At 42.2% G+C, this 144,179-nt stretch overlaps 2 protein-coding genes across 6 annotated transcripts; one reads left to right on the top strand and one right to left on the bottom strand.

The window, feature by feature from the left end:
• Positions 1–54,455: 54,455 nt before the first annotated feature.
• Positions 54,456–104,831, top strand: EGFL7 (EGF like domain multiple 7). 5 transcript variants are annotated; one of them, XM_033960601.1, is made up of 11 exons: positions 54,456–54,673; positions 54,957–55,098; positions 61,063–61,130; positions 80,802–80,977; positions 86,975–87,097; positions 88,497–88,609; positions 89,286–89,381; positions 95,790–95,972; positions 98,488–98,552; positions 100,886–101,048; positions 103,902–104,831. In XM_033960601.1, the coding sequence occupies exons 4-11, from the start codon at positions 80,898–80,900 to the stop codon at positions 103,922–103,924; spliced, it is 846 nt and encodes a 281-aa protein (XP_033816492.1). In that variant the 5' UTR covers positions 54,456–54,673; positions 54,957–55,098; positions 61,063–61,130; positions 80,802–80,897; the 3' UTR covers positions 103,925–104,831. The 5 variants fall into 5 exon arrangements, with proteins under 5 accessions (XP_033816492.1, XP_033816491.1, XP_033816494.1 ...); XM_033960600.1 differs by lacking the exon at positions 54,957–55,098; XM_033960603.1 differs by lacking the exons at positions 54,957–55,098; positions 61,063–61,130.
• Positions 104,832–107,033: 2,202 nt separating this feature from the next.
• Positions 107,034–136,073, bottom strand: AGPAT2 (1-acylglycerol-3-phosphate O-acyltransferase 2). Its single transcript, XM_033960534.1, has 6 exons — positions 135,732–136,073; positions 125,413–125,546; positions 124,935–125,110; positions 117,608–117,703; positions 111,000–111,072; positions 107,034–109,661 (listed from the first exon to the last, which is right to left on the bottom strand). The coding sequence occupies exons 1-6, from the start codon at positions 135,923–135,925 to the stop codon at positions 109,498–109,500; spliced, it is 837 nt and encodes a 278-aa protein (XP_033816425.1). The 5' UTR covers positions 135,926–136,073; the 3' UTR covers positions 107,034–109,497.
• Between the last annotated feature and the right edge of the window lie 8,106 nt (positions 136,074–144,179).

The raw sequence follows: 144,179 nt of genomic DNA, 5'->3' as shown, positions 1-144,179 counted from the left end.
TTATTTTTAAAATTTCTATACCGTTTTATCCCAAAATGGTTTACAAATAGTTACATACATAAAATCTTATAAAATTCAGAACAAGGTAAGAACAAACAGATTCAATCCTTACATAAAATCAATTTCTCAAAGAAATGCATCTACAAATAGTTGTGTTTTCAGCATTTTCCTAAATGAGCTCTTATCTATACATTTTCGAATTTGACCAACCAGGCTATTCCACAACTTAACCCCTGCACATGTAAAAGTCATGGCTTCCGTTTCCACATATTTAGGGTTAGCCTTCGTTTTCAGCAATGCTGAACTTTCAGAGTGCAATGATCTTAATGGTTGATACTCGAACATCAGACCCTTAAAAAAATTCAGGGATCGTACCATATAAAAATTGGTGACATATCATAATTGCTTTGTATTGGATTCTGAATGTAACTGGCAGCCAATGCAATTGTTGGAGATATTCTTGTGGGTCCTATACCACTATCTTACGGAACGATTTTGTTTGGTACTTCACTCATGCCCAGGAGTCTGCTTAAAGATCATAAAGATAGACATTACATTACGTTACATTACATTACTGACTTCTATTCTGCCCGTACCTTGCAGTTCTGGGCAGATTACAAAAGAAACAACTGGACATTTCCAGGAGAATTACAATATAGGGTTTTGGATTACAGATAAGATGACTGAGAAATTACAATTTAGGGTATTGGATACAGAAAAGATGACTGGACTGTTTACATGCAGTTATAGGGCGGAATACAAAAGAGACTAATTGGGCATTTCCATGAAAATTGCAATTTAGGGTTATGGATTACAAAAAGGTGACTGGACAATTCCAGTAAATTGACATGGTTGAGACACTGAGGAGAAAGAATAACATGAGAGGAAAAAAGGTTTGAGGGGGAATTTACACGGAAGAGGAAGACCAGGGTTAGAGTTAAGACATCTGGATACATTTTTTTGAATAGCAGGGTTTTGATTTCTTTTCACAAAGATTTGAAGTTGCTCTTTGTTATCAGCAGGTTGGAGATGGTATGGTCAAGTTTTGCTGCTTACGTCGCTAGTAGATTATCAAACATCTTCTTGCACTGGGTGCCTTTGAGTGGGGGGAAGGTAAATGGGGTCTGGGTTCTCCTTTGTCTAGTAGTGAGGTTTTGATTCAGGTGGTTGTTTAGGTAAGTGGGGGCTGTACCATTTATTGCTTTGAATAATAGGCAGTATAATTTGAATTGAATTTGTGCTTGTATTGGTAACCAGTGTGAGTCTAGGTAGGCAGTGGTGATGTGGTCAAATTTACTTAGCGAGTAGATCAATCTGAGAGCAGTGTTTTGTACTGTCTGTAGTTGTTTTATTAAGGTTGCGGGGCATGGTAGATAGAGGATGTTGCAGTAGTCCAATAGACCTAGGACTAGGGATTGGACTATGAGCCTATATTGCTCTTTGTCGAAGAATTTTCTAATTTTTTGTAAGTTGTGCATGGTTAGAAATGCTTTCTGGGTAGTCTTGTTGATTTGGACCTGCATTGTGCAGCATCTATCTATTGTTACTCCTAGGAGTTTAAAAGCGGACTTTTTTGGGTATTTGGTGGCATTTATTTCTAGTTCTCTGATGGAAGGGTCCAGAGGATAGCAACTAGGATGATAAAAGGAATGGAGAACCTTTCATTTGCCGAAAGATTAGACAAACTAGGGCTCTTTACCCTGGAAAAGCGGAGACTGAGAGGAGACATGATACAGACTTATAAAATCATGAAAGGCATAGAGAAGGTGGAGAGGGGCAGATTCTTCAGACTAGCGGGGACAACAAAAACAAGAGGTCATTCAGAAAAACTGAGAGGGGACAGATTCAAAACGAATTCAAGGAAGTTCTTCTTCACTCAGAGGGTGGTGGACACCTGGAACGCACTTCCAAATGAGGTAATAGGACAGAGTACAATACTGGGGTTCAAAAAGGGACTGGATGACTTCCTGGAAGCGAAGGGGATTGCAGGGTACAGATAGAGGGTTACTCTACAGGACATTAAGCGAAAAGCGTATGAGAGTTTTAGGGTATGAGCACTATCAGGTCATGGACCTGAGGGGCCGCCACGTGAGCGGACTGCCGGGCACGATGGACCTCTGGTCTGACCCAACAGGGGCAATACTTATGTTCTTATGTTCTTGTCCTTTTCGAGCAGTAGAAATTTTGTTTTGTCTGTATTCAGCTTCAGTTTGTGGTCTACCATCCATTTTCCACTGCTTGTAGAGTTTTTCCAATTTTTCTATTGACGTGGGGTCAGGAGAGTCGAAGGGTAGGAGTATGGTGATGTCGTCTGGAGTTGCTCTGCAAATGATTTCAAGGAATTGGAAGCAATGGGACCGTTTAAATCTTCCATTTTGGTAGGAAACTCTTTGTATGTACTATCGGTTTGAGAAAATGTTAGCAGAGCAATTGGGTGAATCTTTAAAGTTCAAAGAGATTTGGGGTCCATTAAGTTTCAAGTTTCAAGCTTTATTTTGACTTGATGAATCGCTTATTTACTTTACTAAGCGATTTACAAATTTAAAAAAGGTATAAACATATACCAATTTGGTCATTACATATGGGTTTAACTAACAGACTTGCAGACTAACAGATATGTAAGGTAAGAAGGGCAGAACTACAATTACTTATATTAGAATATAGGAGAAGACATGAATGGAAAGAACAATAGGGGGGAAAAGTAGAAAATAAGGAAGGACTAAAATAAACTTTGAGCATAGCTAAAGATTAAAAGCATCTTTAAAAAGAAAACTCTTCAGGTTGCCTTTAAAGCGACTTAAGTGATTTTCTTCTCTTATATACTGAAGTAAGGTATTCCATATTTGCAGGGCCATTACTGAGAACACCTTTAAAGTTTAGGTTATAATATGTCTTCTGGAACCTACCAGATTTTATTTTATTTTTTGTAAATCTTTATTTAATTTCCAAACTACCATAGTGCAAACAAACAATTTCAATATACATAAGTTTACACAAAATGCACATTAAACTTATAAACATTAATGCACAACTATTCCCCCCCCCAAATAATCAGAAAAATTATATACCTACAGGAAACCCTCCATATATTCCCCGAATGAAATTCCAATGCAAAACCCTCCTCCCCTCCCACCCACCCTGGATGTGTATGCTTAAGGGTTGATAAAATAAAATCAGTTATCATTCCTTACAGAACTTAGTCAATGGTTCCCAAACATCCATAAATTTCTTATACCGTCCCTGTTGTACAGCCATTGAACGTTCTATTTTAAAAGTATAACAGAGAGATTCCCACCAGAAAGTGTAATTTAATCCATCACAGTTCTTCCAATTCCTCAAAATAAGTTGTATGGAAACTCCTATCATTATAAAGAGAAGTTTGTTATTTCGAGCAGATATTCCTTTCTTACTATGTTTTTGTAGGTATCCACATTCCCTGTCTGCTAAAAATTCCCTCTTCATAATTGTATCCTGATATTCGCTGATGTTAGAATATTTTCAATTGTAAGATGTAAAATAGTTATTTATACATTACTTGTTGGAATATTCATATTTATCTCTATCTCTACCTCTCTCTTTATATTTTTATCTTTACTTTTCATTAATTGTTTCTTCAGGTACTTTAGTTAGATTGTGAGCCTTTGGGACAGTTAGGGAAATTTCCAAGTACCTATCTTATTTATTTTTATCTATTGTATCTTTGTAATGCATCATTTTTGTAAACCGCTTAGAAACCTCACAGTTATTAACGGTATATAAGAATTAAATTAAATTAAAATTAAAATTAAATATTTCGCTTTTAACCCTTATTAACGTACCAAATAGGATGGTATCGTATGTCAGTGCCACTGGATTTTCTAATATAATGTTCACTTGATCCCAAATAGATCTCCAAAATGTAAGTATCAAGGGACAATAGTATAATAAATGATCCAAAGTCCCAGCTTCAAGATGACAATGCCAACATCTATTAGACTTTGAACTATCTAACTCTGTAAACGAACTGGGTCCCAAAATGCTCTATGTAATAAGAAAAACCAAGTTTTTCTCATAGATGCAGATGCCATACATCTCATCCTCCAACCTACCAGATTTGAGATATTTTAATTACTCTTCATACACATCCAGGATGAGGAGGGGGGGGGGAGGGAAGGGTTGAGGGGGAGGGTTGTTTCATGTTTCATGCATAGTATGCAAGTGCTTTTTGATGGTATTACTGTTTATGTAAACTGTTGCACTTTGAATAAGCTGTTTTTACAAAATCAATAAATAGTTATAAAATGAAAAATGATAATTCACATTTTCTCTGCGTACAGTGTGCTTTATGTTTTTTTTTAATTTTGTGGTTACCATTATGTCTTAATAAGATTATATTGTGTGTATATGAAAAATGGATGGAAGAAATTACATTACAATTAGTACTATTATTATGGGGGTGGAGTCGCTTGGGCGGGGTACACAGTTGGTATTTGCTAGGCTTAGGGGGTACTTGACTTGAAGAAGTTGAGAAACACTACTTTAGGGAACCTTTACAGTTCTATCTTTGTGCTGCCAGAATGACTCCAAGTCAATGAGAGCTATTAGTCCAGTCTGTTTTCTCTTAGCTCCTATTAAAGTACATGGTACACACATGTAAAACACAAAATAAAAACCAGCAATGCATTCATATGGATACTAAGAAGCAAGGACATAAGAACATAAGAATACCAATACTGAGTCAGACCAATGGTCTATCTAGCCCAGTATCCTTTTTCTAATGGCCAATCCAAGTCTACACTAGACTTCAAATTGATGAAGACATGAGTTTAGGGTGGTGCTAGCAAGACATTTTGCACAATTGATTGATTGATTGAAATTTATAAACTGAGTCCTGAAAGCACTCTATACTATACAACAAGATAAAATCAACAGAAAACAGTACATTAAAACGCATTGCAGCATGCATACAAATGTAGATAATCCCATACACCTTCTTCAATAAGTAGCATTCAAATCTCATCAAATGCACTCAAATTCAGATCCACCTATAAGAAAACGGGGAGAGCATTCCACATTTGTGGGGCATAGGTTGAAAAGGTCTTAGCTCCATTTCTCACCTTCCTAACAACTTGGAATAGCCAGCAAATACTCCAACTGAGACCATAACACCATACTCAGAGCACAGGAATGCAACATATGAGGAGATCCCAGCCCCCAAAAAACCTTAAATGCCAACACCACACTTTGTAATACATTCTAAACTTTAATGGTAGCCAATAAAGCTAGATCAAAATTGGTATTCCATGATCAAAACTTCTCAGTCCATGAACAAGTTTTGCTACTATGTTTTGGACTAATTGAAGGTAGTGGAGATCCTTCTCTGGTAATCATAGCAACAACACATTGTAGTAGTTCAAATGTGACGCCCTGGCCACTGACTACATATCTAGAGAGGACAAATATTTCAGCTGTCAAAACTGATCCTCTCACTACTATAGCATCATGGTTCTTCAGCTTTAACTGTAAGTCTAATCAAACCCCCAAGCTCCAACATACCTCTCTGAGAGTCAAACCATAATTAAACTCCAACTGTGGCAAGAGATCTCAGATCTGAGCATCAGAACAACCATAACAGTTCAGTTTTCTGCACATTCAGCTTTAAATGCAACAGATGAAGCCAAATATATAAGCCATTCCCTCTTGTAGAACAGCTCACATATCATCCATAGCCCATGAAATTGGAAATAAAGCTTAGATACCATCTGTAAACTGGTAAAACTTAATGCCTGTTATATACATCATCATGCACAGGGAGAGCATATACAAGTTAAATACGAATGGGGATGGTACTAGAATTATATACTTTGTTTACAACAAACCGTTCTTTACACAACCCTACTTTATCTGCCCTCCCCCCCCCCAGCTTGAGCTTATACTCAAAAGAGATTCCAGCAGCGTCTGCTTGCTTATTAGGCAGCGAGCTGGGACAGAGAGTTACGCTCTTTATTCACAAAGTCTTGTTCCTACTTACATTTTAGAAAACTACTAAAATCAATATTGTTTACAAAATTTCTAGGGCACTAATATTATCTTATGACAAGTTTTGTAGATCACTGGGAATGTCCAGTTTTTATCTTTTTGTGAACTGCATCGATCCGTAAGGTTTTACGATTTAGAAATATAAATGTAATTTAATGTAATGTACTATCCTTGATGAATTCTGGGCAAAATACCAGGAGGAAGAGGACTGCTCATCTGAATTCCACATCTCAAGAAGGAGTCAAACCTATGTCTGTAAGCCTGTGTCTTTGGTTCCCCATTAGCACTTACTTGTACACCGCTTAGAAGTCTGATTGAGCGGTATAAATTTTTTTTTTTAATAAATTTGAATATAATACTCCTACCCCCAATTCCCATCATGGTCAATGGTTTCAACAATAACTCATGATGAACTATGTCAAATGTGGCAGATATATCCAACAACATCAAACAAATTATGAATATTATCCATCAGGACAGCTAACAATGTATGGATAATTTCCTAAATCAGAGGTCCATAAGCTATTATTAAGGTGGACTTCGTGAAATCCACTGCTTATTCCTTGGAAAAGCAGCTTAAAATCTGTTTTACTTGGGACCTTGTCAGGTACTTGTGACCTGGGTTGACTACTGGAAACAGTGTATTGGTCTTGATGGACCTTTGGTCTGTCCAGGTAGGGCAACTCTTATGTAAGTTTTTCACAAAGTTCTGGAAACTTCCTGATAAGACCTTATGTGTACTGACATGTTGGCAGGAAAGAAGTCTAGCAGAAATTCACATATGCCTACTACTTAAGAACATAAGAATTGCCGCTTCTGGGTCAGACCAGTGGTCCATCATGCTCAGCAGTCCGCTCACGCGGTGGCCCCCAGGTCAAAGACCTGCACCCTAACCGAGACCAGCCCTACCTGCGTTCGTTCTGGTTCAGCAGGAACTTGTCCAACCTTGTCTTGAATCCCTGGAGGGTGTTTTCCCTTATAACAGCCTCCGGAAGAGCATTCCAGTTTTCTACCACTCTCTGGGTGAAGAAGAACTTCCTTATGTTTGTACGGAATCTATCCCCTTTTAACTTTAGAGAGTGCCCTCTCATTCTCTCTACCTTGGAGAGGGCGAACAACCTGTCTTTATCTACTAAGTCTATTCCCTTCATTATCTTGAATGTTTCGATCATGTCCCCTCTTCAGTCTCCTCTTTTCAAGGGAGAATAGGCCCAGCTTCCCTAATCTCTCACTGTACGGCAATTCCTCCAACCCCTTAACCATTTTAGTCGCTCTTCTCTGGACCCTTTCGAGTAGTACCATGTCCTTCTTCATGTACGGCGACCAGTGCTAGATGCAGTATTGCAGGTGAGGGCGTACCATGGCCCGGTACAGCGGCATGATAAACTTCTCCAATCTATTCATGATCTCCTTCTTAGCCAAGTAAAGGTTTCCTGCTGATTGACTAGTAAAGCTTCTTTTCTAAGACTTCAGGTCCTTTGGTATTAGTTCTAGTTGCACTATTTATGCAGAGACATACACCAGGTCTTTGGCCTTTTCAGCAGTCAGGTTTTCATTGCAAAAGGCCTTGGCAAAAGGCAGTGATGACTTGACTATTGAACTGATAGTTCAAGAGCATCGCTAAGGCTTTGCCATGATGCCAAAATGACATAAAGAGGCAGAAGAATTGTAGAAGAAGCCTGCACAGTTGTTCACCTCTGCTTCCTAAAGGTGCCAAAGATACTTTCTATCTTCTTTATTTAAAAACAAACAAACCCCAAAACATCCATGCACTCACTCATATACACAAGCACAGAGGTCTTATTTCCTTGCCAGAGGCAAACCACAGGAATTAATGATTAATTATTAATGAATATGTCACCAGGGCATGCCAGCCGGAAACATCTGCTCCCAAAGATTGGATAACTTTCTGACCCATTCCCCCCATCTAACCTTCAAACGGCTGCAACTCAGCAACAGACGATTTCCTTGTCCTCTCGCACTGGCAGCAAACCCTAAAAACCCATTTCTGTTAGCGTCTGACAGGGAAGTTACTCATCACCAGCAGGGTCGCAATCTGCTGGGAAGGGAAGGCACATCTCACAGTTACATAGAAATAGAGCCAGCGAGAGTCGCTTTCAGAGCGCCAGTGAAGCTCTCACACCCATTTCTTAGCAGGCTTCTGGTAGCTGTCAGGGTTGGGTCCTGAAGAGGCACTGAAATAAGAACTCATCTGAAGCAGAGCTAGTCCTTACTATTGAGAAAATATGCTTTTCTGCCCCTACTGACTTATGCAAATGAGGATCCTCAATAAAATCTCTATACATGGGCCCTTCATGATCTAAAGATAATGGGCCCTGATACTTAGTTCATGGTGGGCAGCAATTTTTAAAGGAAAGCAGATGCCAACTTTTATTTATGGAATACTAGTGGAGTAGAAGACTAGCCCAATGGCAAGTGCAGCAGCCTGTAAACCTGGGGAACCACATTCGGATCCCAGTCAGTGATGTAGTAGGGGTGAGCGGCGTCCAGGGCGATGGCGCCCCACCCCTCTTCCTCGCCTCCCTTGTCGTGCACATGCCCCCTTCCCTTTCCCCGTACCTTTTAAACTTCTCTGGCATGAGCAGCATGCTGCCACGTCGGTGTCGGCTCCCTTTGACGTCACTTTCTAGGCGCGGGTCCCAGAAGTGACATTAGAGAAAGTGGCAAAAAGGTACGGGGAAGGCAAGGGGCGCGCATGGCAAGGGGAGGAGCGGGGAGCGGGTGAGTGAGTGAGCGAGTGGAGAGTAGGAGGTGCTGCCGTGCCCTTAGGAAGACCGTGCCCAGGGCGGACCACACACCCCGCACCCTCCTTACTATGTCACTGATTCCAGTGCAGCTCTTTGAGCAAGTCACTTAACCCTCCATTGCTCCAAGTACAAAATAAGTACCTGTATATAATATATAAACTGCTCTGATTGCAACTAGAGGAAAATGGTATATCAAATCTTATCCCTGTAGTGTAATGATAGAAAATGTGCTTAAATTTAAGATGCAACCACTTATACCAGCCCTGTAGCTGGTCTAAATGCCCACACCTAGATGTAAGCCAGAATGAACATAAACTACTAGGTGTGATCAAAAAATACAGTGAGAGGGGCATAATCGAAAGAAATGTCTAAGTCCATTTTCGCCTGTCGCAAGTCGTCCAAAGTCAGACAGCTTAAGACACATTTTCGAAAAATACGTCCAAAATAATTTTTTTTCCGAAGATCGTCTAACTATACGTCCAGCCGTCTGATCGTCCAAGCTACTGAATCGTCCATCTTTATACCACATTTTCATCTAAATATTCGTCCAAGTCAAAAACGCCTAGAATAAGCCCTGTTGGACGTGGGAGGGGTCAGCAAAGTGATGGACTAGACACCTGAATAGTGGGGTACCTTACGGGGCACTGCTGTGAACTTCACAAAAAGGGTTCCCCATAAACATCTCACTACAGCTCCCTTATAGGTCATGGTGAGCCCCCAAAATGTACTATACCCACCTGTCTACAACCCCAATAGCCTTTATGGCTGCAGGAGCCACTTATATGGCAGTACAAAAGGGTTTTGGGGGGTTTGGGGGAGTGCATATGTTTCACCATGAATGTAGTGATAACAGTGGCTTATGGGCCTGGGTCCTCCTCTCCATGGGTCCCTAACCCACTCCCAAGACGACTTAAGCCGCCTCTGTGCAGCTCTACTAGACTTTCCTATGGCAGGTTGCCAGGTGCTGATGTTCTGGAGACAGATATTTAAAGTTATGATTGCGATTTTTATGGGGGTGTGGATGGGGTGATCACTGGGGTAGTGTGTGGGGGTCTGTACTATGTATTTGCAGTGCTTATCTGGTCACATTATATAGGTTTTTGTGACTTAGACCATGTTTTAAATGGCCCAAGTCACAACGTCCAAGTTCTGCCTAGGCTGTGTTGTAAAACTTTCGGTTATACATTCAGTACGACTAAGTCTAGCATGGCCCATGTCCCACCCAGATCCCGCCCTCGACACTCCTCCTGAAATGCCCTGTTTAGCTCTGGTCATTCAGTGGCACTGGGAAGGCCTAGGTCATTTGTAAACATGTCCAAAACCCGTTTTGATTATTGGCATTTGGACGTCTTTCGTTTATGATTGTCCATGTGCCAACTTAGGCCGGTTTTTGGATGTTTTTCTCTTTCAATTATGACCCCCTGAATGTTCAAATAAAAAATTTTATTACAGTAAAAGACAGATTGCCATTAAACCCCCTCAAAATATTCCCTCTCACTTCGAACACATTTATCCCATCATTCTTGCCACTTTTGGAAGCAGTTCTGGAAGTCATCTTTCGTGAGTATCTTTAATTGCGCTGTCATGGCTGCCTTGATGTCCTGAATCGATTCAAAATGCTTACCTTTCATGGTCATTTTGACTTTGGAGAAGAGCCAGAAGTTGTGCAGTGCCAGATCTGGTGAATAAGATGGATGAGGACATACTGTAAAATTTTATTTGACTATTTAGTGGAGCTGGGACTAAAGAGGAATGCGAAGAATTGCAAAGGGACTTGAACAAATTGGGGGAATGGGCGGCGAGATGGCAGATGAAGTTCAACGTTGAGAAATGTAAAGTTTCGCATGTTGGAAACAGAAACCCGAGGTACAACTATACGATGGGAGGGATATTATTGAATGAGAGTAACCAAGAAAGGGACTTGGGGGTAATGGTGGACATGACAATGAAGCCGACGGCACAGTGCGCAACAGCCGCTAAGAAAGCAAATAGAATGCTAGGCATAATCAAGAAGGGTATTACAACAAGGACAAAAGAAGTTATCCTGCCATTGTATCGGGCGATGGTGCGCCCGCATCTGGAATACTGCGTCCAATATTGGTCTCCGTACCTTAGGAAGGATATGGCGTTACTCGAGAGGGTTCAGAGGAGAGCGACACGCTTGATAAAAGGGATGGAAAACCTCTCATACGCTAGAGATTGGAGAAACTGGGTCTCTTTTCCCTGGAGAAGAGGAGACTTAGAGGGGATATGATAGAGACTTATAAGATCATGAAGGGCATAGAGAGAGTAGAGAAGGACAGATTCTTCAAACTTTCGAAAAATAAAAGAACAAGAGGACACTTGGAAAAGTTGAAAGGGGACAGATTTAAAACGAATGCTAGGAAGTTCTTCTTTACCCAACGAGTGGTGGACACCTGGAATGCGCTTCCAGAGGGCGTAATAGGGCAGAGTACAGTACAGGGGTTTAAGAAAGGATTGGACAATTTCCTGTTGGAAAAGGGGATAGAGGGGTATAAATAGAGGATTACTGCACAGGTCCTGGACCTGTTGGGCCGCCGCGTGAGCGGACTGCTGGGCATGATGGACCTCAGGTCTGACCCAGCAGAGGCATTGCTTATTTTCTTATGACAGAAATTACCGTACCAGAAGCGATGTGTGACAGGGAGCATTGTCATGATGGAGGATGAAACTGTTTGGCCATTTTTAAATCTGTTGTTTAAATGTTTTGAAAGGAACCATAAGAGATTTCTGAGCCTCAGAAATTTCCCTAATAGTCAATCACCTGTTTGATCGAATCATTTTGCTGAAACTTTCAACATTCTCTTGGGTTTTTGATGCTGACGGATGTCCCGATTTCTGCTCGTCTTCAACTGATTCACAATCATTATGAAATCGCTTGAACCACTTGTAAACCATCTTCATGGTCACTGCATCATTACTATAAACTAATTTCAACATTTTGTGGGTCTCTGTAACACTTTTTGCAGTTTGAAACAAAAATTTCATGTTGTTTGTGATCCATGATTTACAGTACACTTTAAAACACACCTTTTCTCAACTGTAGCTAACAACCAACTGACTGCACCGAACAAGTTGAAGCTTTGGATGTCAGTCATCAGTGGTTTGTTGCTTGATTTACAGCCCAGCTGATCATACTGCAGGCATCGGCAGTGAACTGTTGATGAGTTGACACTGACATGACGCTCGTCTGACCACTCATGCAGTAGCTGAGGTGAGGTCAACTTACAACTGGTGCATCAACGTGCACAATCTTGGAGTGATGCTGATGCATGTGGATAACCAGACCAAGCCTTGTCTACCATTGAACCCATTGCTCTCTTCTTTTGTATAATCTTTACTACTATGCTGGCAATCTGACAGCACAAAAATCCTTCCTCACTCATCACTGACGCATAAACACGCTTCTCCAACCTTAGGTTCCAAGTCTTGTTCATGGCTGATACAGAAAGTGTATGAAACCCCAAAAGCCTGCATTTTTTTAATAGCTGCCTTGTTACCTAAATGTCTGGACTGTATTTGGCTGAAGAAAGCAGCCTTCTGATTGGTCAGAAATAACTGATAGAAAAAATGTTACCAGCCAGCGGTGGGTCTGCCCCAAGAAAACCACATTTAACAAATAAGTGGAGAAAAGGCCTCAAGTATTTTATATTAAAGATAGCAATCATAACAAATTTCTAGCTGCTCAACTATTATCACCGGCTATCAGATTTAAAATGATCAGATTTAGTTAAATAGTGTTATTAATTCCAAATACTTGTGTGACAGAAATGTTTAAATAACTACATGGCATAAATGCGCAAGAGGCAAATCTCTTTCATTTGAAAGGACGCTCTGGAATGAGGGCATAGAATGAAGTTAAGAGGTGACAGGCTCAGGAGCAATCTAAGGAAATACTCTTTTACAGAAAAGTTGGTAGATGCATGGAACAGTCTCCCGGTAGAGACAGAGACTGTGAGTTCAAGAAAGCACTATCTTAGGGAGAGGAGGAGATAGTGGATGCTGTGGATGGGCAGATTGGATGGATCTTTTGGCCTTTATCCGGCTTCATGTTTCTATGTAACTAAAATTCATTGCAAAAAAACAAAGAGTGATGAATTTGGGGAGTAGAAATATAAGGGAGCCCTATGTGCTAGGAGGTGAAAGGCTGATATACACAGATGGGGAGAGGGACCTTGGGGTGATAGTGTCTAAGGATCTCAAGGTGATGAAACAGTGTGACAAGTTAGTAGCTGTAGGTGTAAAGATGCTAGGCAGTATAGAGAGAGGCGTAACCAGTAGAAGAAAGAAGGTGTTGATGGCTGTGTACAAGTCATTGTTGAGGCATCACTTGGAATACTGTGTTCATTTTTGGAGGCTGTATCTGGCTAAGGATGTAAAAAGACTTGAAGCAGAGGTAAGTAACATAAATGGTATGAAGCTTGCATCAAAAGAGACTAGAAGACACTGTAGAGGAGAGAAGAGACAAGGGAAATATGATACAGATATTTAAACACTGGAAAGGTATTAATATAGAAAGAAATCTTTTCCGGAGAAAGGAAAATGGTAAACCTAGAGGGCATGAATTGAAGTTGTGGGGTGGTAGACTTAGGAGTAATGTTAAGAAATTCTTTTTCACAGAGAGAGTGGTTGATGCCTATAATGTCCTCCCAAGGGAGGTGGTGGTAAGGAAAATGGTGATGGGTATTCCTAAAAGCGTGAGATGAACACAGAGGATCTCTAATTAGAAAATGAATTGTATAAAATGAAATAAGGCTAGTACTGAGCAGACTTGCATGGTCTGTGTCCTGTAGATGGCAATTTGGTTTAGGAAGGGCTAGGGAGGGCTTCAATGGAAACTCCAGCAATTTGGAATGTGAGGACAGAGCTGGGCAGACTTTTATGGTCTGTATCCCGTAAATGACAAGATGGTTAGGATAGGCTGGAGCAAGTATCGACGACAACTCCAGTAGTTAGAACCTAAAGACCGTACTGGGCAGACTTCTAAGGTCTACGTCCCAGAAATATCAAAGAAAAAAAGACAATTAAACCAGGAACGTATAATGCATATGAATATTGGGAAGACTGGATGGACCATTCAGTCTTTATTTGCTGTCATTTATGATGTTACTACGTTACTTTGCTGTTTCTATTTCATATGAAAAGACAAGATGAGTTGGATCTTTTGTAATGTGTCAATCTACCAACAATCGTCAATAGGCCTTCATTAAAATTACCAGAGCCCCATTTTACATAGAATGCAGAGATTGAAATTTTTCTAAGCCAGGACATGCTCGATTCCAGGGCTATTTTAGAAAAGGATTTGTCCCGTATGGAGTTATTTCTAGAATACCTACAGGAGTGCATGTGTATTTGTCAGCACATGCAGCAAGAGCAGCCATTTTACAAACATGCATATTGAAAAACTGAATGGCACAGACCTAGCAGTTTCCAGGTGGAGGTGGTGCCACTTCCATTTTACAAACCCTACACATGTTAAGTGCTACCAACCAAGAAGTGAGGTTGCAATTTTAACATGGTTTCATTCTGGAGGAGGAAATAAACTTCATGGAATTAAGGAAAATGATTCTCTTAATCCCTTTTGTAAAGGCCTGACTATAATGAGCACTTTAAAAAAAAAACTGTCTTTGCTCTGATGTAAAACCCAACGTGGAACTTTATCCCCAAACACATGTAATCTTTTTCAAAAATGGAAAATACATGTGTAGAATTTAGTCCCTCCCATGTCACACCAAAACCACACCCTAATCATACTTCCTTGAAATTCTCTTTGTGGTGTGGATCTCTGCATGCACACAGTGGTATTTATGTGCGAATTGAATCCATGAGTACACACTGATTTGTCTTCTGTTCAACCTGTAACACCATCTGATTCCTATGGGACAATGCCATTATCTCCATTTGATGATCGGTGTTCTGTTACTCTCTCTGGCTTTTCTTTGCACAGGGTCTATAAGCTAAAACATTACTATGCTTTAGGGTTGGGGTTTTTTTGTGGGGTGTTTTTTTTTTTTTTTTTTGCTATCAGTGTCACAAGTTTGAGGAAATAACGTTCCATAATCTGAGAATATGCCATGTTTCACAACTGTCGGAAGGTGTGATTTCTATGAAGTTTGCTGCCAGATTTCCTTGTGTTCCCCAAGGCACTCCAGTACACCCGAAAGAAATCACTCATCACCCCACAATGAGCCTCCCACCTCCTATTAAAAACCTGCTTTTTGAACAGAGTTTCAAACTATAATCAGTAAGGGAGGGAGCAAAACTAATTTAAAAAAAATGTGTCCTGTGCTTGAAGTCTTTAATGAACCCTTTGCATGCAGTTAAGCTACATTCCTTTATAACTGGAACTCAGGAAGGCCTGAAAAGAGCCAGGGACAAAGGGTGGAAGTGATGCGTGCTAGATCAGAAGTTATCTCGCTGCTGCACTTGGTACGCCTGTTGACTGAGGCCTTTTCTTCATTCCAGCAAAGCCGGAAACACTCATCTCCGCCTGGCCTCTTCCTGTCTCAAATTAACCCTAAAAGAGCATGGATTTTTTTTTTCTCTCTATCACTGGGGAGTTAAGCTTCTATATATTTTAATAATGGAAACCCAGGCAATAAGTTGTGATAACATTGCCCAGGGAATTTATCTATCAGATCATATAAATATATTTGTTAGAAATGTTTTTTTTATTACACATTTAGATTTTTTTTTTGGGGGGTGGGGGTGGGGAAACAATTATCAAACAGCCTGCATAAGTGTGAAGTTCTACTCAGGGACTTTGTATTGTACCTGGACAAATTGGGGTCTTGCACAAAGGTTGTTCCTTCTCATGGTGCTACAGATTATTTAATGGGTGTTCTGTCACCCTTTCCAACTGTATCACCAATGCAGTCGCCTTTCTTGTCCACCTCTTCCAACAGCCCTGACTGTGTTCAGACTCTCCCTTTAGAAAGTTCCCATAGGTGCAAGAAAGCTCACAGACTTCTTGCCTGCTCTTTGTGAGGGTGAAATGTCAATGAGTAGATTTGAAATACAGCCTGTGCTATTTTCCTCCTCAGGGAATGCCCAGTAAAACCATGTGTGCTTTAGCCTGATTAAAAGGAGTGTGTGTGTGTGTGTGTGTGTAATTTCAGTCAGTTTTATCAGGTAAATCATTTTCAAAACTGTGCTGATGATACAGAATGCTTTTTAAAAGTATATACGCAGTGAGTTTTAATGGAGAAACCAAATGATTTATACCCCCTGGGAATGATGCCTGCCAAAACCAGCAGATGTAAAGAGCTTGGATTACCTGTACTCTTAGGAAGTAGCTTTAGACACCCCCTCCCTGCACTGGATTTTTTTGAATATATTTTTTATTAGGTTTTAACAATTACATATGTAAGGTATAACTGAGTGACTAGTGGTAATAAATATTAATCTGTATATTAACGTTACAGAAACAATGAATTTTCATAGCCATAGAACCAGATAAAACATCTCATATGAGCATTAGAGTTTTGTTCAATGTGTTAGAGGTGCTGGAAGTGGCTGAAAGAAATGTATCAAATTTGAACCATTTGTTTATTACGTTTGCAATTGATTAGTAAAGGGTAAAAACAGATACCCTTGTATTTTCTAATTTATAATGCAGTATTGCACCATTAATTAAACACTGCAGTATCTTCATCTTTATTTATTTTTTAAATCTGTTTTCCAACCCATTCTCCCCAACAAGCTCAGAACGGTTTACAGGTAAACATACATAATATACCATTAACTGGTTACCATTTGCCATAGCTACAGTACAAGTTTTACATTACAAGTTCCCATACTGAGGATCTAGTGCCAATATCTATTTCTATGTAATTTACCCAACCGTAAGCAGGGGAGTTAGGTGAAGAGGTGTGTTTTTATTGCTTTCCTAAAGTTCAGGAGTCCTTCAAGGGATCTGATCTGTGGGGGCAGTTGATTCCAGTGGCTCGGTATGAAGTGGGAGTAGGAACGTCGTTTGTCGGTTTCCAGTTAAAGGCATGACCAGGGGGCATTTTGAGACGTAGTTCATCCTGGGAGGGGAGGGGCTTCTTCGGCACCTATGGAGGAAGCTTGGTTGCCATGTAGCCCGGTGCCATGTCGTACAAGGTTTTGAACGCTAGCATCAGGCCCTTGAAGACACAACATATGGCTGTGGTTAGCCAGTGAGCTGATGATAAAGCCTAGGAGACAAGGTCGAGGGCATGGAGGTTTTTTAAATAAGTTTGCTGCATTTTGTACTCACTGGAAACGTCATATGTTCTTCGCTGTGAGTCCGATAAATAGCGCGTTGCAGTAGTTCATACGGGAGAGGACTAAGGCATAGCGTAGTTGGGTGAAGTCAGACTCAGAAAAGTAGTTCGTTATTTTTGGAGTTATTAAGCTCTGGAACGCATTGCTAGAGGTTGTGGTAAGAGCGGATAGCATGGCTGGTTTTAAGAAAGATTTGGACAATTTCCTGGAGGAAAAGTCCATAGTCTGTTATTGAGAAAGACATGGGGGAAGCCACTTCTAGCCCTAGATCGGTAGCATGGATGCTATTCCTTGTGTTTATGGCCAGTTACTAGGGACCTGGATTAGCCACCATGAGCTATGGGGCTTGATGGACCATTGGTCTGACCTAGCAAGGCTATTCTTATGTGCCTATGTTCTAGTAGAAAGATCACATGCACAAGTCAAGGATTTCCAAATGATAGACCTGTATGTGGTCCACCCCGGGTGCAGTCTTCCTTGGGTACGGTCTTCCTCAGGGTTACAGCACCCCTCCTTCTCTCTGCCCCTGTTCCTACTCCTCTCCCTGCTGCATCCGCACCCCTTCCCCGTACCTTTTTAACTTTGGCATGAGCAGCAAAGATCTTGCTGCCTGGGTCGACTTTGGCGCTTTCTATGATGTCACTTTCAGGAGGAAGTGATGTCAGAGAACTCCGAAGTCGACACAGGCAGCAAATTCTTTGCCGCTCGCACTGAAGCTAAAAAGGTGTATGGGAAAGGGATGCGGGTGCACGTGCTTGTAGCAGGGCTCCTTTTACGAAGGTGCGCTAGGGTTTTTAGCACGCGTGCGATAGCCGAAAATCTACCGCCTCCTAAAAAGGAGGTGGTAGTGGCTAGCGCGCTCGGAAATTTAACACACGTGTTAAGGCCCTAACGCACCTTTGTAAAAGGAGCCCTATGTTAATGATTAATTGATTGTAGATTCTTCCTAACTATAGTGCAAACATCTCTCTGGTGGACTTTTCACTCTGTGGAAATTGCAGGAATTTTAAAGTAAAAGTCCACATATACCTTCGCTTCTATAATTATATCTAAAAAGGTATCTGCACACATTTATATCTCCTTATTGTGCTGACGTTTTTTCTGAATGAAAATAGACAAATACTTAGAAAACTCACTTGTACTTGCATAGTTCTCAATCCCAACCCCTGGGACATCTTCCCACAAAATAGTTCTATATACATTGTTTTTTACCCGTCAAAAGGATGGTAAATTTCCATGGGGGAAAGTATCGTTTTACCCCAAAATTGACTTTGACAATTATACTCCTACTGCTTAACTGTTAATTTTTCAACACAGTGATTCTTCTTCTAATTATAACTGAATCATTTGTGCCACCTCAGGATCTCATTACAGGCGCTGATACTTTCAGGGGACACTGCTGCCTAGACTAGCAATCAACTTTTTTTTAAATGATTGGGGGTGCTGAACCTAATGGAAATTACCCCTCCCTTGGCTCAAGCATCCACCGCACCCACAGAAATGGCTCCTAAGCTTTCCGGCATACACTCAGGACTTGGAACCTGTTTGTTTCCCTGCTGTTCTAGGTTTAGATTTTGGGATAGGTATCACAGGCACCTATTGAGGCACGCAAATACTGGCCTGGAAGGGGAGCCACATTGCAGATGTGTGCACGTCCACTGGAAATGTTCCAAGGTGGTTCTGAGAATCCTAGGTAGCTGTTTAGGTTGGGACTGAGTAAGAGCTCGCATTACGCTTCGACTCATTAAAGGTCTAGGTGGCTTTTACAGGGGTCACAAATGGGACACAGTGCCCTCCTCAAGGTCATTCGGTCACAGTGGCGTGAATCTAAATTGGTATTTGTTTTATAAAAGCAGCCCCCAGTGGATTTTTAAATCTGTAGAAATTTATTTATTTTTGCAGCCACTGCAGATGCAGAAGTCAGCTAAAGTTAAAGAGGAAAAAAATGATCTGTTTGGCTACCAGCAAAAGGTGGTGGGTGTACTCCAAGGTCACACATAATTTTGGTGTGAGAATTTCTGTTCCAAAGCATTTTGGCTAGGATAAGGGTACTTTCCCAGAGAAGAACAAGTCAAAAGCCTGAGAAGTTTCCTTTAACTATGAATACTACCCCCGCTTTGTTTTATATTTAATTGTTCTACATTTCCATCTTAAATAAATTTCAAACTCTATGCTTTATTTTTTAGGCTCCAGAACAAATGTTCTCCTTGAAGCTCAATAAGACAATTGGAATTCCCAGCTGTGGAAGCCTACAGTGGACGATTTTAGTCTTAATACATAGACCTTGTAAGAGGTTCTCAAACAAATGGGCCTTAGACCCGAGCCAAGTAATTTGCCCAGTATTACAAGAAGCTGCAGTGGAATTTGAAGAGGGCTCCTCTTGTTCTTAGCTCAGTGCTTTAATCATTAGATTACTTCTCTACTCAGATTGTAATGCAAACCCTCTGCATTGTGAGGCCATAGAGCTTTATGATTATAGAAACATAGAAACATGATGGCAGATAAAGGGCAAATGGCCCATCCACAGCATCCACTATCTCCTCCTCTCTCTATTGGCTAAGGCTCTTTACACCTGCATTGTGAGGTCATTGAGCTTTATGGTTATAGAAACATGATGGCACATAAAGGCCAAATGGCCCATCCACAGCATCCACTATCTCCTCCTCTCCCTATTAGCTAAAGCTCTTAACATTTGCATCTCCTCTTCCTACAGGCTAAGGCTCTTTACACCTGCATTGTGAGGTCATAGAGCTTTATGGTTATAGAAACAGAGAAACACTCTACATCGATAGCGTACAATTTGACACTGAACATTTATGAGAATTGTCTGCATGCTGTTGACTATTATTTCATAAAACATTTTAAGCTTGATTTTGCATAGGGTATCTATACACGAAATGTAATAAATAGAAACAAAGAAACATATGGTGATACATGTTTTATTGGACTAACTTGATACAATTTTTTGGTAAGCTTTCAAAGGCTTTATAATAACAGTCTGAAGGGAAGGAGAGATTGGGGGTGGGGTAGGAAGGAGAAACAGGAAGAGGTGAATGGGTGATAACAGGGAAACATAGCATTATGGTTTATAATGGGTAAGGAAACCCAGATCTTTGTTAAGTCCTGTCAAGTGGGTGTCAAAATATTATATCATCTTTACTGCAAAGGTGTTAGGTTTTTGGATTGTTCTAAAGTTGTATCCTGGTATTCTGATCATTGGTGTCGTACCTAGGTCCTGAAAAATGCTTATACACAGAGGTGTCACTTTGGTTTGCTTTGTGGTGTTTGACGTAATGTCTATGTGAGTTGACTTTTTTTTTCTTTCACATCTGTACCATTTCTCCAATGTAACACTCTTCTTCACATTTCACTATGTAATATATAACATAAGAACATAAGAATTGCTGCTGCTGGGTCAGACCAGTGGTCCATCCTGCCCAGCAGTCTGCTCACACGGCGGCCCTCTGGTCAAAGACCAGCGCCCTAACTGAGACTAGCCCTACTAGCGCACGTTCTTGTTCAGCAGGAACTTGTCTAACTTTGTCTTGATTCCCTGGAGGGTGTTTTCCCCTATGACAGACTCTGGAAGAGCTTTCCAGTTTTCTACCACTCTCTGGGTGAAGAAGAACTTCCTTACGTTTGTATGGAATCTATCCCCTTTCAACTTTAGAGAGTGCCCTCTCGTTCTCCCTAACTTGGATATAGGCACGAGTAGGATCCAACCCTACCTTTCCCTTGAGACTGTTATTGGAATACTTGCATGTTTCACTTACTTATTCTGATGTTGTCATCCTTTGCTCATTCCCAACATGAAGAAGGTGGTTCTGGTCTTCAAAAGCTTGTCAAAAACTGACATTGTTATCTTTTGTTCTTTCCCGACGTGAAGAAGGTTCTGGCCTTCAAAAGCTTACGAACATAAGAACAGCCAGTTAGGAGGAAGGTGTGGCTTACTGGCAGAGCTGCTGCCTCTGAACCCAGAGGTTATGAGATTAAATCCCTTGTGATCCTTGGCAAGTTACTGAATCCTCCAGTGCCTACCACTTTGAATGCCAACACCATAAAAAAGGCACTATATAAGTCCCCATTCTCTCTCCCCTAAAAAAGTGTCGCTGTATTTTCCATTGGTTTTGTTTCTATTTATTACCTTTTAAATTGGACTAAAGAGGCTACCCCATTACCCAAGATCTTAGGCAGGAATTGGGATGTTCAGGTGAGGATGTGCACAGTTCCCCCATGAACTTTACAAAAGCCTCACTGAATGTAGTGCTTTTTGTAAAACGTGTAAGAATGCTGGGAAATACATGAGCAAGTGAGGGAATCTCTAGGAGGAACAGCCATTTTGTGAAGAAATACATTTAGAAAAATAGTGGCATTATTCTGGGTTCTGAATGTGTAGATTTTATACATGTTAGACTTTACAAAACTGGACATTCAAGACGAACTATTGAAGGGGCAGAGCAAAGAATCTTTACATCACAATTGTCCCCTCTCTCCGTGTGACTCATGCAAACCTTAAGTCCAAACAAGCGGTTATCTGACACTTATACCTGTCTCGGAGCAGTTGGAAAGGCTGAAATCTAGTTTTTGATTGCTTTGTTGATTGTATTGTCAACGTTTCATTGTAACCTGCACAGTATGGCTTTTGTTGAACGTTGCTAAATACAATAAAGAATGAATCACTAAAAAAATGAAAAATCTTTTGAATTTGCTTGCATTAGTCTGCTGGTTCTGTTTTTGAAATGAGCTGCTAGGCTATTTGCTTTAAGTAAAAAATTATAGGATTTGGTTTTTTTTTTTTTTTTGAAAGAACTCTACCCAATAAAGAAGATAGAATTTGATTTAAAAAAAGAAGACAGAGAGAGGAAAAACAACAACAAAAAAAAGAATTATATATTAAGGGCTCCTTTTACGAAGGTTCGCTAGTGATTTTAGCGCATGCTAAAGCGCGCGCTAGCTGAAAAACTACCGCCTGCTCAAGATGAGGTGGTAGCAGCTAGCGCGCGCCATTCCGTGTGTTAAGGCCCTAACGCGCCTTCATAAAAGGAGCCCAAAATATTTATAAAATTTGTGAGGGTGAGGGTGGGTGTAAGCCTGTGACGTGTGCAGGAGCGCGTGGAAAAATTTTCACGGTAAAACCCGAATTGGGTAAAAGGCTCCATATTCTGAGGCTTTCAACACTTTTAGAATATAAACCTTCATATTCTTTCACCAGTGGTTTTGTGATAATAAGAACATAAGAACATAAGAATCGCCTCTGCCGAATCAGACCACAGGTCCATCATGCCCAGCAGTCTGCTTCTGTGGCAGCTCCCTAGGTCAATGACCTGTAAGTGATCTATTACTCTAAAGCATTTGTACTGTATAGTACCCCTCTAATTATACCCTTCAATCCCCTTTCCTTCAGGAATTTGTCCAGTCCCATTTTGAAACCTAACATCGTACTCTGCTTTAGTACCTCCTCCGGAAGTGCATTCCAGGTGTCCATCACCCTCTGAGTGAAGAAGAACTTCCTAGCATTTGTTCTGAATCTGTTTCCCTTCAATTTTTCCGAATGCCCTCTAGTTTTTGTTGCCCCTGCCAGTCTGAAGAATCTGTCCCTCTCTACCTTCCATGATCTTGTAAGTTTCTATCATATCCCCTCTAAGCCTCCGCTTCTCCAGAGAAAAGAGCCCCAGACTGTCCAGTCTCTCAGCATACAAAAGGTTCTCCATGCCCTTTATCATTTTTGTTGCTCTTCTCTGGACCCTCTCCAGTATCGCCATATCCTTCTTAAGGTACGGCGACCAGTATTGAACGCAGTACTCCAGATGCGGTCGCACCATCACCCTATACAGCGGAAGGATAACCTCTTTGCTTCTGGTAGCGATACCCTTCTTGATAATGCCCAACATTCTGTTCGCCTTTTTCGAGGCCGCGGCGCATTGTGCCGCCGGTTTCATTGTTTTATCCACAGGATTTTCTCTCTTTTTGTTTTGTTGAACATTGCCAGTCATAAGACCCTGTATTAAATTAAAGTAATTTTTTTGATGTGCCTGCTGCTATTGCAAAATCTGAATTATCCATATACAAGGTGAGGCAGTGGCGTAGTAAGGGTGAGCGGCATCCGGGGGTGGGGGTGGCGCCCCTCCCCCACCCTCTTCCCTTTTAAGCTCTCTGGTGTGAGCAGCATGCCCACGTCGGCTCTCCCTTTGACATCACTTCCTAGGTGCAGGTCCCGGAAATAGTCTCAGAGAAAGCGCCGATGCCGCCACGGGCAGCAACCTTGCACCGGGGAAGTGAAAAAGGCAAGGGGGCGAGCGTGGTGAGGAGAGGAGCGGGAGGAGAGGAGGAGCTGTGTCACACCCTAGGGAAGACCACGCCCAGGGCGGACCACCTCCCATACCTCGCCCACTGGGGTGAGGCAAAAAAGTAACCCCTTAGAGTATTTTGCTATTTTCTCAGCAACTGCTTTGAGTTTCAGTGAGAAATTTTACGTACTTATTTAGTCATCATACTTATATATTATTAAACAACATTCAATTATCATAAGCTCCGTTGATGTTAGTGATATTTTAATATTACTACCTAGTGATTTTTGCACATTAAAAATGTTCAAGCTAAAACACAGTAAAATAATGTCATTTAAATGATACAATTAACAATGTGTCAGAATTTTGCAGTCACTTTGAATGTCCACAATGTCTGCCCCCAGCTTTAACCCAGGCCTTCAGTTGCTTTGGGAAGTTCTTAATAGCCTTGTTGATCGGCCCATGTGGCAGGCTGCCCCAGATCATCTGCCGACACCTTCCCTTGATTACTGTTCCTGTCTGAAATGCTTTTTAAAGAGATTATCTGTAAATAATCATATTATCAAATACAAATTATTCAAATTATTGTTTGCAAAAGTCTATTCACTGTGATATCATTAACTGTACACTGGTACCATTTTTTTTTTTTTCCCAAATAATGGTAATCTAACTGTGCAAACATTTTTGAATGTGCAAAAATTGCTGGGTGGTCATGCTTAAAAGTCTGTAACTACTATTTATCATTGTTATAGCACTGAAAGGCGTATGCAGTGCTGTACATTTAATATGCAATAGACAGTCCCTGCTCAGAAGAGCTTACAATATAATTTGGACAGACAGTCAGGACATCTCAGGGTTGGAGAGTTTCTGGTAAAAGGCATGATATAGTAGGTATAGGTATCTAACAGTGAGTGAGAGTTAAGAGTTGAAAGCAGCTTCAAAGTAATGGGTTTTTAGCTTGGATTTGAATACCGCTAGAGAGGGAGCATGACGTATTGACTCTGGCAGCCTGTTCCAGGCATACGGCATGGCAAGAATGAAGGGATGGAGTCTGGAGAAAGGCTAGACATCTTTTTCATCACCGTCATTTTACTATCTTAGTTCAATCAATTATATTATCTCGTCTTGATTATTTTAACGCTATCTACCTCAGCATTACAAAAATTTGTCTTCATAGATTACAATTAATTCAAAATACTGCTGTGAAGCTGATCTTTGGAAAACGTAAATTTGACCATGTGATTCCTTTGCTTCAGAGTCTTCATTGGCTCACGATTTATTTTAGAATTCAATTTAAATGCGCTTGTATCTCTTTTAAAATTCTATTTTGGAATGTTTACCGATTCTCCATTGCAAGAGGTATTCAACAATTTAAACCCTTCCTTCTAAAAAAAGGGATTAAAGGAGTCAAGATCTTCAATCAATCTTTGGTCTTTAAACTCTCTCAGCTCTGGAATGATCTTCCTTTTTTTTTTAAGGAGTTTTTTAAGGAGTTTCAATTTTTCCATAAATCTTTAAAAACTACTCTATTTGCCAAACATTTTGAAAATTAATTCTTTTGAAATTTTGCTATTATCTTCTATTTATCATTTGTAAATCATTCCCAGTTTATTTAACTGCTGTAAACCGAGTCGAGCCTTCTCAGAATGATGACTCAGTATGCAAAGTTAAGCTTTAGTTTAGGGTACAGATAAGAGGGACTTGCCTGATGAATGGACTTCATGGGGGAGGGAGCATAGGGGGAGATGAGTGAGGAGAGATATTCAGGGGCTACAGAGTGAATGCACTTATAAGTCAGTAAGAGAAGTTTGAACTGTATTCAGAAAAAGATGGAGAGCCAATGAAGTGACTTGAGGAGAGGGGTAATGTGAGCGTGGTAGCTTTCGCGGAATATGAGTCAGCATTTTGAATGGATTGAAGGGGAGAGAGATGGTTGAGTGAAAGACTTGAAAGAAGTACGTTGTAATAGTCTAAGCAAGAGGTGATGAAGCATGGATAAGGGTTTTGGTAGTGCACTCAGAGAGGAGAGGTCAGATTTTGGTAATATTATAGAGGAGGAAGTGACAAGTTTTAGCGGTTTATTGGATCTGAGTTGGGAGAGAGGCGTGAAAGATTACCCTTGGGTTGCAAGCTGACAAGACAGGGAGTTGGAGAGATATCTGGTGTGGAGAGATAGATCTGGGTGATGCTGAAAACCATGGGATGAGATCAGTTTACCGAGAGCAGGTATTTATGGCGATGAGGACAGGGCCCAACACAGAGCCTTGAGGTACACCGATAAACAGTGGGATAGCAATGGAGGAGGATCCACCGTTACATCCACTGAAAGTACCATGGGAGATACTCTTATTCGACTCCTCACATAAATGTAGACAGTAAAAACAAATAAAGATGGACAATTTTACATTGAAATTCCAAGTGGTTGCGGAGAAACAGAAAAAAGCTCTAGGGGGGTTACTTCTTTTTGCATCACCCTGTACTTTTCTGGCCTAATGGAAACACACCCACAGTGTGCGCCCTTGGAAACTCTTTGTGCTGTGGATTTACAGGTGCAAATAATGGCTTTCTACAATAGCTATTTATTTGCTTTGGTCAATTACACAAGAAAACACCCCTACTTACATGTGCAAAATTCATGCAAATGTTGTAACATGGCCTGCATCATCTATTGTTTCCTTTTCTCTGCTGCGCTCTCCACTAACATAATTTAAGCAAGCGAAAATCTCAAAACATGATTAATGATTTTCCAATGCTTTGCTATTTCATGTACAAAATCGAGAGGCAGACACAGCAGGAAGTCAGCAGGCCTCACAATCCTCTGTGAATAGGTTGAGCGGGCAAAGGTGGCCTTCTGCATGGACAGCCACTGTCACATCAGGAAATCCTGCCCAATGCTCCAGATTGGAAACAGCCTTACAAAATCAAAACCTTCCAGAGAAGTCCCCCCCCCTCTCCCTGGGGTCTACACATTCTGCCTGGATTTCAGTTCCTTATCTCTGGTTGTTGGGTTTTTTTTTTTTCTTCTCAAGCCTGTGCAGTAACCTCATTGTTTTTTTCCAAAATAGCTTTTCATGGTCTGTTTGCAGATTACTATTTGTTTTCTCTACCCTACTTGGGGCTGTTTATTTGATCTCTTTGACCAAAAGCTATATGAGAACTTCTTTCTGTGCCTGAACTAGAGAATGGGATAGGGGACAAGTTTGTCCCCATTCCCATCCCCACCCTGTTCCTGCAAACTTTGACCTCATCCCTACCCCATCCCTGCACTCTCAAACTCCACCACATTTTCAATAAAAGACAATTGTTCACTTTTTGTACAAATGAGATTTTGTACTGTTGCAGGGACAAGGTGGGGATAAACTTTGTCCCCGTGCCATTCTCTACCCTGAACACCCCCTCACTGATACCACACTGGTGATCGACCTTTGATTCCCTCATCCTGCAAGGCCACTTGATTTATTTGAAAAAAACACCAGCTGAAAACATAGCCAGTATTAAAACAAGTTTTTAAAAGTAATCATTTATGTAGCCTACACACAGTGGCATAAGCTCAAATTAAATGTCCCCAAGTCACATATTCAGCAGTCTCCTAGAGCAGTAGGCCAGCTTCAGAAGATTGGGGAGTAACTACAAATGAGACCCCTTCTTTCTTGGATAGCATTGACCCTGTTGCTTGCCAGCTACCATTCCACCCATTATCTCAGTCTATCCGTTTTCTGTTGAACTGGTCACAAAGAATGTGGCTCCTAGTCCCATATTCACTGCATGGATTCAGGAAAGCTTGGGACAGTCACTTGGGATCTCTTAGGGAGAGGAGGAGACAGTGGATGGGCAGACTGGTTGGGCCATTTGGCATTAATCTGTCATCCTATTTCTCTGTTTCTGTCACCATAGTGTCTACATATTAAGAACCATATTTAATCTGTACAAAGTATATGTTAGTATCATCTTGTCTAAAATATGTGCTCTTGCTTTCTTGTTCCTGATCGATACTTGTATGTGAACCTGTAACCCGTTTTGGGCTCTTTTGGGAGGACGGGCTAAAAAATTGAATGAAGAAATAAATAAATGACAGTGGGCTTCATGTTGACTCTGCCATGTTTGATTTCAAATGGCACCTAAGAACACTGTAGGATAGCACTGGTTTAAAGGAAAAAGGCACATTTCATTTCTTAAAATTCCTTTTGGGTGTGAGGATATTTTTAGATATTTCAGGAATAAGAACATAAGAATTTGCCTCCGCCGGGTCAGACTAGAGGTCCATCCCGCCCAGCGGTCCGCTCCTGCGGCGGCCCTCCAGGTCTATCACCTGTGCTGTGGTCCCTGACTATTCCTATAACCTACTTCAACTCCTATCTGTACCCCTCAATCCCCTTATCGTCTAGGAACCTATCCAAACCTTCTTTGAAGCCCTGTAATGTGCTCTGTCCTATCATGGCCTCCGGAAGTGCGTTCCACATGTCCATCACCCTCTGGGTAAAAAAGAACTTCCTAGCGTTTGTTCTAGACCTGCCCCCTTTTAATTTCTCCGAGTGCCCCCTTGTACTTGTGGTTCCCCACAGTGTGAAAAATCTGTCCCTGTCTACCTTTTCTATGCCCTTCAGGATTTTGAAGGTTTCTATCATGTCTCCTCTAAGTCTCCGCTTTTCCAGGGAGAATAGCCCCAGCTTTTTCAACCTGTCCGTATATGAGAAGTTTTCCATACCCTTTATCAGTTTAGTCGCTCTTCTCTGGACTCCCTCAAGTACTGCCATGTCCTTTTTGAGGTATGGCGACCAGTACTGGACACAGTACTCCAGATACGGGCGCACCATTGCACGATACAGTGGCATGATGACTTCCTTCGTCCTGGCCGTGATACCTTTCTTAATGATACCCAACATTTGGTTTGCTTTCCTTGAGGCTGTCGCGCATTGGGCCGACGCTTTCAATGTTGTGTCTACCATCACTCCTAGGTCTCTTTCAAGGTTACTTACCCCTAGCAGTGATCCCCCCATTTTGTAGCTGAACATCGGGTTCTTTATCCCTACATGCATGACCTTACATTTCTTTATGTTAAAGCTCATTTGCCACTTTTTTGCTCACTCTTCCAGTATTGTTAGGTCCCTTTGCAGGTCCTCGCAGTCTTCCGTGGTTCTAACCCTGCTGCAAAGTTTGGTGTCATCCGCAAATTTTATAACCTCACATTTAGTTCCCACCTCCAGGTCGTTAATAAATATATTGAACAGGAGCGGTCCCAGCACCGACCCCTGCGGAACTCCGCTCATGACCCATAGCCAGTCTGAGTAGTGGCCCTTCACTCTAACCCTCTGTTTCCTGCCTGCCAGCCAGTTATTGATCCATCGGTGGACATCCCCTTGCACCCCGTGGTTCCACAGCTTCTTAAGCAGCCGTTCGTGGGGTACCTTGTCGAAGGCTTTTTGGAAGTCAAGGTAAATGATGTCTATGGATTCCCCTTTATCCATCTGGCTGTTTATTCCCTCAAAGAAGTATAGTAAGTTTGTGAGGCACGACCTTCCCTTGCAGAAGCCGTGCTGGCTCGCCTTCAGCTGTCCATTGTTTTCTATGTGCTCCCAGATGCTGTCCTTAACCAGTGCTTCCATCATCTTTCCCGGAACCGAGGTCAAGTTCACCGGCCTGTAGTTTCCTGGGTCACCCCTTGAACCCTTTTTAAAGATGGGTGTGACATTCGCTATTTTCCAGTCCTCCGGAACCTCCCCAGTTTTTAAGGATAGGTTATATATTTGGCGAAGTGGTTCCGCTATTTCGTTCTTTAGCTTTTTGAGTACCCTTGGGTGGATGCCGTCCGGACCCGGTGATTTATCGCTCTTTAGTCTGTCTATCTGTCGGAGGACATCCTCTTGTCTTACCTCTAGTTGGACCAACTTTTCATCCTGATCCCCATTTATGATCTCCTCGGATTCTGGAATATTGGATGTGTCCTCTCTCATGAAGACCGATGAGAAGAACTTATTTAACCTGTCAGCTATCTCTTTTTCCTCCTTTACCACTCCCTTCTTGTCTCCATCATCCAATGGTCCCACTTCTTCCCTGGCCGGTTGTTTCCCCTTGACGTACCTGAAGAACGATTTGTTTGTTGCTTTCCCCACCAGCCTCTCCTCATATTCTCTTTTTGCTTTCCTAACCTCTCGGTGACATTCTCTTTGGTGTCTTTTGTGTTCCTTCTGGTTGTCCTTTGTTGGGTCCTTTTTCCATTTTCTGAACGACGCTTTCTTGTCACTTATTGCCTTTTTTACTGCAGTTGTTATCCACACTGGGTTTTTTGTTCGATTCTTTTTGCGCCCTTTCCTGAACCTGGGGACGTACAGGTTCTGTGCCTTGTGCACCGTGCCTTTGAGTAGGGACCAGGCTTTTTCTACGGTCTCCATCTTCCCTGAGTTGCCGCTGAGTTTCTTTCTCACTATTTTCCTCATGGCATCGTAATTCCCTTTTCTGAAATTGAGTGCTGTCATTGTGGTTCTTATCACCTTTGATGACCCACTTTCTAGCTTGCATTGGATCATGTTGTGATCGCTGTTTCCTAGTGGCGCTAGTACCGCCACCTCCTTTGCCCATTAAGGATTAGGTCAAGAGTGGCATCTCCCCGTGTTGGTTCTGTGACCAGCTGTTCCATGAAACAATCCCTCATAGCCTCCAGGAATTTGGTCTCCCTCGTGCAGTTTGAGTGTCCAATACTCCAGTCTATCCCGGGGTAGTTGAAGTCCCCCATCACCACCACACTTCTGCTTTTGCATACCTCCCTCAATTCAGCCTCCAGGTCCTGGTCGATTTTTTCCGGTTGTCCAGGTGGGCGATAGTACAGTCCCAATTTGATGTCTGCTCCAGTTCCCTTAACCCATAATTTCTAGATTATTCTGAACCTGATTACAAGAATCTAAAGAGTAGAGACTGCAGAAGAAGAGAAAAGAGTCAATAATGATCATAAAGTCTGTCTCAAGACAAGGCAAAATTCTAGAAACATAAAGAGGTTTGAGAAGATCTGAAACACAAACAAACAGTGAAGGCGACCAATATGGTTGGGATGCTTTATTCTTAAAAAAAAAAGACTAACTTGAACGTGTTTTAGCCCTATGGGTTAAAACAACGGGCTCGCTGAGCTGTTTAAAAGTAAAAGTTAAAAAAAAGAAAAAAAAGTCGCTGCTCTTAGACACATGCGCAGACCATCTACAGATGGTCTGCGCATGCATCGGGATCGCTCTCTAGTGATCTGTGCAGTGGGTGGGGGGCGTGTCAATGATCATCCCCATTTGCATGCAGGCCTTTTGTGAATTTGTAATTGGGCAATGCAATTGGGCATTGATCGGACACGGAATCGGGGGTTAGTGAACCTAGCCCATAGTGATGGGAAAAAAATCTCAAAAGCACGCATCTTGAGCACTTGTATTAAAGGCATTTATTAAAGGTATGTCTTATACATGCTTGTTGAAAGCTGGTGATTGCACTTCCCCTTCCTTCCCCTACATCCAAAAGAACTAGCATTTGCTGGTAGTTCTCCGCCCCTCCTATCCACCCATGCCTCTTTCCATGGACGACTATTCTGCACATGTGCTTATCACTATTACCAGCAACTGATCTCATGTAAATTTGGTGATCCTCCGTGAACCTCGTTTGCATGCATGGTTCTTTAAGAATGGCTCATCTTTTTTCTTTTTTTTTTTTTCCGTTAGATTTATGGCTCCTACAGCGACCTGTCAGATTTTACCTGGCCCTCTGTGTTTTATACCTGGGGCAATGGAGCATTAAGTGATTTGCCCAGAGTCACAAGAAACCACACTGGAAATCAAGCCCAGTTCCCTGGGTTCTCAGTCCACTGCACTAACCATTAAGCTATATCTGCACTCCAATAAGGAGAGAATTTCATATCATTGCTTCTTGAACCCTATATGCAGTTTTTTTTCAGTAACCTCCAGCCTAGTCAATAAATTCAAACCAGATGACCTTAAACTGCAGTGGGGAGTAAGGAAGCGCAGACTGGTTAAATCAGGGATGGGCAACTCCGGTCCTTGAGGGCTGGAATCCAGTCGGGTTATCAGGATTTCCCCAATGAATACGCATTGAAAGCAGCGCATGCAAATAGATCTCATGCATATTCATTGGGGAAATCCTGAAAACCCGACCAGATTCCGACCCTCGAGGACCGGAGTTGCCTACCCCTGGGTTATGTACATGAGTTGATGCTTTGATACATGATGCAGTTTGAGGGTAATTTTGTAATTGGGTGACTGCATTTAGAGGGCAAAAGACCTCTATTAGCAGCCTATTTTATTAAGCCAAATAGGTGTCTATGTGTCTATATAAAAAGCATAAATCCTGCATAACACAAACCCACACACAAGAGCAAGTGTAACAGTGTGTGAATATTTTGTAAATCACACACAAGAATCACGATTCTGCCCAAACTCTACTCCAGGCAGAACATGCCTACATTTGACTCTGCTTTTGTGAGCCTGCCATTGTGTCTCATGTTTGCTATATGGTCCTTATGCATCTCATTTGCATGAGTTTCTCTTTATGATTTGTTGTATTTAAACTCCGCTTGTACCCGTCTTTTGAGGCTGGATTTCCTCTTGTACTTTTTCTTTAACCTGTTGCTGGCTTTGTTACTTGTCTTTATATTTTTTTATCCCCCTACCCCCACCCATACTTTTTCCCATTTGTAAACTGCTTAGATTTTATTTGATTTGTGTATATCAAATAAATATGAATTATGGACTACACTGAATGCCTATACTTTTATGTGTGGGATTATTTTATAAGGGCACCATATATGTATATGCATATAGCATATAGGGCTCCTTTTACTAAGCTGCGCTAGCGGTTTTCACGTGCGCTTAACGCATGCTATATTGCTGCGCACACTAGACGCTAACGCCACCATTGAGCCGGGATTAGTTCTAGCCGCTTAGCGTGGGGTTAACGTGCGCTAATATTCTGCGTGCGCTAAAAACGCTACCGCAGCTTAGTAAAAGGAGCCCATAGTGCACAAAAGGGGCTTGATAAAAATCCCCCCTTCATGCTTTTGAGATCACTGAAACCTTGCTTGGCTGTTTATTTTCTACATTCATAGTAACAAGTTAGAAAAATATCCCTAGCTGTAGAAATACTTGGAGAAAACCCTCACCCTCACAACTGGAGAAGAGGGTAAAAGAAACACATGAGCTGCATAAGCCATTGTGGTGTTTTAAAAAGCAAGAATTGGCCAGCTAGCATCCCACTCATTATCTCAATCTCTCTGTTTTCTGCTGAGTTGGTCACTAGGAATGTGGCTTCTGGTCCCATATCAGAAAAGCCCACCCCAGTGTCTATATTTGCACAAGCAACAGTAGTAAACAGGGAGACCTTTATTCTTTCAGGCTGGTAAGCTAAAGGTCATTTGCTCTTCCCTTCCAAAAACATGAATTCCGCTTGACGCAGGTTGCTTTCCCCTCTGGATGAGATTTTCATTGTTCTCTTTAGCAAACCCCAAATCTCTGTCTTGCACTCGCTTCCTGTTTCCTGTCAGAGAGGAAGAACAGATTTCTCACTATGTGAAACAGAGTCCATTTTTTTTAAGGATACAAAAAAATAGCTTGAGATTTGTGCTGTGTAATTTTTAGTCTTAGCAGTTTTGGATTGAATTACAGAAACATGCACATTCATATTCAAAGACATATACACATATTCACATTCATACAGAACACTGAATAAAAATGCCATGTTGGGACAGATCCACTTAGCCCAGCAACCTGTCTCTGATATCGGCCAATTTATAGATCCTAATGGGAAGATCCATTCCCTTTGTTCACTCTTTGGGATGGTATTCATCTGGCCTACTACGACAACAGCTAGGGATGTTTTTGGCAATAATTTTTATTTGTAACCAAAGGACTGAAAAAGCTGCAGAAAAGTAAAAAATATGCAACATAAAATGAACAAGAATACGATGCAAGAATGGTTACTGGTACATATCCAAGAAAAAAAATTCAATTTGTACAGGCAACATTCTCCTCCCCAAATTGTAAAGCCAAACATGTTACAAAGCAGAAGCAAATGTACTGTCCAGTAACAATACCAGCAAAAATAACTGATAATGCGAACCTCCTAGTTCATCCTTATGGTTCTATAGTGTGTTACATGCTTTCAGAAATTTATTCAAAGCATTTCATACTCAACTATAATATTAGCAGTAACCATATCCTTTAGTAAAAAAGAAAAAAAAGTTCCACTCTTTGATTGTGCTTTGACTGAAAACATACTTTCTTATATTTATTTATTTTAAATTTGCTATCTGTTAGATTCATGAAACGTCCTGTAGTTTCAGTAATATTTAAAAGGAGAGATGCCACTTCCTATGGTCTGTTCTGTATCACTCATGATTTTATAGACCTCTGTCATATCTTCTCTCAGTTGTCTCTTTTTTAAACTATACATCCCTAACCTGTTTAGCTTCTTTTTATGATGTCTTTTGTAGATTTGCAATAGTTGTCCTTTATATTTATTTTCCGTTGTTTTTCACCCACACATCCACGGGGGGTGGAAGCGGGAAGGGGGGGTATATCTTTTATTTTGGTATTATTCCTGATGGTAATGATGGATGGGGAAGGGAATTTTTATCTTTTGTATAGATACTGATTGATTACAAGTGCTTGGTTGATTATCATTATTTGTATATAAATTGTATTGCACTTTTTGTTGGCATTAAAAACTAAATAAAGTTAAAAAAAGAGAAGTGCTTTATCTCCTTTATCATTTTTGTTGCTCTTTTAAAAAATCTTTTCTAGTTCACCTGTGCCTTTTTTTGGGGGGGGGGGATAGTGTGACCCATACCAAGGCATTATTTTATACCCAGCCTGTTCTTATATTTCTTTCCAAACAAGTCCTAACATTCTATTTACTTTTTGGACCACTGCTGCACACTGAGCCAAGGAGTTTAGAATATTATTTACAGTGAGTCCAAGATTCATTTCCTGGATGGTAACTCCTAATATCAAACCCAGCATTCTGTATCTCTGGGTATGACTTTTTTTTCCCATATTAAATTTTAACTGCCATTTAGGTGCCCACAGCCCCATTTTCATAAGATCCTTCTAGGGAAGTGCATTAGTTTGAAACAACATAGAAAATGACATATTCTATGTTGTTTCATGTTATTCACAATGAAAATGAGTAGAAAAGGCATGATTTCTTTTTTTTGGGGGGAAGGGTTGTGTTCCATCAATAATGTACACTTTTCTAAAACAGTGTGCACTATTTGCATAGAGAGTAGACTAATTCTGAATGATACACACTCTTCTGAAAGAGTACACATTGGTAACAGCATTGCTCTCATGATGACATAAGGAAAAAAACTTGAACGACATGAGCGATGTGTAATTAAACTCTGGAATTTGTTGCTTGAGAATGTGGTGAAACAGTTAGCTAAGCAGGGTTTAAGAAAAGGTTTGGATAATTTCCTAAAAGACACAGTCTTTGTCTTCACCACTTCTACTGGGAGACTCTTCCATGCATCTACCACTCTTTCTGTAAAAATGTATTTCCTGGGATTACTCCTGAGCCTATCACTTCTTAACTTCATCCTATAGGCACCTGGATGGCAAACTGCCACTGAAAAAAACAGGAATATGTGCTGGGATTCCTGTGGATTTAAACCCACCACCTGGGGAAGATGGAAGAAGCAGCCATAATCACTGAGCCATATCTTCTGGCTTCTAGTCAGGTGTTCATGAAATGTGGGATGATACCTTAGGAGACCATAGCCATCTTTCTGAAAAATGATTTTCCCTCTGAACACAGGAAACTCAGTGTGCAGACAAAAAAAATCCCAAAGTCCTCTTGATAACTGTTAGACACCTGTCCACAACCCATACTCTCTTATGACACCAAAAAGAGGTTGTGAAAGGACCAGAGGAATTATAGTTGGGAAAACACAACCACATAGCATATACCTCTGGTTTTCCTTTGGATTTGAATCCACCACCTGGGGAAGATGGAAGAAGCAGCCTTAACCACTGAGCCACATCAGCTACTCTGTAGGAGAGCATGCCCTTCTGTGTATATTGGAAGATGATAGTTCCTATGGAGAAGAAGGCTTGCAGTATACAGGCAGAGGAGAAGACGCTCTCTGAACATTTATATCATGGTTTTGGTTGACCTGAGGGTATATGGAGTGGCATAGTATCAGAGACATGTGCTATCTGGTCCCTGGTTCAAATCCACAGGAGACTCACAGATGTGTGCTGCTTGGTCTCTTTTTCTGAAAGATAGCTATTGTCTCCTAAGGTATCCCACATGTCATGAACACCTGACTATAAATCAGCTGATGTGGCTCATTAGTTAAGGATGCTTCTTCCATCTTCCCCAGATGATGGGTACAAATCCACAGGAACCCTAGCACACATTCTTATTTTTTCAATGGCAATCTGCCATCCAGGTGCCTATTGACGATGTCATGATCATGTCAAAGATGTGCATCAAACATGTCCACTTCTTCTGAACAACAGCCAACATGAGTGTTGTATCCACTTCTGAGCAACAGCCAATGTGAGTGTTGTATCTCTTCTTTCCCTGACAGTTGGGAATGCGGTGTAGTATGAAATATATTACTTTCATTGGATTTGGTGGAGTCATGGCATTGTTAAACAGATTCATATTCCTGTAGTCTCTTTACAATTCTACACCCACAAATACCTGTCTGGGGATGCCTATCACAATACACCTAAAAAGTAGACCAGCTTTTGCAATATCTACAATTTAGGCAAAGATAGAGATGTCTAATGACGCTTAAGGATGCTGAGCGCATTGCGATTCTTTAACATGACGTCTCTATAAAGACCACACCTACGCCTATCTCTATATGCGTCTTTTTTTTTCCGTCATGCATCTACAAAATTTTGGATGCCTCTTGATAGAATCACGCACAGTGTTTGGATGCCTATGTCTCAATTATTGTTTGTTAATAGTGCTTATTATTCAATTTATTTTGATGCCTCTATGTGTAGGTATCCTAAAAATGGACACCTATCTTTAGGTGTCATTTATAAACTGAGGCCCAGACCACAGAAGTCTGTCCAGCATCGGCCAAGGCAGTCTATGGGTAGAGCTGGGTCAGAGCTGAGTGTTATTCAGTTAGCAGTGGATATTCAGTCCACTAACTGGATAACTATTCAAATAGAAGTGGACATCAGAAAAGCTGTCCTAACTTGATCTGTTTAGACATAGGAATAGCAAGCTGAATATAGCTACCATCTGGATAGCATCAACAATTAGCTTTGAATCCAGCTGAATATATGGATTTAATTCAGCTGTGGCAGCCGGCATTTAAAAAAAAAATGCTGTCTGCTCTGACTGAATATCAACCTGAGAGTGTTGCATTGATTATCTTCCTTCAACTACTGTAGGTCTCTGAGACAACTAATGGACGTAAAATTTTTTCACATTGCAACGTCAGAGAAGGCTTCCAGTTCAGGCGCAGGATGCCCGTAGGAGCCACTGCCTGTGGCTTTGTGCACTGAATCAGTTAGAAAGAGGGAGCTGGCTCGAAGATAACGCCGCATCGATTGCACCATGGACCAGCAGTTGAAGAACACTGTTTTGGGCCTGATGCACGTGCTGGCCCTGTGTACCAATATACCAGTCACAACAATCACTCAGTGCAAAATTCTTCTCCAGTGGAAATTCTGATTCCACTTGCTCAAATGGGAAGGGGAACCGATAAGGATTTAAGATAAGTGATGCACTTTTAAATCTATTTAATAAATTATAAATAAGTTATAAAAAGTTATAAAAATAAGATATAAAACAATACAAAAACATAATAATTCTATCAGTGGGGAATAATGAAGAATCCCATGACCACGGACTCGATTTGAGCAAGTGGAATCAGAATTCCCACTGGAGAAGAATTTTGCACTGAGTGATTGTTGTGACTGGTATATTGGTTAAGTACAAGTAGTGAGTCAATTGTAGTTGGTAGATGGCCCTGTGTACCGGCAGGAAATTTCTGTGGACTGGCACTGGTCCATGGACCGGTGGTTGAAGAATACTGCTTTAGAATACTCACACTTAGGTAAGTGGTTCTTACAGTTAAGTGCATAAGTGCTAGCCATGTGCCCTCTGGTATTGTACAATTGTACAACTCCTTTAGAGTTTAAATGCAAGGGGCATACGTGTGGGCGGGGCTTGGTTAGGGCATTTATGTGTGAAATTTATGCGTGTAACTTACAGAATACTGTGTTATGTACTAGAGTGCCACATTTAGGCATGAACATTCACATTGGTACAGCGAAAGTCGATGGGCCTAAATACTAGCAGGTAAAAGCTGACTTATGCTAGTATTCTCTAAAGGAATCTGGGTGCTCGGTTATCATTATAGAATTAGGGGTTAATTCTATAAATGGTGTAAAATGGCACTGGCCCCATGTCAGTCATATTTAGGCGCTGTTTACAGAATCATGGCTAGCGGCGCCTTTGTAAAAACTTAAGCTTCTGAAATGTAAGCCAGGATTTTAAAGGCCTACATTTCAGGCACCCATATTTTAGGATAATTGTGCTTAGTGGCACCTAAGTCATGCTCCAACCATAGGAACACCCACTGAGGTATTAGGCACCGCTAAGCACTATCTGATTGGTGCCTATCTTTTATAGAATAGGATAGGTGCCTATCTAGGGCTAACATATTTAATCCGGGAAAACCGGATGCATGGCCTTGCACTGTTCCACCCCATCCCTGCCTTGTTCTGCCTCCAACCTGCCCCGTTCCACCTCCAGCCTTGCCCCGTTCTACCTCCAGCCCCGCCCCCAAGAAGCCTTGTCTCTTTTTTGCTGACCTCCAGTTGATGAAAGCTCTCCAGATGCGGCCAGAGCTCGGGGCCTTCCAAAACCTGGACAAACTGCCGGGTTTTGGAAAGTCCATCTAAAAAGAAGACATGTCCTGGATTTCCTGAACATCTGGTAACCTTACGCCTATTGCCCAATTAATTTATTTTTACAATTATTAAGGGTATTGGCGGTCTGGATATCCCAATGGCCTGGACATCCAGATAAAGGATATATAAAAAAAATAATAATAATAATAATTTCCAGACATATGGTGGTTTACCTTTTAAAAATAGGCATTTTCTTACTGCCAGCTTTTCCAGCAGTACACTATCATCATTACCCAGATCAGGCATATTTGTTGTGTGTCCTTTGTTACCACAATTTTATGGGACCCCTGAAGAAGATGTGTTGTTCGAAACACGGACCATGATGGGTCCCATATTTTGTATAAAGTGGTTTATTTGTATGCAACAATCTGTTTGTTTAAAATAAACTTGTACATCTGTCTGTAGTACCTTGCTTTGTCCTTTATTTTCCTACTGCTGACTTTGGACGTCTTTCGCCATACGTCCAAATCGGACGTATGTTTTGAAAATGTCCCTCCACGTGTTTATATTTTCTTGTAGTGCTATACATTCTAACTTTCCATAATTATTATTTAGACTTTTGACACTGGAAAATGCAATGCAGGCTTTCCCACACATAAATACATGCAGACTCACATATATGCACTCTCAAGTACACACATATACAAGTTCCTCTTCTCAGCTCAGCCTTAGAATGTACACTGACTAGCCAGAGCTGGGATTTCAGGAGGTGAATAGAAACGCAAAGAAATGCCGGAAACAACTCAGTTACCAAAAATACACATTCATGCCTGGCTCACTTTTTTAAGGATGGTGCATTCTTGGGAACTTCCTTTTCCTGAGATAACTCTGATTAAAAAAAAATTAATGAGGGCCTCATTTGGATGTTTTCAATCCCACAGCACAAGTAGCAAATACACATGTTAATGAAAAATTTCTGGACTGCTAATCTCAGACAATGGGAAACATATTTTCCACTGGGGGAAAACATCTTTATTTGACAATGAGTTTTAGTTTATGTCTACTACTCTCATGGTACAGTCCTTCTGGAGTCAGCCCAGTGACCCTAGTAGCAAATGCTGAAACGGCCATGCAGAAGTTACCTGGTTTGGTTCCCACAATGAGCAAGAAATGCCCCCTTGCATTGAAAGTCCTACCCACTGCATCATAGCTAAGCAGAGGAAGCAATGTACAGGGCACCCCTGCCTCTCTTGCACCATCTGACCCATAGGAGCCAGCTCTTTGGGCACTGATGTGGTAAGGGGGTGGTGGTCCGCTCGGACAAGGTCTTTGTAAAGGGTGCAGGCATCCGTCCTCCTCTCTGGCTCCGCCTTCCCGACCCCATCTGCAAACGCGCCCCTTCCTCCCTTTCCTCGTACCTCTTTAATTTTTCCTGCTCAAGCAGCATTACAGACCAGCTGCCCCCATCGGTGTTGCCTCTCTCTGATGTCACATCCGTGCCCCGTGCCTAGCAAGTGACGTCAAAGGGATAGCCGAAATAACGCGGGCAGCAAGTTCATGCTATTTGTCTCGCCTGGAAAATTAAAAAGATACAGGGGAAGGGAAGGGGGTGAGGGCATGGCGGGGGGGGGGGGGAAGGGTTGGGGAAGGGAAGGGGAGGAGAAGAGGGTGGGTGCTCTGAGTGCTTGAGCACCCCCAGTACTGAGCAAACTACTTGACTGTGCCCAGGGATGGGGTATTTCCTTCGGGTTTAGCACCTCCAGTTATCTAGAAAAGTTTGCTCCTATGCTGCCTGTACTTAGCTTGCTATGGTCCTGCTGTCCAGTTCATCCCTGGATGCTGCAGAGATCACTGGTTATGAGCTTCAGGACACTTAATTTCAAGGTACCAGAAGGAACACAGGTGAATGGCACCCCAGCACAGGGCTAACACAGCAATGATGAGACTAGGTATATTTGAGAGGGGGGAAAGTTAAAATAGGAGAAAAATCCCTGAAAAGTTGTGAATGAAGGTTCCTAGCACCAGATCAGGAGGCAATGAGGGAAAAGAGGTCCACCTGTAAGCTATGTTGGCTTATCAAAGAGGTCACATCTGCCACTGTCAAACAAATATTATCAATCATTTTTGATAGGATTACCATCAGCAAATGGAAGATTTCAATGATGGACCATAGGGAAATTATGTTATGTTATGTTAATCAGGTTTTCTATTCTGCCTTTACCTATTCAGTTCAAGGACAGATTACTTTACAAGAGGTTGGGTCAGTTACCCAGGAAGTTACAATGGACCGTTTTGACATGGACTCTCAATAGAGTTGCTAATATAGTTGCTGGGTTTTGGCCAGGTACTAGTGACCTGGATTGGCCACCGTGAAGATGGGCCACTGGGCTAGATTGACCATTGGTCTGATCTTGTAAGGCTATTCTTATATTCTAAGATCAGTACAATTATATGAGGCCATAGTTACAAATACATAATTACATGTACAAGTAGGTCATCGTTTGCTTATTGTTATTTCCCTTGAGTTGCATTAGACCAGGGGTGCCCACACTTTTTTGGCTTGTGAGCTACTTTTAAAATGACCAAGTCAAAATGATCTACCAACAATAAAATTTTTAAAAACACAAAGCACGCTGTATGCAGAAAAACTGTTAATTATAATTTATATTCGGGGGCTTTTTCTAAGAGGTCAAGGCAGATGACTTTAAAATATGCAATGTCACCTCAGTAACAACTATACAACAATAGACAAATATACTCCCTCTCCCTTTACTAAACCGCGATAGCAGTTTTTAGCACAGGGAGTTGCACTGAATGCCCTGTGCTGATCCTGACGCTCATACGCTCCCTGCGCTAAAAACCGCTATTGTGGTTTAGTAAAAGAGGGCCATAGTGCAAAATATAGACAGCAGATATAAATTTGGACACATTTTTATCACTAAATTTAAAATAAAATCATTTTTCCTACCTTTGCTGTCTGGTTATTTCATGAGTCTCTGGTTGCACTTCCTTCTTCTGACTGTAAATCCAATATTTCTTTCTTTCTGCCTCCTGCATGCTTCCTCTCCTCCAGACCTCATTCCATTCCCCAACCATCTCTCTCTGTCCCTCCATGAGTCCAACTTTTTCTTCCTCTCTCGTTCTCTTCACCTTGGAGAAAGTGAACAGTCTCTCTTTCTCTACTAAGTCAATTCCCTTCAATATCTTAAATGTTTCATAAGAACATAAGAACTGCCGCTGCTGGGTCAGACCAGTGGTCCATCGTGCCCCGCAGTCCGATCACTCGGCGGCCCCTAGGTCAAAGACCAGTGCCCTGAGACCAGCCCTACCTGCATACGTTCTGGTTCAGCAGGAACTTGTCTAACTTTGTCTTGAATCCCTGGAGGATCTTTCTCTACTAAGTCAATTCCCTTCAATATCTTGAATGTTTCAATCATGTTCCCTCTCGGTCTTCTTTTCTCAAGGGAGAAGAGACCGTTTCTCTAGCCTCTCATTGTATGGCAACTCCCCCAGTCCCTTAACCATTTTTGTCGCTCTTCTCTGGACGCTTTCGAGTAGTACTATGTCCTTTTTCATGTACGGTGACCAGTGTTGAATGCAGTATTCCAGGTGGGGGCGTACCATGGCCCGGTATAACGGCATGATAACCTTTTCAGATCTGTTTGTGATCCCCTTCTTAATCATTCCTAGCATTCTGTTTGCCCTTTTTGCCTACGCCGTGCATTTCGCGGATGGTTTCACTGACTTGTCTACAAGTACTCCCAAGTATTTTTCCTGAGGGATCTCTCTGAGTATAGCTCCGGACATCCTGCATTCGTGCATATGACTTTTGTTACTGGCATCCATCACCTTGTATTTATCCACGTTGAACCTCATTTGCCATTTTGCGGCCCATTCCTCAAGTGAATTTATGTCTCTACTGTGTTTTCACTACTCTGAATAACTTTGTATTGTCCGCAAATTTAATCACTTCACTCGTTGTGCCAATTTCTAGATCATTTATAAATATGTTGAAGAGCACAGGCCTGAGCACCAAACCCTGCGGCACTTCACTCGTGCCGCTTTTCCAGTCCGAGTATTGTCCATTCACCCCCACTCTCTGTTTCCTATCCACCAATCAGTTTTTAATCCACGTGAGTATATCACCCTCGATTCCATGGCTCGCAATTTTTCAAAGTAGGTGTTCATACGGAACCTTGTCGAACGCCTTCTGAAATAAATACCCCCCCTTTACAAAGTTGTATTAGACTTTTTTTTTACCGCCGGCCACGGTGGTATTAGCACTGACTCTCATATAATTTCTTTCAGCATCAGAACTGCCGCAGCCAGTGATATAACAAGCCAAATGCGGCTTTGTTAAAAGGAGGAGGTAAATAAATAAATATATATATACACACACATACAGTACTATATATATATATATATATATATATACACTTCAAGCCCTTTCAGTTTCCTCTGCTGATAAAATTCAAAAAGATGCTTACCAGCAGGACTGTCCTGCTTCAAGGTCATGGCATCTATTTGCCCCAGCCTGACTCCTGCTTTCTCTTTCCCTTATCTCTTATCTACACTGGGGTCTGATGTTTCCCTTACTGGATTGAAGCTTTGCCTCTTTTATGGTATATCTGTGCCTGCTGTAGCTCTAACTTGAGCCGTGTGATTTATTGCTGACCCTACCAATGTTATCAATTCAAGAAAAAAAAAAAAACATTCATGGCAATTTACGTAGTTGAAGCACCCAAATGTCTTGTGCTTAGTGCAAATTAAATAAAAGCATCTTGGCGTGAAGATTGCTTATAAGGAATATTAGCAGTGTGGCAATCACGTTAGTCCGCTTTTAAAGGTAATAAATAATTTAATTTATTTTTTTTATTAGCTTTCACAGGCAATACCTAACCAAAAAATGTATTGTTAATCCAATTAAAAGGTATCATCTAATCTTCTTTGCTTTGTTTTATTTTTATTTATTATCTAGAATGTTGGGGTGCCCATATGGAATAGTCATATAATAGTTAGTTAAGTGGGCTGAGAAACAGGGAAATAGCGTTTAATTCGCACTGCAGCTCCTTGTGACTATACAAGTCACAACCCTCCATTGCCCCAGATACAAAACAGATTATGAGCCCACTAGGGATAGAGAAAATATCTGTATGCATATAAACTTCTTTGCTGAACCACAGAAAGGCGATAGTTCAAATCCATGTCTGATTAGATTAGATTGTGCACTTCAGTGTTACACCGTCTCATTAAAAGTACGAAAACGGGTGCTTTTCGTCATTGTCTCTGGGGGTATGCATAACAGGGCAGATTGTACAAATGGCTCTACCGCGCTGCCTAACTTAATTGTTTTAATTGGTGCACTAATCGACTGTGCTAATTGAAAACCAGTTAAAATCTCATTTTAAAAAAGTATGTGTCCGCAGGCGCCTACAAAAAGGGCACTTGAATCGCATCTACAGAGGTAACTAATAGTCCTCAAGTCAAAGCAGGTGTGGTTTGGGCCAGAAATGGCGTTAGGCGCTATTAGGTGCAATTCTTTGTCAAAGGTAGGCGCTGGTAACGTAGGCCTTTAAAATCCTGGCTTAAATTACCGGCACCAACCTATAATGGGAGCCACAATTCTGCAAATGGCGCTGTAGCGGGATTGATGTGTGAATGGTGCCATTTTTGTCGGCAGCCACTAATTATGACGCTGTTTACAGAATCTACCCCAACCTGTCTATAAACCAAATGAACTAAGCTTTTGTTTTATAAACATGTGGACCGTGATTTTATAATAGATCATCCTTATAAAATAGCAAGCCAAAAGCAGTAGAAATTGAGGTTATAAAGTAGCAGGTACATGTACACCAGCTTAGGAGAAGAAGAATACACATAGGCAGTAGTGTCCCAAGGCTGTGGCGGGGGGGTGGGGGGGAGGGGGCGGTCCACACTGGATGCATAAGAGGGTGCTCTGAGGGCCAGTGTCATTAATTTCTTTCTTGCAGTGGCAGCCTTCACAACTCTCAGCTCTGCCAGTGTTGGGCCTTCCTCTCTGCTGGGTCCTGCCTTCGTGGTAGGTAGGACCCAGCAGACTGGAAGGACCAAAGCTGGCAAGAGAAATGAGTTGTGAAGGCTGTGCTGCTGACAGGGGGATGACAAAGAGAGAGAGGGAGGGAGGGGAGTGGAAGAGAAATGCTGCACCCAATTGGGGAGAGAGAGGGAGGGAGAAGGAAGACCAGGGATAGGAGAGGAGAAAAAGAGACATGTCAGACCATGGGGAAGGGAGGGAGGGAGGAAGGGAAAGGAAGGAAGGAAAGAAGATGCCATGCTATGAAGGAGAGGAGAGAGATGTCAGGGCATAAGGGGAGGGAAGGATATAGAGATGCCAGACCAGGGAGAAAGGATGGAGGGAGGGAAAGGAAGGAAAGGAGATGCTAAAACATAGAGGGGGATGGGGAGATTGTAGGGAAAGAGACGAAAGAGATGCTGGGCATGGGGGAGAGGGAAGAGAAGGAGACAGAGATGCAAGACCATGGTATGGAGTGGGCAGGAAGGAAAGAGGGGATGAAGCTGAAATGAATCATGTACAAAGGAGAGAAGGGGCAAAAGATAGACAGTTTATGGAAGGGACATAATAAGAGGGAATTTGCCATATGGAAAGGGGAGAGGGTGGACAGTGAATGGAAGGGGCTGAGAGGGCGGACACTGGATAGAAGAGGCAAAGAAAGAGGGCAGACAGTGGATAGAAGAAGCAGAGAAAGAGAGCAAAGGGAAAGAAGAGAGTGAAGAGAAGATGATTAAAGTAGAAATGAGAAAAGGTAGAGAAAAATTTTTTTGTTATTGTTTTAGAATAAAGTAGTATTGTAGCTGTATTGATAAATGTTTATAAATAGAAAAGGGAAATAAGGTAATCTTTTTATCAGATTATTTTTAATACATTTTTTACTAACTTTTGGAGACCAAAACCCCCTTCCTCAAGTCAGGATAGGATACTGTAATAGGATACTGTACTGACCTGAAGAAAGAGGTTTTAGCCTCGGAAAGCTAACTGAAAAATGGATTAGTCCAATAAAAATGGTATTTTCTTATTTTCCATATTTTGTTTTATTTCTATTTGCTAATTTGTAATGTGGTGATTATTATATGTCAATTTTTTCAAATTTACATCTGCTATCTTTATATTTTGCACATTATTAGGGAACATGTGTCACGATTTCTGTGGTGTTGCATTGTATGCAGAATCTAGCTTCTTGGTGATTCAGTTTTTTTGTCTACATATTTCTATTTTTAGTTTGTGATTACTTATTCCATAATGGGTGAGGGTGTATCTGTATTCTATGTGTATGAAAAGGACATGGTTTTCTATTAGCATTGACTGTGCAGATGTAAATTTGAAAAAAGGAAGACAAATGACGATCATCACTTTACAAATTAACAAACAGAATTTAAAAAAAAATGGTAAATAAGATAATGTCATTTTATTGTATTAATCCATTTTTCAGTAAGCTTTTAGAGGCCAAAACCTCCTTCTTCAGGTCTTCTGGTCAAGTTAGTATAAAATGTGTTAAAATTAGTCCAATAAAAAGATGACCTTATTTCCATTTTCTATATATAAACTTTTATCAATATAGCTACAATGCTACTTTATTCTACAGCAACAAAGAAAAATCTTTTTTTCTATATTTTGTCTTTTCTGGTTTCAGCTTTTCTCATCTTCTCTTCACTCTCTCTTTCCATCTAGTGTTTGCCCTCTCTCTCCCTTCCATCTACTGTCCACCCTCTCTCTCCCTTCCATATGGCACCTTCCCTCTTCCATAAACGGTTTACCCCTTCCCCTTCCATTCAGTCTGTGCCCCTTCTCTCCTTTATACATAATTCATTTCAGCCTCACTCCTCACCATTTTTCTCTCTCCTCTTTCTGTCTACACCCTTCTCCCATGCTCTAGTATCTCTTCATTTCTTTCCTTATCTTCCTTCCCCAAGCATCTCTTTCTCCTTCCATTCCCTTCTCTCCCCTCCCCTCTGGCATCTCCGTCTCCTTCCCTTCCCTCCCCCCAGCATCTATGTATTCCTTCCCTTCTCTTTCTCCCTGGTATCTCTATATTCCTTCTCTTCTCTCTCCCCTGGCATCTTTCTCCTCTTACCCTCCATGCTCTGGCTGGCTGGCATCCATCCATATTGCCCTCCCTCCCTTCTCTGGATATCTGTCTCTCCCTCCCTGCTCTGCCATCCCTCCCTCCCTGCTCTAGTCAGCCTCTATGCCTACCACCCTTCCTGCTCTGGCCAGCCTCCCTCCCTCCTGCCCTTCCTGCTCTGACATCTATCCCTCCTTCCCTCCCTCCCTCCCTTCTCTGGCATCTATCCATCCCTCCCTCCATATTCTCCCTCTCTCCCTGCTCTGGCATCCATCCATCCCTCCCTACTCTGACATCCATTCTTCCCTCTCTCCCTGCTCTGGCATCCATCCATCCCTCCTTCCCTCCCTGTTCTGGCATGCATCCCTCCCTCCCTCCCTTCTTTGACATCTATCCAGGCTTGTGAGGCTGCTGCATGAAATCTCAGCAGCCATCTTGAAATCCTTTAGAGTGGTGGAGGTAGCTATAGCAGTGACAGGGGCAGGAAAGAGTTGGGTTCTTTACTGCCCCTGAAGAGGCCACTAGACCACTAGGTATGTTAAATGTCCCCATTGCCATGGTATTACCATGGCAATGGTTTCCGTTCTCACAGCACTACCGTGGAACCGCTACCGCTACCAGAGTAACACTGGGCAGGATGGTCTAGCTACTCCCCTATTACTGTGGTAACAATTACCGGGCCACTATAATTTAGACCTCACTGCTCAGGCTGAGAGTTTTTGTCATAGTGTGTCTCTTATGGTATAAGAGAAGCATTTCATAGTATTTAAAGGAAAAGGCTGTGATGCCTCCCCAACTCACTTTTGTCTAAACAATCTGATGTTAAACATAGAGGGCCAGTTTCGATATGACATCTAAATCTGAGTTTGGATGCTTTGTGGTAGACACACAAAAATCCAAGTAGCAAACATGCCCATTTTGAAAACTGTAAAATTTCTAGCTTGGGTTTTTTGTAAATGTTCAAAAAGATAAACAGACCTTTGTAAAAAGGTCATTAAATAAAAGATAAACATCCAATCCCCCCCCCCCACACACACACAAAACAAGCCATTGGAATGTAGGAGAGGCCAGTATTTATAGTAGACTGGCCCAGAGACATCAAAGCAGAGCAGTGGGGCACTTTAAAGGGAAATGCAGTGAACATCACATAAAAAGGCCCAGGTACACATCTCACCATAACTCCCTTATAATGTTTGGTAAGACCTCCAAAACCCACAAAATACCTACTGTACACCACACCAATAGCCCTTATGCATGTAGATGTCACCTATATGATAGTACAGTAGGTTTTTGGTGGGCTCACACCTTTCACCATAAGTGTAGTAGTTAGAGTTGGATATGGGCCTGGATCCCCCTTCTCTGTAGTCCACTGCACTGACTACCAGGCTACTCTTGAGACCTACTTGGACTGACCATAACATCCGAAGCTGTCATACAGGCAGGTATGTACTGTTTCATTCACATCTTTGGATGGTGGGAGGAGGTCAATGACCAGTGGGGAAGTGTGTGGGGGTCATTCTTACATCCCTCCAGTAGTCATCTGATCAGTTTGGGCAACATTTTGGTACTTATTTGTTCTTATAACAGGTCTAGCCCCAGATATCTAAATTGTGCCCTGGGCGCACTCTTAAATGTTTGGTTATGGCAGAAAAATGTCCACGTCATAAGCCCACCCACATCACTCCCCTAGCGCGCCCCCTTGAGATTTAGATGAACTGCAGACGAACAGCATGGATATCCATCTAAAAAAAACCAGGATTTGAAAATAGCAAATTGGAAAGACTTGGCAAGAAAAACATCCATCTGCCCCTTTATGACACTTTTTGGATGTTTATCTGTTTTTTTGAAAAGGAACCCCATAGTGGCTCCAACATTCAGCTCCAAGTAAATGGGTGAGAGAGAGTCCTACTTGGTTAAGTAATACCCAGATTTTCAACCGAGCATAACCACATGGTGCTGCTGAAAATCTGGGCAGACTGGTCAGGGGTCTGTGGATGGAGTCTGAGTGGAGTCAACTATTCGGTTATCTTAGGACAGCAAAAATGCTCTCTGGTAGTTACCCTGATACCACTGTTGAATATTGGTGGTTCCTGGATAACTCTCAGCTGCTGCCTGGACAGGACCTAGCATGAATATCTGTTGTCAGTTGAATGTTATTAATTTAGTCATTTTTAACTCGCTTATTACCCCGGTGAGGTACAGTAAAAACATATATAAATTTTAAAACAGATATAACAATCATGCAAAAACACATTGAGATTTCCTTTAAACAAACAATCAGAAACGCTGCCCTATCAAATAGATAATAATGTATATCTTACATTCATCATACCTGAAAAGCCTGGGGAAAAAAGATATAGAACCCCCAAATAAAAATTTATTATGATGAATTAGAAAGCAAACTTTGAATTACTCTATGTGCCAGCTGTACATCTCTAATCCTTTATCCCTATTCTTCCAACCTCAAGTTCAAATCATCAAGTTTTTATTTCAGTAAATGTAATTACCATTGTGTTTCCTTTAAACAGAGAACTGAATCCCCTTCACAAGGCCGAGGGTTGAAGCTATGACCTTCGGATATGTAATTATCTAGCAGTCCTTCCAAAGTCCTTCCAGAGCCAGCTGCACCTGTGTAAGCTGTCAGGAAGTTACACTGATATGCAAACATCTCAGCTAGTACAGGTGTCAATGGCATACTTCATCATATTTCAGGATTGTTTCATATTACCACTACCTTACAAGAACATGGTTGCTTTCCAGATATCTATTGTATTTTTTCTATAAAATGCTGGATTTTATTATCATTTTGATTTTCAGGTTTTCCTGCCTTGAAAATGACACATTTTTGATACTCTAAAACAGGGGTGTCCAACCTTTTGGCTTCACTGAGCCGCATTGGTCAAAAAAAATGTTTCTGGGGCTGCACAAACTGCAAACTCTGCAGCAAGACAGAGGAGGAAGCCGGCAAGACGGTAAACACCAGGGGGCAGCAGAGGAAAACACTGCATCGTCCTCGACCGGAGCCGCACAAAATACTTCACTGGGCTGCATGCGGCCCTCGGGCCACAGGTTGGACACCTCTGCTCTAAAATCAAACTGTGTGGAGACAAATTTAGAAACTCATGCATTTTTCTAGGATGATTTTTGGTTTATGGACAAGCAGCAGACAAATAGGGATGTTTCATTTTCCAAATAAACCCTGCTCAGGAGTCCTGCCGGCAAAATAATTTCTATCCTTCAATTCACAGCCAAATCCTTGCAGATATTTGATTCCTCGGCTGCACAAAAGACATTGGGGCTATCTTGGTCTCTGTCCGCTACACAGCTTATTCCTGTGTATTACTCTGTTTGTACCTCTCTGAATCTTGCAGGATAAAGACTGATATATTATGCTATGGAAACACAAGGTAAAGTACCATCATAAAAACATGTGTTGCGATACTGGGAGAGACAGAAGGTCCATTAATCCCAGTATCCTTTGGCCAATAGAGAGTTGTACAAGGAGAGAAATGTCATCCATCCCCAATGGAATCTAACTCATTCTCACCTGTACCTGCTAAGATCCATTCCATCCCCACAGTTAATCTTCTCTATCCTCACCCATACCCAAAGGAAGTGATGTTATTATTTATTTGCTCACAGTTTTCTGTTTCCTCTCAACCTCAACAGCCTCCTGTGGTTTTTTGGATAGTGTTCACTATTTAACCAATGAGTGTTTGAAGCCTCAGTATGATGTTCCATCTGCCTCACTGGCAGGGCCGGATTTAGATGAAAAGAGGTCCTAGGCTATTCCACTTATGAGGCCCTCTCACCTCCCATTTTTAAGTTTGTAAATTACATGAGAGATAATAAAATACATCATTACTGTGATATATATCAATATGTTAAATGAAACATGTTGTTATTGGTTCTAACCTTTATAAAAAATGTGACACGGATCTTGAGGCCCTAGGCTGAAGCCTAGTTAGCCTATAGGAAAATCCGGCCCTGCTCTCTGGGCATTCAATGCCTCATTCTGGAGATTTTGACTACATTCCTACAGGAATTCTACAACTTCTTCCATCCTTGCAGAAATCCCATGGTAACTTCCTCCATCCTAGTGGGATTCCTGTGGCAATTTCACCTGAATCCCACAGGTTTCATGGGATTCCCACAATCCTCATTCTCATTCTATTGACTGATCCAGGTCACACTAGTTATTCCCATCTCTAGATCCTTATAAAAAGCAGAGGTCCCAGCATAGACCCCTGGGGAACACCACTATCTACCATTTGCCATTGAGAATACTGATGATTTCATCCTACTCAGTGGCATAGCTTCAGAGCTCTCTCTGACGTCACGTCCTCCTGGAAGTGATGTCAGAGAGAACTCCGAAGCTGGCGCGAACGGAAAGTTCTTTGCTGCTCATGCCAAAGTTAAAAAGGTACAGAGAAGGGGTGTGGCTATGCACATCCAGCAGGGGGAGGAGGCCATGGGGTGTGGCCATGCACATCCAGCCGGGACGCACTTACATGGACCTAAACAACCAAGCCTCAGGAGTGTAAAAGCTTCCTAGGTTCACTGGAGATTAAAAAAATATCTGCCACTCAATCTTTGGATTCAGTCCATCAGGATCTTTTGTATGTAAACGGAAGATCCATTCTTGTTCCCTTTTCTGTAACTCCAGTTTCCTGTCACCCCCTCTTGATATCGGTGGCCCGTGATCAAGGATGAAACATCTAAAGTCCCTAGGGTTGTGACTTGAAGTGTTGAAATGTTCAATCAATGGCTCCTCAATCCTGTGACATGTCAAATTACTGTGGTGCTCACTCATCCTGACCCTAAAAGGTCTCGATGTCTGGGCAATATAAAGTTTAGGGCAAGGACATAAAATCCCATATACCACATAGAAAGTGTCACAAGAGGCGTCCCGGCTTTTGATCATCAACTGAGAGGGCGCACAACGTAATGACGTCAGATGTGAATAAAAAGTCAGCAGTTTCACCTGGGGTGTTCTCTGTCCTAGCAAGCGTGTGACTCAGAACGCTGCTGTAAGCTACTGCACCATTGATAAGTTTTTTGTACTTAAATAGGATCTCTGCTATTTTTGACTTTTTCTTTTTTGCAGACGCTGTCCGAAGCCCTGACGCAGCTTGTTAGCGAAATGGCAACTAGCCTGACGTCTGTCGGCGAGGACTGGCAGAGACACAGAGACTTTAAGAACATTAAGTCAATTGCTCCACCCACATCTAAGTAATTTTGACACAATTTTTGAGAAAGTTTGATCCATTAGAAGTGGCTGACTGTTGGTAGGAGGGGGATGAGCCGGTGAAGATCTTTTCCCTTTCCAGTGCGGAAGCAATCAACTTTTACGCGCGGGGATCTGAGGCTCTCCCTTTATGATTTATTATTTCAAAGGACTTTGATGCAAATGAAACTTTCAATGATCGAGTGGCACACTTTTGAATTTTGAACTTAATTGCTAGAAAGTTATTGGATTTAGTATTTTTTCTCGTTCCTGTATATAGATTAAGTGACTTGCCCAGGGTCACAAGGAGCAGTGTAGGATCTGAACCCACAACCTCATGGTGCTGCAGCTGTGACTCTAACCACTGCACCACCCACTCCCCACACTGAAATTGACATACGTGGGCACTGGGCAGTGACATCACTTCCAGTTCTCCTATACTGCTTTTGCTGACTAGATAAGTCTGATTCCAAAGTTGAAGGGGCCATAGCCCACCCAGGCTCACCTATGGCTACACCCTTGATAAGAAATAAAATGTAATAGGACAAGGGAACCTAAGAATCAAAGCAAACTAGGACACCAGAACCAGGAGGCTGGCTGATTGCAGTATTTCTGTATTCCAGGTAAAACATTAAAAAAAGATGTTTGGATGAATGAAAACAAATATAGAACAAAGGGAACAGAAACCCCACGTAAAATCCAACAAAGAAAGAACAAGTGGGGAGTGGGATAGAACACGTCAATCTTGGGACAAGCAATCTTTTATTTCTATTAACTCAAAATAAATACAGAAATACATCAATAAAAACACATGTATAAAAGTCCTATTGGTTTTTTTTTTATTGTACACCACCTTGAAACTTTGTCTAGGTGATTAATCAAATTTTTAATAAAACTTGGAACATGATGTCTTTATATTGAAAGGATAGTAACGTATAGTAACATAGTAGATGACGGCAGATAACGACCCGATGGTCCATCCAGTCTGCCCAACCTGATTCAATTTAAATTTTTTTAATTTTTTCTTCTTAGCTATTTCTGGGCAAGAATCCAAAGCTCTACCCGGTACTATGTTTGGGTTCCAACTGCCAAAATCTCCGTCAAAACCTACTCCAGCCCATCTACACCTTCCCAGCCATTGAAGCCCTCTCCAGCCCATCCTCCCCCAAACAGCCATATACAGGCACAGACTGTGCAAGTCTGCCCAGTACTGGCCTTAGTTCAATATTTAATATTATTTTCTGATTCTAGATCCTCTGTATTCATCCCACGCTTCTTTGAACTCAGTCACCGGTTTCCTCTCCACCACCTCTCTCAGGAGCGCATTCCAGGCATCCACCACCCTCTCCATAAAGTAAAATTTCCTAACATTGCTCTTGAATCTACCACCCCTCAACCTCAAATTATGACCCAACATGGTCCGTGTTTCGGCCCCCAGATGGAGGCCTGCCTCAGGGATGCATCTAATGGTCCACTAGGTATCACTCCAGTGCTGGGAATAAAAACTGTACAATAATCTTTAAAAAGACTGTATGCATATGCAATGTTCGTGATAAAGTCCAAAAAAGCAACAGGGTACATAAAGGTCTCCCACCTTAGAATGAAGACAGACATCCATACAGCTCTTTTAGCTTTCTCATAACCCTGAGAACAAGTTCAATTTACTGTATTATGAAAAGAATTTACTATAGAACATAGAGCAGAATAAAGGCTGTATACAAATCCCAATTCCTCCCCTTCCTAGTAACAGATAGAACCCAGCAGACATTAGAATGGGAATGATTGCAAACATTAGGGTTTTTAGGGTTTCTACAACTGCCTTCTTTTTCCAGCAGTGCTTAACTAGTTTTCTCCTACATTGTGGCCAACATAGGAAAAAGTTCTCTTTACAAAAGCTTAGGGCCTTAGGCTGACTCTAATTAATACAGGCAAACATGAAATTGTGCACTTATACAGGAAAAAAAAAAAAAAAAAGGGGAGACCCAATGATCCACAGTGAAAACAATCCACCGATGAAAACAAAAACAAAAACTGTGGATACAGATGTTCTGGAGATAATTTATTAAACACTGACATATAAAACCATGAAAATTCAATTAAAAAAATACAATGATAAAAAATACAGTGATAAAAATCCAACCGGACCCTACATGGTCCGTGTTTCAGCGAACACGCCTTTCTCAGGGGTCCAGTGGTTTGCAAACTCACATATAAAGAATTGGACTGAAAACAGTCTATTGTCTTTAAACCTGTGAGCAAAGAACACCGCAGACAAGCTGAAGTAGCAAAAAAATGCTAAGGAGGTTTTCGTAAGCCCCACTTCTCTGCTGGTTGTGATGCCATTATCAGATCCCAGCAGAAAGATCCAAAGATAATCAAACAAGAATCTTTGTGGCCTGCAGAGCTCCTGTAGACCATCATCTTTGGATTATTCAGATGGGCATTCAATGAAAGGTGTCACAGGCTGCAAAGACTTCAGCTTCCTCCAGTACAACCACTAGAGCCCTGAACATGTTATAACACAAGGTGGCAGCTCCAGGAGCATGGGGTAGTAATAGTTTTCCCTCAAAAAGATTGAGAAACTTGGTTTCTCTGTGAAAATAAGAAGATCTGAATTTTAAATGTAGCAAAAACATAAGGTAGCGTGCTAACTGAAAACACGGTGTTGTCTGCCTTTATGTGCTCGGTTTCAAAAAGCATTTCGAGGTGCCCAGGACTGTGCAATCTCATTAGACCCCGGCCCTGGCTGTGTGAGGCCTGAAGTGTTTGTTCTACCAAAAATCTTTATCAGCTCCAAACACACACAGGAAATCCGGTTTGGGATTGCCCATCCCCAATCCTGATTTATACAGGAAGGACAGAATAAAAAGCCTTGCCTGCACCACAATTAACGTATCCCAACCGCCTTCTCTCATTTGCACCAGGGCTACAGACAAAGAGAAGAGGCAACGAAAATGAAGAGATGTGGCCAAGGCAGTGGAGAAAGCAGCCCAAAAGTCTAACAGGCGCCGCCATGTTTGGAACCTTCGGTCAGGTGTATGGGAGAGAAGAGCAGAAGCCACATGACGAGCACACAGCTGGGGGTGCACGTGGAGGGAGCCAGGGTGCAGAACTGGAGGTACGGTGACAATATTGGGGTGGGGGGAGGGCTGAGTCCCAGCTGAGGTGAAGGGGGATGGCAAGAAAGCCTAAGGGCCTGATTCACTAAGACTTTTTCTGTCCTATTAAATATGAAGCAAGCTATTAAAAGTTAAGCCATTAGAAAAAAAGTGATTTATACTGGGTTACAACCATATATGAAAAAAGATAATAACCAGAAGTTTGTTTATTACATTTTTTTCTATGCCACCTTTCTGTGGCATAACCAAAAATGGTTTACATATTACATGCATTGTTCCTAGGTGGCTCACAGTCTAAGTTTTGTACTGTGACAATTGATGGCTAAGGGATTTGCCCAGGGTCACAGGGAGCTGCAGTAGGAACTGAACCCAGTTTTGAGCCCATTAGTCTACTCCTCATATCCTGCTCAGAAATTTGAAACAGGTAAAAAAAAATTTTTTTTCATGCACATACTCGATACAGTTACAAAGTGGGTCTTGAGTTTCACAGAACTGATCCACAATGTAGTGATTTCTCAAAGCCTCAGAAAGGATTCCTGTACAGAAGATAGATGCATGGGATCTGTTTGGGTATTCTGTCATGCTAAGCCTGTCTCAAAGTCCCTCCTTGAGGGCCGCAATCCAGTCGGGTTTTCAGGATTTCCTCAATGAATATGCATGAGATCTGTGTGCATGCACTGCTTTCAATGCATATTCATTGGGGAAATCCTGAAAACCCGACTGGATTGCGGAGGGACTTTGAGATCCCTGTATGCTGTGCACAGAATACATAATGGATTCTACAGTGCTAATCAGTACTGTACATCAAGTACTTTTTTTTTTTTTGCACACATTTAGCTTGCCAGAACACTTTAAAAAAAGTTAACAGCTATATTTACTAACATGCATTTAACACCTATTAATTTAAATGTTATTTTACTGTAGGTCTCATTTTATTCAGTAGGACTTTGTTACAAATAATGCACCGTAATAGCATTAGCAAATGTAAGTAACCAACCTGCTAGCTTATAAATTAACACATGTAAAATTGAGTTGCATGTATTTAAAAAAACTCTGTGTGTTTAAAAAAGGAAACCAAAATGTAAAATAAACTGAAAAAAGTCTGAAAATTGGAAGCAATTCTGAAAATTCTGAAAACAATTTTAAAATGTTTTGCCTCCGGATAGTCCAGTAATGACTGGTTTTACCCCCATTGCATGCATGGATTGGCAAGCTTGCTTTCCAGAGTGAAATTGCAGCTAGTCTATAGCTGCATCATGGGAAATACCAGTAACGGCTTAGCCTGTCCTTTATGATCAGGAGCCATAGGATTGCCATACATTAGACAATATACAAAACCTTAGCAGATTCTGTCATCTTTTAGAGGCCCAACAAAAGCTTTTGAGACTATGTAGGTCCCTTCTTCAAACATGCTCTCAAAAGCTCATATACTACATCACATTTTTGAAGATAGTTTTCAAACTCAGTAATGCAAGTAATTAGTAATTCACAGATATTAACTATCTGAAACTTCCTTCTTTAAATACAGTAAAGGCATGCATACTGTTCCACAGTCTATATAGTTTTAACCACATTTCAGGGAGGTGTTCCTGGGAGCGGGATTTGGTGGGATCTGAAAATAACTCAGATAGTAGAAATTTTAACTACATGAAATGCAGTGAATAGCAAAAATGTATCTTTAAAAAAATGTGCAGTTCATTTTAGGGTGTTTTCCTGATTGCTTGTTGTTTTTTTTTTGTTCATAACATTTCTTTTCCAAGTGTTAGAACTTTTTAAAGCATAGGAATATACTGTACATGTATTAATTCATCAATTAATTCATGTTTAAATCAATTTTGCACACACTTTATTTTCTTTAATGTGAAAGATTTTAGGTTTTTCGAGGAATGATGGGGCACCCTAAACTGTGCTACGGTATCCTAAAAATGGCAGATATCCCATCCAAACAGCCAAGTCTAGTAACTTTCTGTGTCTTTTGGGAATACGTATCAGGGGATGCTGAAAAGTTCTCAGCCCATCCAAAAAGAGAATGACATGGATGCGGTTCAATCCATAATCAGAAACAATGTCAAAACAAAGAATTTTCTTTCTGCAAATTGGCACTTAACGAGATAAGATAACACTCTTTACAGCTACAGTGGCAAAATAACACTCAGAATTTGGGAAGTTGGTTGGTTGGTTGGGCTGAGAACTTTTCAGCACACCTTCGTATAGGGGCATTTTTAAAAAATTCTATTTACAAGGTGCCCACTGTACAAGTAACAAAGTTATTGGATTTAGGATATCAGTTGTTTGTAATGTAGCTAATTTTCAAAGCTAACGCATAGTACATATGCCCTGTCCCAAAACTCCTATTACTGTATAGGTGCTGCTGATCCATACAGCACACATAGCTTTCAGAATGGAACGTAGGAGTGCATTTAACTGTATACATAACTCTAGAGGTTAGTTTTTTTAAGATGTGCTAATGAAGCAGACGTGCTATAAAGCTAACAATATAAAAAAACATCGGGACCATAAATCCTTTTAATAAACAATCAATGTGAAATTGTATGGAGCCACTCTCCTTAGACCCTTTAAAACTTCTTACATAAATAGTGTTAGGAACCATCATTGAACTTTTTATGTTCCTAACCACTACCCGACACCAATATACACATTAAAAAAAATCATGTCTTCTGCAGTATATCAAGAATGAAATAAACTTGAACTTTGAAAATGCAAGTTAATCCAAATCTTTTAAATGAGCAGAGCTAGACTGTCTCGGTAGCTCCATGTTCACAGAGAGTAAGATGTAGGCATTGAGATTTTTTTGCAGGTAGACAGGTTGCAGACTTTTTTTTTCCACCGAAACCATGGGTTTTCACTTGTGAAATAATTCAGAACACCCAGACTATAGGCAAATGCTGAAAACAAAAAGACAAACTTGTGAATCAAGTTTTTAAATATTGTTTGTAAGACAGAAATATAAGATTTCAACATTACATTTAAATATATAAAGGTAGCTGCCTTACTGGATTGTTGGGAGTGTATGAAGATTAGGGAAAAGAATACGTTTTTTAATTGTTTCTATGCCATTCTGGGTTTCTATATATGATTCTCTGGTTTATTTTGTTGTAAATAACTTTAATCCCTTTGGGGAAAGTAGACAACTAATAAATATTTTAAATGAGTAAATGTAAGAAGACGTGGTAAATGTGATAGCTCAGTTCAGCCTTTCAGTGCCCTCCAATGTTCTTAGTCAGGCCTCACCTCAAATCATGAGAGGATAATGTACATTGCTTTCTATTTAATCCTCTCTTTATTGCCAACCAGTATTTTGGATACTTGTGAGAGGGATATCTTTCTGCTGAAGCCTCTGTTTGCCTTTCCAAATATCTTTGGTCCCTCGGTTTTTTATATACACTTCTCCTTCTGTATTCGCGGTTTCAACATTCGTGGTTTCAATTATTCACGGTTTTTAGCTTGCTGGCTCCTCCCCCCAAATGACATCAGCTTGCATAGAAAAATCGCTGATTCCCATCACTTTCTTCACCATGTTTTGCCTCTCCTTCAGGAACAGACCAGGTCTCCCACCATGTTATTCGTGGTTTCACTATATTCGCGATGGTTTTTAATCGAAAACAGCAAACAACATATGAAAAAGTTATTCGCGGTTTTTCTGTATTTGCGGTTCTGTTAATCCCCTATCACAGCGAATACGGAGAGAGAAGTGTACACCCAAAAGGACTGAGTGGCCATATTGTCTGTCATTGGCTTCCACAATGAGCTCCTGCATTCTCTATGTCCAATTTCTTTGGATGTAATTAACTCTGCTTTTCTAAGCTAATTTTGATGTCCATCCCTCATTTCAGAGTTTTTTAAGTTGAGTTTCGTTTGATATTAAATAAGGGAGGTTCTGAAATGCAGTGCCCATCATTCTCACTAATACACACTCTTCTGCCAGGTATCACATTTTATTTCTGACCTCTGCAGAATAGACTTTAATTAATGAAGTATATGAAAATCAAATATACATGAACACACACACAAAAGAGTAGTCTTCTCTTTGTTTTCAGTTTGTATTGTATAGCAACTTCTCTTAATAGCTATGAAGGGTTACTGCATTAAGTTGCTATATGTAATCAGACTATGGCAGTCTTCAGCTTCACTGAAAAGGGAAGAAAGAAAACTGTGGATCTTTATGCAAAATTTCAGAGTACCTTTCAGAAAACAGAGTGGGCTAGAGAAAGGTTTTGATAATGTACTTTCAGCATTTTACTGGATGGGGTTCCTCTTCTGACAAACCCCTCATTTTAGCAAGGGGGGGGGAGATGTATTTAGAATAGAACAGAGTGGTTAGCTGGGAACACCCAGGAGTTCTAATAAGTGTTCTGGCTTATCCATGTGTACTGCAGTTGCCTTATTAATCAAGTTGTAGGTGACACCTTTTTACTCCTATCTATGGGGTTCTTTTATTAAGGTGTGCTAACCAATTTAGAACATGACTAGCGTGCACTAAATGCTAAGATGCCCATAGGAATATAATGGGTGTCTTAGCATTTAGCACATCTTAATAAAAGGACCCTTTAATGCAGGGCTGCCCAAGTCCGGTCCTCGAGATCTACTGGCAGGCCAGGTTTTCAGGATTTCCACAATGAATATGCACAAGAGAAGGCTGCACTGCCTTCTTGGTATGCAAATCTCTCTCATGCATGTTCATTGTGGATATCCTGAAAACCTGGCCTGCCAGTAGATCTTGAGGACCAGACTTGGGCAGCCCTGCTTTAATGCATAAAAAAATGTAATTTGTATTAAGAGTTGTGCAGTAATTTTCATTTTTCATGCATTAAAAAAAAAAAAAAAAATTGGGGAAGGGGTGTGTCACGGGTAGAGAAAGGACATGGAAATGTTATTCATTTAGGCCCGGATTTTCTACACGGCGCCTTAACTTAGGTGCTGGTAGGCTCTCTACTGGTGCCTAAGTTAAGAGGGAAATACTGTTTAAAACAGTACTTAAGAACATTTTAAGGTGTCTACCACTGCCTAACAAAATGGCACCAGACTCACACCTCCAGAGGTACCTACCAGCAATTAACACCACTTTAAGCATGGCTAATACCAGATGTGGTGTTAGGCGCTGGTAGGCACCTCCAGAGACATGATTCACGTCAAAAGTAGGCGCTGGACATGTAGGCTTTGAAAACCCTGGCCTACATTTTCAGTGCCTACCATTGCCGGAGGTGCGATTCTCTAAATGACAGTCATATGATTGGTAAGTAATCGGCGGCCACCAACAATTGTGCCGTTTAAAGAATCCGAGCCTTAGTGCATTCTGATTAGATGTTTAGGCCTCGCTAGGTGTTGTAGTTAGGCACCAATAAATTAGGCCAAGAAACCCCTGGCTTAATATACCGGTGCCTACCACAAGAACGCCTAGTGATGCCTATTCTTCACCCTTAACCTCACCTACTTTTCAGGTGTTGGAAGGCGCCTTGACTTAAGCATTGCTAGATGCCACACTGATAACCGCACACAACCTAAATTTGCAATTAATGGTATTTTTAAATTTGGTTTTAATGGCATGGTCAATTACCACCCCATTTAAGCCAATTAAAAACAACTAGGTTGCACATGGAATTAAGTTAGGCATCATTAAGTGTCCTTGATTAGGGAATCAGGACCCTAAGTGCTCCCACATTAAATTTTTGCAGATACAGCGCACGAATGACAACATTAGCACACAACCTGTAAAAAGGAAAATGTTTTTTTTTTTTTTAAAGTGCCATGTTGAATCTGGGCTTAGCGCATTTTAACGTGGGACTTTCCCACATGCTAAACCCAGATTTAGTAAAAGGGCCCCTCAATACATCTGTGCCTAGCTAATTCCCCCGCTGTCATTGTTCTGTTTTCCCATTAACCCGATAGAGGCAGTTTAGCTCTTGAAAGCTAGTCACAGATGAATTAAGTTAGTCTAATTAAAAAAAAAATCCTGACCTACAACTTCTGTTAACCTTTTTCTCAGTCTCTGAAATAAGAAAATATATCCCAAATGTTGGCAATGGTAAGTCATAGTCTGTCTTTTCTAAGTATTCTGGTTTTCACTTTCATTTTATGACAGTATCTGAAGCATACGTACTAATAAAGTGGCGAGAAACTCAGCCCTCAACGGCTGCAACCCAGTTGGTCTTTCAGGATTTCCCCAATGACTATGCATGAGATCTAGTTTCATGCGCTCCCTCCATTGTATGCAAATAATTCTCATAGATATTCATTGGGGAAATCCGGATAACTTGACTGAGTTGTGGCTCTTGAGTATCAAGGTTGGCCACCCCTGTACTAACAGCATAATGCAACTATTGATAAAGGCTTCAACGGGGCAGAAACCAGAAACTTCTTTTCCCAACAGGTTGACGTTGCGATGGCTTTTCACAGGACATCAAAGGCTTGACAGATGACTGAATGCAATGCAAGATGGTGAGTATTTTTTCCAGTGATATATCTAATTCCTTAGATTTATATTTTGTGAAAATGCTGTAAAAGAAGGCAGATATTTTCCATCTGGTTACTAATTCTCACAGTCTTACATGGCAAAAATGGAACCCCCATATGTAGGGAGGTAACCTGACGAGCATGTGTTGCAGCAAGTGAATACTCACACTTTAGTGCCTGCAGAATAGTCATTTCACTTTCAAAGGGAAATACCTGTGTCATTTCTCTTTGAAAATGAGCTTTGAGTGCATGTAAATAGCATGTTCACCAGCTAAGTATGTGGGTGTCAGAGTGGAACTAAAAGAATCTGAGGTGCAGCCATTACCAACCTGCTCCCATTGGTTTTTCTTGCCATCCACAATGAATTTTTATGAGTTAGATTTGCATGCCCTACACCAGCGTATCTCAAACTGTATGCCACCTGAGATTTCAGGTGTGCCGCGAGACGTTGGGGAGGAGGAGAGGCACCGGCACCGGCTGACTGCCTATAGGATGTGCCTCTCATAGTGAGAGGCACGTCCTGTAGGCAGTCAGCTAGTGCCAGGTCCTCTCCTTTGCTCTGCGTGTCTTCCCTTCCAGCACCCTCCACTGACGGCTCAGAGCCTGTCTGGAGGGCTTTTGCGCATGCGCTGACGTCAACATGATGGCATCACGCATGGGTGTGATGTCACTGTATCAACGTCTGTGCACTTCTGGATGTCTTGAGCCACGGACACCACGCTTGACAATGTTTGTGAGACATTGCCCTGTACCCATAAGAAAATGCTCTGCATGGCCTTGCAGCTTATTTATTTATTAACTGCCTTTTCATGAAGATATTCACCCAAAGCGGTTTATAATCTACTGAATAGTAATCAGATACTCTTGGGTATTTTTCCCTATCTGCCCTGGCAGGCTCATGGTCCAGCTGCGGTACGTGGGGTAATAGAGAGTTATGTAGGCTGGGATTGAACTCACAGCCTCAGGCCACTAGGCCCCGCCTCCCCTCTACTTTTGCCCACTTTTGTAAACCACTTGTAGAGCAAAGTAGGGCAGATTAAAAAGTGACAAAGGGATAAATTTGTCCCTGTTCCTGCAGGAACTCGATTTCCTGTCCCCATGAGTTTCGTCGCTGCCCCTGCCCCATTCCTGTAAACTCTGCCTTAACCGCACAAGCCTCAAACACTTATGATTTAAAAGTGTTTGAGGCTTGTGCAGATGAGGACGGAGCTTAGGCATTGGTGGAATGAGGCATTATGACATCACAATCTGAGCTCTAGAATGTTGCTACTTATGATTTTAAAGTTTATGAGGCTTGTGCAGATGAGGACAGCTGAGGCATTGGTGGAATGAGGCATTATGACATCACAGTCTGAGCTCTAGAATGTTGCTACTTATGATTTAAAAGTGTTTGAGGCTTGTGCAGATGAGGACGGAGCTTGCAAGAATGGGGCAAGGATAAGAAATGAACTCGCGGGGAAGGGAAAATGAGTTCCCGCGGGGACGAGGAAAAATTTGTCCCCATGTCATTCTCTAGGGCAGATCAACCAGCAAGTCAAGCACAGTAATTTCATACCCTTTGAAACTTCTCTGCCTCTTTTTGCTCAAGTGACCAAACATAAAAGTCTGAGCCATGAGCTGAGGGCATCCCTTTTGTCTAAGCTTGAGAGCTTATATACGATGCTGAAATCGGTGCCCTGTCACTGGGTACAAAAATCACCAAACAGGAGGATTAAACCCCCTCTAAAAATGTTAAAAGGTGGTGGTGGTGTTTTATGTTTAAACATAAATGCATTGGTATAAACCACTTGCTTTCTGGTTTTCTTCCAGGGAAGAGGTAGGTTTTATTTACACTGAAATTAAATCTCTTTTAAGTGTGCCACATATACTTAATCTTCAACAACAGCTAGTATGATTGAAGGACAGCATGCAGCTCAGCTTGGCATATCTAGGAATTCCTAGAAAAATAAAGGCAGGATAATGCTAGTCAAATATAGTTAATACAGACAATTGTGTTAAATAAATCATGTATAGTCCTTAGCAATCATTCAAAAGGTTAATTTTGGTTTAAGTGTGCTTAGTGAATTATATATTCATTGACTGAGTGCTGTATTTCAAATTTTTCACAATACAAGAAATAGCACGGATTTTATTTTTAAAAGATTTTTGTTGTCGGTAGGTTTTTGTTTGGGGAACATCAATCTAGCTACATACTGCAGGCTGTATATTTTCGGGAGTAAAAGCATGTCCTTGGGTGGGGGAAAGAGAGAGAGCGAGAAATAAACCTAATTGTGAATGAAGAAATCTTCCACTGGAATCTGTAGAAATGGACTGCAGGTTAGGCAGATTCAGCTTGGACATGCCGAGTTACATCTTTGGAGATGCCCTATACCAGGGATAGGCAATTCCGGTCCTCGAGAACCGGAGCCAGGTCAGGTTTTCAGGATATCCACAATAAATATGCATGAGATAGATTTGCATCTCAAGGGGGCAGTGCATGCAAATCCATCTCGTACGTATTCATTGTGGATATCCTGAAAACCTGACCTGGCTCTGGCTCTCGAAGACCGGAATTGCCTGCCCCTTCCCTATATTCATGAATAATAAGCAAAGATGCCTAGATTTAAAAATTACATTTATTGGCAAGAATGCTCTATTTCCTGCACCCTTAGAGAATTTTTATCTCAAATGGAAGCATGCATAGTGCCACCCAGGGGAGAGAATCACATTTCACTTTTGATGGATGGTCAAGGATTGGTCATAATAACCAGAAAGCATATAGAGGAAATTCTATAAAGTTGTTTTAAATGCTCATGCCTAATTGCTGGAGATGCACATGTAACTTTTAGTATTCTATGAGGCTCTTTTACTAAAGCTTAGTGTTCGCTTACAGAATTAGCACACGCTATATGCCAAGAAGCCCATAGATATAAAATGGGCTTCTTAGCCTTTAGTACATGCTAAGCTTTAATAAAAGGTCCCCTATGTTAAGTAGGTAAGTGTGAATCCTCCCAGATTCTGTCAATGTGTAAAATACACACTATAGTATAAGTTCATTTATTGTTTACTTATTTATTTTTAAAACTTACGAGGGGCCGCTGAACAGTTCTCAGCCCAACCAACAAAGTTGAGGCAGTCTCCAACAGGGCTATACACTTAGTCCAGAGATTTTCTACTTTTTTTTGTTCCGTATTTTTCTGACAGAATCAAAAAAAAAGTGGAAAATCACTGGACTATCCCTCCCCTCCCCTTTTTTACTAAACTGCGATACAGGCTAAATGCTCTGATGCTGCTCATAATATTCCTATGAGTGTCGGAGCATTTAGTGCCTCGGGCTGTGGTAGAAAACTCTACCGCAGCTTAGTAAAAGAGTACAGTAACTCCCTCTTCTACGAAACTGCGCTAACAGTTTCTAGCGCTGCTCCCGACACTCATAGGAGCTCAGTGAGCGTCAGGAGCAGTGCGGCTCTCTGTGCTCTCTCTGCACTAAAAACCGCTATCGCGGTTTCGTAGAAAAGGGGGTAAGTGTATAGTCCTCAAAGGAGACTGCCCCAACTTTGGGCTGAGAACTTTTCAGCAGCCCCTCAGATAATCCCACCTAAGACTAAGTGGCTTTCAAAAAAACATACACAAAATAAACTATCACTACAAATCTAAAATTTATAGTTTTTAAAATAATCAAACAATACTTTACACAAAATAAAATAAATCTACAAAAATAAAACTAAACACACTGTAGTCCTTTTACAAAGGTGTAGTAGCCTATTTAGCGCACGCTAAATGCTAACATGCGTGAACGTGTCCATAGGATATAATGTATGCGTTAGCATTTAGCGTGTGCTAAAAATGTCTAACGTGCCTTAGTAAAAGGACCCTATTACATTATTACAAGACTGCAAATTAATTTTTTTTAAAAATAAACAATACTTTACACGGTCGCAAAAGCCTACAGAAAAAGATGTGCTTTTAATACCTTTTTAAAATGTGAAAGAGATGCACAAAAATGCAATTGACCAGGAAAAGCCTTCTATGGTAAAGGCCCCGCGATAGAGAAAGCATCATTTGATCGTAATGTTCTATGTGCTACATTTCTCAAATACATAGGAGCAGTACAGCACACGTAGACTTTGAAACATCAAATTGTTGTATTGTATTTGATATTTATATATAAATGTAATCAGAACATACATGTTAGAGCACACTTTAAAGAATTTCCCCCAGAATACTGACCTTGGAGAATGCGCAGCTCATCCAATGATAGTAAAGCATTCTATTTTAAAGTATTTTTTTTTTAAATAGCTGCTATAAATATCTGTATTTCTATTTCCAATATTGTTGAAATGATTAATTATTATTTTAGATTAGGGCCCACTTCGATAGATTGAAACCCCAGCTGGCTGTAGAGTGACAGGACAGGTTTGGGAAGTTTCTGGAAAATTATATGGTGTGGGATAGCCATCTTTGGACCCACATCTCCTGTACTTGGTGCCAGACATAATCATCTGTCCTGTATTTCGCATTTCCAGTGTGGGTTACAGAAGCCTCTTTCCAAGATGTGTCACCTACTTCTGTAGTATGTGATAGAAACATCTCCTCCTTATGAGCGAATAATTATAAGGAGGGGATACTTGCAAATCTGCTTACATCAAGATGCCTGGTTACCTCCTACAAAGTTTTAGCATAATTTCTAACAGATAACATTTTAAATACCACACTGGATGCACCTCCTTCTTTCTCACTGTGCTCCCCATGGCTCTAAATTTATTTATTCCAATAGCTTTCATCCCAAAGATTCTGTATATTTAATCCCAGGTACTCTCTGTACATCATACCCACCACAGATATATAAAACATGATGTCCCCGTCTAAAAGCCCCAAAACTAAAACAGATTGCCTATCCAGTCTGCTCCTCATATAACTTTAAGGCACAGCTAATGCTGGTTCAAAACCACCAAAACCCAGGCCTACACTATTATACTGATCTACTTCTCTAATTAAGAAGGTTAACCGTGTCCTGGAACACTTTGCTCGGCAACAGAGTAGTGGGGCACCTTACAGGACACTGCTGTAAACTTCACAAAAAGGGTACCACATAAACATCTCACCAAAACACCCCCAAAACCTACTATACCCACCTGTCTACAACCATAAGAGCCCTTATGGCTGCAGGTGCCACCTTTATGGCAGTTCAGTAGGGTTTGGAGTTTGTTTGTTTTTTTTGCTGGACTCACATTTTCCATCATGGACTCAGTGGTTAGAGTGGCTTATGGGCCTGGGTCCTCCTCTCTATGGCTCACTAGCCCACCTCCGAGAATACGTAAGCCACCTCTGTGCAGCTCTACTAGGTTTTCCTATACCAAGTGCTGATGTTCCGGAGGCAGGTATGTACGTTTTTAATCTGATTTTTTATGGTGATGGGGGAGGGGCAGTGATTACTGGGGAAGTGTGTGTGGGTCTGTACTTCTGTATCTGTAGTGGTATCTGGTCACTTTGGATACCTTCTGGGCACTTAGACCTGTTTTTTGATCACCTAAGTCACAACGTATAAGGTCCAGGCAGCCTAGAAAACTTTAGATTATCCCTGCAGGATGACTAAGGGCTCCTTTTACAAAGGTGCGCTAGCGTTTTTAGCCCGCGCAAGCCAAAAAATTACCACCTGCTTAAAAGGAGGCGGTTGCAGCTAGCGCGCGGGGCAAACCGCTAGTGCACCTTTGTAAAAGGAGTCCTAAGCCTAGGTCGGCCCACATCCCACCCTCACCACTCATTTTATCCCATCTGTAAGAACTTACAGCTAAGTGGACACCTAAAGCAATGGTTTGCAAGAAGGGGATTTAAGCCCTGGCTTCCCTGGTTTTCTGCACATTGCTCCAGGGCTGGCATTAAGAGGTGGCAACCAGGACAATTACTACAGGTCCTCATGCCATAGATACCCCTTACTGGCTAACACCAAAGGAGGTTTGTTTGGGGTTTCTTGCAGGCGGGCTATGGGGCACACACCCCATTTTCTCTGCTGTTTCTCTGCATTAACACTGACCCTGAGTTGCTCTTCACTATTAGCCCACTTCCTCCCACATTACAGTCTCTCAAACTGCGGGAGAAAGCAATACAAAGGAAAGATAGACAGATAATTACGTAGTAAAAAAACAACAACAACCCCAATAGGTGCCCTGTCTATCAATAAAACTAAACAAGCAAGGGGGAATACTGCAATTTAAGAGTGAGAAAGGGGAAAAGACGGAAATCTTTATCGAGCAAACAGATGACAATTTGTAAAATAAATTAACCTAAAGCACTAAATAACCAAAAGGGCTAACAAATGCAGCAAAAGTGTAGCCGAAAAGCAATGCAGAGGCGCCTGCGGGAAGCCAGAGCTCGAGCTCAGGTGGGCTTCCTCCTGGCTGATGTCACAATGAGGGTGTTCCTTTTGCCGGGGGAGGAAGAAGGGGGTTCCTTGCTGGCACGTGGGCGAGGGGATCCCCCCTCCCTTTCGCCCGGTATCCCTTCGCGGAATCAGCGTTTTAGAGTTACAACAGTTAACAGAGGAGAGAGAGAGAGACCTGGCCGGCTTTCCCCCAACTGCTGCTAATACAATCAGTAAGTGCATAAAAGAGGGGAGGGGAGGGGAGAGGGACGAGACTCGGCTTCCGGGGTCACTACCAATGAGGGGCATCGGAGGAGATCACTCCACCCCCGCCCCCCCCCCCCCCTGCAGGATACTGCAGCTTTCACGAGGGGAGGGGGGCCGCAGGCTTGCTCGGTGGCAAGCGCCGGACAGCTTTAGTAGCTGATGGAAGAAGGTTCAGCTCCCTTGGTTGGCCGCTCTCTCACTGGCTTTTCTTGACGAGGCGCTGCTTCTGACCTGACAAAGCTGCAGCCCTCCGGCGATAAGCTAAGAATAGCAGCAAGAGAGCGAGCGCCCCCTGGTGACAGCGAGCCTCTGCGCTGTCAGCACCTACCCTTGACCCTTTTTCTAGTCCTGCGAAAAGTACCTTTTAAACTTTAAATCTTCTGAGGTCAGAGGGCACGGCGATGGTCGGCGGAGTCCTGATAGGAGTACGCAGAACACAGGGAATGCCTCTATGACAGGATTCCGAGGAATGACCTTAAATAACCCTTTCATTGTGCTTTATAGAATGAATAACATTCATGTTTACAGAGGTGTCGGAGACCAGGGCGGGACATAAATTGGTCTGTATTAGGTTTCAAATGCAGGTATTTTCTTTTCAGCAAAAATGGCAAACTATTGGGAAGAATGGTGAATAGAGGTAAAACCAGTAAGGGAATTCAAGAAAACCTGGGGGAGTAAGGAAAACCAGATATCACTTGGAGCCTAGGGCATTGCACCCGGAATGAATCTGAAGGGATTAGAGGTGCTTCTCTCTCTCTCTCTCTCTCCATATGTCTTTGAAGGCATTTAGATGTCTCTCTGTGTATTTACTGATAATGATATTTAGAACAGAAGTATTTCTTTTGACTATACATAATAAAGTTTGCCAGACATGTTAGAACATACTTTAATTCCCTTCCTGAATTTTACCGTCATAAATAAAATCAGTCATTAGAAAGAAAAGGGAGAAAAAGAAAAGATTTTCTCTAGTTTAGGTCAGATGATTGCCTGTATTTTATGGGCACTTTGATGGGCTTTAGATTCTCTATTCCAGTTTACTGAATTGTTTACTCTGGATAGTGTTTTAACAGGTGTGACAGTAGCTGTAGTTTAATGTGGGTATACCAAGATGTCTGAAGACAATATTTATGGCCTTTCTGGTTTGTTAGGGTTTGTTTTTTTAATGAGAATGCTCAAGAAAGAAGATTTGCGGGGAAACAGTAACTCAGACTTAGCTGTAAAAAAGGGTAGGACACAGTTTTTGTCCTAGAGTAAAACTTGCTGAGTTCTTTTCTCTTTGAGAAATGATAGAGATATTATTAGCCCAACAGAACTTTTCTGTGCAGAACTAACACCAGAAAGATGCAGAAGGAAAACAAGATCTATAAATGTATTCCATATTCTCTGTGGCTAAGGTATTTATCCTCTTCTGTAACTGCAGTATATTCATGGTACTGCCTGCTGGGTAGCTCTTATCCAGGACCAGCTTAGCCATTAAGCAAAAATATTAGGACTAGAGGGCATGTAATGAAGCTACTAAATAACAGATTTAAAACAAACTGGAGGAAATATTCACACAATGTATAATTAAACTCTGGAATTTGTTGCCGGAGAATGTGGTAAAAGCCAGTTAGCTTAGCAAGGCTTAAAAAAGGTTTGAATCATTTCCTAAAAGAGAAGTCCATAGGCCATTATTGAGATGGCTTGAGGAAATCCTCTGCTTATTCCTAGGATAAGCAGCATAAAATCTGTTTTAATATTTGGGGTCTAGCTAGGTACTTGGGACCTGGGTTGGCCACTGTTGGAAACAAGATACTGGGCTTGATGGACCTTCAGTCTGTCCCAGTGTGGCAACTCTTATGTTCTTATGTGAGCCAAGTATAGGACAATTAAGCCATTGTGACATCACTGATGAGGTTGTCTCTTAGGCATTGGTGGAATGAGGCATTATGACATCACAATCTCAGCTCTGGAATGGGTTTCTGCCAAGGACTTGGGGCCTGAGTTGGCCACTGTTGGAAACAGGATACTGGGCTTGATGGATCTTTGGTCTGTCCCAGTATGGCAATTCTTATGTATGTAGTGGCGTAGGGTGGCAGCTTTTGGAGGGCAGCAAAGAGCAGCTGCAGCAAAAGCAAACAGAAAAAAACAATACATTTTGACAGCTAAACACATTCAAAGAATTATCAGCAGGTACTTTTACTTGCAGTGTTCAAATAAGCTATTTACCTTGAGCACTGGCTCTTATGTGTTTACTGTACAGCACTGTGCACGCCTAGTAGCACTATAGAAGTGATAAGCAGTAGTACCTGCAAAAGTGTTATACACAAAAGAAAGTGACATCCATTTTGTGCAGGACTATTATGAGAATAATGAGATGGGGGTAATCATGACTGTCATTTTTAAGTATCTAAATCTCAGGGGGAGAAGAGGGAGGAGGGCTGGTGGGGGGCAAAGTTGAAGGTTTGCCTAGGGTCCCTGATACTCATGCGCTGGCCTTGTTCTTCCTTTGTTGCCATCCGCATGCTCCGAATGTCAGTTCTGACGGAGACCATTCATTAGGAAGAATGTATTTTAGGGACATTTTAAGGAAAGCTTGAAACAAATGCAGTTTGATGTTGATCTTGTTAAACGGTGTCAGGTCAAAAGCGTGCCGGGACAAAGGCGTGCCCAGACAATGGAGCGCAACATGCACGCCGGGACAAAGGCGCGCCCAGACAACTGAGCGCTGCGCGCGCCACTGCACCACTCTAAATTACTGTTTTTAGTGCTCCGATGGGGGTGTGTGGGGGGGAACCCCCCCACTTTACTTAATAGACATCGCGCCACCTTGTGGAGGCATTGTGGGGGGGGGTGGGGGGTTGTAACCCCCCACATTTTACTGAAAACTTCACTTTTTCCCTGTTTTTAGGGAAAAAGTTCAGTTTACAGTAAAATGTGGAGGGTTACAACCCCCCAAACCCCCCATAACGCCGGCGCGATGTCTATTAAGTAAACTGGGGGGTTCCCCAACAAAACCCCCCGTTGGAGCCCCTAAAAACTAATTTAGAGCAGCACGGCGGTGCGCGCTGCGCTCAATTGTTGGCGCACGCTTTTGTCTTTCGCGCCATTGTCTATGAACCTGTTAAACGGTAGGACACAGGTCCTTAAAGGCTTTGGAAGCAGAAGCAAAATGTACTCTTGGTTGTTATCTGTTTGTTAGCAGTGAGGGGCACCCGGGGGGGGGGGCAGTGTGCCCTGGGTGCGGTCTTCCCTAATGACACAATGCCCCTTCTCCTCTCTGCCCCTCCTGCTTCTCTCCTTGTCATAGCGTACATGCCCCTCACCTTCCCCTGTACCTTTTTTTACTTCCCCGGTGCTAGGCTGCTGCCCGCGTCGACATCGGTGCTCTCTCTGATGTCATTTCCGGGACCTGCACCTAGGAAGTGATATCAAAGGGTGCGCTGACACTTACATGGGCATGCTGCTCACGCCAGAGAAGTTAAAAAGGTACGGGGAAAGGGAAGGGGGTACAAGTGGCAGCGGGGGAGGGGCATCCCCTGGGCACTGCTCACCCTTACTATGCCACTGCTTGTTAGGGTTTGTTTTCATTTTAATAAAATGGAAAGACAACATGGTCTGAGGTCTATGCGTGTGATTGCTGGGGTTTTTTTGTTTTTGTTTTTTTTTTAATCCCAGCATGCTACCAGGAGGTAGGCAGGAAAGAAAATCAGAGCAGAGATGTTTTACTCAGGCAGGAATCTGTAATTTAATACTGCCGGGTGTCATCATAATTATCAGCGTTTATTTATTCCACGCTTTTTCATCAAGGAGCTCAGTGGGTTTCAGTATAGGAAAGAATCACATGAAGCAGCAATCAGGTGGTTTCTCATGACCCAACACTGACTTTAGTCTGTGGCCCAGAAATATCAAAGAAGAGAAGTTAATTTAATCATGTATGTTTAATGAGAACAACTAATGGGCAGACTGGATGGACCGTTCAGGTCTTTATCTGCCGTCATTTACTGTGTGACTATTTACTGTGTACTGCATCTGCCTTGGAGTCAGTCAGTCAGTTACAGAAAAGGAATTGTTGTTGGGTTTTTGGACCCTCTGCAAGAATTGCTTTGAAGGATACATAGATGAAGGGTTCCCTTATTTAGAACCACTCTTGCAGTCAGTGTCTGGTGCCGACAGCCTGATAGCCACAAACCTGCGTTGGTATAAATAGCTACATTTTATATGGATAGCAGGAGGAAGGGACCAGAGGCCTCCCCAATGTAGGATTTTATGCTGTGTAGATAAAGGCAATATCCAATAGGCATATAATATATCTATATAAACAAGATTGCAGCAGTAGCAATCCACCCAACTTTGTTTAAATCATGTTTATTTGAAATGATGAATAAAAACACACAATATGTCTGACCACAACATCAAAGCAATCTAAACTTTATATACGGCGGCTATCCATATAAAGTTAGGTCAGCATATTCAACAAACATATGGCTTAGACTGCTGAAAATCCACATAAGGAGTATGTTTATGCTATGACCTCACTGATGAGCCTTTCCTGACTATTTATTTAAAAAATTTTTACAATCCACACCATTGCCCAGTTCTAGATGGGTTACATAAAACATTCATAAACTAAACTACAACTTAGTTTTATAAACTGGGTCATCAACCAATTTGGAGCTCGATTCGGTTAACATTAAGAGTAAAGTAATAAAAAACAAAACAAAGGAAAATCCAATTTGGGAGAGGTAGAATAATTAATTTCCAAAAGGTTTGGCGAACAGAACTGTCTTCAGAACCTTCTTAAATGATAAGAAGGGGCCTAAGCTTCTTAGCGAGAGTGGCAAGTTATTCCAAAGCTCTGTTAGTTTATAGGAGAAAGAATGGCTGTTTTCTGGTAGATTTATTTTTGCCCCTAAGGGAAGGAAAGGAGAGTTTTAGGGGTCGTTTTACTAAGGCGCATTAGCCGTTTTAACGTGCTCTAAACGCTAATGTATCTATAGGATATAATGGACGCGTTAGCATTTACTGCACCACTAAAACGGCTTGCACGCCTTAGTAAAAGGACCACTTAGTTTCTGAGAGCTTCTAGCCAAAGGGACAAGAGTAATAAAGATGCCAAATAAGATCTTAAATGCAATATAAATGCATTTAAATTGAATTCTCAGATGGACTGGAAGCCAATGTAGTTCTCTACACAAATATCACACAAAAGAAAACAATTCATATATATATCCTAATAAAAACAGAATCCTTAAAACTTATGAAAATAAAATATAACAACACAGTTGAAAACCAGTAAAAATTTAATGCTGCATTAAAAAAAAAAAAAATCCAGACATCAGTATCTTCAAAGAAATAAAAACATATGCGCAGCAGATAAGTAGCAATATGTTAGGGAGCAGCAAAGGCCTGTGCAAACAGGTATGTTTTCAAGCATTTTCTAAATTGTATTATTGATGTAACTAGTGTTTAAGCCTGTTACATTAATGAGTGCTAGAATAGATGTGTAAACTTTTAGTACAATGGGGTGCTGAGGCCTTTCTTTGAGCTAGATTCACTAACCCTCCGATCCGTGTTCGATCCGTGTGTGATTGGAGTAATTCAAATGGGGGAGATTGGAGGCACGCCCCCAACTGACTGCACGGATCGCTGAAGCCCTGACAGGAGAAACAGCCTCCTGTCACTACTGTCAGGGCTTCTGCCGGCTTTTAAATTTTTTTTTTTTTTAAATTGGGCAGATATTTTGCATGTTTTAGCTGTACGATTAAAAAATAAAAATTAACCTCCCCCCTCCCAACAAGTGACCCGAACCCCCCCAAAAAATTTGCCCCACAGCCGCGTTTAGAAAAATTATGGCAGGAGGGTTCCCACTCCCTCCTGCCATATCTAGAACTACTAGCCCCCCTCCCAACAAGTGCCCCTAACCCCCTCCCTCCCTGAGCCCCCCTCCAAAATTTGCCTCGTTGTCGCGTCAAAAATAATTATGGCAGGAGGGTTCCCACTCCCTCCTGTCATCACTCTCAAACAAAAACTAAGGTAACGGCAGGAGGGATGGCAATTATTTTTGACGCTACTGCGGGGCAAATTTTTTTTGGGGGTGGGGTTCGGGGAGGGAGGGGAGTTAGGGGTACTTGTTGGGAGGGGGGTTAGTAGTTGTAGGTATGGCAGGAGGGTATGGGAACCCTCCTGCCATAATTTTAAAGAGTATGGGGAGGGGTGGGCCGGGCCTGGCCGGTTCGGGCCGATGGCGGTTTTGTGATGGCAGGAGGGAGTTGGCATCCCTCCTGCAATATTTGCGGGGATTAGGTGGGCAGCGTCGGGCCCAATGGCAGCGGCGGTGGTGGATTTAAAACCACGGGCTTGCTCTTCTATAAAGCATTGTGAACCCGTGGTTTTAAAGGGCAGGAGAGGGCAGGAGAGTTGGCCAGGATAGAAGCAACTGGTCTTCAGCAGTCACTTCTTTTCTGATCGGCAAGCCCAATTAGTGTTAGCTAAAGTGTTTAGTGAATCGTTGCCCTCCCAAATTTGTATGCCATTTCCCTCATTTGCATGCACGGATCGGGAAGGGATCACTAAACACTTTAGTGAATTGGGCCGGAGGGAAATCTGCTTACTAAGGGCTCGCAAACCAATCGGTACACGATCGGTTTTCTTAGTGAATCCTGGCCTATATTTCTTTATTTCTGTTTCTTTCTTTCTTTGCTTCCTGCTCCCCCTGTCCAGCAGTAGCCCTTCTTCCTTCCTTTTACCTCCCCCTGTCCAGCAGCGCCGCTTCCCTGCTCCCCCCTGTCCAGCAGTAGCCCTTCTCCCTTCCTTTTACCTCCCCCCTGTCCAGCAGCACTCCTTATCTGCTCTCCCTGTTCAGCAGCACCCCTTCCCTGCTCCCCCTGTCCAGCAGTAGCCTTTCTCCCTTCCTTTTACCTTCCCCCCTGTCCAGCAGCACCCCTTCCCTGCTCCCCCCCTGTACAGCAGTAGCCCTTCTGCCTTACTTTTACCTCCCCTCTGTCCAGCAGCACCCCTTCCCTGCTCCCCCCTGTCCAGCTGTAGCCCTTCTCCCTTCCTTTTACCTCCCCCTGTCCAGCAGCGCCCCTTCCCTGCTCCCCCTGTCCAGCCGTAGCCCTTTGCCCTTCCTTTTTCCTCCCCCTGTCCAGTAGCACCCTTCCCTGCTCCCCTTGTACAGCAGTAGCCCTTCTCCCTTCCTTTTACCTTCCTCCCTGTCTAGCAGCACCCTTCCCTGCTCCCCCCTGTCCAGCAGTGGCCCTTCTCCCTTACTGATGCAGCTCAAATCAGCAAAGCACAGCTCGGATCAGTACAGATCAGGTGCATGCAGCTGCGACTTCACAAGCCTCCCCTGGAGAGGAAATTATGGACCAGCCAATCGCTGCCTGGCTGGCCAGGAACTTCCTCTCTGACATCAGAATTGATGTCGGGGGGTGGGGAGAAGGCTTGTGTAGTTGCAGGTGCACACACCTGTTGCTGCATCAGCTTGGAGAAATCGGCAGCAGCAGCAGCAGCAGCAGCAGCAGCTTGTGGGGGTCAGGGAGAGAGAAAGAAAGAAAAGGGGACAGGGAGAAAGAAAGAAAAGGGGGCAGGGAGAGAGAAAGAAATGAAAGAAAGGATGCACAGTCATAAGGAAGTGCAAGCAGAGACTCATGAAATCACTAGACAACAAAGGTAGGAAAAATTATTTTATTTTCAATTTAGTGATCAAAATGTGTCAGTTTTGAGAATTTATATCTGCTGTCTATATTTTGCACTATATTTAAGGGGGTCTGAGGATCCTGTTCTGTTTTGAGAAAAAAATTAAATGGTCACATTATGCATAAGCCTAGCAGCAGATATGTCATCTTTATGTGAGATTTATATCCTAGTTTACCTGCCTTCATTTCTGCTGGGGATGAGCTTTGGTGGTCCTTTCAGTTTTTCACAGGCTGATAGCATAGCATAAACATAAAATAGCATTTGTATACTGCAAAACCTTGCAGATCTACATGGTTTAACAAGTGAAAAAAAGAAACTGAACATCTACAGTGAAGTATAGAAATTAATCTTTCAGTAAGTTTTTAGCAATTCCTGATAAGAGGATGAGCTTCGGGCAGAGTTTAGTCTGTCAGCATGGGGCTAAAAGCGGAGATTAGTAAGATCACCTTTTTAAAACAAATGTTAAGAGCCATGTAAAGAATGAGGTGTGACTGAGAGAAAAAGTAAAAGCCGTCCAAGTGGCACAATTACCTCGACCAAACAGATGATTTGGGAGCATATAATTGAATCTTCATTATTCATGAAGAAAATCAATGCAGTTTCCCATAGGGCCTAAAAATTATTTTTTAGATCCTGAAATTGAAAAAAAGAAAAGAAAGCAGCTATTCTAATGAGAAAAGAGCAGTGAGATACATCAGTTTTTACAACCTCTCAAGAAAAACAATTCTGTGAGCCATTTTATGAAGTTTAAACATCTGGCTACGAAACTATTGCGAGTTTCAGAAAGTATGAGTTTTATTAGACTTTGAGCATAATTAGGAGGGATTTAAGAGGGAGAGACAGTATCAGCAGCAGGATGGGGAGAATGGGTGATGGGGGGAGAGGGAGGGAGGGAGGGCTGGTGTTGATTTAAGTTCAGAAATGTCTTATGCTATCTACACAAGGTGGTAGACAACCAGAGAGGAATTTCAACTGAGCTGACTGGATGGGCCAGCTGGATTTTCTCTCTGGCCATTTATTATGTTACTAAGTTCCTTGAAAAAGCACGGGGCAAGATCCATTTCTTTATTTATTTTAATTCTGTGACCCAGAGGTCAAAAGTTTCTTTTAATTACTTGTTACTGATCTACTAGGAATTCTGCCTCTGCCTTCTCGAATCAGTGCTTTATTATTTTTTTTTCTTTCCTGCATGCCTGATGTTGGCCTGATTGGGAGGGTGTGGGGTTATTTTAAAACCAAATAAATCTGATTTCTATCTTTCACCTCGGTGAAAACCTGTTATTCTATAATGGGTATGGATAGGGTTACCATATGGCTCCAGAAACGGATTGAAACTTTTGTTTTTGGACTGGATCTTAGAGATTTTGCAGATCACATGCAAATCACATCTGTTTTTTTTTGTGTGTGTGTTTTTTTTTTTTTGGGGGGGGGGATATCAACAATGAATATGCGTAAATGAGATTTACATACAGTGGGATAAAAGATTCCAAAGATCCAAAGTGGGAGAAAATGGAGCTTCCAGTTCAGTTCCAACTGGTCCAGCTTTTTTCTGCTCCCATTCCATCTGGATTCTACTTTGATTGTTAGGGATTGTTTTTATTACATTAGAAGTTTGGCTCTTAGGTATCTGCATGCATCACGTATACAGTGCAGTAAGGAACCACAGTCTTCTAACATTTAAATTTTCACAGATTGTTCCTAGAGCATTTAATAGTAGGGTGTCAATGTGACATGCCCAAAATATTACTTTTGATGTTCCTTTCCTTAAAAGCACTCATAGTCTGGCTGCCTCGAGTAGGCCCATGCTTACTATTGGAAGCTAAGCAGAGCTGGATCTGGCTAGATCCTGGATGGGAGACCACCTAGGCATATCAGGCACCATATGCCAAGGAGCCCCATGCTGGGCAGCAGCAACACAGTAGAGCCACACACTAAACAGGAGAAGGCAATGACAAACCTCCCCTGTTCTCTGCCGTCATCTTCTATGCTTCTATGTTTCATATTTTTCTCCAGACACATGACCCCACCCCAGCCCTGGCCAGTTTCACTCCATTCTGCCTCAAGCCCCATCCTCACAAAGCCTCCTCTTTTCTTCCGGATGAGCTCCAACTGCATCTGGAGCATGCACGGATAGGTGTGACAGAGGCCCTCAAGGTGCAGCCGGAGCTCATCAGGGCTTTCCAAAACCTGGACAGATGCCGGGTTTTGGAAAGTCCATCCAGGAGCCCGGGCAGTCCTCTAAAAAGAGAACATGTCCGGGTTTTCCTAGACATCTGGTAACCCTACTGATATGCCTTTTTAAAATAGCTTCGCAGAACTGTCCCTAAGAGCTATTTTCCATGTGCAAAGCATGCATTATACATGAAAAAAACCATTTACAAAATTACCCTCAAAATGCAAACCTTAGAAAGGGTTATTGCACTTCTTAGAGCTTCTTTTACAAAGTGGCACTAGCAATTCCCACACAGCAAATGTAACACAGCTCATTCAATTCCTGTGAGCTTCATCATATAAGTTGTGTGGTATACTCACCGAGTGGTCGATATATGGGCAATAGCTGCACTAAGGGATAATAACCTTGAAAAAAACCCCTCGGGGTGAAACATGTTGGCTGATTAGTCCCTTGAAATTTGACCACGAACACTAAGCTAAGTATCTTTGAGAAATGTTGGTTCATTTTACAAATTAGAAGCATTGGTAAACATCGGACCCGATGAGGACTTGATACTTAAAGCCATATACTATGAAATCATATTTGAATATAATGGTGGCATCTCTGAGAGTCTACCTACACTTTGGATTCTAGTGTGAGTATTAAGGGAGGATCTTAAAGGATTATCTTTGCATTGTGTGGGAATCACTAGCACGCAGTGGTATAGCGAGGGTGAGAGGCACCCCTCCCCCGCTCTCGTCTCTGCCCCCTGCTCCTGCCCAACTCCCCCTGCCGTGTGCACGCCCTCTTCCCTTCCCCATACTTCTAGTTGTTCACCGCTGCAACCAACAACTTCAACGTGCTCCTCACGACTGTGTCGGCTCTCCCTCCAACGTCACTTCCTATGCGTGGCGCCTGGAAGTGACATCAGCAGGAGCCGACGTGGTCACGAGGAGCACGTTGAAGTTGTTACTTGTGAAGGTGAATGACTAGAGGTACGGGGAAGGGGGAGCGTGCATATGGCGGGGAAGGAGTGGGAAGAAGTGGGGGGTGTACAGAGGAAGAGGGGTGACGCAACTTCACATGTCGGCTCTCCCTATGATGTCACTTCCTGTGTGCAGCACCCGGAAGTGACATCAGCGAAAGCCGACGTGGTTGCAAGGAGCACGTTGAAGTTGTTGCTTGTGGACGTGAACTACTCGAGGTATGGGGGAAGGTAAGGGGGGGGGCGCGTGTGTGGCAGTGAGGAGTGGGAAGAGGCGAGGGGGTGGAAAGGAAGGGGGGTGCCGGTGCCCCCACCATGATGGCGCCCGGGGTGGACCACGCCCCCCTACTACGCCACTGCTAGCACAGTGTTGTAAAAGGAGCCCTAATGTACTGAAACTACAGATTGTAAGCTCTTCTGAGCAGGGACTGTCTATTGTATGTTAAAATGTACAGCGCTGTGTATGCCATTCACACTTTAGAAATAATAAATAGTAGTAATAGTCGTAGTAGTAACCTGCTTTCAAGGATGCTACCTCTGACAGGGACACACCACCAATGACCGAATACACGTGTTTCACGCAGACTTCGTGGGTATATAATGTGGGATGTCAGCAAGTTGCCAATATGGCAACCATGGCTGTCATGGGGAAAAAGCACCACTCATCAGATATTTAAAAAGGCATGATCGTTGGCTACCGGCCAAGGGCGGCAGCATTTTGGAATTGTTGGCGTTTGTGAACCGTTCATGGGCTGCTGTGATTAAGTGTTCCTTGAGTGGACAAATGGAACCTGTGGCTAAGAGTTCTGTGAGTGGACGAATAGAACCTTTTCAATGACCCGATGTGGTTAACTGTGGGGCAGCGCAAGCCATCGATGCAAGAGCTGAATTCTGCTGCGCAGGTTCAAAAGACTGTTTTATTGACTTTTTAAAAAAAATACATATGTATTCACTTGTGTACAGTTCCATCCCCACGCTTTCATTCTCTGTTAATTTTTCGTGGGGTTTCTCTCCTTGCTTTTTTGCTGCGTGGAATGTATTATCTGCAACAGAGAGCTTTGGGGGCTGGATTCAGCAAATGGCACCTAGAGGGAGGCGCTGTTAAAGATCTGCGCTAAACATGAATTCAATAAAGGTTGTTTAGGCCCAGATCCTCTAACTGGCGCCAATTTTGTAGGTGCTAGTAGATGCCCAAGCTCAGTAAAAAAAAAAAAAATGCTGTTTAAACAATGTTTTTAACTGAGTTTCAAGACACCGGTGCCTAAAAAATCAGTGCAGAATCACGCTCTGGCGTAGCTAATGCCGGAAGTGGCATTAGGCGGCCTGAAGCGCCTATGGAGGCACGATCCACATGAAAGGTAGTCGCTGCAAATGTAGGCCTGAAAAACCCTGGCCCTACATTTCCGGCACCTATTTTGCCAGAGGTTCGATTCTGTACCCGGCGCCATTGTATGATTGACACTCAATTGACGGCCCTTAGTGCTAAGCAACCTTTATAGAATGGCGTTTAGTGCAGATTCCCATGTCTACTTTCATCACAAGGACTTGTGCCTGCTGAAACCTGGTGTAAATGCTGGCATGGAACCAATGGCAATTGGGTGCATAAATGACCCCATTCTACAGCACAGCACCTAAATTTTGGGAGTGCCCTTCTGGCCACACCCCCTTTTGAGTTGACAATTTAGGTGTGCAACAGTTTAAAGCCAGTTATGCATGTAAGTCCTAATTAGTGCTAATTAACATCAGTAACTGATTGTTAGCAGCTCATTAATTAATTTGCATGCATATGTAGGATCCAAATTTGGCCGACCTTTATAGAATCCAAAGGCAGATGTCGAATGTGGGTGATAAAACTGGTGTAAATCAGGCCCCAGGTGACAGAGTGAATGGCTTTTGGTAGTGGTTAGAGTAGCATGCTTGACAGCCAGAGAGGTGCCTGGTTCAGACCCTACTGTTACTTCATGTGATCTATGGCAAATCACTTTAACCCTTTATTGCCTCAGGTATAGTGTGAGCCTTCCAGTAAAATACCTGAATGTAGCTAACTACTGTAGAAAAAGGTGTGATCAAAAGCCAAATAATATAGTGGCTCTGTTTGGTTGCCCTGATTTTCCAGAGGTGCAAAAACTTGGATTCAGTCTGGTTTCTTGTGTTTTCAAGCACACTTTGTTTTTATGACAGGACTGCTATGGAGAAGTTCCATCCTCAAATCTCTCTTTTTACAATTCCAAGGTATCCCGCTGAAGGGGTCCATGCTCTTGGAGCTGGTCCTGGTGCAGTGAAGAACGAGAGGGACCACCACACGTAAGAGCACGCAGTGGACAGGAAATGTGGAGAATCAGCTGTCTCTTTGCAGGATTTATCTTAATCCTTGATGTGACTGGCAATGAATACTTGTACCATTCTGGGTAAGCTTTTCTTTGCAATTAGGGCTTTGCAGATAATATGGAGCTTTTCTCTTAGCTACAATGGGAATGGCTCTACTAAGGTGAGAGGCAGCTGAGGACATAAAAGACAAGTTCAGAAATCCAGACTTGTTGATTATGGGCCCTAATTCTCCAGTGATTTTTTTTTTTCCCATTTTATTTATATGCACTTTAAATCCAGTAACAGCATATGGGTGGAATATATGAACATAAGAATTGCCATACTGAGACAAACCGAAGGTCCAAAAAGTCCAGTATTCTGTTTCCAACAGTGGACAACCCAGGTCACAAGTACCTAGCTAGATCCCAAGTAGTAAAACAAGAATAAACAGTGGATTTCCCCAAGCCATCTCAATAATGGCCTATGATTTCTCTTTTAGGAAATTATCCAAACCTTTTATAAACCCTGAAAAGTAACTGATTTCACCACATTCTCTGGCAACGAATTCCAGAGTTTAATTACATGTTGTGTGAAGAAGAAATATTTTCTCCAGTTTGTTTTAAATCCTTGGTAGCTTCACCACCTACCCCCTAGTCCTAGTGTTTTTTGGAAAGAGTAAACAAGCGATTCACATCTACTCTTTCCACTTCACTCAGTATTTTATAGACCTCTGTCATATCTCCTCTGAATGGTCTCTTCTCCAAGCTGAAGAGCCCTAGCCATTATAGCTTTTCCTCAAAGGGAACTCATCCCCTTTAAATTAAATATGGCTGGAGATCATGAATGAGGTATTGAAAAATATATTCATCTGAGTTTGAATGTTTGCAACTTATAGGTGTGTAAGACTATGGATGATAATAATAATAATAACTTTATTCTTCTATACCACCACAATCTTGCGACTTCTAGGCGGTTTACAATCAAGAGAGCTGGACATTCAGCGAATTACAATAAGCAGATATTCAGAGGAAATATAGAGAGCAGAGACCTTAAGAGGCAATAGTATAGAAATACAATTTGCTGAGCAAAATATAAGATGTACATTTTAGTAGGTAATGTCCGACAGGACCTGCTGGGAATAAATAGCAATGTAAAATTACGATAAAATGAAGATAACAGATTATATATATAACAGTGCCGTAAGTTTTGGTGGAATAGGGAGGGGAGAGGGAGAGGGGAGAGCGGGTCATTATGCTATCTTTTCTCATAATGCTCATATTTTTAAGCAGAATGTCATCAATACAGAGTCACAACATCAAAATATCATTTCAGGCCCTCGAATAGGCAGGATAAGAAGTGTATTTGTGTTCGCCCTGTGGTTTCTTCCTGTTCTTTTGGGCTTTCACCTAAATTGGAACTACTCTGTCATCAGTGACTGAACTTTGCCACAGATGTCTGGTGTACCCAGTTGATTCCACCAGTTATGTGCCTGAATTTCGTTAGAGAACATATGACTTTTGGTATGCCTACAGCAGTGATCTCAAACTCAAACCCTTTGCAGGGCCACATTTTGGATTTGTCGGTACTTGAAGGGCCGCAGAAAAATTAGTTAATGTCTTATTAAAGAAATGACAATTTTGCATGAGGTAAAACTCTATATAGTTTATAAATCTTTCCTTTTGACTAAGTCTTAATAATAATATTGTAACTTGTAGCTAAAGAGACATATGATCAAGAAACTCTTTTATTTTACTTTTGTGATTATGATAAACATACCGAGGAGTCAGGACCTCAAAATAGTACCTGGCGGGCCGCATGTAGCCCCCGGGCCACGAGTTTGAGACCACTGGCCTACAGTGACCATCTTAAGTCAGGGCACAGCTAATTCTTCTGGAACACAAGAGGCAAAACTGTCATTGGAGCATTGCCGTGCGCATTCTTATTTGGATTTTGCTCACAAGAGAAGTTACATTCAGGTATACTAAGTATTTTTCTATATCCCTAGAGGACCCACAATCTTACCGCCCCCCCCCCCCCTTATGATGCTGCATTAGGGTTTTTTATCAACAGCCACGGCGGTAAAAGCCTCGATGCTCATAGAATTCCTATGAGCGTCAGAACTTTTACTGTCATGGCCAGCGATAAAAAACCTCAACACGGCTTCATAAAAGGGGGAGGGGTTAATTGGGTACCTGAGGAACAGTAGTGGAATTTGAGCTGGGCACCCCTGGATGTCAAGCCTCATGCTCTAACCACTAGGCCACTAGTTCTTACAGCTGAACTCAGAGGCTTCCCACCCTGCTACATCAGAGAAATTGAAAGGGGAGAGGTTTAGAACAAACGCCAGGAAGTTCTTTTTCACACAGAGGGTGGTGGATACATGGAACGCGCTACCAGAGGATGTGATAAGCAGGAGCACGCTACAGGGGTTCAAAGAAGCTTTGGATAGGTACTTGGAAGACAAAGGGATTGAGGGGTACAGATAAGAGTAGAGGTAGATTATAGGGATGGGATTAGAGGTAAGTTACAAATTAATCTGGGAGCGGACCGCTGAGCAAGATGGACCTCTGGTCTGACTCAGCGGGGGTAACTTCTTATGTTCTTCTTATGTTCTTATCACAAGACTGAATCATTCCCCAAACATTATTTGCTCCTTTCAATTCTACTGGTACGTTTAAAAGCAAGCAGGAACTTGTAACACAGAGCTTCTTAACAGATTTCACAAACACTTTATGGTAACAGTGCTTTGTGCAGCATTTTAAACACATCTGGATTAAGCTAGTCCAGGGAGCCTAAAACTGCATGGGAACGTGAAGCCAAAGGCCCCGATTTCATTTTAGATACCTGGGCAAGCCACTCAACCCTCCTTTGCCCCAGGTACCATAGGCAGATTGGGACATATAGGGAAGACATGTAGAGCACCTGATCACTATCCAGTGTAAACCACTTAGGATCCCTGTGGCATATATAAGCATCATATAAATACATTCAATAAATGGTGCCCATATTTAGGTGCTGAAAAAAATGCACGCTCAGCACTCTTCTATAAACAGTGCTCCAAGTTGACAGAATAGTGTACCAGTATCTGTGACCAACTTTCAGGCATGAGGACTTACACCAACTTGAACCCCTGTGTAAATCCCTATGCCTAAATTAGGTGCAGATCCCTCAAATTCTATAATAACGTATGCATCTTTAGTGCAGTGTGGGTGCTATAGATGGGCCTGGGTGGGCAAAGGCCCATCCATTCATGGCTCAGGCCCACCCTGTGTGGCCCTTCAACATTCTTTCAGGGTGGCCACCTGGTCCACCTCATTTAAGAACATAAGCAATGCCTCCACTGGGTCAGACTTGAGGTCCATCGTGCCCAGCAGAACGCTCACGCAGCGGCCCAACAGGTCCAGGACCTGTGCAGTAATCCTCTATCTATACCCTTGTACCCCTTTTTCCATCAGGAAATTGTCCAATCCTTTCTTGAACACCAGTACCGTACTCTACCCTATTACGCCCTCTGGAAGCGCATTCCAGGTGTCCACAACACGTTGGGTAAAGAAAAACTTCCTAGCATTCGTTTTGAATCTGTCCCCTTTCAACTTTTCCGAATGCCCTCTTGTTCTCTAATTTCCTCTCTTCCTTCACCGAATTTGTCCATGGACCGATAACTTCTTCCTTATATACCTCAAGACATTCATGAGCGGCAACAGAAACACACATTCACTCTGCGCTGGTCTGTGCAGGCTTCCCTCTGCTGTGTTTGGCCAGAGGAAATGGGAAGTGACATCAGTGAGGGCGGGATGCATCAGAGGGAAGTCTGCAGAGACCAACGCAGCAGTGTCTGTGAATGTGATAAGATACACAGGAGAAGTGAGTTGTCAAGTTGCAGGGGGGGAGGGGCAAGTACTAGATTTGGGAGTGAAGGAGAGAGGGAGTGATGCAGGAGAAAGGGGGAAAGTGGTTTGGAAGGCCCACCCAAAATAACCAGTTTGGCCACGCCACTGCTTTAGTGAATGCCCCTCACTCATCTATGCTCCTCCACTGGCCACACCCCTTTTTCAGTTGCATTCTAAAGCAGTGGTTCCCAACCCTGTCCTGGAGGATCACCAGCCAGTCAGGTTTTTGGGATAGCCCTAATGAATATGCATGAGAGAGATTTGCATATAATGGAGGTGCTAGGTATGCAAATCTGCCTCTTGCCAATTCATTAAGGCTATCCTGAAAACCTGACTGGTTGGTGGTCCTCCAGGACAGGGTTGGGAACCACTGTTCTAAAGGACAGGTGTGTACATTTTTAGAGAATAGCGCTTAGCAAGATGCACATGTAAATTCAAATTGCTGCTAATTAACACCAATAATGGTTAGTGCCAAATTGTCACTAATAAGCTTGTTACTCAATTAAATTATGTGTGCAAGTTGAGCAGAAGCCCAAATTTGCATGCACAATTTTAAGTATCATGTATAGAATTCCCCTGTTTATGTATAGTGGCTCAGAATCATCTCAGTAGTTGTTGGGGGTGACAAATTTATAAATATATATGATCAGTGATGCGACAGAGGAAAGGCCTTGCTGGGGCTGGTCGTGAACAGCCTGTTTAAGTTTCAAGTTTTATTAAGGTTTGTGGTCCAAGCAATGTCAAATACTTCAATGCGTAAAACATTTTAAAAATAGGGGACAAAACAAAACAGTTTTATGCAATTAAATACAAAGTATATACGTACAAATAAGTAACTGGTACAGAAGGTGAGGGCGATGAACTACAATCTTTAAAGAAAGAGAAGAAACATTTAGGGAAAACACATCTGCTAACTGGCTGCCACTGCTGCTTCAGGGAGGTGAGGGAGGGGTTGGTGGGTCAGGAGGGAGGACAATTTTATTTGGGCTAGTTGGGTGAGAGTGCCGCCGGTTGCTTGAGTCCCAGATAATCGGGATTCTACTGTACTTATGTGCCTAACTTTAGAGCCAATCCTTTATGTTAATTGAATGGCTGGTATAAATGCTCGCAGCTAATGTAGCTAGTATTTTATATGTTCTAGGCACACCCCTGATCCAACCATGCCCTTCCCAGGTCCACACCCCCTTACAGATATACACTATGGATTTTTCTCATGCTGTTTGTAGAGTATCCTCTAGTGGCAGTTTATGTACATAACTTCTAATTAGTGTCAATTAAAACCAATTACAGCCAATAATTGGTCATTAATTCCAATTAGCAATTAATTATGCTATTAAGATACACTTGCAACTGATATTCTATAGCTTGTGCATGTGACTTTGGGCTAGATTCACAAAGCCTTTACTATCATATTTCCATCCGGCCTGATTCACTTACCTCTCCTGCGATCCGCTTCGAATCCATGTATGCAAATGAGGTTAAACGCATGCAAATTGGGCAGCGACCCGATTCATTACACCAAATTTCTGATCCGACTGTGCTGGCCAATCACCTGAAGAAGCGACTGATGGGGACCAGTTGAAAACGTCTTTCCGATTGGAAGCCCTGCTCTCTGCCCTGCAATCTCTCCTGCCTGCTTGCCCCCAATGCTGCCCTGCTCTGCCTTGCTTCTTAACTCTGCTGCTCGCCCTCATGCCGCCCTGCTCTGCCTCGATCTTCCCCGAATCTCTCCTGCTGCATCGCCATTCTCCTGCCCTTCCCCACCCAGTGAGCCCATGGATTTAACCTGTGGGTTTAAAGTGTGTTAAAACCACATGCTCACAGGGTTAAAAACTAAAGTTTTAAGTTAAAAAAAAAAAGGTCGTGTCTCAGACGGGCATGCGCAGACCATCTACAGATGGGGATAGCTATAGAGAGATCCGTGCAGGCAGATGGGGGTGTTCCTCTGATCGCCTCCATCTGCATATTTTTTGTTCCTGAATTCATCGGACCTGCCTGGATCGGACCTGGATTGGGCCCGATTGGGCAGGTTAGTGAATCCAGGCCTTTGTGTGCTAAGCATGAAATTGTACATGGAAGTTTATAGAATTAAGGGATAGTTTCCTATCGTGAATATGCTGTGTATCCCTTTGAAGCATTGGTAAATTATCTGCGACTGCGTTAATCGGACGCTTCCCATAACATTTACTCTGTGTGTTTTGAGGTTAGTCGTCGAATATGCAGTGCTGCCACAGAAAGTGGAACAGAACGACACACACAATCCTACGTGCAAGCAGTTCACAAACCCTACATGAAGACCTGTGAGGGGCCTAGGCTCTGCAGTACATACAGGTAATGTGCAAAATGAAGCATGCTTTCTGCTAAATACATATATAGAAAACAAAATAGAGAGATCAGTGTATCAACCTGCCTTTAGCTGTGAACTGCAACTGCTTTCAATAAATCTCTCAAATAAGGTAATGACAGAACCCCTATTTTGGTGTTCTTTAATTGGGTAGTATATGTATTGAAGGTATTAGCACAACTTTCAATGCTGCTTATGATGCAATTTCTAGTGTAGGAGGATTTAAGCAGGGCTCCAGGGTGCCTGCATTTTGGACTTTCCTGTCAAAGGCAGTGAGCAGGGTTGGAGCAGGTTCTCACTGGACTGGAAATTCAAGTGTAGGAGATGGTGTGAGAAGTGGAAACCCCCTCAACCAACCATAGATTAAAGAACAGCACAGAGCGTCTAAGGGGACTCTGAGCTCCTTAGTCTCTCCTCCTCCTCTATTTTTTGGGGGCTGGTAGATAGGAACATGATGAAAAGGGAATGTTAGTCCCTGGTGTCCATTTGGCTTCCCAAACTCATTTTAAACATTTTTTGTTTTCTCCATTTATGGGTGGGTGTGGGGGGGAGGAGGAGAAGGGGGGATCCACCCTGGTCAGAAAAAGTAGAAAGAGAATATCCAGCACAATTCAAAGTATAGGCCTCATTTACCTATTCTGAGTGTATGGGTGGAAAAAAAAGCTTAGTAAATCTGCCTAAAAGTAGTTTAAACCCCCCCCCCCAAAAAAAAACATCTACAACAAAAGGGCTGAGTAGAGATGATTCTATTTTGTTAACATGTATTTAGTTTTCTGGACATTGCCGAGGAGTGGATCCAGTGGAGTAGCGAGAGTGAGTGGCACCCGGAGTGGTTCTTCCCTTCCCTTTTTAATTTTCCAGGTGTGTGCAACCTCATGAACTTACTGCCCTCATTATGTCGGCTATCCTAGGTGCGGGGCCCGCAAGTGACGTCGGAAAAAGGCGACACGGAGCAGGCAGCAAGTTCATAATGCTGCTCGCGCAGGGAAAATTAGAGAGGTACGAAGGAAGGGAAGGGGTGCACATGTACAGTGGGGGGAGGGGTCAGAAAGGAGTGGGGGGGGGGCATAAGGGATGGATGCCAGCACCCCTTCCAAGACTGCACTTGGGGCGGACTGCCCCCACCCCTTTACTATGCCAGTGAGTGGATCCTAGTAGCACCGATACTTCCATCTTTAGACATGTGGTAGCTTTATAAAGGTATTATCTCTATAACCAACTCCTTCACCAATTGTCTTTGAATTCATTGTCTCCAGGGTTAATATTGGTCTGACTGCAGTTAGAATCTATTGCAACTTTCAAAAGAGGGGAAGAAACAGGAAGTATGAGTCCTAATTGTATTGTAGAAATGCTATCACACGGTTTTCATTCTTGAATATCTTCCAGAACCACGTACAAAGTTGCCTATCGCCAAGTTTCCAGGAAAATTCCTCAGCAGTTGTATGCGTGCTGCCCTGGGTGGAGGAGAACCAACCAACACCCTTACATCTGCCACAGAGGTAACACCCATTTCCCCAACACCAGCTGGGATGAGTGGGAGTCAACAGGAAACTAGAGACTTTTGAAATGGGTCTTGAATGATCTAGTATACAAAATACAGCAAGTCAAATGGTTTTAGCAGAACTGATTGATTTAATCTCCAGCTGTCTGGATTAACTTTGGTTCTCCCCATTTGTCACTTTCAACTGCTGTATACAATGTCTTATTCATATGCTGCCCTATGATTAGAATGTCAAATCCATCTGGTTTACTAGAAAGCGCATGACCCAACATCGGCAGAATTGTTCTCAAATGCCTTGTTCACATGGCTGTTAAAATATCATTGTCCTTTCTCCAGTATATCAGAGATATGATAAGCGCCCTGCATTTACTTGTTCAGTTTCTCGGAACATTAAGGGCTCCTTTTACGAAGCCGCATTAGCGGTTTTAGCACACGCAGCTTTTTAGCGCATATTAAACCCGTGCTACGCGGCTAGAACTAACGCCAACTCAATGCTGGCATTAGTGTCTGGCGCGGACGACAGTTTAGCACGCGCTATTACAAGCGTTAAACCGCTCACGCGGCTTCGTAAAAGGAGTCCTAAAAGATTTGTTCTTAATTTAGTATTTCTTTAGAACACAACGGCACTGTAGCAAGACCTGTAAACCTTGTAAACATATTATATTTACTCTTAGGACCTTGCAGAATTCCTTGTCAGAATGGTGGGAAATGTACAGATATCAGCAGATGTGATTGTCCTTTAGGGTGGAATGGAAAATACTGCCAGACAGGTAATGCAGAAATATGGGTAATAAACCATTGCAATAATTTTATGCACCTGGACACATTTGATGAACTACACACCTGTGTCAATATTTCTGAACTCCGTATTTTTCATGGACATTCACATGAGAGTTTTAAATCAACAGTAATCCAGGACTAAATAAATTCCCCTAAGTGTCTGCTACTGTCTAGCCCTGCTAGTATTTACCACTTATAAACAAACACCTTACTAGGTTTAATTGGAAATAAATTTTAATTTTGAAGTTTTCTTAGGTCTTTGGACAGTGGTGGATAAAAAAAGTTTTTTAAGAAATCCAACAAACACATGTAAAAGCCTAATATATTAATATGTATATAAGACTTCTCTGAAAAACTTTTGCCTTTCATCAACAGAGACTATATTTATTTTGCAGACGATATTTTCATTTTATTAAAAGTTGATCCTGATCTTAACAACCTGGTCCCTAGTATAGACCGCTGCATTTCTAAACTTCAACTGTGGGCTTTGTCTATTCAAATGAAACTGAACGCTGCCAAAACCAAATTGCTTTGGATTGGGCCAAGATTAGAAAACCTCCCTTCCTCTGTCACATTGAAAACAGGTATCTCACTACATCAGCCTCTCCAGATTGGACTATTGCAACTCTATCTACTTAAGCCTAACTAAGAAAAACCTCCACAGACTCCAACGGATTCAGAATGCCGCGGCCAAGCTCATCTTCGCTAAAAGTAAATTTGACCATGTCTCCCCACTCCTGGCCAAGCTCCACTGGCTTCCAATAATCGCCAGGGTCCACTATAAATGCGCCTGTTTAACTTTCAAAATCCTATATGGTATCCTCCCTCCCTTTATCCCTCTTTCTTGGAATTCCTCAAACCCTAATACCACCAGATCCTCCCACAAATTAAAACTATCCTTCCCCTCGCTAAAAGGCATTTCCCACACAGGAAAGCTAGGGACCTCCCTCCACTTCAAAATCACTGAGCTCTGGAACAACCTTACCTCCCCTCTTCGGAACTTGAGCTCTCTCCAAGTTTTCCGCAAACATCTGAAAACCTGGCTTTTCTCAAAAAATGTAAGTCTCCCTCCAACTTAGGAATCAAGGAAACTCTTATATCTTGGCATCCCAAGTCCTCTAAATTTTCTTCACACTTCTACCTCTAACCCTCTGTTGTAGTTCCATCCTATTTCTCCTATTGTAAACCGCGTCGAGCTCTACGAACGTGGAGATGATGCGGTATACAAACCTAAGGATTAGATTAGATATAGATTTTTCATCTAGAGTTCTGGGTGTCATCTTGGACTCATCACTTACATTTCATGAACAGATAAATTCCTTGACAAAAAAGTGTTTTTTTAGTCTGCGCATATTGAGGAAGGTCAGATCACTATTCCATCAAGAACATTTCTCAATGTTGGTTCAATCCACTGTGCTTTCTGAGCTAGATTATTGTAACTCAGTTTATCTGGGCATTAAGCAGAGCAGTCTAAAACAACTTCAGTTAATACAGAATACTGCAGCTAAGCTCATTTTTGGGAAATGAAAGTATGATCATGTTTCCCCTTTGTTGATAAAGCTTCACTGGCTCCCAGTTCGATTTAGAATCCAGTTTAAATGCGCATGCATAATCTTCAAGCTTCTCTATGGAATATTTGATCTTTTTGTCCTCTTATGTTGGAATACCCTTAGACTTTGCCATTTGAGAAACACGCAAAGATATAAGTTAGCTTTCCCTTCCTTTAAGGGAATTAAATCTGCTGGGAAGCTCAGTCTATCTTTTGTTTTCAAGTTTGTAGAGATCTGGAATGAACTTCCCGACTCCATTAGGCTTTTAGGCCAGCTGCAATTATTTTTGTAAATGCCTGAAAACATTGTTGTTCTCGCAATTTTTAAATGGTTTCACTACAGTCTCAACGAAATGATAATATTATAGTTATTTTTCTTATGCTTTTCTTATGTACTTTAGTTTTTAATTAGTTCTTCCTTCTCCTATGTTTTCTGCTATGTACTCTAGTCTTAATTACATGTGAACCGAGTCGAGCTCCACTGGGAGATTACCTGGTATATAAACCAAAGATTAGATTAGATCTATTTTAAGGTCACCAGATAGCAGTGTTCTGTTTTAGGGATTGAAGTGTTATGCGTTTGCACCTTTTTTTTAGTTTGATTCAAATAGTAAAAAGTTAAAAATACTTATATACTAAATAAGCTCTTTTTATAAATTTCTTCAGCATCTTGTTTGCACTTGAATACCAGTTTCAATGATAGCATTGTATAGAGTAGTGTGTCACTGCTTCTTGACTTCCAGATCATGGAATCTGATGTTCATAATGTAACTTTCCACCAAAAAGAGAATTTATTAATTAAAACATCTCACATACTCTACAACTTAAATCTAATAAATAATAGTGCTCAGTAAAACCTATAGTGAACCATAATATGTGAGCGCTCACATATTATGGTTCACTATAGCTTTTACTGAGCACTATTATTTATTAGATTTAAGTTGTAGAGTATGTGAGATGTTTTAATTAATAAATTCTCTTTTTTGTGGAAAGATTAGTAAGTAGAGAATTATATATACACTTATATACTCCCGCTTTTAATGAGTGTTCATAATGTAACGCCACAAGAACTGGGACTGTCCTTGTTTGACGCTGCCTCCTAAGTAACTGCGGATATAATTTCTAGAAGGAAGATCTTCCAAGTTGTCTATTTCATTTCCTCTTTGCAATAATCGACTGTGCAGAAAGTGGTATTTTAACCATTTGACTGAGGCTTTGGGCACTGAGAGTCTCAGAACAGGAACACATTGACAAGAATGTTGTTATTCCAGAATGATTTAATGGCAGTGAGATGCTCTAAAGTGGCCTTTTTGTGAACAAGAGAAACTGCAGTAAATGAAACCCGCTGGTAATATGTTCAGGTGTCTTCATCAAATCCTATGAACATCAGCTCCTGGTAGAAACATCTCTAGTCCCAATGCTGTGCAGCAAGTGAATGTGCACAGCAGTAATTACATCCCCCCCCCCCCCAACAAATTAACAGAGTAGACAGACAGACATCAGGAAGGACTTCCAACCTTTCCCAGCCTATTTCTACATGTTATTGGCATGGATGATTGAGTACAGGATATCTTTCATTAAAACACATCAATATTGCATTAGACTGCATGTAGGTTTACCATTTTTCGGGCATGAAAAGCCCTGTTCTGCCCCAGCCCCTCACAGTTCAGCCTCCAGACCTGCCCCCACAAACCTCCTCTCTTCTTCCCCGACAAGCTCCGGCCACGTCTCGAAGGCCTGGAGCATGCACAGATGTGTGTGACATCATCTGCGCATGCTCAGATGCCCTCTAGATGCAGCCTGAGCTTGTCGGGGCTTTCCAAAATCCCGGACAAACTGCCGGGTTTTGGAAAGTCTGTCCGGGACCCAGACAGTCCTCTAAAAAGAGGACATTTCCAGGTTTTCCAGGATGTCTGGTAACTCTAATTGCATGAGATTATTTATTTTACTTTAAAATAAGCAGGAAACAAGTCTTGCCTTGTTCAAACCTAGAAACTTGCACGATCCTAGTCAACAAACACCTGTTACTTTTTAAAGATCTGTGGTAAAAAATCTATAGGCTGATATTTATTTGGGGATAAACACATTCAAGGGATCTTTAAGCTAAGAAGTTATAGGAGCTGGGCCATTGCTGAAACATAGAAACATAGAACATGACGGCAGAAAAGGGCCACGGCCCATCTAGTCTGCCCACACTAATGGCCCACCCCCTAACTACCTCCATGAAGAGATCCCACATGCCAATCCCATCTTTTCTTAAAATCTGGCACACTGCTGGCCTTAATTACCTGTTGTGGAAGATTATTCCAGCGATCAACCACCCTGATGGTGTGAAACACCTTGCTCACTTGATATCACTTGGGCCATACCATCAGCATCATTTTCAGAATACCCAAACATTCTGTCAAACACCATAAACCATTGCAATCGGCTAATTTTATTTGTTTCATCATAAATTAGTTTTCTACTGGGCTCCTAATAGTGGTATATCAAGACCCAAATAAACAGGGGTTGCCATACAACAGATTACGAATAACTGGAAAAATTGGAAGAGGCTGAATTACAGCTTTTGGTGGAACTCTTTATGCCACATATTAAAAATAGAAAGGATAATTGCTATACAGCAGGGAAATTTTAAAAAATTTCAGGTTATTTAGGAGCCATTAACAAGATACTATAAAGATTGAAATTATTGAATAGAATAAATATTAATTCCCTTTTGTTCATACACATCCAGAGTGGAAATATTTTATGATTTCTATTGTTTATGATTAATTGTTGAGCAAGCAAAACAAAAAACTGCAGACTTTGTACACGATGCAGGCAGACTTTATTTATAACAAGTAAAACATTAGATTAAAAACCTTTTACCAGGCAAGGGACCCAACACGGTCCGTGTTTCGTATAATCTTCATCAGGGGTCCTAATAAGTACAAGTACAATATTAAAACCAAGATATTTAAAAAGATAATTTTAAAGAATAATAATAATAATAATAATAATCATCAAATAAATATCGAGATGATTCAAATTTTACAATACAGGGGTAGAGGTGTGGAAAGTAAAAAAATAAAACACAAAAATAAAAATAAATAAAAAATAATTAATAAATAAATAGAAGGAACTTGAAGGGAAAAAATGAAAAAAGAGAAGAATAGAAAGAAAAGAAGCCTTTATTTATATATTTTTTTTAAAAAAATTTTTAATCCATTTTTAATTAATTGTATCTAATAAGTGTTTCAATATGACCATAAAAAGTCCAAAAGTTATATATATAAACCATAAGAACTAAAAAATTAATTAATTAAAAAATATGAATTAGTAATAGGTAAAAAAGAATTACATCAATCAAAAGAATAGAATCAATCAAAAGAATAGCCTTGGACAAATAGCTATCAAGAGACATAGAAAAAAACATATAGGTTTGAGAAATGTAATTCTAAAAAATATATATATATATCTTAGCTAAGAAAATAGAGAGGTAAAGAGAAATGAGAGAAAAATTTTTTTGTGAAAAGTGAGTAGTTTAACATCACAAGTATTCTAGATACAGCAACAGTGATCATAGGAATTAAAAGTTAAAAAGCAAGGTAGACAATAAAAATAGAATAAAATAAAATACAACCTTACAATGATGTATAAAATTTCAAGTCACGTTCTAATTAAATATTGGAGAGCAACATATATATACATAACAGTCCTAATATCATATTTTTTAAAACAACAGAGAGAGTAAAACTGAACTACAATGAATGTTAAGACCAGTAAATGTCAAATTGCCAACAGGAGGAACAAATCAAATTTTAAACCAGTGTATATTTACTCATTACTATTCCTAGTATATGCAAAAGCATCAAAAGTATATTGCATTATATATATATATATTTTGATTTTCTAAGCTGCAGAGAATGTAAAACTGGACTACAATATGACTTATATTAATTATTGAAGCTAATGAGTATGAATTTTATACCATAGAAGGCAGACTGGATTATAAAGTGATATAAATGTATTCATTACTATAAAATATATATAAAAATATATATATATATAATGCAATATACTTTTGATGCTTTTGCATATACTAGGAATAGTAATGAGTAAATATACACTGGTTTAAAATTTGATTTGTTCCTCCTGTTGGCAATTTGACATTTACTGGTCTTAACATTCATTGTAATTCAGTTTTACTCTCTCTGTTGTTTTAAAAAATATGATATTAGGACTGTTATGTATATATATGTTGCTCTCCAATATTTAATTAGAACGTGACTTGAAATTTTATTTTTATTTTTGTGTTTTATTTTTTACTTTCCACACCTCTACCCCTGTATTGTAAAATTTGAATCATCTCGATATTTATTTGATGATTATTATTATTATTATTATTATTATTCTTTAAAATTATCTTTTTAAATATCTTGGTTTTAATATTGTACTTGTACTTATTAGGACCCCTGATGAAGATTATACGAAACACGGACCGTGTTGGGTCCCTTGCCTGGTAAAAGGTTTTTAATCTAATGTTTTACTTGTTATAAATAAAGTCTGCCTGCATCGTGTACAAAGTCTGCAGTTTTTTGTTTTGCTTGCTCTGGATTGTTTTTCACTGCAGACAGTTGGACCATTGTTTCTTTACTTTGGTTGGGTTTGCAGTTTTATGATTAATTGTTGGACATAAGGGAGGGGGATATTTGATGAAAACTATAGTTTGATGATATAATAAATAATGTTAAAGTATAAAATGATTGTATTTTGTGTTATAATTATTGTGAGTTTAAAAAAAAAAAGACCCAAATAAACTTGAAACTTGAAACCTCATAACCCATGCTTTACTGTCTGATTTCAGATGTGGATGAATGCAGCAGAGGGAGTCATGCTTGCAGCCATCAGTGCATGAACACAGTTGGCACTTACCGATGTGCGTGTCTTGAGGGGTACAGGCTCTCTGCGGATGGCAAATCTTGTCATTTGGTACCAACACTCAGTAGTGGAAAGACAGATGAAGAACCACTACTAGCAAACTGTTCTGGTAAAGTCTATGCCATATATTTTCTTATGCAAGTACTTTTCTTTGCAGAGAATTTAAGCCTTAAAGAAAGTTCCCTATTTCAAAATGAGAAGGATGCCTCTTCTGGAAGAGTCATCCCTTAGGAGAGCCTGTTCCCCAGAATGATGCATTCCTTAGAAGAACCCATCACCTAGAAAGCCTCATTCTTCAGAAGAACTTGTCTTCCAGAAAACGTATTCTTTAGGAGAACTCATGCATCTGATGGATTCACCCTCTGGAAAACTCATCCATTAGGAGAAAACATTCCTTAGGAAGATTCGGCCTTCGGCCGTTCATGAAGAATTGGATCACTGGAAAATGTTGGTGACTGTCCATTATTACTTTTGGTACGCGCTGTGACGCATCAAACTCGTACCGTGAGTAATAATGCGCAGTGGCCAATGCTGTCGACAAATAGTGGATACCAGTCAGGGGTGTGCTTTTCTCTTTCCTTGTCTCTTCTAGGTCAGGCAAGAAAAAGAAGACTATTCAAGTCTGACAGATCTCAGGATGAGATTAAAGGGATTATATGTTAATTGGTGAGAAATGGAAACAGGGTCCTTGTAGCTGGTGACCTTTTAAGCAGTGCTTTGCTAGAGGTATTGAAATGCATTGTGCCATCATTGGCTAACCTTCCCAAGAGGGATATATGATCAGGGCTAGAACAGTGGTTCCCAACCCTGTCCTGGAGGACCACCAGGCCAGTCGGGTTTTCAGGATAGCCCTGATAAATATGCATGAGAGAGATCTGCATATAATGGAGGTGCCAGACATGCAAACCTGCTCCATGCATATTCATTAGATCTATCCTGAAAGCCCGACTGGCCTGGTGGTCTTCCAGGACAGGGTTGGTAACCACTGGGCTAGAACATATCTAATGTATTTATGTGCGCCTCTGGTGATTTATGTTATAACTAGAATGCTGTCTGCTCCTGGCCTAGTGCTTTTCCATGGCATTGCCAGTTACTCAGTTTTATTTGCCAGCTTTACACTTTGGAGTTTGCTGCTGCATTATCATAATCCCAGCACCCCCACTCTCTCTAGCTCAGAATACACAATGGCATCCATTCCCTCTCCTACCGCATAATCTTAAACCGAGACTAAAATCTCCCAAATGAATGCAATGAAAAACAAAGGAAAGGCAAAAAAAAAACCAAAAACACAAAACCAGCTGATATGAACAAGCTGGCCTCAATGTTTTTAAAGTTATTATGGCCAGGTTAAGGGCCTCTGTCAAAATACGTGACCCTAATATATTCAAAGTTGTCTGCCTTGTATTAGTGTTCTCTGGCTGACACATATGTTATTAATCAGCACCCAAACTGGAAACAGACAGGCACCAGTTTTTAGTGAAATTAACCCCTTTCTTGCTTCAGAAACAGAGGGTCTCTAAAACTCAGATCTTTTCCCTTTGAGATAATCACATGTAACTGACAGCTGACTGAGAGAAAGCTCAAGGTCCAGGAGTAGCTAAGTTTTTTGGTACCAATTAAATGGACCATTCCTTGGCAGTTTTCATCTGCTAGTTCAGATTGGTTTGATGTGGAGCAGGGTCACTCCTTGGTCAGTATAAGGGGGGTGACTTAATGGAAGATGCAGTCTTTACATGCTGGAAGAGGTCCTGATTGCTTTGTTGGATCTGTCAGTACGTAGGAAAGCTTTGATCTGCACTAGGACAATTTACCTCCCATGCTATTCTAAGTGAAGAAACATGTGTGGAAAAAAACAGGCATAAACATACAACAGCACATACAGTTCTTTTTACATTTGTTTAGGACAGGGGTAGGCAATTCCGGTCCTCGAGAGCCGGAGCCAGGTCAGGTTTTCAAGATATCCACAATAAATACGTGTGAGATAGATTTGCATCTCAAGGAGGCAGTGCATGCAAATCCATCTCATACATATTCATTGTGGATATCCTGAAAATCTGACCTGACTCCAGCTCTCGTGGACCGGAATTGCCTATCCCTAGTTTAGGAGAATTGGGGAATTTTCAAAACAAAGTCTAGTATAAATTGAATCTTACATAATTTTTGCTTCAATCTCTTTAAAATGCAAGCCACTTCTGTTGTGGTCCCCTGCTGCTGATGTACATTCTTGACTGTCCTGACATTCATTTTTTTCCCTGGTGGCTGGTAAATAACATTAATTTACTAATTAACACCCCCCACACACATTTTTTTCAAAACTGTAGCACGGTTTTTAGTGCCAGTTGCGGCAGCTCTGATGCTCATAGAACTCCTATGAGCGTCGGAGCTGTTACCGTTGCGGCCGGTGCTAAAATCCACAGTACGGTTTTGTAAAAAAGGAGAGAAGCTGCCTGTTTAAACCTATGCGCTACCTATTGATCACAATCAAGTAGACTGGAATTAAAATTCTCCAGAGAAAATATTGAGAATAATAAAAATAATTCTCGTGGGGATATGAAACACAGTAGAGCCTTGCCTGGAGAGTCAGCAAAGTAATCACCCTCATTTCTTTGGCATTCATAAAACAGGTACTTCAGATGCAGTGAAGGGAGACATACAGGAACTCCAGACTAGGGTGGATACCCTGGAGCAGGTAAGCGGGTTTTGTTTCTGTAGAAGAAGCTTGTCAGAGTGTGTGACTGTGTTAATAAGAGAATATTTGCCCTCCACTTGATCATATCGGTGTATATTATCAAAAGCTCCACTGGCTACCGTTTGAGGCTAGAGTGTTATTTAAATTTGGATGCATTTGTTTTTAAGCTTTATTTGGCTTAGCACCGGCTTACCTTGTTTCTCATTTTAGTTTTTTTTATTTCTAAGAAAAATATTCGTAGATCTGGTTGGTTTTATTTTCCTTCAGCAAATGCATGTCGTTACAAAAATTTTTTGGATAGGACCTTAGCATTCCAAGCAGGATTAATGAATTCATGTTTGAATCTTCTTGGTTCTCCATTTCTTACTTACTATCAATTTCAAAAAGATCTTAAAACCCACTTAAACAATTTAATATACATTATTGATTTTCATATTATAATGTAGTTATAATGTACTTTTAATCTTTTTATTTATACTTATTGTAGTTTATATGGTGGGGTTATTTTTTATTCATTAGTTTTAATGCTTGTATTAGTTACTTAGAATTTTATTATGTATGGTGTTATTATTATATTGTATGCTGAGTATCTATTATGTAAACTGCTATGAACTGCTGGTTAGGCAGTATATAAAAATAAATTATTATTATTATTACTTCAGCAGCCAGGACAAGTATACACAAACCACTCCCAGTCACTGGTCAGGTTTTTAGGCTATCCCAAAAGACTATGCATGACAAAGATTTCCATGTCTAGTATCTCCACGGCATGTCATGCATATTCATTAGGAAGATCATGAAAACCCGGCCCTTTGACAGCCTTTGAGGTCTGGAGGTAAAGACCAGTGCCCTAAATTAATGTGATCATTTATCGTATCCATTATGCCAAGGCAGGACTGGGAATGGTTTCTTCCTTACGTGCCATTTCTCTTATCCTGTTTAGATGGAGCACTGAAGTTCTGGCTTCTTTCTAAACTAAACCTTAAGTTTATATACCGCATCATCTCCACAAATGTGGAGCTCGGCACGGTTTACAAGAACTTAAATATAGGAAGAGAAAGAAAAGGTTTACATGAACTTATATATAGTAAGAGAAGAATAAGGGAAGGGGTTGCGTACAGGGGGGAAGAGAGAATTACATTTTAGTGAAAAGCCAAGTTTTCAGTTGCTTACGGAATACTTGGAGGGAGTCCAGGTTCCGCAGCGGGATAGTAAGATCGTTCCAAAGACCTGTGATTTTGAAGAGAAGGGATTTTCCCAGTTTACTCGCATAGAGAATACCATGTATGAGGGGAAGGATAGTTATATCTTTGGGCGGGTCTGGTGGAGTCAGGACTCGAGGAGTTATAAGATAGTGGGATTAGGGGAGGAAGGATGCCATGAATGATCTTAAAAGCCAGGCAGGAGCATTTGAAATGGATTCTGGAAATCACTGGGAGCCAGTGAAGTTTGGCCAGGAGTGGGTAGACATACCCGATATAGCATGTTTATATAGTGATTATTTCTATCCTACTCCAGTTCTGGCACTATATGAAACACTAGCACTTAAAGAGGCTCCAACTCTTTCAATGGGAGATTCTTCGTGCTTATTGTTCTTAGTAAACATAAACTGAAGGCTAATGTCTTTAATCTTGGAACTATGAATCAGGAACTTCTATACCATGTCCAAGAAACCTCCCCTAGGTTTGTACTTATGGTACCTCCCCTAGGTATGTACTTATCTTTTTAAATAGTACAGCGGTAGGACCCGACATGTTTCGCATCCGCTTCGTCAGGGATCCATGCAAAAACCGCTAACATCCACCCCGCTCTACATTCAAATAGCAATTAGCGGTTTTTGCATGGATCCCTGATGAAGCGGATGCGAAACATGTCGGGTCCTACCGCTGTACTATTTAAAAAGATAAGTACATACCTAAACGTATAAAGGAAAGTAAAAAATTCTAAAAGAAAGTAAAAAAATTTTAAAAAGTTTATATAAGAACAAGGACCAGTGAGGAGAAATACACCTGTGAGGCTCCCCGTTTTAAGAACATGTATGGTTAACGGTGGTGGAAGGTGTTTCTGAGGTCCAGTAAAATCAGTATGAGTATATGAAAGTTTGCAGTGAAAACGTAGTTATTACAGTAAGGGGAGGTTTCTTGGACATGGTATAGAAGTTACTGTTCTTAGTAAGTCATGTCTTTCATGGCTAGATCTGGTCATTCGCAGCAACTCCAGGCAGTAGGCTGAAATGGCACCCAAGATGGATTTTCTCTTCAACCAGATTTTAAGAGGCATCAGCTGTATGTAAGCGGACAGCACTCAGCACTTCTGTCTCTATTTCCTCCTAGAAACTACACCTGCTGTTGGCTGCTTTCCACAGTCTGGGCCCAGCAGACCTGGATGAGGACAGCTCCGATCCAATGAGCTGGCTGTCCCATTCCTTCCAAAAGCTTGACAGAATTGACTCACTCAGTGAGCAGATCTCATTCCTGGAGGAGCGCTTGGAGACCTGTAAGTCCAACAGCTTTCAAGATGTTCAGTGAACATGAGGGAGGAGGGGGGGAGGGGAAGAGTTGAGAAGTATTGTCTTGACAGAAAACATTCAAAAAGCAGACTTAGTCTAAGCTAAAATTCAGTCAGCTTCGCTAACATTCAACACTCTCTTCACCTACAAACGTCGAACCCCCTTAAGATTTGAACTAAACTACCTCACCTTCAGGAAAATACTGAAACCATACCTATTTGACAAATTCCTTTCTAATTAAAGACCGTGACCTCTCGCCAACAATGATGCTGTTCTCCCAGTGCATTTCATTCATTTCCTCCTACATCAATGTAACCCTCCATCTCGAATCATTGTACAATATTCTTGTTCCTCTGAAATAGTATAACCTTCTTCATCTTTACATTGTAAATTTTCCCCAGGCTGTTTCATGGGCCTCTTATCCTGTAAATTGCCTTGAACCTGTACTGGAAAAGAGTTATTGAGAAATTCTGATTAGATTAGATTTTTTTAAAAAGTATCCTAGTGTAGAAAAGTGACTGTCTGGTGCTGGCTTGAACAAATTTAGATTTGTGCTCCCAAAAGTTTACAACTTTAAATAGTTCTCAGCCTTATAAAGCTGTCATCTCTACTCATCTGCTGTTGTACAGTTTATTGCCATCATTTTATTTATGGAAAGCTAATGACACACTCTAATTACACTGCCTACAATCAGACAAAATCATACAGCTACACATCACCCTCCAGTGCAGCATGCTACAAGCATTTCCATAGCTCTCTGCCTCCTTCCAAGTAAAATCATTAGGTTGAAATAGATGGAGGAAAGGTCTTGATCTGTCATCGTTTATTAAACATGCCCCTGGGTTTGAAGCTGTTTCAGACATTTAGTTCCTGCCGTGATTCCCCGAAAATAAGCCCTAGAATGATTTTTAAAGATGCTCCTAATATAAGCCCTACCCCCAAAATAAGCCCTAGTTAAGATCGACCCCCGAAGTCCTTCCTGAATGTCTCTAACACGCCCCGACTCCATCCTTGATACTAGTGTTGCCCGATTCGCCCCACAAATTGGACTCATCAATTCAGCAACCCCCACCCCAATGAGACCTGACATACCTCCGCTCCGAGGCCTCCAAAAACAGCAGCAGCAGTGCTCTGAATGGGCTGCTTCATGGTCTTCCCCACTAGGACCGAGCCTTCCCTCTGCAGCATCTTTCTATCCCTCCATCCCATCCCCCTCTGCAGCAGAACCCCACCGACCCTCCCACCTTGAGACCGACATACCTCCGCTCCAAGGCCTCTAAAAACAGCGGCAGCGCTCTGAATGGGCCTTGGTGTCTTCCCCGCCAGGGTCTTTCCTCTGTCACGTCACTGATGACATCATCTGCACATGCACAGCGGTCCTCCAGATGCAACCGGAGCTCATTGGGGCTTCCTGGACAAATACTAAATTTTGGAAAGTCCATTTGGGAGCCTGGACATTCCTCTAAAAAGAGGACATGTCCAGGTTTTCAGACATCTGGTAACCCTATATCAAGGTCACTCTTAGACACTGTTAAGATCCACACTTAACACTAAATTTACACACTATTTATTGAATCCGGCCCTACGTGTGTACTGGTATTGTCTTTTTATTTATTGGGAATTAGCTCAGAACTTTTTAGAAGAAGGTCATTACATTCATCTATACTAGGTATTTCCTTGTTCCCAGAAAGTCTCACAATTTAACTCTGGAATTTAGAACTTTCTAAACCCCATCAAATGGCCTCCTAGCTCAAAACAATTGTTTTCATTGGAATGTGACTCAATACAAAAATGAAAGATTTGTGTGCGCTTTCCTCTCTGATGCCTGTTTTCAGTTCAGTTCTCTTTTCTGGTTGAAAGCACATGCCCATTACTACACCAGTTCTGTTTTCTGGTTGAAAGCACATGCCCATTACTACACAGAATGAGAGTAAGTTTGAGCAATTGAGATCATACCCCACAGGCCCTGGCTTAGGAGTGTGGTTCATTCCTGACACTGCATATGCAAAATTAACCAACTTGCAGAAATTGCCCCCGAGAATGGTATGTGAGGCATAAGATGTGTCATTCCTGAACAAACATGGGGAGATGGATTTTACCATCATACCATTTTTATTCTTGCCCTGGAACAATCGCTTTGAAATGCTCTCTGCAAGAACAACTCATCTGCAATACATCTGAATGCTGTTGTTTATTGAGACACACTGACATAATGCATGAATGCAGAAAAACACAGCCCACTTAACTTGCCAGTTAGTCCTGCCCAAACTACAAAGATTGATCCCAACTGACTGCCATAGAAGCACAATCAATTATACAACATTGTGCCATAGGAGAAAGTAGTTTATTAAATATGTAAATTAATATTACTCCTTATCCCAATGTCTTCCTCTATCTTTATGCCTAGATGGGCATACAAGTTCTCATACTGCCACCCATCCCCTGCTGCGACTATCAACTTTTTTAATAATCTAAAGCAGGAGTGGGCAACCTTGGATCTCAAGGGCTGCTAACCCAGATGGTTTTTCAGCATTTCCCTAATTAATACGTTTGAGAATCTATTTGCATATGCTGCCTTCATTGTATGCAAATTTATTAGGGAAATCCTGAAAACCTGACTGGGTTGCAGCCCTTGAGAATCCAGGTTGCCCACCCCTGCTTTAATAGTTAGCACAGCCAGCACTGCTATTACAAAAAACCCCCGCCTTCTAGGTCTTGACAGCTCTGTTTGATGCATCTAGGCATCCCCAACCTGCAGAGTACTAAGATGTTGAACTTGCAAAGTATGGGAAGGTTTGGTATTGATTCCATATTTTCATCTGCTTTCCTTTACCCATAAGGTTCATGCAAGAATGAACTTTAACCTGGATTTCTTAGGATACACAACTCCTCATTTGTGGACCTGTAAGAACATGGGTTTTGCAGAATGGAGCAGCTTCCTGACACCAAATGATTGGCAAGACAGCACACTCTTCCTGACACACATGGCCCATGTGATTTAGGATCCAGGTGCTAAGTTGCCCTTACTTCAGTAATGGAAGTATGGTCATGTCACACAGCTCAAGATTTGAGGTAGCAAAACTCCCATGCACCTATATATGGTTAGGTTACCTTTGAATCCAGCTTATAGAAGATTCATTAGGTCTGAGAACATGCCGATAGTTCATCAATCTGACTGCCTGAATAAGAACAGCTGCTTAAGGAACCAGTAAAGAACCTTTACAGCACTTCCACTTTTCCCAGTGTAGACCTGTCATCCAAGTTGAGATTGGGAAAGCAATCATGGCTTTGGTCATCTTAAGAAATCTGCATATGTGGCATGACTATGATTCCAACAAGGGATGTGTTAGCAGCTACCGAATCAGGTACCTCCCCATCCCAAATTACCAAGTCTACTGATGGCATGAGGAACAGCTGGTTGATGTCTTTGAGCTCTGAAAAGGTACCAAAGCAAGCAGGTGTCCAAAAATCTAAAGAACAAAAGCCATGAGAGATCCACAACCCCCATGTTGGCTCCAGTCTTCTGGATCAAATTGTGAAAGATGAGCACCGAAAACTCCCACCGAGGTCACAGACAAGTACTTGGGTAGTAATTGTGGTTCACATTGAATCTGAGCTAGAAATGGGGACATGAATCTTGAGTCCAGGCTCTAGAGTAACAAGTGCTGTTTATAAATGGTACAGTGCTAGGAGTCTCATTTACAATTCTTTCTATGTATGTTTCTTCAGTACTATGTATGGAAAAGATAATAAAGTTATAATAATGCACATATTTCATGGTCATCATTTAACACCAATATTAATCATACAGTAGTTGAACTTTTTTTTACTGTACATATTACTAATTAGTGCTCTAGCTTAGTGTTCTTCAACCTTTTTACACCTATGGACCGGCAGAAATAAAAGAAGAATTTTGTGGACTAACAAACTACTAAGACTGAAATAAAAAAAACCTGTCTCTGCCCCATCCCCACAGCTCATCTCCATCCTGTATACAGGGAGTGGGGAGAAAGAGATCCATAGTGCATCTCTCTCACTCCCTCTACTGCCATATCCAATATTTTTCCCTCTCTCATCCCCCAGATCATGTACAGCATTTTTCACTATTGCCCACCAGCCCCATGCCCAACATTTCTCCTTCTATCATCCCTCTCCTTCCATCACTATGTCCAACATTCCTCCCCCTTGCATCACCTTCAATCTATCCCCTTTCCACATCAAACATTTCTCCCTCATCCTGCTCTTCCCCACGTATCTCTTCCTCACTCCTCTCTATACCCAATAATTTTCCTCTTTCTTTCTTTCCCCATGTGCACCATCTTTCCCTCTCACTTACCCTCATCCCCAACAATTCTCTTCTATCCCTTCCCTTGTGTCCCAAGTTCATGTCTCCTCCCTTCCTTCTGTGTCCCAAGTTCGTGTCCCCCTCCCTGCCTTCCAAACTTTGTCCCAAATTCATGCCCCTCCCATGTTCCAATGTGCTCCCCCCCTCTTTTCTCCCTTACTTGTTCAGGGCCGTCCTACTTGTTTAGGGCCATACAGCCTCTACGGAAGCTTGTGTCCCCCTGCAAGTGCGTGTCCGTCTTCCTTCCAGCTTGGCTGCTTATCTTCAGCACCAGCTGCACTTGTTTGCCGGGACAGCGCGCAGTGACTCTTGCATGCTGCTGTCCAGGTTCTGGTTCCGGGTCAGCCACATGCAGCATGCAAGAGCCACTGTGCGCTGTCCCGGCAAACTGGTGCTGGAAATAAGAAGTAGCCAAGCCAGAAGAAAGATGGACATGCGGGTGCAGGGAACACTAATTCTTCATGGACTGGCAGGAAATTTTTGTGGACCATCACCAGTCCACGGACCAGTGGTTGAAAAACACTGTTCTAGCTGGTCTTTCTAAAATTCAGAAATCTTAACAAATCCACTGCTGAAAATGGTATCTGCTGCTCTGGGTAAAAAGTCAACAGCCAATTGAACAATAAGGGGGTAACAATAAAAAAAAAAAGTCTAAAAAGTGTTCTAAATGGCTACTTGGACAATCAAAAAGCCAATCATCGGGGGTGCCGCGGTTGGCCGTGGCAAGATGGCTTGAGCTCCCTCTTGCCCCGATGTTGTCAGGAGGGGGGGGGTCGCGGTTTGACATGGCAGGAGGGCTTGGGCACCCTCCTGCCTGGATGGTTGTGGGGGAGGGGGGATTCTGAAACCAGTGTTGTTTTTGACAGACACCGGTTACAGAATCCAGCTTTTAGGCGAAGGACTGGCTCCTCCTTCACCTAAAAGCCCTTCTGTTGGACGTTTGGGGCGTAGGCATTTTTTTTGTTTCATTATGGCTGAAAAGTGTAGATGTGGTGTGGGTGTACTTTTAGACGTAGTGGTGATTGGACGTTTAGGCAGAGGAAGGCCATAATCAAAACAAGGACGTTTAGTTTGGTTATGGACACTTTCCCTGCTTCTGCGTTGAATGTTTAAGGACTTAGGCCAAAAGGGAACTTAGATGCCTTTTTTGATTATGCCCCTCCACGCTGATAACTGAGCAACCAATGCAGAAAGACAATACCATCCTAAGAACTCACTACTCCTGTCCATACTGAATATATTATCTTCCTGTTAAAACCGCAGGAGCTCAAGGTCCACAGAGAGAGTGGAAAGGCTACCACAACAATATTAAGCTGAAAATCACTAGTCATAAAAACTACCCCCCCCCCCTTTTACAAAACTGTGCAAGAGGTTTTTAGCACCAGCTGGCACGCTGAATGCTCAGACACTCATAGGAATTCTATGACTGTCAAACAGCGCAGTGCATTCAACATGCCAGCTAGTGCTAAAATCCTCTTGCACGGTTTTGCAAAGGGGGTGTGTGGGTGTGTGTAAAACTCAGCCCTAAGTAAATCAAAATCTGCATTTTAAGGGTGCACAAGCACCATGGAAAATGCCTCAGCTCTTCTGTTCCCTGATGAAAAAGGCTAGCCAAATTTATGAGGTGTTAGTTTTTCAGTAAGAAAATTTATTTCACTTTTCAACAATGATCATTATTTTTTTAAACACAAACAAGTTTTTTGGCACAGATTGTAAAATCAAAAAAGAAAATAAAAATAACTTAAATACATTATATCCAAACAATTACTTTCTATATCATATGATTTCAGAAACAGTGAAAGACAAAAATACCAAGCAAGTCAATCAATTCCCTGAGAAGGACACATTGCCCCATGAAATGCATTTCTTGTCCTCTATGGTGTTGGGTTCTTTGCTTTCAGCACAGGGGGCAAAAAATATCTAGTTTCACTCAGTCAGTGACACTGAAACCCACTGGGAAGGACAGTTTGTTAACCAACATTACTGCACCAACATGCTGGGATTTAAAATGCGGTAAGGCGAAAGTTCTGCTCTTCTTGTGCATCGACTGATCCTGTCCAGCAGGTTAAAAAGGGAGAGAAAACTCAGAGACACCAACTCACATGTAATTCCCACAGATTTATAAACAGTTCACACAAAACCAGAGTTGCACAAAGCTTTGCAAGGCTCCTCAGTTTTAAACTGCTGTGGTGTACTGTCTTTTCACCATTACACTGCTAAAAATAAGAACCAGAACATTGGAACCCAGAAATATTTCTAACATATCTTTGCATGAAGTAATTCTAATGAATGTTTTAACCCCGGTTGTCCTGGAAACTACTCCATCAGAAGCAGCCACACACTTTATTATTAATGTGTACCTCACCTTTCCAGAAAATCAGTTTAACAATACATAAATATTATACCACAAGCAGTGTCTTAAGTTGTCATTTTATCTGATCTGTGCAATATTGTGCAGTACTGTATATATCACCCAGAGTCAAGAATGTACTTTTTAATATGTCTCCTCTGTCACTTTCAGACAGGATGACATAAGCTGCGATTGAGACATGTAGCCCAGAAACTTTGGAAAGAAAAAAATTTGTAAAGATTATTTTTTTTTCTGTTGTAAATGGTGCACTTACTGAACAGCCTTACCCAATGACACTTTCCATTTCAGCCAAGCAGCACTTGGACTGTCCCTACTGGAAGCAAATAACCCAAAATGAAACTCAGCCTGGACTCCTCCCCTACTCACTGATCCCACATGCACTGCCTCTTCTGAAGCTGATCTACATACACCTTGTCACTCCACAAGGGCTGTGTTATTTCAGCATCCACTAGACAGCCACCCACATCAGATTCATTCTTATCACCCCTCCTGAATAATCAACACTTTGGTAATGGAAAAAGAACGGAGAAGGTTCACACTACTGGCTTCTGTCACTGCACCTGCAAAATCTTTTTTGCACTTATGTGAAATAAAGCTGTTTGAAAAAAAAAATACATAGCAGCTGAGAAGACAGTTTTAAAAGCCTCCATAAAAATATACAATATACACTGCTTGATTTATGGACATCGATTTGGTAAACAACTTGTGCTTATGAAGTTAATCCCTGTTCACTAGGGCTAAACGAATAAGGGTAGATCACTTAGGTGCAACCACAGAATACTAAGGGTGCAGCTTGGAAGTGGTAGTCTTTTGGCCAATGAGGGCTCCTGTAGCCATTTTGAGGGGGTGGAGAAGAGACAAAGAGGTTTACAATGGGGGGGGGGAAGAGAAGACAAAAAGAAAAGAATCCTCAGCAGTGAATTTATTATACTGCCTTGGAAATGTGATGCAGGATGAAACACTTAAAAAGAGTTAAAGGTACTAAGGCAGACACTTTAAATCAGGCACTGCAAACAGCACCCAATATCAAATAGAAGTATCCTTATACATGTTGTGGTGCCCTACAACTGACAAATATGTCACTGATAAAGCAACAAGCCCTTGCTATTGTCAAGTTGTACCAGTAAAGCCACCTCTCTCTGCCATCTGGAGCCCACTGTGTCATTAGAATGTCACCTGACAACTCTGTGCTGGGTCCTCACTGCAGAAGTGACCTGTTCAGTGGCTTGGGGATTGCTTTTCTTTTTATCCTTTAATTAGGGCAGATTTAAACTGGCCTGAGGTTTTCCTTTCATGTGGTTAAGATCTTATAACAGAACAGAGTGCACCATGCCCCAGAACACCAGAGGTGTTAAAATAAAGGAGGGTGGGTGGGAAAGAACAATGCTGCAAACTGGAATCCCATACTGAAATTACCCAAACTGGGATCTTTGCACTCCCAAAACCTACTTAAATAATAGCATAATATGCTTCAGTATACTTCTCATTCCGTAAAATGCAGTTTTGGCAAAGAGTAGCTTATGTTAGAATTAGGATTACAACCCCTCCCACCCTCTCAATCCCTTAATATTTTTGAACAGAGGTATTGCAACACTTGTATAGCGAACACAAACTGTATTTTGTACAGAATTTTCCTCTCTCACGAGGTCCATCACCTAAGGCACGGCATGGCAGTTCTTGGCACTAGGAGGCTTGGGTCCTCTAAGAGCTATCTGGATCCCTACTGAGCTGCCAGGACCGAGCCATGGGTCTCATATGCTTTGTTGGAGAGCTGGAAGAAGGTCTTCCTCATCATAGTGTAGCACTTCTCTGTGAGCTCAGAAACATTTTCCCCTGTTAGACCTTCAGTTTCTACTCTGGGGAGGACTTCAACTTTAACTTTACCTGGTAATTAGAAGAGAAATCAATTCAGTATTGCCTTTCCCCATTCCTTAATGATATCTACAAGTCAAATTCCAATGTACGTAGTAATGCAGAGTCTGAATATCACAATTTAATTTTTTAAAAAGATGCCAATTCTGCCTGCCACTGCTTGTCTTTATACTATTTGCTACTATTTGGGTTTTTGCTAGATACTTGTGACTTGGAAACAAGTGATACTGGGCTAAGTGAGTCACTGTGGAAACAAGTGATACTGGGCTAAGAGGACCATTGGTCTGACCCAGTATGGCTATTCTTATTTGGAAGAGAGATTGACAGTAGCCCCCTCTGGATCATGTCATAATGACACTAGAAGGGCAGCAGGTTCTGGCTCTCAGGCAGATAGTACAATCAGGGGGAGGTGGTTGTTTCATACAGTTTACCACTTAAGAATCATTAGTTTCTTAAATTTAGGGCTTCTGCTTACATATTTAGAAATGGTACATTTTGGTATTTATTTTCCATCAGCACAAGTACTATTGCTGGGTATCAACAGAATCAAATATGCATGTTTTAGTCGCTTAGAAATCAGCACCGAAGAGGCAAAAACACTGAGTGAGGGATACAAGATAAGACAAGGGAGAGGAGAGTACGTACTGTAGCAGTGGAGATTTTCCTATTTTACCTTTTTTTTTTTTTTTTTTGCATCGGGGTGTTGGTTAAAACCTAAAATCAGAAGCCCTAGTTGCACTGAAAATCACTCTTTAACATGAGAACTGGAAAGCAAATAGAAAAATGTATTTCAGGTGTCCCCACCTTCAGTCTCTTAATACTGAGTGTAAGCAGGGTCGGCCTCACCACTGAGCAGCACGGTTTTCCTCAAATGGCCCAATATTTCAACCCTGCATCACTCACAGGCTGTACCTGGTTGAGTCTCAGCTACCTCACTTCCTCATTACTTTCACAAATAAAGAAACATTCAGGGAGAATAGCAACCTGGAGGAAATAGGCTACTCCAATATTGTAGCACCAATAGAGAAGCTCATGTAAATTGCTTCAAATTGACTCCCCAGTCATTAGTAGTAGTATAGAAGTTTTTAATAAATAAAAATGTTCAGCCAAGCACTGGATCTTCCATGAACATGTTAAAGAGACCTAGGAAAGCTTTGGATGCAATTCAATTATGTGCTGTGCAAGCAAGTAGGCTAGTGATATCCATAAAATGTCTTTGGCTACCATGTTTTTACTAGTAGGTTGGCAAAGCACTACCAAAGGCAGGCAGTTTGCTGACCTCTGTCCCAACTGCTCCATTGGTCACTACTAGAATGCACAAAGCAACACAGGGGCAAGTGAAATACATACCTGATGTAAATAAATTTCTGGCTTGGTTATAAAAGGTGTGATAGGAAGCATACACAACTGGAACAACTGGTACCTTAAAGAAAAGAAAGGAAAAATGTAAGGAAAAACAAAAGCCCACGTGTTAATTCATTTTGAAACCTCATACTGATGATTATCGAAGAGAAAATTGTTAAAATTACAAGCTTCTCTCCTTATTTTGCTTAGTGAACCAGGCTGCTGACAGTGATAGAATGAGTTCCAGTAATTTTCAGTGGCTGGTACACTGTTTAAGATCACCAGTTCCAGCTTATCTTACAATATTTCATGGGCAGACAGTTGTCACAAGAAATACAAAGGAACATTGGGCTAGATTCACTAAGCCCACCGATTAACTTCCGACCATTTAGCAACCCAATTTCCCTTCGACCTGATCATCCTCCGATCTGCACATGCAAATGAGGGGGAACAGCATTCAAATGCAGGCAGGGATTCACTAAAAAAAAAAAAAAAGGGACACCGACTGGGCTGACCGATCAAAAATAAGCGACTGCTGAGGACCAGTTGCTCAGGTCCTTATCTGCTCTCAGCCCCAAATCTCTCCTGCTGCCCTGACTCTCCTGCCCTTCCCTGCAATGCAAGCCCATGGTTTTAACCTGTGGGTTTAAAGCAGGTTATAACCATGGGCTTGCAAAGCAAAAAAAAAAGCAGGTTTTCTGCTCTGCCGGGCACGGAGGGCCTTCGCATGCGCAGACCATCTACAGATGGTCTGTGCATGCATCGGGATTGCTGTAGAGGGGTGTTCGGTTGGGGGCGTGATTCCCATCGCCCTCATTTGCATGAGGGCGATTCGTGAATCAGCCCTCCAGACACGATCAGATCACTCACAGATCGGATCGGATCCATGCCTTTAGTGAATCTAGCCCATTGTTTGCAACATTGCATACTGTAAGGAATGCTCAAGCAGGGGAGGGGGTTTCTGGATTTAGCTCATGCCTTTGTCCAGTAGTAATTCAAAGTGAATTACATTCAGGTTTATTAGGTTATGTTCCCTGTCTAAGTTTATATCCGAGGCAATGGGAGTTTAAGCAAGACTATAGTGTGATCTGAACCCTGATTTCCCTGGTTCTCAGCCTACTGCTCTAACCACTAGGCTGGAAAAAATGTGAAGCTAGAGAATGAGAGCTTTATCTTCAGGCTAATCTGGATTTTGCAAAAAAAAATGAGTGGGAAGATGATGAACATGATCAGAGCAACACATGTTAAAGGTCTGAGCAAAGGTCTCAGTATCTGGCAGTGAGCTAGAAGTGCAATGACAAGACAGCTTATGACATTGGATCTTCATTTACAGTCCTCAAGGGCCACCAACATGAATATATATGGCAGATCCGCATACAGAAGAGGGAGTAGGAAAGCAGATCTCTCTTATGAATATTCATTAGGGAAATCTAACCTGTTGGCAGCCCTTGAGGACTGGGAATGAAGGCCTATGTTGTCATCCAAATGACCATGTGGATTTAGAAAAGAAAACCTGGATTCTGCATAAAAATGAAGCATGAGAAGCGCCTCATTCATGAATCTTACTTGCGACACACAAGCACTGGACATTGAGCAAGGTAACAGCAGAAATAAAATGCAACCCTGTGTGTATTCCTCCCCCCCCCCCGGGGTTAAAATGTCTGTATAGAGCAGAAAGGTGTCTCCTAAAAGCTGGGGGGAAGGGGGTGGAGTGGGGGAACACGGCTGTAGGTGAAGACAGGAGCAGAGCAACCTCCCTCTAAAAAAAAAAAAAAAAAAGGTTCAACTAATCAGGACAGAAATAACTTCTGAATCAGAAAACAATACAGTAATTTGTGACAAGAGGAGAACCAGAAAGCTCTGCATTAAATGGGCTGAATTAAAGCTACACCTTTAATAACATTGTTATTGTTTTTTTTACGTTGTTATGCACTGCTGTATGTCAAAAAAGCCAACAATCCTTGGAGTCTCAAGCACCCAGATCTGCCACGTATACTGAACATAAGAAAGAGTTCTAATTTCTCCAAGCCAAGCCTGAGTTTTTTACCTGCTGCTAGAAAGAAATCAGGAAACCAGGATTAGCTCCTTCTACCCCTGATGACCTGAACGTTCCCTTTATGATACTCTTAAACAAGACCCCTGGAGTTGGCTCTTTCCACGTCAGACCCCAGATGCATAACAAAATAATGCTTTAAGTTTCTATTTTGTCCATTTGGGTCCTCAAAACGTCACAGCATCTGTAGAATCTGCACTTTCTGGGAAGATGTACTGCCTGCCACCTCCTTGGTGCCACTGGTGTTTCATTACTTGTTGGAAAGCAGTAGAATGCCTTGTGCTCCCCTCTCTCATTACCCACCATTGATCCTGTCATTTTACCTAAAGATTGCAATGTTTCAGGAAATGCCAGCAGGACAATAAGGCAGCAGTGGCTTGAATGTACTTGCAGGTGGATAATGAGTCAAAGGGAGCAATGTTGCAATAGAATTCTTGTCTGGCACTGTAGCTTGACAGGTAGAACAAATGCATTTGAAGCTCACAGAATCAGGTATTAATCACATCACTGTCCCTCTATGCAAGCTTCCACCGGTCACGGAACTTAATTATCTTCAACCACTCCCTCAGCTGGAAGTTCTAAATGCACCTGTGTATAGGGGACAGAAAAACTGGACAGCAATGATTGTAGAGGTCCAGAATTGGCAGTAAAACCACAGCTTGCACAGACAGTGCTGATCCTGCTTCATTCAAGCATCACAACTAATATGATGTGTGAAGGGAAGCATAGGGGTGTGAGTGTGCGTGCACATGCTGGGAACAGACTACTTAAAGTTTAGCTTTAAAATACATACCAGCTTTAACTCTTAAAACTGAAAGCCCGACAGAACCAGACAGCAGATGAGAGGTACCGCACTGTTTTAGATAACAGAGCACACAAATTCAATCATATTAAGGGTACTAGACATTGGATTTTCTATGAACCCCTGCTGGCTCTCTCAGAGCTCACCCTGCTATGTGATGCCTGATCCCCGGTCATCAGAATCCCATTCTCTGTTTTGACTTTTGTCACACTAGTGTATTCCATGATATCAAGACACACAATGCTATTGAAGATCAGCCAAACTGTAAACTCTAGTACCCAACATGACTCCCTGTGCAATATCTAGCAGAAGTACAATCTTGGAAAGAGAAAATTTCTCTGGAGTTTGGCTGCATGGTAGCAGTAAAACATGCTGCAAGACAGTGCCATCTAGTGGAGTAACTTGGATTCACCTATTTATGAAATGATTGTCCAAGCCTAAGAACACTGGGCTCAACATCCAAAGAAAGCTGAGCTCAAATTTATTTCCTATATTCGGCCAAATAGATTTGTGAGCCTAGTGCTGAAAATCAAGGCTAAATTCCTAAGATACTTTCCCTACCTTAAATCTTCCCCTGTTGCCGCCCCCCCCCCCTTTTTTATGCCCCTAAATTTAGGATTTAGTGAAATTTTGATGCTCAGCCCTAGTAAATTTTCATAGAGGCTAAATTAGGAGTTTAACTTTCAAAGTTCCTAATCCTTTAATCTGGCCCTTTATTGGCAAAGCTCTGAAAAGCAGCAAGCGATCTAATCCCACTGGACCACACCAGCAATATCATAAAAGCTCACAGATCAATCTGAGCAAATGATAAAATGGAAGGCATTTATCTTTCAGTGCCTAATCATGTACACTGCATGATGACAAAAACGATGTCTAGAAATCTTGCACATGTGTGATTTTACATGGTAACACTGATTTATGTGCATCTTCAGAAATATGAGCAAGGGAGCAGGATTATGTTACCATATTTCTATGGGTCATAAAAGATCTAGTTTCTGAAGGAAACTTACTTAAAGATTGGTTGTAGAGATGCCTCACTGGCTCATTCCACCTAAACTAATACACTCAAAGTGGCTTTGCTGGGACAAGGTGTGCAGTGCTCACCTAGGCACATTCCTAGAGCTCCCACACTAGTTGCCATAGGATGGGTGCCGATGATATATTTTTTTTCCCCCATGGACAAGGATGTTAAAGGAGTAGAGAAGTGTTTGAATATTTATATGGAGAATATTACGAGATGGATGACCTTGCATGGATTGCAGTTGAATGTAAACGAAACGGAGGTGATGATTGTGGAGAATGATAAGGAGAAGAGAGATTTGGAGTGTGTAAATGTGTTGAGGGTTTCATTATCCCTGAAAAAGATGTTGGTGATGGGAGTTTGGTTGGATTCAGCGTTACCAATAGGGACAAGATGTCTTGAAAACTATTCAGTTGGGATATGCACAGTTGCATATGTTGTACAGGCTGAAGCCAATGTTAATGCCGTATGATATTCGTACAGTGGTTCAAGCATTAATATTAGGAAGGATAGATTGTTGTAATGCACTTTATTTGGGAGTAAAGAAAACGAAATGTAGGGCATTACAAGTCTTGATGAATTCTGCAAGATTGATTGTGGGTGCTTCATGGATGGCTCATATTACACCAATTCTGAAGCAGTTACATTGGCTTCCTGTACAACAAACACTCCAATATAAAGTGCTATCGATAGCACATCAGGTTTTATATCATACAACCCCCCCAGACATTTTCGAGAATTGTTGGAGTTGTATTGTCCTTGGCGTCCTTCCTCCCGTTATCCCACTCTTTTGGAATTCCTCAAACCCGCTCTCTACTAGATCCTCCCAAAAACTGAAACTATCTTTCCCATCTATAAAAGGTATATCCTGCGCAGGAAAACTTGGAACATCCCTCCCCTTTAGAACCACAGAACTCTGGAACAACCTCTCATCCCCGCTCAGAAATTCTAGCTCCTTCCAATCCTTCCACAAACACTTGAAAACTTGGCTCTTTTCAAAAATCTAATCACCTCCCGTTCTCTAGTACCCTGTCCCTCTCTATCTTCTCAGTCCCTCTCCTATATCCCTTCTTTGCAGTTCCTTTCCTCTCAACCTCTGTAAACCGTGCCGAGCTCTGCGCTTGCGGAGATGGTGCGGTATACAAACCTAAGGTTTAGTTTAGTTTAGTCCAAGAAGAGAATCAAGATCAACACATGATATGACTGTCATTGATGAAAGAGAAAAATGTGATGCGTACTAGGGTTGGGAATTCTATATTTTCAATAGCAGGTTTGAAATTCTGGAATGCACTGACAGGTCAGTTACGATTATGTAATTCCAGGGCTAGTTTCAAGAAATTCCTGAAAATGCAACTATATGTCAATGCATTTATGTGAACGAAATGAGCATGTTAGTAATAGAGTATGTACAATAGTTTGTGTGTAAATGTTGTATTGTTTTTATTTATTGTTGCAAGTCAAGTTTCTATTAAAATTTGATTCTGTCGTTTATCAAGTTTCTGAGCGAGTTTACAATTAAAATATATGTTGTTTTGTAAACTGCTTCGATTTTAGGCAGGATATACATCTTTTAAATAAATTAATTAATAATAACACATGGCCAAGTCAGGGTAACAGAGTGGAGGAGTGACCTAATGGTTAGTTCAGTGGGCTGAGAACCTGGGGAGCTGGGTTCGATTCCCAATGCAGCTCTTCGTCACCCTGGACAAGTCACTTAACTCTCCATTGCCCCAGGTACAAGATTTAGGGCTCATTTTACAAAGCCATGTTAGCGGCTTCAGCGCGCGTGAATTTTAATCACGCGCTAACTCCCGCACTAGCCAAAAACTACTGCCTGCTCAAGAGGAGGTGGTAGCGGCTAGTGCACGCTGTTATGCGCATTAAACCGCTAACGCAGCTTCGTAAAAGGAGCCCTTAGATTGTGAGCCCACTAGAGACAGAAGAAGTACCTGCATATAGTATATGTAAACTGCTTTAGTAGTATATCAAATTCATGACCTCTGACTACTACTGCTCATGGCTAGGTGGGGGAAGCAGGAGTGGACATGGTCATCTCTGGAGACAATCAATTCCTGCCTTTACAATGTGGCATGAAGTCTTCCTTCTCTCCTATTTATCTCTCTGCTTTCTTACATTGTCCCCTCTTCCTCATACAGTCTGAAGCACTGAAAGTATGAGGTAATCTCTGGAAAAAGGGATAGTTCCAGGGACTCAAGAGGGAAGACTCTTACATTTATATGGTCCTACGACATAGCCTGTTTTCACAGTGGCAAGGTTCAGATATTACGTTCAGACTGAACTGTCAAAAGCCTGAAGCAGTGTGTTCGTAAGGCGCTGTCCCGGAAAATGAGAAAGACAATACAAAGCTTCTGCTGAGCTTCTTGAGGGTTCAAAGCAGTTAACAAGAAGAAATAACTAAAGGCTTGAAAATCTGCAGGTTTGATCTACAAATTGCCATATCCCAGCTGTAGGAATGAAATGATCTTTTTGTGCAGACGATACTCGCACAGGATGACCCGATTCTAAGGTCGGTCAATCAACCTGTTTAACCCAAATATTCTAAGACATGTAAAGACAGCCTGGTCTAGTTAGCAAAGGACAAGAGTCATTCACTGTAAACAGAAAGCAAAGCATCTTGCATATAAGAAGAGAAGCAACATTCTGTCTGACTTAGCTTTCCAAGAGAGCACACCAAGACCATCTGCTTATGACATACATACTTCAGCCCTGTGCATTACCTGTGCCTGAATGGCCAGGTGAAAGGCCCCCTTCTTAAATGGCAGCAGGTCACCACTGTTGTTTCTGGTTCCCTCTGGATACACCCACACTTTCAACTTAGAAAGAAAAGAGAAATTGAAACAAACATACATTTTATCCATTTTAACTAGCAACAGCTTTCAAATTAAGTATAAACAGCATCAAGGACACTAGGTATTAAGAGCGGTACAGCACCTACAGGAGAGTGGTCTTACAGGAAGTGAAACCTGGGTTTGTTTTATATTATTAGCTGATTTACAGCTGCTTGGAGGATACAGTTCAAGATTGTGCTTTTAGTTTAAAAAGCATTACATCAAGATTTGCCTCTTGTTGTGACTAATTCAATTATACCTTATGAGCCCTCCAGTTCTCTAAGCTCTCAGTCTAAGCAGCTGCTAAAAGTACCTTCATTACAACAGGTACATAAGGCATTGGTTCATTCCTGGGTATTTTGTGTGGCAGACCCTCAACTGTGGAATGCTTTGCCTAAATCAATCTGTCATGTATATTAATTTTTAAACATTTTGAAAATGTCTGAAGGGAAGATTAGATTCTTACCTCAATAATCTTCTTTCTAGTAGAAAGGTATACGAGTCTTGAACCAGTGGGTTATTCACCTCTAATCAAACAAATTGTGTAGAAGACATCAATTTAATTTAAAGACATCAATTTAATATCCTATTTGCAAGTTCTTCCGGAATTAATCCAGGTACCTCTCCTCCCTTGTAACCAAACCCCCCCCCCCCCCCCCCCAAAACTGTTGTAACTTCACTGGAAATGTCCAGTTAGCTCTTTTGTAATCCGCCTTGAACTGCAAGGTATAGGGATAGAGGGGTATAGATAGAGGGCTACTGCACAGGTCCTGGACCTGTTGGGCAGCCGCGTGAGCGGATTGCTGGGCGCGATGGACCTCGGGTCTGACCCAGTAGAGGCACTGCTTATGTTCTTAATCATGCAAATCTTTTTTGGCTCCACCACCTGTATCTCTAGGCTAGGCTGCAGCTTCTCAGTTCATAACAAAGCACCATCAGAGTAGAAATAAAGGAGGGGCAAATCTGCTCTGCTCTTGTAAGAATGCAATTAAAGAAACTAATAAACAATGGAAACATCATACAAGGCAAAATTGAACAAGTCACCTACCTGAGTGCATCTGGCACTAACACTTATGCAGTCCACAGAGTCTCTCATTTGTCTTTCTGGTAGAGAGAGCAATTTCAGCACTCTTCAGAACCATTTGACAGGAGAAATTCAAGCACCTGAAATGCATACCTGTCTGAGACAGTAAGCAGGCTAACTGGAATCCGACAAGGTGTGCCTTCAAGACTCATATGCCTTTTGCACTAGAAGGGAAGATAAGGTTTTTATCTCAATAATCTTTTTTTTCTGGTATAAAGGCATACGAGTCTTGAACCAGTGGGGACATATCAAAGCAGTCCCTGAGTCAGGGGGTGGGGGAGAGGCAAATGAGCCTGCTGCTAGCACTGAGGACCCAAAAGTAATGTCTAGTCGTGCTGCTACATTCACCCTGTAAAACTTTTGTGAAAGTATGGAGGGTGGATCACGTACCTGTCTTACAAATCTCCTCAGGCGATACTACCTGGGACTCCACCCATTAAGTCATACTCTTTGTACAGTGTACTGTGAAATGAATTGGTGGTTTCCTACCACACCCAATCTATGCTAAAGAAATAGCCATGCAAGTCCATCTTGAGATAGAAGTAGTAGAAGTCGGCTTCCCCAGATGGTTAGGACTCATCAGTACAGAAAGATGATCTGATAGATGAATCATTTGTCAGCTTGAGGAAATGGAGAAAACACCTAACATCAAGCAACGCCAAAACTTAGTCCCTTCTGCGGGAACCCATGGCATGGAACGTGGGAAGCCAGACTTCCCATTTTCCGTGGAAGGCCAAAAATAATCTTTTGTCATGAAGGAAGGTATTGTGTGCGAGACCCCAGCCTCTAACACATAGGGGAGGCTCTCTGCAGGACAGAGCCTATAGCTCCAAGACTCTTCTTGTGGAAGCAAAAGCCACAAAGGAAACTGACTTAACTGTAAGAACCCTCAATGACACCTCATACCTGCACAGGGCTTTACTAAGGGACAGCAGAATATTAAGGGTTCATGTCAAAAACAGCTGTCTCATAGGAGGATGCAGCCAAAACATTCCCTTCCAAAACCTGAATCACATCTGGAGGAGAGATCAAATAAACTTTCTCCATTCGAGCTTTAAGGCACGAGAGGCCGGCCACCTGTACTTAGGAGAATCAACCTTTAGGTCCATTTCAAGTCCATCCTGAAAGCCACCCCCCCCAAAAAAAAACCCACCAGGACCATTGCCCTAGAGACCTTAAATGGCTCCACATTCTGCTTAGGACATGAGCTCTGAAAATCAGCCAAGCCTAAGCATAGGCTGCGACAGTCGCCTATGATGGTATGTATGACCATGTCCTGGAAGCTCTGCCACACTAAAGCCGTACACCCAAAGTGTTCCAGATCCTCCAGGGCAATCAGACCCTGTGAGAGAAGAGTTGGATGGAGTGGCAGTTTGGGACACTTGTCCTTCTGTAGCTACACTAGATCCACTTACCATATTTGAGGAATTCAATCTGGAACAACCTGGATTACCAAAACCAGGTAGGTCATTATTTTTCAAATGACCCAGCCTACCATGGGCCCCAGGAGAAACATGTACAACAGTCCCATCTCTGGCAAAAGCTGTACTAGATCGCCCATGTTGGCGCTTCCAGGCTTGAATCTTAGCGTAAGAACTGAAGAACTTTCCTGTTGGTTGTCGATGCCCTGAGATCAAATGTTGGACACCCCCAGCATCTCACAATGTTGGCAAAGGCCTGCTGGGACAAAGTCCATTTCCCCTGGTCCAGTGATCGCCAGCTGACATAGTTGGCCTGCACATTGACTACACCCACTACATGCGCTGCTCAGAGAGCTTGCAGGTGGACTTCTGCTTAGTGAAAGAACAACTGAGCCTCTGTTTTCAATGGGAAACTCCTGGTGCCACAGCTGTGGCTCTGTCCGAGAAACCCCTGATGGCTTTGCCTCCCAGGTTTTTCTGCAAAGTCTGCAGGGTTAGTGGATAGCTCTCAGCTCCAATCTGGTGATGATCTTTTCCTCTTAGAAGAAAACCATTGACAATGAACTGGCTGCCCCTCGACATGATCCCCCCAAGTCGTAAAGACTGGCAGCTGCTGTCAAGATCCCCCAAAGAATATGTGGAGAGGCAAGTCATTGGGCAACAAGGCCAGCTGGAGCCACCAAACACCAATTTGGATGTGGTTCTGCCTTCCAGGTCAGCGGAGTCTGGAGAGAACCCTACTGTGGAGAGGAGTAGGACAACAGTGTGTCCTGCATAGGGCGAGGATGAGCTTTCGCCCATGGCACCACTTTACAGACACTTTCCACGACCCCAAGACCTGTAGACAGAGCCAAGCCATAGGAGCAGGCATTGTAAAAATCTCCAACTGGAGTCTTGGTTTTCATTTGCGTGGCTCCAGAATAAAAACAGAGCCTTTTACCATGTGGACGAGAAACCCTAAGTATTTCAGAGATTGAAACAACTGCAAATGGGTCTTACCCACACCTGAGAATTCACCTCAGGTCCTGTAGCAACTGGAAAACCTGCATCACTGCTTCCTTGTCATCAGTCGTAGGCAGGGCTGGCAGCCACCAAATGCTCAAGTATAAACGTACTTGGATACCTGCCTTGCGCAGATACGCTGCTACTGCAACCAAACTTGATGACGGTATGTGGCGCATTTATCAGACTGGACTTCAGGAACTTCCTGAGAGCCGACAACATGAGAATAGGCCAGGTATGCCTTTGTAAACTCCAGCAATGTTCCCTGCTCATCTGGAACCAGAGTACTTTCAGTGCTGCATTGACCCATCTCAGATCCAGGATTATCCATTCTGAATCTTTCTTAGGCATGATAAAGTGTATAAAGCTGCTTCCCAAGACTGAATCCTTGGCTGGTTCAGGTTCTACAACCTGACCATTAAAATTCCATTTGCTGTTGCTCAGACCTTGTTAATTATCAAATTTATAAACCACAATATTTGCAAAAAGGCTGTCAAATGTGGTATACACAACAAGATCTAATCTAATCTGTGATTTACAGGTCAATGTTGTGTTGACACTTACGTACAGGGAGTTGCAGTAGTCAAGTTGTGACAGAATCAGCATCTGTACTAGTATGGCAAAGTACCGTTAATGGAAGTAGGGCCTTATGAGTCTCAGCTGTCTCATGGAAAAGGTTTCTTTTCCAGCGGTTAGAGATCTGTGGTTCGAGAGATAGTGTGGAATCCAGTATAGTACTTTGGAGGATTCTTCTATATCTATTTTAACTCCAGATGGCAGGACAATGCTTTTGGGAGAAGTTTGTTAGAGGGTGTGGAACCAGAGGATTTGGGGTTTGATTGTGTTCAGTTTGAGTTACTTTTGGCCCACGATTGTATCTTGTCAATATTATTGGCAATTCTTTTTGGTACATCTAGTTCATCACCTGTACTGGCAAATAAGGAGGAGGAGGATAACAGGCATTCATTGTTGACAAATGTAATGTTACTGAGAGAGCTCATGCAAAGGTTGAACAATATTTGGGAGAGGGAAGAATCCTGAGGTACTCCACAGAATGCTTTCCAGCTGTTGGAGAATACTCCATCTTTCTATACAAGGTATTCTCTCTTTTCTAGGAAGTCGTTAAACCAGCTGAGTGTGGTGCATGTGATTCCAATTTCAGTGCGTTTCATTAGGAGAAGGTGGTGGTTTAAAGAACTGAAGGCTGCAGAGATGTCGAATTGAAGGAGGACTGCTTGTTGACCTGTGTTTAGAATCTGTTTAATTTTTGTGGTAAGGGATAGTAGAAGGAGTTCTGTGCTGTGCTGCGGTCAGAATCCAAAGTGAGAGGGATGTAGTTTGGTATACTGTTTCATGGAGGATGTGAGTTGCTTACATACATGAGTTTTCAGGAGCTTGGTAAGTATAGGGATACCCGCAATGGGTCTATAGTTTGAGAGGATGGATAGGTCAGCACTTTGCGATTTTGGTATAAGTGTGACAGCTATTTTATCCATTTCAGCCAGGTGTTGGCCTTGATATAGGAGGTTAAGAATCTAGTGAACCAGGTGATGATTATTTCAGGCACGGCGGCTAGAAGGTATCGGGGGAAGTTGTCGAGGGAGCTGATGCAAGTGGATAATTTGTTAGAAGTTTCACATGTTGTTAATGGAGTGAGGGTGTTCCACATTTGGTCCACTGTGCAGGGATCGTCAGAGTTTTGGGGAATTGTGTGTGCAGGTTCAGAGATGGGGTATGTTTCTTGTTTTTTTTTTAATTCTGTTTGTACTGTTCCGATTGTGTTGAAGAAGACATCTGCAAGGTCTTGGGACTGTAAGTTAGGGCTTATTCATTGGTGTCCTTTTTTGGTGGTGCTGCAAGGTAGCGTACACAGCAAAATAATTTCTTGTTGTTCAGGGTTTTATTTTCTCTCTTGAGCGTAGTCGTTTTTCTTAATCTCAGCTATATTGAATTTGTATTTATTGATTGCTGCTCTCCAAAGTATTTTATGGTCAGACATCTTACTTTTCTGCCATTGTTTTTCCAGTCTTCAGCAGGTTTGCTTTTCTTTTCTTAGTTTTTCTGAGAACCAAGGGGAAGGTTTATTATATTTTACTTTGTGGTGGTATAAGGGAGCGAGTAAGTCTAGAGTGTTTGTGAGCGATTTGTTCCAATTTGACAGCATCGCATTGGTCGAGTTGGGTAGTGACAGTTAGTGAGGTAGTAACTTTGGTCCAGAATTGATCAGGGTTTATTTTGCCTTTTACTTGTTTATTAGAATGGGAGGAAGTGCTGGCTGTATATGACAAGTGGAGATGTCGATTGAATGAAAGGAGATAATGGTCTGACCAGGGGAACAATTAGAATTGGTGATGAGACGGGGGAGGGGGGGAGTGGAAGCTATGAAGTCGAGGGTATGGCCATGTTCACGTGTTGAACCGGATGGTTTGAGATTTATTGGGCAGTCTTCATGCAGTGTTTTGAAGTAGTGGACGGCATTGTTATTAGAGACTTCAAGACCAACATTTCAAATTATTTAGTGGCATTATACAGTACATATCACTAGCACTGCTAAATATATAAGTATACATTATAGTATATATGTAGAATATCCGACTTACATATAAAACTTCAAATACTGGCCCAAGATATACTTGGTTTTCCGCATCTGAGTCGCATATATAGACTGAATAGAGGCACCAATAGGTATCATATACAGTATATTTATTGCCCTGCCCATTTTGCTCTACATACAGGAACAGATTCTGTATATGGTGCTGGGAAAAATAAGAGCTATTTTATAAAAGGTTTTCCAAATTAGGTGCCTGCAGGGATGGGGACAGTGCCCATGGGAACAGGGATGTCATTCTCTAACACTGCATTCAAATGCCATGTCAAATATGCAGATGCCCTCCAGATGCGGTCTCGAGCTCAGAGAGGTTTGTGTGGGTGCAGGGCTGGGGCGGGACCAGGTGTCCTCTTTTTTTAGAGGAAATCTGGCAACCCTACCCCACACAACAGTTGCAACAATATCACTAAACTCCTAAATACACAAAGCAGAACATTCAATATTCAATGAGAAGCTACCAAAGTAATTTGGAAGGTCTATGGACCTGAAGAGCTCAAAAAAAGAAAAACTATGAAAAAGTTCTCCCATGCAGATGCTAAATTTAGCACCCTTGGAGACACCATTCTTTATGTATATTGTAGGCAGTGTTCCTTCTAAGCTGTGCATGTGTGCGCACAAAGGGCCTGATTCTCAAAATGTGCATCCTGATTACAGGTGGTGGTAGGTGTGCTACCGTTGTCTAGCAGCCAATCAGGATGCACATTTTGTAAAAAAAAGTGTCCAAGGCAGGACAACTACATTGTAGGCCTCTGTAGCACGACTATAGAGACACGTACCCATGCTTAAGCATGCGTAAGGCGGGGCATGGGTGTGCTTTCCCCAGGAAGTGGCCTTGGGCGGGCACAAGCGTCAGTATGCATCTCTGCAGACGCAATACCTTAAATACAGGCCTATAAAATGCTGGCCTACATTTAAGGTATCTGTCCAGGTGTGTAGACACAATTCTAAATAGGACACCAATGCATGATTGACACGAGATTGGCGTCCTAAAAAGAATTTGGCCCAAAATATTTTTCATGTGCACGTGGGCAAGCAAAAATTGGAGAGAATGTTGTTTGTAAGTACATTGACGCTCAGACTTGCAGAATTAGTTATACTTACATTCTCTTTCAACATGGTCTGTGCAACTTCTGCCATAATGCTTTTAGCATCACTTGTTCTTTTCCTGTTGATGTAGACGACACCTGCTAAATAGGCCACGAGACCCGAAGGGCCAGCATATAATAACTCCTTCTTAGCTATCTGAACACATCGGTCTGGGAGAATCTCAAACAGCCCTATACAAAAACCAGAAATACACTCTCACAGCAACAGAGCATTAGATCTTTTCAGGGGCCAGAATGAAGCGATGGGGGTTCAGGCATCTCATGATCTCTAGAGTAAGCCAACAGTGGAACCTTAAAAGGCTAGTTTTTTTTTCTCTCAACATATGTTTTAGCACCCACCACCTACATACCATAAAATCACAGCTTTTATTCTGTGCAGCAGCTTTTGGAGAGCCCCAGTAGGAAACCAGAGATCAGCTTTCCATTTACCCCCTCCAACACCCTCCTCTCCCTGCTGTGGGACAGCATCTTACCCATCATGTCTAGGACACTCTGATGGTTGGAAATGACAACACATGGTCCTTCGATGTTAAAATTCTCCAGTCCTTTCACTTCAAACCTCACTCCATACACATACTTCATGAGGCGCCCAAAGGCCCGGACCACACTGTTTAGGGAAGGGGGGGGAGGGGAGAGAAAGAGATCAGTTATTAATAACCACTACAGTCAATAGGTACGCTCAGAAGAGTTCAATAGCTATATAAAAGGTTTCAAATGGCAGTTTAATTATCCCTCCTTCTTGCTTTGAGTGTGTCCCAATTTGGTGAATTTTGTGCTCACAGGTACATTGCTATCCTCCATTCAGCACACATATTGCAATGTAAACCTCTCCACAAGAGAAATCAGTATCTACTTAAGCTCAAACCTAGGACTTTCTAATGACAGAAGCAGTTCCTGCTAGTTGTGATGGTGGTTTTAGTGGAGTACGAATCCCAGAAGCAAGGGGGGAAATGCTAAAATTTTAACCTCATAACTAAAAGTCAACAGCTTTTGGTGATATAAACACTTGGAGATGGCCAAGGACAAAACTCATTTCACAAAGTACACCATGTCTCAACAAATACCAGAAGCTTCAGCAAACAGGTCAGGCTTGGTGACAGACATAATCACTATACATAATACATATTTGCATATATTAGCGACCTTCTCTAGAGCTCACTCTTGGCAGCTAGACTGAAAGCAAGACCTGTAATGTGAGGTTTCAGACTGAGTTGCAAAATAAAGCCACAGCTTTTATCTGAGAAGAACTTGAATTTTCAGGGTGTTCATGGTTAGGTGCAAGACATGCCCCTGGTGAATGCAGCCTCAGAAGAGGATCTGGAATATTTAAGAACATGCAAAGTGAAGGAGAAATGCCTCTGCATTAATGGGGGTAACATGAAATTCTCAGTCACAATCTTGACATGGGATGATTCTCCCCTCGCCAAAAGGAGTCAAGTATAAGCGCATTTTCAACTCCATTTACCTACATTGCTATTGAAACCTGGAAGCACAAGGAAAGAATCTTGTTACCTAAAGTTCAGAGGAAAATTGAAAATACTTCGTTACCACACATCGTTAGGATCAATCACACAACAATAATCCAGATAATCCCTCCTCCCTCCAAATGACTTCTGTAAATAACCCCTGTTTACATGATCCTATGCATCTTACAAGTTGTAAAGTATATTACTACTACTATTTATCACTTATATAGCACTAACAGGCATACGCAGCGCTGTACATTTGGACATTTAATAAATGGTCTCTGCTCAGTAGAGCTTACAATCTAACTTGGACAGACATGATATATAGGGTTAAGGATGCAAAACTCAAGGTGAGAGGAGTTAGGAGTTGAAAGCAGTCTCAAAAAGATGGGCTTTTAACTGGGTCTTGAACACTGCCAGAGACGGAGCCCACTGGAAGGATTCGGGCAGTTTGTTCCGAGCATACAGTGTAGCAAGGTACAAGGGACTGGAGTTGGTAGAGGAAGAGAAGGGCATAAACAGGAGAGACTTCTTATGTAATGTATGTGCTCTTAGAATTGTAAATCACCTGGAACTTATATATGCATAGAGCGATTCACAAATCCTAAATTAGATTAGAAATAGGATTTACCTATCCTAGGATTCAAAGCACCATATCCTTGTACTATATGCTCTCAGGGTTTCACTTCTACAATGTTAATATTTTGGGCTCAACTATTTATTAGGAATGGTCTAATATCTGGCAACTAAAATTCAATGCAAAGAAATGCAGAGTAATGCATTTGGGGATTAGAAAATGGAAGGAGCCGTATGTGCTGGGAGGTGAGAGGCCGATATGCACGGATAGGGACAGGGACCTTGGGGTGATCGTGTCTGTAGATCTAAAGACAAAGAAACAGTGTGACAAGGCAGCGGCTGTTGCCAGAAGGATGCTAGGCTGTATAGAGAGAGGCATGACTAGTAGAAGAAAGAAGGTGTTGATGTCCCTGTACAGGCCGTTGGCGAGGCTCCACTTGGAGCATTGTGTTCAGTTTTGGAGACCGTATCTGGCAAAGGACATAAGAAGACTTGAAGCGGTCCAGAGGAAGACGACAAAAATGGTAGGAGGTTTGCACCAGAAGACGTATGAGGAGAGATTGGAAGCCCTGAATATGTATACACTAGAGGAAAGGAGAGACAGGGGAGATATGATTCAGACGTTCAAATACTTGAAAAGCATTAACAAAGAACACAAACATTTCCAGAGAAAGGAAAATGGTAAAACCAAAGGATATAATTTGAGGTTGAGGGGTGGTAGACTCAAGAGTAATGTTAGGAAATTCTTCTTTACGGAGAGGGTGGTTTATATGTGGAATGCGCTCCTGAGGGAGGTGGTGGAGAAGAAAATGGTGACAGAGTTCAAACAAGCGTGGGATGAACACAAAAGATCTCTAATCAGAAAATAATGGGTATATATTGAAGGAACTAAGGCCTGTACTGGGCAGACTTGCAAGGTCTGTGTCCCGTATATGGACATTCAGTTGATGCCAGAAATGGGAGGGCTTCGATGGCTGGGATGGTTAAGATGGACTGGAGTAAGCTTCGACGGAGACTCCAGTAGATAGAACCTAAGCACACTACCGGGAATGGCTCTGAGTTTCTGGCCCAGAAATATCTAAGAAAAAGGACCATTTAAATTAAATGATTAATTTATGGAGTATGTATGGTTGGGCAGACTGGATGGACCATGATTTATTTACAGCCTTTTTGAAGGAATTCACTCAAGAAAGAAGGAATTCACTCAGAAAGAATATGCCTAACATAGGCAATAATTACAGAAGTAAAAATATTCAAACAACAAATGGCATAGTATGCTAAATTAAAATGTCAACACAATAACGAATTTTAAATGGCAACTTAGGCTGTAAGCAAAGATAGAACATATAAATTAGTCCAACTCCTGTTACTCAATTTAAAAGAAAGTTGCACGTGAAGTGAGAAAGGTGCTTGAATATTATCTCAGCTAGGAAAGGAGTGGATAGACATGCCCTGCTACAGTACATGTAGCAATATGTGTTTCCTAATGTTTGAAGCAACAATTTCCAAACCAAGTAGGCTAAAAGACTCTGCCAAGGCTTCAATTAGAAGCCTTCTGTGTACAATTCTAGAGACCACACCTTCAAAAAAGAATAAAGTTAGTCCAAAGGGTGACTACTAAACTGCTCAGTGGTCTTCGTCATAAAGTGTATGGGGACAGACTTGAAGATCTCAATATGTATACTTTGGAGGAAAGGCGGAGAAAGGAGATACGATACCTACATGGCATAAATGTGCATGAGGGAAGTCTCTTTCAATTGAAAAGAAGCTCTGGAATATGGGATGAAGGTGAAAGGGGAAATAACCTCAAAAAAATACTTTTTCATGGCAAGGGTGGTAAATGTGCGGAACAGCTTCCTTTTAGAGGAGATGAAAAATGTATCCGAATTCAAGAAAGCTTGGGCTAAGTACATTGGATCTCTAAGGGAGAGGACGGGATAGTAGTCTTTATCTGCCTTCATTTTTCTATGAGGCTGTTACAATACCTGCTCCCAAAATGGCAGATCTTACTGTATGGAGGTCTGCTCCCCACTACCGACATTCTATGCAGTCAAAATACTTTGGCTTTTAAATCCGGTACTTTAGACCCGTCTCCTGATGCTTTGACTGTGCAAGCTAGAATCTGGCACCATGAGGATTTTAACTATTTCACATGCCCTGCAAACTCGCTTCAGTGCAAGCCCTCAGTCAGGGGACTAACATTAAAGCTCTCCATGAAACCCTGCTTTGGAAAATAAGAACATAAGAATTGCCGCTGTTGGGTCAGACCAGTGCCCATCGTGCCAAGCAGTCCGCTCACGGGGCGGCCCTTGATCTAACCGATGTCTTGTAGATTTTTATTATGTTATTGTTATAATATTGTTTGTTTTTATTTTGATTTTTAAAATGTACATATATTGTTCTCCACTTAGAATGCCTAAATAATACAGAATACAAATAAATAAATTACACAGTAAGACTCACTTCCACTCACAGACAGTGCACACTGTCTCCACAGCTTCCCCAGAAAGAGGAAGAGACAAGTCAGGAAATGAACCCAGGTCCCTCATGGGTTCCATCACCATTTGTTTAAGCAAAGCACTTTGACAGGCATGCACAATCCCCCGGCTTCTTTCTGATTCTGCAGATAGAATGTTCTAATCCACATCAGGCAAGATGAAATCTCCCAGCAACATCTCTCCTTCATTCCAAGCTTATGGATATTTTTGATCAGATCCTTGTTCAGCTTCTCCATTTGTGCCAAGGGTCTGCAGAAAACACCCATGTAGATATAGGTTTTATCATCTCTTTCCAAGACAATCCATATAGCTTCTTCCTTTCTCTCACCCTATAGGTTAAATGTTTAGAAACACTGTCTGAATTTCTCTCCAAGCATCTTTTTTCCTGTCATGGAAAGATGTAGCCCATCATTACTGTATTGCCTACTATTTTCCCACATACTGCCCTATCCTCCTATGCTTCTAAAACCTTCTTTACATCAGCCTTTAAGCCACTCATTGAACTCTTCTGTTTTAGATTTTCCTCTCCTTTTGCATATGTAGGAATAACTTCAGAGAAAGCTGCAGTCTGAATAAAGCCGAGTCCCTGCCCAAGCTTCTGGAATGCTCTCTGTGCTCCAAACTTGCTACTGTTGTTCAGGTCATTTGTCCCCAGGTGGATTACAATATCAGTATTAGAATAACGATTGGTACTTCTGGAAGCAGAGGATCTAGGAAGGCATTTCACTAGATTGGTACCCTTGAGCTATATTCCTAAGTTAATGCCTCTTATAACAGAGTCTTCTAGCAGTAAAAGTTTTCTGTTTTGAGCCAATTTGTCATTGTTTTTGGGAGGCCCTTTAGACCAGGGGTGCCCAACCTTTTGGCTTCCCTGGGCCACATTGGCCGAAAAAAATGTTTCTGGGGCTGCACAAATGCGCAAACGCTGCAGCAAGACAGAGGAGGGAGCCGGCAAGACTGTAAACACCCAGGGGCAACAGAGTAAAACACTGCATCGCCCTTGACCAGGGCCGCACTAAATACTTCACTGGGCCACATGCGGCCCTCGGGCCACAGGTTGGACACCCCTGCTTTAGACTGTATATCCTGGCTCTCCCAGAGAGTTAGCGTAAACTCATTGGATCTGTAGCCTAATAATATTATCAGACCGGACTCTGAAATCCTTAAGTAAATCTTCTTTAGTATAAAACTCAAAACAAAGAAACAAATTTATAATTCAGTTGCTGTCAAGGAATCTTGCTTTCTATAAATGACCACACTCTACCAGCTCATTCCAGAGGCAGGGATAGCCAGGAGTGTATTCCACATACTTTGTGAAGGATAATATTGTACTTCAGAACTTAGAACTACTAAGCTATTTAGACTAGCAGCTTCAAGGGTGTAAACCAGATGGAAAACAATCCTTTTCCTAAGCCATGTGCTTGCTTAAAATGGAGTCTCAGCTCAAAACAGACAGGAGGAGCAAAAAAAGAGAGGAGTGGGGCTTCAGACCACCAAGCATACAGCAATGCACACTGGGAGCTTGCCTTAAAGCCATAAACATTATTTATACATTTCAGTACAAGCAACGTGCTCCCAGGAATTTGGGGGCAGAACACCGAGTTATGTTCCTTGCCTCCAGCTCCACCTCAGTACTTCTTTTCTGGTCATCATGATGCTCTAGTGCAGCAAAGAATTCACTCCCTGGCTCAGGCCTTCCATTCTCTGGGAAAGCAGTGAGAAAATGCACACTTCTGTGAGTGGGAGAGGAGGGATCTGGGTTCACTCTCCAACTCAGGACTTCTACTCCTGGGGAAGCTGAGAGACATAAGATCAAGATACATAAAAAATAAATTAAAACTGTATTGCTTTATATTTTAAGCATTCTATACTCCCATTTGCTAGACTGCCAGGTCATTACACAACTGCAAAATGACATGTTAGTACAAAGTTCACATACATGTTGCGTGATTAGTCATTTCTCTCTGAGTCACTATCTATGATCAAAAGACAACCTAAAATGCATTTCCAAGTAAAAGTGTCAAAGGAAACCATTTGGATATTCCTGTAACAGATTAACTATGAATAAATAGGGTGCAAGCCAAGAACTGAAGAGATTGCTCATTCCACAAGGTGTCCCAACTACACAGGGTGAAAAAGCTTTGTAAAAGAACAGTCCACAATTAAATCTGACTGTTCTGGATACTTCATGTGTTATATCTGTAGCACAGAGCATGAATGCTAAAACCAATATTATTTACTTGCTATGAGGAATGCATGGTCTGTGTCTGTATATGGCCGTTTGGGGGAAGATAGGCTGGGGAGAGCTTAAATGGCTGGGAGGGTGTAGATGGGCTGGAGTAGATTTTGACGGAGATTTCGGCAGTTGGAACCCAAGCAAAATACCAGGTAGATCTTTGGATTCTTGCCCAGAAATAGCTAAGAAGAAAAAAATTAAAAAAATTTAAATTGAATCAGGTTGGGCAGACTGGATGGACCATTCGGGTCTTTATCTGCCATCATCTACTATGTTACTATGTTATGTTACTTCTCAAATCCCAGGTCACACCATACTTTATTAATATATAATACAATACTGGTAATAATATCCTGCTCCATACAACTGTTAACTTTGTTTTCAAGACTTTGCCCATGAACTTTCTAGAAATTTTTTCTCTGCAGTATCCTGGCTTCTTTGGGAACAGCCATATTGGTAAAAAACTAATGGCATCACATATACAGACTGCAATGAACTAATGGGATTCTACTGTGTGTGATGTCACACGCCGACATGACTGAGGCTGCAGAAGCCTAAGTATTTTTTAAAAAATTAAGCAAATACTGTGTACAGACAGTCTCCGAGTTACAGACGCCCAACTTAAGTACAATGTGGTTGCGGCTTCATTTGATTTCACTGAGCAGTATTTCCAGTGGAATAGACTCCTACACTTCTCCTGTAGCAGCTTCAGGAATGACGCATGGCCACATTAAGAACAGTGTGTGGTTGTGTGTGCTGTACCGTAAAGGGAACACTGGTAGGGGCAGTTCGCCCTTTTGTCAGCTGAGAGCAGAGATAAGCAGCAAGAATCTTAAAATCTACAAGTTCTGAGTTATATACAAATCTGGCTTAAGAACAGCTTTAAAAATGTAACTTGTTCTTAACCTGGGGACTGCCTGTAGTGTTTTTCTAATGACTATGTAAACTTCATATACCTGCAATTGTTCATTTGATAACTGTGGTGGCCAAATTTGTGTTTTGTTGTTTTCTAGCCATGGTCATTGCCAATAGACCAAATAGCCTTTAAAATACATTCATACTAGAAGTGCCAAATATTTGCATCCCAAGGTCTTCAATCATTTCAACTGTTACATTCCTAATCTCTTCCCTGTACCACAGACCTTATCAGTCAGCCTTCAGAATTGTGCATAAATCAGCTCAGTGTTTCACTTTATTGCACATATCCAAACTATTAAAAGAGCTGAATCTAAACAGCAGCCCAAAAGCTAACACTGAAACAGCTGGCTGACTGTGGGATGTAAGCTCTCTACTGTTCAGAGCTCCCTCGCAGAAAACATCAGATTAGCACTAAAAAAAACACAATAGCAAGCAAGGCTTTGGTTAAGAAGATGCATGTTCCTCAGGAGGGAATGGCAGGAATCCGGGCCCTTTAGGATTTTTTTCTCAGATACTGTTTTTACATCTTGCTCTGCAAATATTCCCCTCTAAGATGCTCTCTTTTTCTTTCATGGAGAATCAGCTAGCAGCCCCAGTCCCACTTTCCCTCATCTAGCATATGTCGCCACCCCATTCAAACTGTACTTCCAGCCCTTCTAACAGAGGGCATCGACTGGACAATACTCTGCGTCTTATCCCAGTGTCATCAGACTCTTATGAGAGGTGGTCATACAGAGGGTTAACGACATAGCCAATGATGGCAGATAAAGACCCTTTATGTTCTATCCACTCTACCCAAAAAGGTAGCCAGAGTTGCACTGGCTGCTCTGTGCTGGTTACACCTTTCTATGCCCAATTTAACATGCAACGGTCTCACTATATATACATTTCAAACTTATGGCAACATAAGGGCCTACCACTTATGGAAGATGGAGTATACTTCTAACAAAGCATCACCAAGGTACCTAATAGAGTGGTGAATGAAATGCAATAGGAATGCTTCCTAGTAACGGTCTCAACGTTTGCCCTTAGATGGTATGGAACTTGCTAGTACAGCTCTGTATCAAACCAGTTCTGCAGTCTCAGAAAAATATGTGGTTTCTGCTATTTAAAAGCTGCCAGAGGCCCGATATTCTCTCATTTTCACTCTATTTATTGCAATTCGGAAGCAAATGCAGAAGCATGGTAAAATGTAACAACATTTCAGACTATTTAGCTCCCTTATCACTGTAGATTCTCAGACCAGCAAAAGAATAACCTTCTAACCTTATATAAATCGTAATTGAAGCCATTTTATTTATGTCTCTGAACATCAAAATAATGCACTCTTAAAAAGTGTCTATATAAATTACTTTTCAAATCAGGCCAATGTTCACACACTGGCAGGCTTATGTTTCATTTCTAGACTTTTTGCATACACATTGAGCTGTACTGATACATATAAGACACAAGACACCCCTCCTCCCATGTCACAATTTACAATCTAAGGCAGCAATGGCCTTCACTAATTTTAAGACAGGATCACTTTGGATCAAAATGAGCTGAAACAGAGCTGGCAAATATCTTCCCATGTAAGGTTACAACACTGCTGACCAATGTATGTCAATGACATCACTTCCAGCCCACCTTAACATTTTCTGTTGGGGTATACTCAAGAAGGTGAGCATTTCCAAATGCATTATCTTCATCTATTTGTCTTTTAAGTAAGCAGCTCTTCCCTTATCCACTTCCCCTTTCTGCCATAAGCTTGAGTACAGAGGCAAAGAGTAGCAGGAAAAATACCCCAGAAAGATGATGGGGCCACCATAGGCCCCAGGGCACTGTGTGTATCCACAGCCCCTGCACATAGCTCAAGAGGCAGGGATGCCAAAATTGTGCCCTGTCCATTGCCTATCTTGTTTGGCTTTGATACAGTGGAGCATGTCACACAGGATATTTTTCTGGTTTGGGTAGCTCCCCCTCCCCATAAAAAAACTAACCCCCCCCCACCAATCTGAGGTAAGATAAGGGTTTGGACAATTTTCCTATTCTGTATCCTAGTAATGAGGGACACATTCATTCCTCTAGTTGTGGTACCTTAAAGACCCACATCCCACCACCCAGCCCCAGAGAAGAGGGAAGCAGCAGCATTATCTATCCCAAGTCCAAGCTGAGAGCTTGGGTGCTACATCCCACCACCCCAGGCCCAGAGAAGAGGGAAGCAGTAGCATTATCTATCCCAAGTCCAAGCTGAGAGCTTGGGTGCCAATCTCCCATCTCACCTGAGGTTGTCTATAGTACCTTCTTTCTCTTCCACCCTTTACTGCTTCCCAAACTCCTGTCCCCCCCAATGACTCACCATCTCACCAATCACACCCGGGACTTGGTCCTCTTGGGTTCTCTCTCTCCCCTTCCCCTGATCCCCCTTAGACATCATCTTTTCAGCTCCCCTTCTCCTAATCTCTCCTTATTAGTCTCTCCTTCCCAGGATTCAGCTCATTCATCATCTTGCCTGCCTCCTCTCTCCTCTCCCAGATTCACTTTGTCAAATCAGCTTCCTCTCCTCTATTGGTCCCTCAGTACTTACCTCTTAAGGTAGGGCCTCTCCCCTGCCTCCCCCCCCCCTTTCATGCTCCCTTCTCTGCCCCAGGATTCATTTCATCCTGTCCCCTCCCCCTCCAAGAGAGCATCTTGTGTTACTAGCTCCTCTCCTCCACTCCATGTTGTCCGTTCCAGCACCCCACGCTATTTTCCTCTCATCCGCCCCCACACTAAGGTTACCATATGGCTCCAGAAAAAGGAGGACGGATCGACACATCCGGGTTTTACTTCCATCGATGGAAGTAAAATCCAGAGACGTCTCTATCTGTCCTCCTTTATTTCCATTACTTTCAGTGGAAGTAAAACCTGGATGGCTGAGTAAGTCCCTACGCCCTGCTTCATATTGACAGCCTTCCTCCACTATCCCCGAACTTCCTTCCCACCTGTTACCAGTGGCCCCCCTCATCCCTCTCCCCTCAAGTTAGCAGTGTCCTTTACTCATCTCACATTGTCAGCTCTTCCTTTCCACCTGACTCGCCTCTTGTCATCAGTGTGCCGCCCCCCCCCCCCCAACTCGCCTCATATTGTCGGCGCTGCGGCCCCCCCTCTTGAGCAGGCAGACAGGCACTGCCAGGGCGGAGAACAGGAGGCAGAGGGCGCAGTAGGAGATGATCTTGAGTCGGAAGCGGAGGGCACCGAAGGCCCCCAAGAGCAGAAACGGGGGCAGGAATAGGAGCAGCGCCCCCAGCACCAGCAACCAGCAGCCCTCCATCCGTCCGCCGCCGGGCCCTCGCTCAGCTCCGGCTCTTCCGCCGCTCGCGAACCAACTCCGGGTGGCGGGAATACAACTCCACTAACGACTCGTCGCCGGTCACCTGCGAGGGCGGGGACAGGAAGCCGAAAACGCCCCCGGCCGAGCTGAGGGGGCGGGGCAGGAAGCAGAGCAGCTCGCAAGCAATAAAAAGGGGCGGAGAAAGCAAGCAGAGGCCCGCCCCCGGGAGAAAGGGAGGCGGGGACAGCCGCAGAAGAACCGCCCTCAGCTGAGGAGGAGGCGGGGACAGCGAGCGTTGGGAAGAGAGAGGGTAGGGTTGGAGTGAGGTTAAGGTTATGGAGGCAGGAAAGCGATGCCCCCAGCTGAGCGGGAGGTGATGGGGTGCAAGGACTAGAAGCAGAAAAACCGTCCCCTGGCCTAGCCGAACCCTTTTTTTTTTTTTGGGGGGGGGGGCCCCCCCCAGACAAAAGTTAAAGGTTATGTCTGTCCTCTGTTCCGAGCTTCACTTTCAGCCTGAAAGAGTTTTCTCTGTAGCAGACAGTGAGAATGAGCTAGATGCGGTGCAAGTCCGACTTCCAGCATTATTTTTTGTACCACAGCATCAACAGCTAGAGATCTTAGGGGTTCTTAAACAGTGAAGTGGAGAAAGGTCTTGAAATCTGAGGCAACTTATTGAAACTTTTTTTTAGTCGGCGTGAAGACAGTTATTAGGATCGTTATAGGTAGCCATAGCCAGCACTGGATTTAGGGGGGGCCAACGCATTTCCTCTCCCCCACTCCTCTGCTGCATTCCTTACCTTTGCTGGCAGGGATGTGCGATGCTCACTAACCAATGAGATCCACCATTGGAACTGTGCAGTTCGTGGGAGGAGCTCTAGCATACCAAGGATGGGGACTGTCCGCCTTGGGTTTGGGGGGGGGCGTGGAGCAGTAGCAGTGCCGAGGTCCCTACAGGGCAGGATTAACCAATAGGCCAAGTAGGCACGGGCCTAGGGCCCGAATGGTCAGGGGGGCCCGATGAAGGAGGGCATCAACATTGTTTTTTCCAAACGGTGATGGGCCCCTCCAGCATCGATTGGCAACGCGGGCCCCACCCCGATCGGCAATGCGGGCCCCCCCGTCAACGGAAAGTAAGACAAGCAAGCGGGTAAGAAAGGCAACGGGAACTGTAATTGTGCAAGCGGTGCTGCTTGCTCAAAGCTTCCCTCTGACGCAGCTTCTTGTTTCCGCCTGGGCGCATGGTATGGTGGGGTGGGGCGGGGCAGGGGGCCCAGTGTACTTGTGTGCCTAGGGGCCCTCAACGAATTAATCCTGCCCTGGGTCCATATGTATGTGGCTATTGGCTCCTGGTTCCTGGTTCCATCCCCTCTGACATCAATTTACTGGGGGTAGCAGACTAGTGGAGCCAATGGCTGCACATGTGGACCGTGGCCCTGTGACTGCTCCACGCACCCCCCTTACTTCTTGGAGGAGGCGATGTGCTCTGCCACTGGTGAAGAGTGCCAATGTTTTCGGCAGGAAGGGAGGCCACTGATTTCTTCCCTACAGAAGCAGCACTGGGGTAGTTCAGGCAGCAGATCTCATCAGCTGTTGGAATTTAGGCATCTTTATCAGCCAATCAAAGGGTGAGGGGGACCTGAGCCAAAAGTGAGGGGGGGTCCCAGGAACCAAAGCCCCCCCTCCCTGTGCTATACCACTGTGTGTAGTACTGTAAATTTAGCAACATATTACCAGTTAGCACTATTGGTAGCTAATAGTGGACACCTGGTTTAGGAAGATGTGAGGGTTTCATTGATTAGTTAAAAGGGTGCAGGAACCAAAATACTTTAAGAACCCTTATCCCAGTTGCATGGCTAGAGATAGGTTTATTTGGCCCCCTCCAACCAAAAAGGTGTTCTGTCCTTGATGTGATTCACCGTGAGCTACAACTGAAAAAAACAAAAATGGGAGTTGATTGTAAATAAGCATTCTTGCAGTGTCTGAGCTTATAAGGAAATGCTGGGGCAAACGTTTTATTCCTTAGTTTGAGTTTCTACAGGGACTTATACAGGCTGCAGTAAAAGCAAAACAGCCCTGGCACTTAGCAGCACTAGGCCCCAGAATTTCAAACTGATTAGGGATGCCAAACGCAATACAAAATGCCCCTCTGGACATAGATGAAGGAGTTTGTTCAATATTGGGGGTATTCAGCACCCCACAGAGCTGGTTCCTATTCCTATTTATTTCTATAGCACTACTAGACATATGCAGTGTTGTACATCTTTATATATGGTATTTTCTCTGTCCCTAGTGGGCTCATATTCTAAGTTTTTGTACCTGTAGCAATGGAGGGTTAAGTGACTTGCCTAGAGTCACAGGGAGCTGCAGTAGGAATTGAACCCAATTCCCTAGTCCGCTGCCAAGTAGACAGTACATGCAGATCTCTCTCATGAATATTAATTGTAGATATCCTGAAACCCTGACTGGCTGGAGTGCCTCCAGGACCAGGTTTGGGAACCACTGCTCTAAACACCTGCTATCTTTTGTGCTTGAAGGAATGCAGGTAGCAGGAGGCACTGTCCTATGTCCTGAGCAAGTGAAATCAGAATTTAAGGCACAGCTGGTATGCACTAGCTTTAACACAGGGATCTCAAAGTCCCTCCTTGAGGGCCGCAATCCAGTCTGGTTTTCAGGATTTCCCCAATGAATATGCATGAGATCTATGTGCATGCACTGCTTTCAATGCATATTCATTGGGGAAATCCTGAAAACCCGACTGGATTGTGGCCCTCAAGGAGGGACTTTGAGATCCCTGCAAGAAGGAGAAGGCCACAGAACTCTTGCTTTTTCCTGTTAAGTCAATAGACAAACATGAAGATCAAGTTTTTGTTTCCATAGATTATTGCTCTCCATGACTCACCGTGTCTACCCATGCATGCATGGTTCATAGCTGTTCCTACGAACACCTCTATTCTACTACAAACCTTTAGGGCAGTGCCATAAGATTTAGGTGTGGATATAGTCATGCATTTGATATACCACCTTTCTGTTTCCATTTTCCCCCTGATGTATCGTCCAAAAGATGCTTCAGTTCTTTCCTTATATCACTCTTGAAGTAGTAAGGTTTCCTTTTTCTTGAAATTATCTGGATATAGCTTTAATTCCTTCATAAGTCATATGATTTCCCTGTTTGAAGAGGCACTAAAATGAAGGGCTCCTTTTACGAAGCCGCGTTAGCGGCTTAACGCGTGCTAAACTGCCAGCCGCGCTAGCGGCTACCGCCTTCTCTTGAGCAGGCGGTAGTTTTTTGGCTAGCGCAGGGGTTAGCGCATGATAAAAAGTCACGTGCGATAAAGCCGCTAACGCGGCTTCGTAAAAGGAGCCCTAAATCTGTGATACTCTTCATCACTCGCCCTGCCTCTACCCTTCCAGTCATCACAGGTTGCTGGCCTGGAAGTTTGTATAATGATATTTACGCAATATTTGTTTTCTGCAGAAATGGAACAGTCTCATTGGCTAATGCTGTTGACAGGGGCAGATCTGTACATTCTGGTTTATGTTTAAATTCATTTTAGAAACCTCATTTCTCTTTCCCTTTTGATATAGAAATCAAGTACTTCTGGACTGCATTCATAGGGGTTCCTTGTTTAAGTTAGTACAGTGCTGGCAGCTGCACAGATGAAACTACCAAGTATATTTTTATTATACAGAATTTTTATGGTCTTTGCTGTACTTTTCAGATAAGAAACTGGCATGGTATCTCAAACCTTTAAGAGAATCAGTGTCAGGATTTACTTATTTACATGCACTTGTTGACTATAATGGAGCCGCACAAAGGCCTTGCAATGCCTCTGAAATATTGGATGTGCTCATGGCTTTATGTTTTACAATCCCTAAGCTGTATGGTAATATCCAGGGATGCCCCTCCCTCATGGGTTAAAGATTCACACTTAAGGAAAGATTCATTGAGTAGCTTTAGGGTCTTCATATGGGCATTAGGGCCTCAACGCCTGTTAAGGGAATTAACGTGTGCTAAATGTTAAGTCCATGGGCATAAAATGGGCTTTTTAGCGTTTATTTTTTTATTCAAAGCTTATACACTGCTACTAATGACGAACAGTCAAATCTGAGTAGTTTGCATGAGCTTTTGCAATGGTATCACAAAGCATGAGTTACTGTAGTGATGTAACAATACAGAGTAATTTACATGAGCTGTTGTAATGGTGTTACCATGCAGCCTCCTAGGTACTTATACCATTTACATTCATCCTATGCCTAGACACACACAGCACCTTTCTCAAATCATATGGTAATCCAAACTAAAAAGATCTTCACATATTAATGCCCTAATGATGCTTGGTGAATTAACCCCTTAGAAAGGCCAGACTCAGCAACAGCAGTGCCCTGTGCAGTCCAGTTCAGTGGGGCACCCTGCCCAACCTGAACCACTTAGCCCCCCCCTTGCCTAGCCACACCCTGCACAGCCACACCCCTGCTGACAAGTATTTTGTAATTTTTTTTACATTTTTTATTTATGAAATTTTAAATAAAGACAAACCAAGCAAAACTTGTACAGAAAACCTGATTCAAAATAAACACAATGCTATCGTAGGAAACCTAGTACCAAGCCCCCCACCTCAAAATCGGTCATCTGGCTATGCTGCTGATTATAATATAAAAATGTCTGTGAGACACATACCCAAAAGCTAACATATTCCAATTAATAAATTCAAAATAAAACAATTTTTCTACCTTTGTGGTCTGGACATTTTGGCCCAGATTCTGTATAGGACGCCCGGTCTCAGAAGCTGCCTAAGCGGCTTTTAGAATTGCACATGGATGTCCACCTAAGCCTACCTAAGAACCAGATACTCTAACTGACATCCATGCCGCTTAGAGAATTGGGTTGCCGCTGAGCTTAGCGCGGTAAGGATCTCCCTGCTGTGATAAATTTAGTGGCAACCCATCCCCACCCCCCATGAAGGCTACTGGCAGGAAGGATGCCCAATCTCTCCTGACAGAAACCTCCCCCCCCTCCCCATACATTGCCAGCATGAGGAATGCCCTATCCCTTCTGCTGGAAGCCCCCCACACCCCTGAATGATCGCGGCAGAAAGGATGCCCAGTCCCTCCTGCCCAGCACCCCCAAAACCAACCCCAATGTTCCCCGGCAGGAGGAATGCCCAATCCCTCCAGCTGACACCCTGTGAACCCCCCCCCCCCCCCCAATGATCAGAGGCAGGAGGGATGCCCAGTCCCTCCTGCTGGAAGCCCCCCACACCCCTGAATGAATGCCCAGTCCCTCCTGCCCAGCACCCCCGAAACCAACCCCAATGTTCCCCGGCAGGAGGAATGCCCAATCCCTCCAGCTGACACCCTGTGAACCCCTCCCCCAATGATCAGAGGCCGGAGGGATGCCCAGTCCCTCCTGCTGGAAGCCCCCCACACCCCTGAATGAATGCCCAGTCCCTCCTGCCCAGCACCCCCGAAACCAACCCCAATGTTCCCCGGCAGGAGGAATGCCCAATCCCTCCAGCTGACACCCTGTGAACCCCTCCCCCAATGATCAGAGGCCGGAGGGATGCCCAGTCCCTCCTGCTGACACCCCCCACCCACCCTGAAAGTTTCACCCCACCCCCAAAAGTTCACTCCACCCCTGGACCCTCCCAAAAGGTCACCCCCACCCAGATAGCCCCGCCAGGACCCCCCACCAAGAACGTTACAGAGGTATGGGGGAAGGGAAGTGGTGTGTGCACGCCTCTCACCCTCGCTAGACCTCATTGCATAAAATGTACTAAAATAGCACAGGTTGTGGTAAAATAACACATTTTATCAGTAGTCCACACTAATAACTTTCCCCCTGATAAGCAGAAATACAGCAAAAAAAAAAAAAAATCATTCTATTCCTCTGTTTTGTTTTTCATTTTCTGATTTAATCCACTTGATCAGAAGAAAACTCAGCACAGGGCAGCAGATGTGGTAGCTGTATATTCTGGTTCTTTTTAAGCAGCACTGATTTTATCTTTTGGGACGTATTAGCAGTAACCTGCCTGGTTATTGTGCCATGTTGTGGTTATAATATTTTTATACAGCCACAAAAGTTTTGTAATGCCATATTTATTTTGAAGGTTTTCTATAGCTCAATTCTGAGGCTAAACCGTGCCTTGATGAGTCATCCTGAATAGACTTTTGCAGCCAAATAAAGAAAACAATGAGTTTTTCTGGCAAAGAAAGTGTTCTTTTAGGAAATAGCAGTCTGCTGAGTAAATCTCAGACCTCATACAGGGCCTGATGAGCTAAAGCAGTAGGAAAAATGTTTAACTCATTGGGCTTCTAGCTCTCTGCTTCCAATGTAACCTGTTAACTGTATATTATGTATGTTAGCCTTTAACCCGTTCTGAGCTTTTTGGGGAGGACGGGATGGAAAGCGAAATAAATAAATACATCGCCACATTTTGTTACATTGTCTCACTGGGAGTCTATGCTTCTTTTGTTTTGTAAGAATGCTGACAGTAGCATTCTTGTCTCAGAACAAAGCAGTTTTGGATTCACTTTTGGCAACGGGACTTTGACTTATTCCTAATGCACAAGAGGCTGAGGGAAAGCCTGAGTCACTTTCACATGTTACTGAAAGAGATGTTAAGAACCTAAGGAAAGCCATGCTGGATATGAGCAGGGCCCATTGAGCCCAGCATCCTGTCTCCAACAGTACCCAGCAGATCCCAATGCTCTCTAGCACTTTTGGGTCTAATCATACCAGGTCAAATTTTTGCTGGAGAATGGCACAGCACAGTGCTGGCTAAATCCACTTTCACTGTCTCCGCTTATGGTTGAGGGCTGAGAGCTCTGGATGCTGCTTCTATAGACAAGATAGAATGAAAACATCTCGGATGGAACTTTGAATGAGAAAAAGAGAACACTTCCCCCTCCGTATTCGCTAATTCCGTATCTATGTATTTGCTTATTTGCGATTTTAAACCAAAAATTCCTTTTTCTTTTTTGGGCTATTTTAAGCCCTGTAAGCCCCCCCTTAAACCTTACCTGGTGGTCTAGCGGGTTTTCAGGGCAGGAGCGATCTTCCCACACTCCTGCCCCGTGCAGATCGCTCACAGGAAATGGCTGCCTTGAGCTCCCATAGTCTCTCGAGCCATTTCCTGTGAGCGATCTGCACGGGGCAGGAGTGTGGGAAGATCGCTCCTGCCCTGAAAACCTGCTATACTACCAGGTAAGGCTTAAGGGGGGGGGGCTTTCAGGGCTTAAAATAGCAGGGGGAAGAGGGGCAGAACCAGCCCGAATATTATTCGCGGTTTTTTAATATTCGTGGGCCGACTCTGCCCCTAACCCCCCGCAAATATGGAGGAGGAAGTATAGATGGAGGTCTAAGTAAGATATGGATAGGCAAAGTGCTTTGCTAAGGAACTTAAGTGAAATGGTGGGGTGGCTGTGTTAGTCCACTTTCCTAGGTAGTATAAAGAAATAAAACAAAAGAAATAAGGTGATACCTTTTCTATTGGACTAACTATGTATTTTATGATGAGCTTTCGAAGGTAAACCACTTTCTTCAGATCAGAAATAAGCAAATGTTGGCAAATATAGAAACATAGAAAGATGACGGCAGAAAAGGGCTACAGCCCATCAAGTCTGCCCACTCTATTGACCCACCCTATTAAGTCTGAGTGCTAATGACCTAGTTCCTTAACTCGTCCCTCGTAGGGATCCCACTGGATGTCCCATTTATTCTTAAAGTTGAGCACGCTGGTGGCCTTGATCACCTGCACCGGAAGTTTGTTCCAGTGATCTACCACCCTTTCTGTGAAGAAATACTTCCTGGTGTCACCACTAAATTTCCCTCCTCTGAGTTTGAGCGGGTGCCCCCTTGTGACCGAGGGTCCCTTGGGAAAGAATATATATTTTCCACCTCGACACGACCAGTGACGTACTTAAATGTCTCAATCATGTCACCCCTTTCCCTGCGCTCCTCTAGTGTATAGAGCTGCAGTTTGCCAGTCTTTCTTCGTATGAGAGACCCTTGAGTCCGGCGACCATCCTAGTGGCCATCCGCTGGACCGACTCAGCTCGAAGCATAGGCGGAATAGAAATCCCTAATGTAATGTAATATATGTTTTCCTTATATATAATGATATTTGTCAACATTTGCTTGTTAAAAGCTCAATATACTAGAAAACAAATCACTCCATTTGATCAGTACACACCAACGCCAGAAAAAGTATTTTAACGCAAAAGAAAAGCCTCAGACACGGAGAGGTGTTCCCGC

This window comes from Geotrypetes seraphini, chromosome 10 (assembly GCF_902459505.1).
Source record: "Geotrypetes seraphini chromosome 10, aGeoSer1.1, whole genome shotgun sequence".
Lineage (NCBI taxonomy): Eukaryota > Metazoa > Chordata > Amphibia > Gymnophiona > Dermophiidae > Geotrypetes > Geotrypetes seraphini.
The sequence above is the reverse complement of the archived record's forward strand: the minus strand, read 5'-3'. Positions and strand labels throughout refer to the sequence as shown.

Bases quoted from the DNA above. Each gene is read 5' to 3' on its own strand.
- EGFL7 (XM_033960603.1), top strand. From the start codon at position 80,898: ATGTGGAGAATCAGCTGTCTCTTTGCAGGATTTATCTTAATCCTTGAT. The intron at 89,382-95,789 runs GTAATGCAGAAA...GTCTGATTTCAG, and splicing joins TGGAAAATACTGCCAGACAG to ATGTGGATGAATGCAGCAGA. The intron at 95,973-98,487 runs GTAAAGTCTATG...TTCATAAAACAG, and splicing joins ACTACTAGCAAACTGTTCTG to GTACTTCAGATGCAGTGAAG.
- AGPAT2 (XM_033960534.1), bottom strand. From the start codon at position 135,925: ATGGAGGGCTGCTGGTTGCTGGTGCTGGGGGCGCTGCTCCTATTCCTG. The intron at 117,704-124,934 runs GTAAGTATAACT...TTTCTTTCTAAG, and splicing joins AGACCATGTTGAAAGAGAAT to TTGAAAGTGTGGGTGTATCC. The intron at 111,073-117,607 runs GTAATGCACAGG...CTTTTCTTTAAG, and splicing joins ACCTGGCCATTCAGGCACAG to GTACCAGTTGTTCCAGTTGT.